Here is a 129,705-nt window from a genome sequence, read left to right on the forward strand (position 1 = left end):
TAGTCTGGAAAACTAATTTTCCAAGATTTCTTATCATTTTTCATCTGTTTTGCCCAGGATAAATTCTTAAAATGTGGAAAAATCCCAAACTGCCTAACTCAATCGAATAAAGCCTGTGCTAAAACACTTTTTGTTTCCTATCACACTTTGATTTAAGTGTCATTATTTAGTGTTGAAGTGCTGAATGTGTAACGGGATCTGCAGAGCTGCTGCCATGTAATTCATGGCCAGCTATTTTGACCTGACACTTATACAGTTGAGTCAACGTCTAAAAAAAGCAATTCGTTTTACAGATCTCAGAAATAAAGTTGCAATCGGGATGCATTATTTGGCAGTTGTGTATTTGATAAATTGCTGAGATTTGCAAACCCCTCTTTTCTTAGGCTAGATGAGTGTTGGATGTATGAAATTATCAACAATGAACACTTGACTGTGGTGGCATCGGCCTTCTTGTGCTGGGGGAGCAACATCTCCACTGCTGACAGGAAGACACTGGACAGACTGATGAGGAGGGCCAGCTCGGTCCTGGGATTACCCCTTGACTCAGTGGAGGTGGTGGGACAGAGGAGGATAAAGGTGAAGCGGTCTCCTCTGATGGTCAACCAGTCCCACCCCCTGCAGGACACCATCACAGCACTGGGCAGCTCCTTCAGTGACAGATTGATTCACCCTAAGTGTCTGAAGGAGACATATCGCAGGTTGTTCCTTCATGCAGCTGTAGGACTGTACAACCAGCTCTGCTCCCAGTAGAACTACACGCATATAATTATTTTGTCTTTTCAATGCAATGGTTAATGTGCAATCCATTCACTGTACATATTCTAACTGCAAGTTTTTACACTATATATACAAGTTTTTAATCCACTCATATTTATTTCCTTACACTTAGGTAAGCATTATTATCCTTACCCTTAAATATTGCATGTTACTTATTACTTACTGATGCCTAGTTTTGACTCTTGCTTCTGTAATATTGCAAATGTCCCCATTGTGGGACTAATAAAGTATTATTTTATTTTATTTTATCTTCAAAATGGCCGAAAAATATCAGCTGGGAAAAATGGGAGGGGGGTGCATTATTTGGCAGATTTTAGACCTGCCGAGATTTGCAACCCCCCGTCTCTATTTTCATCTTCTCTGTCACACTTTGCACGTCATATTCAAATTTAGTAAAAGCAATAACAGCATGTGTGTGTGGTCGCTTTCCGGGCCGCAAGAGGGCGCTGTCGCACATTAGCGCAGCGAATCAGCAGCTTCAACAACCCAAACAAGAGTCGCAACTAGGCGTGCTCAAAGTACGCCAACTAAACCTCAATCAATGACAATGATCTTCTAAAAGTCACACTGAGGCTAATGATGCGAACGGACCTACTGGACAGACAGCAGTTTTAGACTATATTTCGCGGGGTATGTAACTCGACGTTTCTTGTGTCTTTATCCAGTCGCTGGGCGGCGGAGCCTTTCCCAGTGAGCGTTGCGTTAGCTCAGCTAGCATGCTAGGCTAATGCCGACTAACGGTGACAGCTGGGTGACTCGGTGTTCCAAGATGAATGAAACCCCTCGTACGTAGCCGTGTAGATTTGTGCTTCAGCGAGGCATCGTTTAGTTTGTCTACGCAGCCGCAACACCTACAATGACAGAGCGATTCAAACCACATCGATGGAATAATCTGGCTAAAGGATCAGTTCTAAAACAGCCGCATGTGTTAGCCCGCTGAAGCTAGTTGTGGCTTGGTGCTGTGTTACTCGCTATTTATGGGTTATCGGCAGTAATGAGTTAAATTCACGCCCATGAAAACGACTTGTGGAGTATTTCCGTTGTTTTCGGGTGTTGGGTTCTTGCTGCTCGCGAACGTGACATTTAAGGACACGAACAGCGTTGGCAGTGCGTGTTAGCGTGATGAAATAATTGCAGAAGTATGGTCAGGTCTGCAATGGAGTCTGATCATCACAAATCAGAAAATACTTCGATCAGTTTTGATGTGGCGTGAAGGCTTAACGCTTTTATCCTGACTTATTTTAAGATATGCCTTTTTATGTTTTCAATGCGTCTTTGATTTAGTCGTACTCCTTATGACAAGCACATTTTCCTCAATGTGTCCTCTGCAATAATATTTAGTCAGAATTGGTCAATTAATCAATCAGTTAAGCTCAATCAAGTGAACCTGCAGCTATTTAGATAATTAGTTAATCATTTTAGACAATTTATAACAAAGAAATGCCAAATATGTGCAGGCTTCAGCATCTCAAATGTGCTTATTTTACGTTTTTCTTTGTTTATATCCAATGGTTAACTGAAATTTATTCATCTATGGGTCTTTGACGACAAGTTGGACCAAACAAGTAATTTGAATATCTCGATGTGGACTTTAAGGAAATGTTGTGATGTATCTTTTACTCTATTTTCTAACATTTTATAGGGGGAAAAAAACATTTGATTGATTCCTGGAGGAACCAATTGGAATTTTACCTGATGCTGAAAGTGGTCACTTATGGCAGCACTATATTGCATATTGCACTATACTGACAGACCCTTAGATCAATCCAAAGGAAATTTAAAACTATTTTCAAGTGGACTACACAGTAAATGGATTGAATAATAAAGAATGATTAATCAAAAAAAAATAATTATTAGTGACACCCCTCATGACGTTGTACCTAAAACAGACTATATATATATATAATTGAATGAATAGTTATCATGTTTGATTTGAAGCTGTACAAATGGACTTATCATTTAATATTTGCATATGTGTCCTGTGCCTTAAATGTTTCTATCCATTTCTCTGTATTCAGATAATTTGTGATGGCTACTACTGAGATGGAATCGGGTTCTTCAGAGTGCAGGACAGACCATCGGACAATAAATCCTAATTCTAAGTACCCACTTAAAGTTCTTTATTGTGGAGGTACAGTACTGAGTTTTTTATCTTTGTAAGATTTAAACATGGCACTTTTTCAAAATGTGACAGACCTTTTCTCTCTCTCTTTCTGCAGTGTGCTCTCTGCCTACAGAGGTAAGTTTACCTATTTGGATATTGTGTTGTCATTAAAGCACTTTCAATTGCGCTGTCATGTGAGGTCTAATTCAATCTACATGGTTGTGTCTGCAGTTCTGTGAGTACATGCCTGAGCCAGCCAAATGTAGACAGTGGCTTGAGAAGAACTTTCCAGATATATTTGCCAGGATGACCGTTGGTAAGTGTCACTGATGAGTTTTTCTTCAGTTTCCCCAAAGTTTACTTTAAACTACTGTGATAGTGATAATATTAATGATAGAGCTGGGGAATATACATTCATCAAGTATTTATTTTTAGAGTTATAGATATGGTAATGTGAATACAAAAACTTACCTTTTGGTTTTGCCACAATGACATGGCATAAAAACCTGAACGTGCAGATCTTGTACATAGAACAATACAATGTCTCAGCATTCCCATTCATAAAAATAGAACAATTCAAGCTCACACCATAGACCATATCACAATACACTGGGGATTGGGGAAGAAAAAAGGTAGAAAAAATGGTTACAGATGCACACTTGTCACTATTCAGGGTAGCCTGTCTCTCTAAGGATTATCTTGTATATGCACATTTTAGTAAGCATTGAAAAAGATAAGATCTGTTGTTGTGGGATTGGTTTTAATATCTTCCATTTTACTTCTGTCCCACTGGCCCGGCCGCGAACTTACCCAAGCAGGAACCCGGCACTGGAGAAGTTTCCCCTGCAGGCGAGGAGGAGGAGAAAAAGAAACAGAAGAGAGGTAACTCAAAATCAAATGTTACATGGGACATACCTACATTAAAAAAAAACACAATTTGCGTCAAAGCGCAGGAGCCTTTGCTTGCCTTATTTACATCAGTGATTACTGCCCGTAACGGCATGGGCAGTTCAGTATTGCAGCAATCTTTCTTTGAGCAGCTACGACGACCAGAAATAATGTTAGTCCAAAATAATTCCAACCACAGTCCGATTTCATGCTGCACACAGTGTGAGTAGTTTTTAACACAGCCACTGGACACAGTTAAGTTTGTTACCAGGCTGCTGAGTCAGAGGTTTATAGCCTTTTGCCTGCAGCTATATTTCTGCAGCTGGGCTCAGACTACAGGAGTTAAAAAAAAAAAAAAAAACAGATTATCAAACTATGTTGCATCCAGAACACAAGGATACATTTCACAGGATATTATTTAGACTTTTGCTCCAGAGGTAGTGGCGCACCACCTCACCTATCATGTGACCATATGGGAGAGCAGATGTAAACAGAATGGAGAGTGGCATGAAGCAAAAATGTTGATAAACAAAAGCAGAAGGCTAAACAAGTCTAGATTAGATAATGGTCAGAGAGACGAAATGTATTCTTCTGGTGAGATTTTAACTGCCAGTCATATCTGTCAATAGTAGCATGCAAGCTGGCGTTAGCCTCCGAATGTTTATAATTGCTTTGCAGCACCGTGAGCTTCTCCGATGTCATTGGCTGTCATGATTCTATTCGGGATGTACTGATTTAATAATCCCAATTTTAAATCCTAAAATCAAACATTTTTGATAGCTGTACCCTGATGATTTAGCAGGCATTTTGGGATATTTAAGAATTGCTCTGTAACCCCTCACACTACCAGATAATCTGGTCTGAACATCAGTTCCGACCGAGTTTGCAGACCAGATTTCTCCTCTGATTTACAGAGGGGCTGAGTCGGGGTTAAATCAGTCTGAAACTCCTGTTGTCTGAGCCCAGCTTAACTGCTCACTGCCGCTGCTCCTCCTTGTTCCTTTAGTCCCTACAATGTTAACCAGGGACATTGTCAAGAATCGCACAAACATGGCTATGACTTTACATGCTGCATCACAAGAAGGCAATTTGAATCCAGTGTCTTGTTGTGTTTACACAGTAACATTGTGAGTCTTAAATCTGGTTTACCTACTTAAGGTGGAAGAGGCCAGATCAGACAGAAAAAGAAGACCTTGCCTCAGAAAGTTTCGATAGCAAAAATCCCAAGAGCCAAGAAGAAATACGTCACACGGGTGTGTGGCCTGGCAACATTCGGTGAGAGCCTTATATGTTCTATACATTTTGATGTTTCAGTCCCTTTTGTGTTGATGCCTGACTCTGAACATGAATCCTGTGTTGACTCTTGCAGACATCGAACTTAAAGAGGCTCAGCGATTCTTTGCCCAGAAATTCTCTTGTGGTGCCTCAGTTACAGCCGAGGATGAAATTATCATTCAGGGAGATTTTACAGATGACATAATCGACGTCATTCAAGAGAAGTGGCCTGAGGTGAGTTGTCTTACATCTTAACACTGTAGGATTAGTATTAGTGTGTATTAAGTCATTTTTCTGTGAATTTGAGCCTCTCTGTACCTATGCTGTTATGTTCAGATATTTTAGATGGTCTGCATGAGGAGAGCAGGGACTTGGCTGGATTGCTGAGAAGATTATTGTCTCTATCCTCAACTTGTTTCTCTATTTAAATATTTTTTAATTAATAAAAAGATATATTTTGGCAGTGATAAGGTCCAGCCAAACACTGGCTGTCCAGTTAAAAAAATTGAATGAGATAAATGCAGCTACAGAAACATATCAATGCTCAAATACTGATATGTGAAGTGGATTGTTGTATGCCATTACTAACTACTTCAACGGTAAATACCAGTTTACAAATCAAATGTTTTAGGTTTAGGTCACTCTTTATTTTGAGATAACTGAAAACGTGTGCGTATTCCAATGCTTGATATGGATGCCATTAGTTTTGTAGGCATAAACCAAAGTATTGAACAAATATAAAATGTTTTACCTGATGGTGGTGCTAGATGAAACCTCTGAAGATCGCCATGGTTTTTAAGATTAATCCTGTTGGGAACATTGATGTTGATTTCATAGCAAACCATTCAATACACATATTTCTGTGTGGGACCGACTGACCAACACTGCCATACTGAGAGTGTAAAGAGTGTTAGTATGTGTCTTAAAAAAAAATAGAGAGATATATAAATTGATACAATCAAAGTCCACAGCAAACCGTTTTAAGCTTCAGTATGAAAGAGACGAGTTGGAGCAGGCTCCAGGTTTTCTTGGACTTTGTTCAAGTTGTGTGGTTTATTAATAAGTTGAGGCTCTATCTTTCATATTTTTGTTCTCAGGCATATGTGCTTTTTATTGAGGATCGCTTTTTATCCTGTTACGTTTTACAGCATTTAAATCACCAGTGTGTAGGATTTAGTAAGATACTGATGTTTTCATCAGTGTCTATCCCCTTAAACCAATGATGGTTGTATTTTCCTTAGTATTGAATGAGCCCTTTATATTTTTATGGGGATCTGGTTCTCTTACATGGAGTCTGCCATGTTGCACCAATATGTTTCTACAGGAGCCCAGAACAGACAATCCAAACATCAACACAATCCTGTATCTGGATTTTTTTTTTAACGTTACCTGAAGGTCACTGTACGTTCTCCCACACACCTGGAAGGTGAGGGGAGAGGTTGCAATCTGCAACTTCACCACTAGATGCATCTAAATCCTACACACTGGACCTTCTAACGTTTTTTTTTTCCTTTAACATTTGAAAATGCCCTTTTTGAAATCAAATGCAATCTCTCTGTTGTAGGTGGATGATGAAAGCATTGATGATCTGGGTGAAGTCAAGAAGTGAAGACCAAATATGCACTTTGAAAAATGGATGTGACCTGTAACAGCAACGACCTGGCCAAATGTACACATTAAGTCATTTTATACCTCTTTTATTTACTGTACATAAAAAGCTGCGGACTTGGCCACTCACTTGGCATTTTTTTAGTTAATAGCCACTTTCTCTCGTTTGCCAAAGGTGTGGTGTGGCGTGACTTCCTCCCCAAATGTTCTTCACTCAAGCAACTGTAGGCTAATAAATTTCAGTCTCCCTCACCTCTACTTCTCACGTCTTTTTTCCAAATGTGTTCTTTATATCAATGTTTCTGATTTTCAAAAAGTTTTGAAGGACTTTTTTTACAGGGTTGTGATGTTTATCTACTCTGTGGTTATGTTGTTGTAGTCCTTGCTTTTCCTCAGCCACAGGGCACTTGTTTTTCTTGTATCCTACTCAATACCCATGAGTGCACCTATTCTGCTGCAAAATAGTTTTATAATGAAGGTGCACTCCCCAGACAGATAACATTTACAATTGCTGCCGTGCTCCTCTGGGTCAATAGCCCTTCCCAATAGATAACACACGTTGCACAGATAGGAATTAAAACTCAGGAATTAAGATGTTTGCTTGAGAATCATTTGTGTGAACGCAAACATAATTCTCTACCAAGAGGTCACCTGGTACAGCCTATCAGTGTTGACACTATAAAGAGCAGCAGGTGGGTGTTGTGTTTCACTGGCCGTTTCAGCAATGAATGTTACGCTCAAGGACAAGTGCTGCGCCTTCGAGTCTCCCACCCTGGACCGGGTTTTGCCTCCAATTCTGATCCTGGAGTTCATGTTTGGACTGATGGGGAACTTTGTCGCTCTGTGGATGTTCATCTTTCACATGGACACCTGGAAGCCCAACTCTGTGTATCTGACTCACCTGGCTGTCGCTGACTCCATTGTGCTGTTCTGCCTGCCATTCAGAGCAGACTACTACAGGCGTGGAAAAAACTGGCTTTATGGCGATGTCCTGTGTCGTATCCTGCTCTTTCTGCTGGCAGCCAACCGTGCAGCGGGGATCTTCTTCCTCACTGCCGTGGCAGTTGATCGATACTTCAAGATCGTCCACCCATTGAATCAGATCAACCGAATGGGCCTGGGCTATGCTCTCTGGGTCTCTCTCGGCATCTGGTGTCTGATATTTCTTGCGACTGGTTACCTTCTGGCCAATGAGCACTTTTTCTACAACAGCAACCGCACACAGTGTGAGAGTTTCAACATCTGCCTGGGCTTCACCCCCCTCTCCACCTGGCACAATACTTTCTATGTCGTCCAGTTCTTCCTGCCTACTGTAATCGTCGCCTTCTGCACAGTCAGAATCACCTGGCAGCTGAAAAGCAGGACTGTGGACAAAAAGGGGAAAATCAAGCGGGCTGTTCAGTTTGTGTTGGCTGTGGCGTTGATCTTTATTGTATGTTTCTTTCCCAGCACTATATCGCGTATTGCCGTATGGGTCCTTAAGGTATGGTATGATGAGTGCAAATATTTTGAGGAGGCCAACCTGGCATTCTACACGTCGGTGTGTTTCACTTACTTCAATAGCGTCCTCAACCCTGTGGTGTATTATTTCTCGAGCCCAGCCTTTAGTGGCGCCTTCAAAATGATCCTGAACAAACTGCTGAGACGGAGTAACAATATAGATCAGACAGATTCTTCTGAGAATAACATTTCCTCCATTGAAGGGAGAAGGTAGTGAAGCCAGGTGCTGTTATGTTCCCTTCTTACATTGCAGGGAATTTGATCAGGTTTTATTATAGCATAATGCAGATATAAGTTAAATAAAATGTAGGAATGGGTTAAGTTATTATAAACAATTAAAATTATACAACCCCAAAGAATTAGCTGCTTGTTGCAGTGTTTGTAATTTTATAACAATCCCTTATGAGTGTGGTTGCAGTGTGTAAGTAAGTTAATTATGAACCATTCACAATGAATAATCTCTATTTGCAGATTAGCTATTGTTAAATATTTACTGCAAATGATTGTAAATGTTACATCTGTTACGTGAGCGATCTTCTGTTGTGGTTTTTCAACATTAAGGTAGTTAACAAAATCCTTTACTTTGTCAGTCACTTCAACTTTAAACAGCAAAGCCTGGCTATCTGCCAGGAAAATAATATTTACAGTACAAATCAGATGAACAGCCAGAGGCATGTTTAGATTTCTTCAGTGATATCGGTAAACTGTTGAGGAAAACACACTCCACGGGTTGGTTTGTGAATCAACGAGGAAAGAAAGCATATATCATTATACATCGTTTTGAAATGGCAAATGTCAGTCTGTGCACATTTTATTTTCCTGTCTTTGTATCCTGACACATTCTGCCTGGTTTTCAATAAATAAGTTAAACATTAGGAATATGAATAAACTTTACAGTACGTTTTTGCCATATTCCGTTGGTTATGTTGTGATGGCTGTTCGGACTAAAGAAGTTGTGTATATCATTATGCATTTAGTATTGTTATTGATTTTGCAAAGAAACAGACACATGGCGACAGAAAGGTCTTCACATGACTTCTTGGTCACAGACCCTTCAGCAATACATAACAGTGGTGAGAAATTGAGTCATCAATAAAATGAAAAGAAATGTGCGACAGGAGCATTTTGGCCTCTCCTGAAAGCTTAGCCAAAAAGATCCCAGGAAGAGATCCCATCTTCCAAACCCACCTTTTAATCTATTAGGCCTACACCTACAGTGGATGCTGTTTCTATCATTTTATCTATCTAGTCCTTTCAATGGCTCATTAATTAAACCCACTATAATAATGAAACTAAAAATGTACATTTTGATATATTTGGTATGAAGTTCTGTCCCCTAACAAACATAATACACGAATCAGAGGGTTTGCTGAACCACCACCAATAATCCAGGACTGTCGTAACTAAATAAATTAAATCATTTGTGCATGTTGTCATTTTAATTCAAAATGTCCTTTTGTTTATATTCTTCCCGTGTTACTCAACAAAGGAATTGTTTGGACAAAGGAGATGTATACTTGAAATGTTCCAACTTTGTAACATTCTTTTTTGTGACTGAGTCAGTCTGCTGACACATCGTACTATATGAGCTTTGGATCAACTTTGTAATTGAGGGTTTTAATTTAGTGTAAATAAATAAATCCAATAAGATATAGGCGCACCTTACTTTGGACAGACAAAGAAATCATCAACACAAAGGGATGTAAATGTTTATCTATGCTGTTTTATCAATTACAGATCACCTTATTGTAACACTGTAAAAGGTTGCCAAATGGAAATACATGTATTTCCTCTTGGTTATTGTTTTTTTCAATGATCTTTCTAGCTGATGTCCCATCACATCGTTAAACAGTGCTAAGTGTTGGTAGGTTTATCTGCTTCCAGTTTAATTTATGAGATAGCTGTCAATACATCTCAAAAGAAACCAAATTATACTTGTGCTTATTTTACGACTCAATATCAGAAGCCTTAATCTGGTTTGAATGGTCTCCGAAAGACCTCAGAAAGAGATCAGGAGATTTTAGTCAAAAACAATCAGTCACTGATTGTTTGTACAGACAAACCTGAAGAGTTTCTCTTTGGACAGATTCTGCCTGTATACTATTTGTGCAGTAACCATGACTAACACATACAGAACATGCAATGAACTTGTTTTTATGCATTTTCCCCCTGTTCTGCTGTGATCCTTACTCCTAGGTCTTCCTGTCACGTCTGGCTTTGGATAAACATTTTAACAAACTAGGAGACCAAACAAAGACAGTGAATTGTGTCTCCTTTTACTCATGTTGAAAACACATGGGAAGTGATGTTTTAATGACTAACATAGATTTATTACTGAATGGGCCTATGGGGCACAGGACCCGGGGCCTGCAAAACCATTGAGCCTCTGTATGTGTCACATTTTTTGTTAAAAAGACAATCAAATGACTACAAAGAGATACAAAGCAACCAAAAAGTCTCAAAGCAGCTATAAAGGGATGCAACATTACCACACAAGACATACAACTACTATAAAGACTAAAAAACAAGTACAAATACACAAAATGACCTATAAGACTGTGCTACAACAGAGAATGCAACTGCCAATTACACGTTGTAACGGAAAATTATACCATTATACTACACTATATGTTATCTCTGCTTATGCATACTATTTCTGCTTGTGTAACTGCCAAGATGACATCAGAGCCACAAATCTGAGACCGTGCTCGTCTCCCCCAACCAAGACCTTGAAGAGGCCTTCAGCCTGTGTCTGTGTCTTATCTCCTGGGATTTTACTATTCACTCAGTACACACACACACACACACACACACACACACGCACACGCACACACAGTTCAACTCTTCACACAGACACATCTCTTCACTGCATCTGCATAAAAAGCACACGCCTGCAACTTCTTCTTTGTCATTCCTCTGCAGAATGCTCTTCTCATGCTGTATGATTGTCTGACCTTCCTTGCAAGGAATAAAGTATACTTACAAGATTATTTTTCTCAAATCTCTTTATTTCAGAAGTCTCACCAGGTCAATTGGTTTCCATCACAATGTAAAATGACCAGAGAGACTCTAAACTGTTACAAGACCTCACAAAACAAATGCAAAGAGATGCAAAATGACAACAAATGGAGAAAAAACAGCAATTGAGTTATTCGTGGTCATTTTGTGTCTTTGAGTTTGGTCTCTTGAGAAGGACCGGAAGCCTTTTAAAAGTCTTTTCCCAGTGGTCTTCCATGATGGCCACCATGAACACGAAGACGAGGGAAGCCTCATTGCCCATTCTAGGTTAATGAAATCAACAATTCGTATTAAATTAAATGAAACATACTTATGAAAACATCACTCTGATTATTTTATACTCAATTTCTGCCAATAGATCCCTTTCACCTAAATCTTACACACTGGACCTTTAAGATACAGATTTGAACGTTTGTTTGTTCATTTGACGAATCAAATCTCTGATGGTGTTGTAGTTGGGATGAACGAGGAAAGTCTCAGGATTTGATTTTGTTGAAATTTGCTTTAAGATGCAGATTTGAACATTTGTTTGACGAATCCCATCTCTGGTGGTGTTGGGATGTACGCGGGTCCGTGAAGGCAGCGTCAGTGCCCAGGCTGACGTCATGTTGTCGGGCTGTGGAGACGAGCTGCTCGGTGAAGTGGAGCCACGACATCCCGCCCTGAGACCCGGCTCGCCGACATAAAGATCAAGTAAGCCTCCACAAAGACTCGTCTGCTCTCATTCTGCTCCAATGTCGCCTCAACATGGCGTCAGTCGCCTCGGGCGTTAACCCCTCAGTTTGTTCTGCCATGCTAATCTGTAGCTAGCTAGCTGTGGTTCTCCAGCAGCGACACTGGACATGACAGAGAGGAAAGTTCGAGCGGGCTCAAAGCTCCGGGAGCAGCCGCCGCACTTCATGTGGGGCGGCGGTGAGCGGGCAGTCGATGTGCGGGGTGGTGAGAGAAAAGTGTTCCCACCAAAGTTATCCCACTGGCTCCGGGGAGGCAGCGTGGGTGGGGAGAGAAACGAGCCCAGACATCAACACCACGGGCCCGGGCTCTCCGTGTGTCTGCCCCGCTGCTGCAGCCGCGGCGGTGTGTGGTTGTTTTCATGGAGGTTGTTTGTATTTGTGCTCAGCGGCCACGGTGTGTGAGGCTGGGGACGAAGCGGTGACAGCGTGAGAAGCAGGAGGAGGAGGAGGAGGTCTGACAGCTCCGGGTGTGCTTGTTGTTTTGGTGTGGCTGCACCGGTTGGGCGGGGCGGGCTCTCAGGTAACATTACAAACCGAGCAGCATCCTCCCTCCTCCTGCCTGGTCCACTGCATGGGGTCGACTGCAAATTGATTCGAAATTAGCACCACGACTCTTGCTTGTGGCCCTGGTCTTGTGGGGAGAACTCTGTGTGGAAATCTGTCAGTTAAACTTTTAGTGTATATCGTTTTAAAGCTGTAATTCCTCATATTTGTCTTCCTTTTGTTTAGCCAGCAATCAACACACAGAAAAGCAACAAGCAAGGTCTTATTATTCCACCATAGAAGTACCGTAAGGCTGCAATCAACGATTATTGTTATACTCAAAGCATCAGACAACTATTTTCTTTAATAACTGCTTGATGTTCAGTGAATAAAATGTCCACAGTTTTCTATTGATTTATGTTATAAGTAAACATATTCTAATGTCTTTGTTGCCTGTTATACCCCCCCAAAAATGTTGACTCTACATTATCATAAAAAACAGTGGAAGAGATGCCATCTTCCAACCTGGTTTAAGAACCATTAAGCCTACACTCACTGTTGTTCTTTATCTACCTACTCTTTCCAATGCCTCTTTAATCAAACAAAGCATAATAATGAAACTGAAAATCCATCTATGTGGTATTTGACATCTGTCCCTCAATAAATATATAACAAAAGTCAAAGGGTTTGCAGAACCAAACCAATGGCCCACGACTTCAACCGATCAATGAATTGTTTCATATCTAGAGCACTGGTTGGTGTCTTGGAAAGTAGTGAACCTGCCATGTAATGTTGGTAACATAATTTAATTCACACTCGTTAATGATAAAGAAAAATATTTAACCTTCACATATTTGCTTTCACATATTTGCTCCCCCGCACTGACCCCCAGAGCGCGATCACAGTGGGTTCACTGTGATCTCAGCGCAGAGAGGGCTACCTGGTGGATCCTGCCAGTAGCATATGCTTGTCTCAAAGATTAAGCCATGCAAGTCTAAGTACACACGGCCGGTACAGTGAAACTGCGAATGGCTCATTAAATCTGCTTATGCTTGCAAAATGACGAGGGCGGTTCGACCCCATCCAAGTCTTCTCCAGGTTCAAACTTAAAAGGTGGAAAACGGACGGTCTTCCTCTTCAAAGCTCATCCCTGGACCACTGCTTGTCTTTGTCTGTTAAAGGCACATAGATCACCCCCATCAAGGGCTTCATTTTGGTGGGCGGCTGTGGCTGAGGGGTAGAGCGGTCGTCCTCCAACCAGAAGGTCGGCACTTCGATCCCCAATCTTCCCCATCTGCATGCCCAAGTGTCCTTGGGCAAGATGCTGAACCCTGAGTTGCCCCTCATAGAACAACAAAGTGCTGCTACTAGATGCACTGTATGAATGTGTGTGTGAATGGGTGAATGTAAAACTGTACTGTAAAGAGCTTTGAGTGGTCATCAAGACTAGAAAAGCGCTATATAAATACAAAACCATTTACCATTTAAAAATTACCAACAAGCGGAAGCTGTCGTCAAAATAGTAAATTATATATATATTTTTCAATTGACTAATTGTTGTTGCTCTGCACAATCTTTGTTATATCTTTATCTGTCTATCTATATCTATGGGTGTGATTATATTGTCGTTAGTGAATGAAACGTAACGTCCGCGTTGACCTAGTTGCAGTTGGAGTGAATCATCAGCCTCATGAGTAAAATGTCCACCACCTACAGACCTGCAGGGGGGAAAAGATCTTATTTTAGTGTCTGAGGTGAAAAACCAGTCGCTCTTGATTTGACAAGTGCAGTATACAGTTAATGAAAAGGCATTTGTCCTCGTGGCCCTTGAGCAGGGACGTAGAGGAAAACTACATGTGACGTGCGGTCAGTTTTGCTCTGCGTGGGTGATAATTCATAGCTCAGAAATAAACATTGGGACGTGACTTGTAGGAGGTGTTGAGAGCGGTCCAGAGTTCAGTCGCTTAGCAGTGGAGCAGCTCCCACGGAGATACGGTTGTGTTTATTGACTACAGAGCAGATACAAAGTAGTCCCCTCCCTGGGAGGTTTCTCTGGATCATTGTTTTATGAAATTGAATCAAATTAGATTTAATAATATTTTACCTGACAACTGGTCACCAGAAGAAAATGAGTCATTAAGTGACAACATATCTCCACAATGTGATGATTTAAATGTGTTACAAGTATAAGATAGAAAATGCATCACACCCTAAATAGCACTCACCTAAATTGTTAAGGGAGCAGCCATTTGGTTTTAACTGTCATAATTAGTAGACCTGTGGTGATTAAGTATTTTAACCATTGATGAATCATTTCAGTCATTTTCTTATGCAATCATTGAATTTTAATTGAATTCCAGCTTCTCACATCAGTCATAAATATCTCATGTCAATTGAAACTATCGTGCCATTTTAAAATGTTGTTTTGTCCAAACCTCAGATATTCTGTTAACTGTGACACAAATATATGAAAACCCCAAAATTATATAATGTTTTTTCGTAATATATTTTTTAGTTTTTTTTCTGTTGATTGATTAAATTACTAATCATTTTCAGCTCTAGAAGGTTTAAATACTTAAGTCTTTGCTTGTCAGTGTATTACCTCAGCCTCTGGTCATGATTACATCATCGTTAATAAAATATTTCTGCTCAAACAAAATGAATGAGGATAAAGATGGACTGATGAGTTAGATCAGTTTGAAGGCTCTGTAAGTGGTCGACAACAATACATGACTTTAAGTTAACAGAATGCAACATGAACTGGTCCTGGTATGGTTCCAGTGTTCATTTTATTTGATCTAAATTTGTGTCATGTTCCCACACACGTTGCAGCTGTGATATTTGTTTACTAGTTCATTGACATGTCGTTGTTTTATATTTAAAATAACTAAGTAGACAGTTTTGTTTGTTTGCTTGATTGTTTGTTTCAGCTCTATTCCCTCATATTGGGACTGTGCGGGGGGGTGGGGAAGGCCTAGTCCTCCACCTTGATCAGGCCGGACACCCCACACACCTCCCACTATCCCCAGCCATGGACAAACAAGGCCCCATGACGACACCAGGCAAGGTCAGCGGACTCAAGCCCCCCAGTAAAATAGTCCGTCCATCAGGGGTGCCAACAAGGACGTCCCCGTCCTCAGGTAAGAACCAAGCAGTTCTGCAACAATTAACCTTTGAATATATGAGTGGCAATATTAGTGGAGGTTCTCATGAGTGTTTTCGTTTCCACAATAAAAGAATTAAGTTAAACTTGCGGTGCTGCAATGTTTTGTTGGTGTACGTCCTGAACTCGTTACATGTGTGTCTTTTTTTCATTACAAATGCACGTGCTGTCTGGACCAAGGTTTTTACCACTTTTGTCCACAGAGATGCCAAAATCAACAAAAATGAAAATATCCTTGTAGGAGCTTTAAGTAAAAAAGTAAAGTAAAAAAAGAGATAGCGGAGAAGTTGGTCGGGAGTTTTTAACTGACCTGTACACGATTGTATAAATGACAAAAAGGCTGATGAAAACAAAATTGTGGTTGCAGGTACTCCAAAGCCAGTTCCTCCTGAGAAATCCCCTGGTAGTGTTACCTCCCCAACCCCAGATGGATGTGGTGACTTCCAGTTAGGGGAGAGGGTCTGGGTCAATGGCAACAAGCCCGGCTGTGTGCAGTTTATCGGGGGCACACAGTTCGCTCCCGGGCAGTGGGCGGGAATCGTGCTGGAGGAGCCAATTGGGAAGAACGACGGGTCGGTGGCAGGGGTCCGGTACTTCCAGTGTGAGGATGGGAGGGGGATATTCACGCGGCCTTCAAAACTATCCAGGACTGAACTGCCAGAGAAGGAGGAAAACGGGGGCCAGGCCAGCCCAGCACAAGCATCCTCTGCAACAAGCCAGCCTGCACCTGTTGTCTCTACCTCAACCGGTAACATCTCTCACCTGTATACGTGAAAATACACAGAAATCAAATACTTAATTAGTTTTTCAGTAAATTTAAAACAATGCACTCCACTACCTTACTTTTTTGATTTGTGCTTGTTTTATTATGTCAGCATAGTGGAAATATATTTTCTCTGTTCAGCTCAGGGCACTGGCATAAAGACAAGTGGGTTGCTAAGCCGAATGCTCACGTCCAGCGAGTCGGTGTCAAACCTCTCAGACACAGACTCCATGAAGATGAACAGAAGGGAGCTGAAGCTGGGAGACCGTGTGCTGGTAAGTCGTCATAAAATTTAGTTTTTGAGCAGAGTCAATAAATATTCATAATGAGTAGTTATATTGTCTCAGACATGCATTGAACTCTGGAGAATCTCCAGACATTCTCCTGAGGGGCTGTATGTGATAACGCAAATGTCCTTGTGAGAACCTCCGGACTTTCTCCAGATTTTCTCTGCCCATCTCTTAGTAAAAACTTCGGAGAATGTCTGAATGAGCTGATGTGAGAACACAGCAGGAGATCCTCCAGAGGATTCACTGTGAGCGTGTGGGCATGTGGACGACAGACCAAAAAATGAAAAAAATAAAAACAGGATACAAATATCTGATAATGAAAAAGTGGTGCCACACATGTAGAAGACACAGGCGAAAATGTCAAAAGACCTTCACACGATAAGGGCCTGTTGATGTGCTGTAAACACAGAACACGTAATCCAAGCAGCAGAATGAATATGTTACATCCTGCCTCGGCCTGCTGCACCACACCTCACCTGAACACTCTGGAGATTTCTGTGTTGTTATGAACACGTCTGAGCGCAGAATCTGGAGTCTTTTGGGAATCATGCAAAGACGATTCTTATTCTCTAAACCCTAAATCTGTCTTACCCTTCTTCTATAAGAGTGCTCCAGGAAGCAGCGGCTTATTTAACAAACCACAATGCAAAGAAAACTTAGAAGAAATCATGAATTGGAAATCAATCTGGCGGTGACAATGTAAACAATCTAGTATTTTTCTATAACAGATGTGAATTTGGGTTGATCAGGTCAACTTTCGAGTCAACTGGTCAGCGAGCTTCATAAGCTTAAAGTGGAGAAAAAAAAACATGCTATGTCAAACATTATTTTTATCTAATTCTTTTCATGTGTAGGTGGGTGGTAGCAAGGCAGGAGTTGTGCGGTTTCTGGGAGAGACAGACTTTGCCAAGGGATACTGGTGTGGAGTCGAACTAGACGAACCACTTGGCAAGAATGATGGAGCTGTAGCAGGGGCCAGGTAAAGAGCATTGACAAATGTATAATATCTGCTAAAATTCAGTTATAAAAATGTTCCTGAACCAGCAGCTGTTACTGGTTCGGTCTCCGGCATCTGACTCTGTGGTGCAACCTGGTTTCCCCCTCAGGTACTTTCAGTGCATGCCGAGGTTTGGCTTGTTTGCCCCGGTCCACAAGGTGACGCGTATTGGCTTCCCCTGCACAACACCTACCAAGGCGAAGAGCTCACGGAGGAGGTCCGGCCTTCTGAAGAGGAGTCCCAGTGCCTCCTCCATCAGCTCGCTCAGCTCCGCCACCTCCTCAATCAGCGGCAAACCCAGCCGAGCAGGACTGGTAAGACCCACACTATGTTGTTGGCTTCATGCTGACTGGTTCTGCAGCTCATCCCCAAACTTCACTCTGAGTGGCAGGATTATGTTTTTCCCTCTTGTCCCTTTTTCACTCTGTTTTGAATTGCAGTGGATTTTCTGTTTTGACCATCAGTTAATAGCTTCTGAGAAATTTTAGACTAAACAAAACTGGATTCAGACGGCTGGGGTGAGGGGTTACAGAGTGATTCTTACACACCAAACTCCCCACAGAATCAGTAGGGCTGCCCCGATAATTACCAAACATGCTCTATTTTTAGGATTTAAAATTTTATGATTATGCCATTACTTTCCGAAAGGAACCACAACGGCCAATGAGAGAGAAAGAGAGACCAGAGCTGGTTAGGTTTTTAAAAAGTCTGCAGTCTGAGCCAATCCTAACACAAAGTTATTCTACTAATTTGCAAGCGGAAATATGTTTTGAGACATCTGTAATACTACCTGAGTGTCATTTTATATTAAACATTTAACATGTATGACTAACATTTCTATACACTTTCGTTGAAAATATAATTATTAAATATTTTTCCGAATTTCAAATCATTGAAATTTATACATGATTTGAGCATGTATGAACTTTTTAGGCAATCACAGCTCTTCCTCTTGGTTAAATGTAGAAAAAGTGACATAAACTGGAGGATTTATTCAGCTGAAACCAGAGCCAGTGTTTCACTTACCACAACCAAATTGCTGTTCTTGTCTCAACGTGACCACAAGAGGATGGGAAGTCTGGTTTATAGCGACTCCATAAGATTTACATGTGCTGAAAAATATAAAAAATTGTAGTGCCAGTGAACTAAATACAGGAGTATATTTCATTCATAATGTATTAGGCAAAACAAATGAGTAGTAGATAAATGTAGTTTCAGACAAATGATTACACACTGGGGCCTCATTGTGTGTAATGTTTTGCATTGGTGTATGCAAGCAAAATTACAATTTCCAAATAAGGATATTTCTTATCAATCCCACAGCAGGGAAATTAGACTTTATTGTTTGTGTGTTACCTTATAATTTGCTATTTCATATGCCACCTAAGCCTCATAGGCCTAAGCCTCAGGAACCAGAGAGACAGTTTATACCCTAGCAGTATAAAATGCCCTGGACAACAATATTCGATAACATACAGTACATGGTGTTAAATGGGAATGTATGCTGTGATGTTTCAGCTGACGGAGACATCTGCTCGGTATGCTCGGAAGATCTCTGGCACCACAGCCCTGCAGGAGGCGCTGAAGGAGAAGCAGCAGCACATTGAACAGCTGCTGGCGGAGAGAGACCTGGAGAGATTTGAAGTTGCAAAGGCGACCAGCCACGCAGGAGAGGTGCAGCAGGAGCTGACTATGCTGATGAAAGGAAGGGATCAGGTGAAGCAGGAACTAAGGCTAAAAAAAACAGAGAAAAAATAACTTACTTAGTCTTGTTTATTTTACCAAAACCTGCTAGCTAGTAGTTGTTCAATTATATTTTTAGCCACAGCTATAATTCAACTATAATTATCTTTTCCTTTATTAGGAATTCAATTTTTGAACGAAACATACAATAAACAAAAACATTTAAAATAGACACAAAACATGACAGAACACACAAAAGTCAATCAGAAGAATTTCTTAAGTCTGAACAGTGGTTGCAGTCAGGAAACCTGGCTAATGGGATGAGGGTGTTGGTCCGTGTCTCGTGGATGTGTGTCGAAACAGCTGGTATTACCCACAACACCTTTTTAACACTATAATATATCAAGGCTTGTGTTTGTGTGACTTTTCTGCTAAAGAAAATCATGCACCTTTTAAAGAATTACTTTTGCACGTATCTATGATGACACAATGCTGCCTCTAATTGACAGAGGCTTAAATCTTACTTGTGTAACTGTCAAAGGTCAAAATATATCAAGTTTTCTTTTTTTATACACTCATAAGAGCAACATGTACGACTACTACTGGGCCCACAGCTAGAATTTCTACTACAAAAATCGTATATATATATAAATCTTTATATTATAAGTTGGACAATGTGTGGGAGCTCTTTCACAGATATTGTAATAGTATGAATTCCGTCTTAAATAGACTGCATTGTGGTTACGGATGTTTCAGTATGCCATGGAGATGGAGGCAAAGCTGGACCAGCTGCGTTCGTTGGTGGAAGCAGCAGATCGAGACAAGGTGGAGCTGCTCAACCAGCTGGAGGAGGAGAAAAGGTGGGAGGTCTGATTTCACACATGATACTGTTCATGGATAGTAATGTCAGGGGTGAGAGCAGATAACAGCAGACTCAAGTGAGAGATAAAGTAGGAAAATAAAACTACTATAATGATCCCGATGTCTGACTGTAAGAGGTGCAGAAAATGAAAAATACATAACCTGAATAAATATGCACGATTCAGAATGTAGTCGTTGTGATTGACTTCAACATTTGATAGTGTTACCTGTCTCCTGTCTTTTTATTGCATTTATGAGGTTGCACAACTAAACTGGCAATTATTCTGTCTGCAGTGACTTTGCATTCATCTCTTTTTTCTGCACTAGTCAATGTTGTACTGCTCTAAATAATCATTATATGTTCTCTGATATATCCCAACAGCAGAATGTCCTTCCTGTTCCAAATTAATGTTTGATGGTGCCAAAAAATGATTCATTAGCTGATGGTAGTTATTTCTACATAAACACAGAAACAAGTGTCCAAACATAATGGATACGATATTATTAAAAAGATAGAAATTAAAAGTCTATTTAATTTTTTTTTAAGCTTTTGAAAAAGTGCCACTGACTCAGCTGATATCTTCAAGAAGCCACCATGGGATGATATATAATAATATTTCACTATCACACTAAAGGGATCATTCCAAGGCACCACAGCTTTTTACATTTTGGCTCCATGCACCTCATTAACTTCCCATTTAATAATTGAATAAAAATATCTTTTTAAATCTAATATTTATGATGGAATTTTTTATTATTGTTCCTGTTTGACAGAAAAGTGGAGGATCTGCAGTTTCGTGTGGAAGAGGTTTGCATTACCAAAGGAGACCTGGAGGTATCTATCTGTCTGTCTGTCTGTCTGTTATTAATATTTTATAGTAACTAACTACTTTTACTTTTACTTCACTAGTTTACTTCCTGTTTCCGCTCTGTTTGTATTGTATGTTCTCTTCAGGGATCAGTTTTTCTAGTTGTGCTTTACATTGTCAGACTGAAACTTTTAAATGAACACCTTCACAAACTTAACAATAAGTTGATAACTAATTTTGCAATACCTAATCCATTCAGTTCTTTATAAATCAATACTTCTTCTGCACTTCTTTCATGAGTTTTGAGCTTTTTGCTTGTACTTGCTCTGTTTGCTCTGTTCTAATTTGTTAAAGCACAGTCAGTGATTTCAAAATGGTAAAAAAAAGGGGCCACAAAACTTAATTACTGCTCTTGGATCAGTTTTTCCTTTTCCTGCGCTCTTTGAATCATTCATTTCATTTCTTCTTAAGACATGCCTGTCTTCCGGCTCCTTTTATTTATTCATTCATACTTAACTCACTTATCCTTCCACTCAGATTTTTCTACCCATCTGCAGTACTTGTATATTACTATCCTTTCATCATCTTCTCTTCCATACGCCTCTTCTTGAAAGCTGTTTTTGTCTTGCCTCGTCTTCAGTCTTCCTTTGCGCTTCCATCCTCCTCTTCTTTATCTTCTTCTTTGTCACTCTTGGGAAGATTTACTGCCTGGATTAGTCTCCTTCAGGTGCCCATTGTAGAGAAATAAAAGTTATTTGAAGAAGCTGAGAGTCAGAATGAGATAATAAAAATAGTTAATTGCTGATATTCCTCTGAGCAGAATAAGCACAACCAACTGATGTAATTGAAAAGATTGGAACCATCAGTGCTTTCTTACCCACTCACTGCTCTTTTCTCTAAAGTCTTGGCTGGCATGTCAGTGTTGCATTGGTTTGTTCTACTCTTCCTGCTCTCTCTTACTAACAGACGCAGACCAGGCTGGAGCATGCCCACATAAAGGAGCTTGAGCAGAGCCTGCTCTTTGAAAAGACCAAAGCTGAAAAACTCCAGAGGGATTTAGAGGACACTAGGGTAATGCTGGCTGTCCCAGTCCCACCGCAGGACTGAGTGATGTGATTTTGATATGTTAAAGGAACCACAGTGCAAACATTATGTAAACTGTCCTAGTTATCCGAAGGTGCCTCCGATGTAGCTTCATCCAACTAGCTCTGGCATAGTGATGCTTAAAGCTCATTGGCCTGGGCCATATTCCTGAAAATGATGCATGTGTGCATGAAAGTCCTATTAAAGGACCCATTTTGGGAATGCCTGTGCTTTGACATTGTTGGACTTAAAGGATAAGGCTGGCATCCTTTCCTCTGCTGCAAATCCCATGAAAAGACCAACAATGTGTCACGTCTTTCTTTGAACCTTCAAACTTCTCTGCCCTGTCCCTTGCACTCAGCCCCAAACTCATTGGTTCCTACCAAAGATGTAAAACTTGGAAAATACCTCTCAAATACATAGTTTTATTTAAAACAAGTCTCAGCAAACATGCATTTGTTGGGGACTATTTTCAATGGCGGATTAATCCGAATTTGGTACTCTAGGGAAAAGTTGGTGCAGGAGGACAGTATGTGTGTAAGAATAAGCCAGAATAAACTATAGTGTGTGTTTATGAGGATATTTCCTATAGTGCATAAATACATAGATTATTTTATGAAATTCAGAAAGCAGGAGATTTACTTACATTTACACTTCTCCAGTGACTTCCAGTTGTTTGGTAAGTACAAATTTTGGATCATGGTCATGTTATGATGGCTTAACCACAGGGATTGTGTTTGTCTTATTAAATGAATACTGTTTATTTTTGATCATGACTTCTCTAAGAAACCAGTAAATAAAATGTAATGATTCAGTTGCTACCCTCCCTCACATTACAATAGACAGGTCAAAGGAGTTTCTCGTATGGGCTTCACGTTTTAAAACCCAGGTCTCTTCTCCTCTGTCAGCTTCTCCTGTATCCTCTTTCACCCTCATGCCTCCTCTCTGCATTTTCTGCTGCAGGTGGCCACTGTGTCTGAGCGCTCCAGGATCATGGAGCTGGAGAGGGAGGTGGCAGATCTCCAGCTGAGGCTCCGGGCGTCCCAGCAGAAGGAGGATGCTGTGTCTCTGTCCCAGCAACAGATTAGCAGCCTCAAGGCCCAGGCACAGTCTCAAGAGAAAAGGGTTTGTGGAAAACATTAGGAAATAGGCATATATCCTTGTTATGTGTGCTTTGCTACTGTGATAATGCATTATTTATAGATGTACATGTGTATGTGCTATACTGTGTGTCCACAACAGATCAGTGAGCTGAGCGTGGACCTGGAGAGCAAACAGAAAGAGCTTCAGTCTGTGCAGCAGGATAAGAGTTCTCTGGAACAGCAGCTGAGCAGCCTGGTAAGAAAGAAAGAAAGAAAGAAAGAAAGTATTTGCCTCCTTAATAATCCCAAATGAACAGTAGAAAAATACAATTCAATACAGTGACATTCAATGCTTTAGTGACTTTTTCATTTTATTGTTTTATTTCAAACAAATACTAACGAAAAACAAGAAAAGAACAATAATTTTGTCGTGAGTAGCAAATAATTGTCCGTACATGCTCAGATAAACTGTTTCTCCAGTGCCCAAAGCCTCCATGTCACAAGTGTCCATTACAGGTCAGCTCTGATAGACTCTACATTAAGAGCCAGTTCAGACCTGGTACTAACACCAGTCTTGAGTGATCCGATCACAGGTGCTCAGCGCTAAGTACTTGTCTGAATGCACCTAAATGCATCCTGAGATCTGATCACTCGGGCCACTCTCAGAGGTGACACATGTGGCCACATTCTTTTTGCTGTGTGAATGCAAATATGTCCTGGGACACATATGATGGACTGCCTACTCAGACATGCTAACACGCCACAGACACAAGAATGAAAAAAGTTCTACCTCAGAAACTATCTCACGATGAAAAAGCATTGAAGACACTGATGAAGATGGCAAGAGAGCTTTTCAGTTTGCTGTAAACAAAAACTTGTGAAATTAATATGTTACATCCTGCCTCTGCCTTCTGCACCATCTTTCACCTGAACACTCCAGAGATTTCAGTGTTGTTGTGAACGGGTCTGAGCTGAGTATCTCCTGCTGCATTGTTCATGAGTAAAAGTCAAACCCTGGAGAAAGTCCGGACCCAATTGCGAAGGCATGAAAATGGCTATATAACACGACAAGCACGCTTCCAATAAGAAATGCACGTCTGTAACTGGAGATTTTTTCACCGTGAGGTGTTTTGCTCATGGGCATCGAGAAAGTGGCCTCATTAAGAGAGTTATTTCATCCACAAACTTTGCATGTTCTCTGGATTCGCTCATTACTGCCCGCTTAGCTCAAGGAACAAGAATGTTGCCATGTAAGTGATTATCTCATAGTCAAGCTGATGTTTCTCCATTTCAGAGACAAACGCTTGAGATAGCCGAGGAGGAAAACAGGAGGACAGCAAAGACCATGCAAGGTAAACAGACATACAGTATATCTACCATCTTTATGCCGACTAAATAGTAGGTGATCTATTTCTGCTTCAAGATTGTTATTACAGTTGATGACCTTCTGTTTCCTTTAGAATTGGAGCAGAGTGTGGAGCAGTTGAAGAAAGACTCTAAGACCCTGAAAGAGGAGAGCAAGTGCAGAGAGAAGGAGCTGAAGGTCCAGCTGACACAGGTAGGTTTACAAATCACTTGGTACAGTTACTCAAGTGCTGTACTTTAAAGTACTTGGACTTAACTTGAATATTTCCATTATTTGCAACTTTACACCTTTTACTTCACTTATTATTTGGCAGCTGTAACTTTTCATTTTTTGGGGATTTTACATAAAAAAACTACAATAGCTTAAACTGACCTAAAATAGAATTTGATACATTATCTAAAATACAACTAGTGGCTTTTTTGTGATTGTGACCTCTAACAAGAAAGCAGCCTTTCATGTTTTAGATGCCTATGTGTTAGTAACAGTCTCAACAAAGAGACTTTCCTCTCTAGACATAAAATGATCCGATATATCATGGAAAAATCTAAGAATAACGAAAATAAATCAATCTTTGAATAAAATGTGGGCATTAAAACTTCATAACTATATACAAAGTCGTCAAAAGCAGCGCCACCTTAAAAGTTGAAGTTGAACCCCGAGCAGCTAGTTGAATAAAATTCTGCAGAAGCAATTATGCATCTGTATCCAAAATGTAATAATGTCATGATACTCTTTTACTGTGAAATAAGTACTTTTACTTTACTATTTAAATACATTTTGAATGCAGGTCTTCTGCTTGTAAAAGAGTATTTATTTACATATTTGTTTTTTCTACCGCTGCATGTTGTGAGTTTTCAGTTTATGTAGCACAGTAATCCGCTGGTATAACAACTCAGTGCACGATACTGGTACAACAACACTCGTGAAAATATCTTGTCCTCGTGTAACCAGTCTTCTTATTGTTGTACGTGCAGTGCACAGAAAAGAGCCTGAGAGCTAATCTTGCTTCCGTCTCTTCTGTCCCGGCCTCCGACTGCAGCTTGAATAATGCTGTATGTAGACGATGAATCAGTGTGTTGGCATTTGCAGACTCCCACCAAGGTAGCTCAGTCTGAGTAAAGCAAATTAGTGTTGGCATTCTGTAGAAGGAAATGGAAAAGTAATTGCTCGGATTTTGCTAATTTTAAACGTTTTTGGCACTTTTAATAATCCCTACTGAACTAATCCTACCTCTCCAGAATGCTTTCTTACGGAGTTAAAGAAAGTTTCTCGCTCCAAATCCGACTCTCTCCTCAGGCTAATTTTGTGTTGTTAAAACATTACTTACACGCATGCACACATTGCACTCATTCCCATGTGGATAAAATAATACGGCCACTTTTCTTTTTTTGATTAAAGCTTTACGCAAAGTCTATCAGCTGTGGATGCCTATCAACACAACTTAATTGTTACACTTACACAATGAAAGCATTGTATGAATAATCAAGTTTTCAGAATCATCCATTAAATCATGTCAAGTGGAGGTATCTCTAAGATGTTTTATATTGCTTAACAGGGGTTTGTCAGAATAACACAGACGACAGAGGTGAAATATTGACTGTTGGTCAATAATAGTTTTAATGCAAACAATGCAGCTTTTAGGCATTAATGCAGTTTTGCTGATTTTTTATGAGGTGAGAAATTCGGACATGTTCACTATATTGGGCAGACCAAAATCCCTGAAGACCTTTTTTCAGAGGGAAACAAATATTAAATAATAAGAGTTTGAAACTCAGAAAAAGGAATATGGTTTGTGATTGAGATTGTCTGCCAACATGAGCAGACAACCTCACATCTGTCATCAAATTAGGATGCAAATGTTGCTCAAGAGTGACTTATACACAGAAGAACATGACATTGCATACTTGCATTAAAAAAAAACAAAGAAGACAACACGAATATATGAAATCCCTAGTAACCAAAACTGATCGGAATTTGTGCATAATAAACTCTGTTTGTTTGTGTTCTTGTATGAAGTCATCGCTTATATAAAGGAAATACAGGAACACGCTGCTTCAACTCATTTAGTATTTATGCTCGTACATTTCTAGTAGTCAGTGTTTCTGCACATGTCGGACGTCTTAGCAGCAGAAAGATTCTCCATGCCGTCACTTAGGATCAATACAGGCTGAAACCTCAGCTATTGAATTTGAACAGCAGTGCATACATGGCATCCACTCATTATACAGGTCCTCTGCTTTTATACTAATACAAATACTAGAGTCTGCTGTTATAAGACAGTATTTTGTTTCCCTACTGGGTGTGAAAGGGAAACTGAACAATCTTGAGACTCAGTGAAGAGCCTTGTTTCTTTTTTTAGCCAAGATTGATTTGACCTCTGACCTTTGTGGTTATAAATGGAATACTGTTCTTTGAGAGCTAATGTTTTACGTCTTGACTTTGGCTTCAACTTGAGAGTGATTTGGATGATTTATACATTTGTCCACACTTGTAAGTTAATGTCTTAAATTTCCATAATGCTGCTTAGCTGTCTGGCTGCAAAACAGATTCACCAACTGCTGTTCAATCAATATTTAACGATAGCGACAGATCACATGAATTATTTTTGATTATAGAGATGAACTGCATAGCGTATTTTAATGGATTTGAGCTTGTTCCATTTTTAGAGCAGATTTCATGTTTTGATTCACTCTCACTGTTCTCATTACCATCAGTTTTGGCAGCTGTTTTCAGAGACAAAGCTCAAAAAGATGAGGCCATATTTATAGATAGTGGTGAACATAGTGGAGCATAGAGAACCTTTTGGACCCCACTGTATTCTTCTCAGGAATTGGAGTAGACCAAACTAGAGCTAAAAGAGAGTGAATATCAGACTTATATTTGTTAGTTGAACATTGACACGACGACAAATGAATGCTAATTTAGTTTGATGTCTGCCTAATCCGTAAATAAGCATCTGTTTGCTAATAAATTAACTATATCAACTTGATAAGGTGGAAATATGCATCGCATCTACAGCTACTCCTCTGCTGTGTTTCAACTGCCCCCAAGTGGCCAAAAAAACATTGGTTCAAATTAATGTTACATTCTAAAAAAAGGTCTATTGTCCATTTTCAACAGAATTCACCACAACAAACCAAAATAATCCCCATAAACAGACAAATAATAATATGAATAGCCAGACCACAGATGAAATTCATAAATATTTTCTCTTTTTCTATAATTATAGAAAAGAAAATTATTGAAAGTTGTCCTGTTTTCTCTAGATCACAGGATGTTGTGTCTTTAGAAAAAGCCAAACATTTAAAAAACGTTTTCTGTATTATCTTCTCCAGGCCACTGAGAAGTCAGAGGGGACGGCTCTGTCACTTGAGCATCTGACTAATGAGAATAAGATGCTGGAGACAGAGGTGAGTGCCTGGTTTAACATTTACCTTCAAAAGGGACTGTGAATCTTCACTTTTACATTTTTATTCTTTGGTCTTCTTCAACTGATAGCTCATTAAGCATCAACAGTGTTCTTGTATTTCAGTGTAAAACTAGTTATTTTGTATTACAAGTACAATATGGAGAAAAAAACGATATCACAACTTTCTGGAAAGTAACAAAAACCTCACTGGAATTTATAACTACGCTTATTATTTAAACTCCAGCCTTGGATGAGTGTCTTTTTCAACAGTAGCAGTATTAGTAATATCATTGCTGAATGTAATATCATTATTTAATAAAACAATGTCACAACTCGACAAAAGAAGTGCGACCATGAGCGAGCTGTGGTTAGTGGTTAGTTCATACGTCTTTAATAACTGCAAGTCAGACAGGCCTTTTCTGTGTTCACAAAGTAATTATGTAATTTTCTTAAAGACCCATTAAAGAAATGCTGAATAAGTAACATCAGTAGTGATATGAACGTCATGACTCTGGCTCTCAGTGTCTTTCTAACTTAGCCCCATTTCGCTGCTCAGCTTACCGTACACACTCAAACAAGCAAGTCAGAGGTTAAATTGTGCTATTCATTTTTAATGCAACAAGAAAAAAGGCTTTTCGGTTAAGGAGTGGCCGATTTGTCCTGCAGATGTTGTGTTACGTGGCATAACACAACATTCGCAGTGTAAACCTCTAGAACCAGCTTCCACACTGTGGAGATATACTACACAACAGATTTCTTATCTGTGATTGGGGCAGTTTGTTTCATGTAACCTCACAAACTAATGTAGTTAGCTCATCAAATCCCCCTGGGCCTTTTAAAGTAACTAGTTAGTTAGCCAGACATGCTATCGTTTGCAGCTTATTTGAGAAGATAAACATTGTTTAATCCATTCCTTATACTTGTGCTGTGGTATTACACTCAAAACTCTTTTAATACCAAATAATGCTCTCACCATAGCCCTGTGTAAACTGGTTCAGCAGGCAGAGGACGCGTGCATGTGTTACTTTGTGTATCCCCAGCCCTGTGAAGTGATTTGCACATGCACACAGACAAGTTTAGCATCTGTAGCCTGCAGGGTTTGTGTTGCGCATTCGCATCAGGAATCCCACACTGACTGCATGTGACGGTGTCCCAGTCCCAGTCCTCGCATTTAATCACCCAAGCATGGAGTACTGCAGTCAGCCTCCCTCTCTCTGTCTCTTCCCTCTTAGCCTGCACGTCTCACCTGCCCCGACTGCCATCTTTTTATCATTTCATCATAATCCATGCCATTCCTTTAAACTGTTGTTCACCTGCAGCCACTCATTCAGTCTGTGGCTCTCTGGTGCCCTTCCGCTCCTCTGCTGTACGTTGATCTCCTTTGACAGCAGCTGCCCATGCGCTCCAGATGGTCGCCCTCATAACAGCGAGTGAAATGGATAGGAGATTATGGAGAGAACATAAACATGCTTCCTCTTTGGGAGTGTTTATATATTCGTCATTTTGTGGCATAAATCTTCTTCATGCACCATATTTCCGCATGGCAGCTGTACTCTCCTGCTGTTGCTGACTTTGAATATTTTACCGTTTTTATCTTTAAGAGACTGAATGAATGTGAAAACAGCAGAGAAAGTGCTGCACAAATATAACTACAGTGTAAATACCTCCCCAAAGCATTTTGAAAAAAGAAAAAACTTAACTTTAGTTCTGGCAGTAGGTAGAGCGAGTCGTCCCCAAAGCAGAAGGCTGGTGATTTGATGCATGCCCATGTCCATGGACAAGATACTGAACCCCAAAATACAAAGTATTGTGTGATAGAGTGATGTGTGTTAGAGAAAGTGCTGCACATAAATGCACTGTATGAATGTGTGTATGTTTGTGAATTGGTAAATGGCAAAACTGTACTGTAAACAGCTTGAGTGGTCATCAACACCTGAAAAGCTGCTATATAAATGCAAACCATTAACCATTTTACTTTAACTCCTTTTGTTTAGAATGTGTGAACAGTTTAAAAATGTACTGTTTGCCATAGAGTCATTACAGAAACATCGACATTCTAAGTGTTTATTAATGTGGTTAATGAGCATATTTATTTATTATCGAAAGTATGTTGCATGTAGCAGGATTTCTCCATAAATAGTTAATGAATACCACTGAATTCATATTCAAAGATAAATAATCATACACACGATGAAAACCTTACAGTGTGATATAGAGCAATTATTAGCTGTTTATACACATGTACAAATCATTATTAATAATGATTAGCTGGCATTATTATTATCAAAAATGTTTAGCTCCATCTGGATCTTTCACCTCTTATGGTCTTAATCAGAGGGAATTTGTTCAGTTGTAATGGGAAATGAAGAGGGAGTATTTCTAAATAAATACATGAATTCTTTATTAATATATAAAATAATGGTTATGAAAAATTGCCATTATTAAAAAACCAATGCGTCATAGTTATTTATAACTTCATTAATAAAAAATGTCACATTATCCTTATATTGGCATCCAACCTCATTACAGTGTTTTAATAAAATTAATCATTCAGCTTTTAAATGCTCAATAAAGAAGGTTAACATATAGTGTGATGTGATATTTATTAATTTAATATTTGTCAGTTTGGAATTTTAACTGTGAACCTGTAAATCTTAAAAAAGCTTTTAAAAAGGATGGACAGAAAATGTATCCCTTTCTCCAGGAAATAGTTCAATACATTCAGTGAGTAAAAGTTATTAACAGATGCATGTATGGCAAAAAATAACATAAACAGTATTTAATGGCTGGAACAAACAACAAACTGGGAAATGCATTTTAAATCCCCATGCATCTAGAATGCAGTAAGAGTAATGTGACCACATCAAAAAATTTACAAAAATATTTTTGCAGCTTCAACCGAGCACACACACACACACACACACACACACACACACACACACACACACACACACACACACACACACACACACACACGCACATGCATCATTGTAGAGCAATTATTCAGCAGGGCGCTGCTACATCTGCCTCCTCTCTCCACTTACCCATGACGCGGTAGCCTGTGATGTAATCCTGCACATGTCAGTGTGTGTGTTTGTGTTTGTGTTTGTGTGTGTGTGTGTTTACTTGTACAGATGTGAGGACCAGTTTGAGCAAGAACCTACAGAGTGAGGACATTTTGGCTGGTCCTCACTTTCTCACCCACTTTTAATGGGCTGTTTCAGGGTTAAGTCTTGGTTTTCGGGTTAGAATTAGGTTTAGATAAGATTAGGGTTGGGTTAGGCATTTAGTTCCAATGGTTAAGGTCAGGGTAAGGGGCTAGGGAATGCATTATTCCAATGAGTGTCCTCACTAAGAAGATATACAGACGTGTGTGTGTATGTGTGTATACTCATTTTTGTCACTACTTTAGGACCTTTTCCAGCATAAACATTGACCTTAACAGCACCAAAGCCAGGTCTTAATGAGGCTAAACTCAATTTCTGTGGTCCTTCTTAGGATCAGGTGTGAATTGTGGTAAGGTAAGGTTAGGGTTAGTCATGAATTGGTCATGGTTAAGGTTAGACGTTAGGTTTGGTTGGGCTGTCCATCATGAATGGAAGTAAATACACAGTCCTAACAAGGATAGCTTTGCAGACCTGTGTGTGTGTGTGTGTGTGTGTGTGTGTGTGTGTGTGTGTGTGTGTGTGTGTGTGTGTGTGTGTGTGTGTGTGTGTGTGTGTGTGTGTGTGTGTGTGTGTGTGTGTGTGTGTGTGTGTGTGTGTGTGTGTGTGTGTGTGTGTGTGTGTGTGTGTGTGTGTGTGTGTGTGTGTGAGATGATGCCCTAGTGGACAGAACATTGCTTTAGTTAATGGATGGATGACTTGATATCAGCCTCTTGTCTTGTGCGGTTCAGACACTTTTATTAGGAGCTGAATCTATAATTGCATTAATCTATCAGTTGATCAGGGGATTAGTCATCAACAATTTTGACAATCGATTTATTGTTTATGTCTTAATTATTACATTTTCATGATGTCTTCTTAACCCCTACAATGGGGACACTTTTAATTGTGACATTTTTTTTCAAGCAAAGATGCAAAGAAATCTGATTCCAGCTTCTTAGTCGTGGATAGCTGCTGTTTTTTTGATTGATTAAATCAACAGAAATTAATGGCACCCATTAAAGTAATTTTTAAGCAAGTATACAAAACATCCTCTGATTATCTCCTTAGATTAGGTCTGGAGGATATGGCTAAATATAAATATCACATTATTATTTATTTTAAGGTTAAGGGCTGATTTTTACTCCTGAGTAAAGGTTGTGGTTTTAAATTGCTTTATGTGCAGAGAATGACAAACTCTTGATAAACAGCTAAACATTTTATTAATCTTAGGTAGATCAATTACGTGTTATACCTCCTCCCTGTGCTGCACAATGCATACACATTATAACATTACGTATTGGACTTTTATTACGTTGCTATTGAGGAAAATTATATTGCAATAATTATTGATCTTGCTTTATTGCCCAGCTGTACCTCAGATGTTCTTTATTTGTGATACATGTAAATGGAATATATTTGGGTTTTGGAATATTTGTCGGACAAAACAGAAGACATGAAGATGTTACCTTTACATTCAAATTTCAGACCCCATCATTGATTATTTGAGAAAAGAATCAGTGGATTATTAATAATGTTTACTTACTGAGCTCTCTCTGAACTCTGAATGTTATTGTGCTTGTAGGAGGAAGGGTCAACAAAAAGAAACAGTATAAATGTGTCATTGGAAAAACATGAGAGTACAGTATGAATGTCTTGTTGATTTTATCTGACGTTTTAATATGAAAGCAAAGCAGCTGATTCTTCTATTTGAGATTCTGTGATTCACCATGAATGGAAGGTGAAGCGATGAAGGCGTGTGTGTGTGTGTGCATATAATGTCAGAGAGTGAGGAATCAAGACTGTGAGCAGGGTAGTGGTGGGGGTGAGTCAGGGAGGGGCTTATTTAGGCTTACATAATGGAAGTGCTCAGCTTCTTTCACCCGACTGTGAGCGAGAGGGAGAGAGAGAGAGAGAGGGAGAGGGAGGCTGCTCAGGCAACACGCTCTCTATTTGCCTCTCGCAGTTGTGCACGGCGGGGATGAGAGCTGATGTTTTATTGATGCCCAGCTTGTGTTAGTCTGTGCATGTTGTAGTGTAGACTAAAGAGGGAGAGCGGTGTAGTGACAACGCTGCTGTGTTTAGCAGGTGGACATCAAGTTGACATCCAACAGGGGTGAGCTGTGTGCAGGTATGGACATAGCTGCTCTGCATCAGGGTTACTCCAGTAATATCTACTCGCCTCACTATCAGGTAGGATTGCCAGTTTCTAGCATAGGATTCAAACTGAACTGTCAGGCGATATCAGAGCGTTTTAGTGGCATTGTAACCAGAAAGAGGTGGTAAACTTGTCTCCTGTTCCACGTGAGGCAACTAACTATTTTAAATTATTATTTTCTTTGTGTTCAAGTCAGCTTTCATGTTATAGCCTATGATTCTCACTCAGCATTGAAGCTGTGTACATTCTTCATGTTTGTGTTTATTTGCATATGTTTTCGCGGTATATTTCAGCATGCATCAGATAACCTGTGCAAGTGGTTCTGTGTGCTTGTGTGTATTTCAGCCCGCTCTGTAGTCTAGATCTCACATTGGGGATGAATATTAAGGCATCACGAAGACTGAAACTCACGTGCGAGGCTTCCAAAACACAGCTGACGACACACTTAACAATGTGTGAACACAAACAGGCTGCAGACGGCTCACAGTGTGAACCGTTACACATGAGATGCCAGTTGCAGCAAAAGCATTGATTTCAAAGTCATACTTTTTAATTAATTATTGACTGTTGCCATGTTAAAGCCACTGGGATCACAGAGCTGCACGTGTCTGAGAAGCAGTTTGAAGTCAGACGATGATTTATTTGGTGTTTTTGGAGTCCCAGACGTCTTAGTCAGATAAGAAACAGAAACTTGGCTTCAGGTGAGGATGAACTGATGCCTCTGGGGCTTTTATTTTTAGCTTCACGTGGATTTAACCCATACTGTTGTCTGCTGACTCATCAGGAATATTAAGGCATTGTGTACTTTATGTACTACCTGCAATTATGGTTAATGGTCCAGAATTTCAACTTATCTACTTGCAGCTTTTCTATGGAAGCTATTTTTTATAATGATTTTATGAATGTGATGTTGTGATGTGAGCTAAAATTATTGGTTTAGACTTCAACTGGGGACTGGGTTCATGGTCGTTGTTGATTTATTAATCACTGTCAGTCAAACGAGAAAGAGTTAGAGGGGAGGCAAAGATACTGTGTGAGGTGAATTTTAGTCAAAAATCACTTTCCTTCTTTGAGTTATAACTCAATCAAATCTGAACACACAGACATGAAAAATATGTGGATGTCATTCAGTTGCATTTCTCGAGGATACCATTATCTTTATTGCGAATAACGGTTGATTAAATTATGTTAAGATGGAATGTTGATGTTTCAGAACTTGCTTGTCACATTTTTAAGTTTTCTTCAGTGTCACAGAAATCCAGTGATAGTTGTCTATACATGAATGGATAAATTGCTGAAAGGATGTCGTAGTACCTAACTTTGCATGTGTTAATGCTGCCAGTTTGCCAAGATATTAACATATATACAGGCCTCAATAGAGAATAGCAGTACCTGTACCGCTGACGTTACAACAGCACTTTGAATGAGCTTTAACAGGGTCTTGCTCTTCTAATGTCAACATGTTGGCGTTAGCATGTTTTTATCTTTCAGAATAGCAAACATGTTTTATATTGTCCATTTTTACACAAAAGTCAAAATTCCCACTGAGATGATGAAAAAAATAAAGTACCTGTTCCCACAGAGATCCATTATTAAAATACCAAGACATCACTATGGATGGGATTTAACTTTAAGGGGGTGTTTGGGAGTTCACTGAAAAACAGTTGGGTAATCATAGCTTTAATTATTACTAAGGTGGGGTAAAAATAGTGCTCACATGTGTCTCTAGGCAGGATTATAATCACTGACAGGAAAAGGTATTATTGAAATCAACTCAGCTTCATTAGAGAAATGAATCCTGTCTGAAAGATGCTCAGGTCTAACAACATTTTGTTGGGAATATAATATGAGGTTTGAGCTAAAGAGAAGAGTTCTACTTCCTGTGATGTCCTTTGTTGTCTTTACCTGGCGTGTATCTTCCAGACCCTCTTACATTTCATCCATGTGTCTGTTCCTCTGCAGCTGGAGGCTTTGAAACAGCAGAACTCCAACTACCAGGAGGAGCTCAGTCTGTCGAAGGAGCGGAGCAGCTCAGAAAACCAGCGTATCGGAGTCCTCTGCAAGGAAATGTAAGTAGACAGGATAATTGATGCGTCTTTCTCCTGGCTCGTGTATCCAATAAAGGTTGCCCCTGCCGCCAGCCAGTTCATTCCAGCTGTGTCGTAAAATTTGGTGATTAAGAAAATCCAGTCTGCATTTTCTAGCTCCACTGTAATCCTGTACAAAGAAAGGACTGTGTGCACACGTGGCTTGATTTAATTACATATAGTGTAATACAAACATGTAAACAGTGTCTTTAATGGTCTACCACTGAAATGCCAAATGTGGTATTAAGGTGGCTCCATCTGCAACTCTCTGGAGAGACGCTTCCACTTGTAAATATGCTATAAACCGTTGTGTAAATCCCATAATGAGCTACATGCTTCTATTTTGTGATTGTGTACATGATGTTGGAGTGGAGAACAATACTCAGTAAACCTCCCACCTCCTTGGGTGTTATGGCCTCTATATAAACATTTCTAAACTATAAGTCTTGACTGAAAATGCCAAGATCCTTTCAAATGCACGTGGTTTCCATCTCTCTCTGTATGGACTGAAACATCAATTATTAACTTCATGAAACAGCTTGAGTTGTGTAATCCCTCACAGTTTACTTTCACTTGTGGTAACACTGTTAAAATGCAGATTTAAAAGTCCTTTGAGTGATACGTCATAGTAATAATGTTAGACAGGAATGATCCCATCTACATGCAGTGGATTACATTATAAAGAGGATTTTAAAATATTATCGATAAATCAATGGGGGGAAAAAATCACTTTTGAAACACATCGTCATTGTTTATTTTATGTTAATATTCATACACCTTCCCTGTATCACAACTAAACAGAAGCCATACAATTCTTTTTAGATTGAGTGTGTTTTGTGCTTTCATTATCTTTGAATAATGAATAAACAGATTCCATGGGAACTTTATACCTAATAAATAAAATAACCATGAAAAACCCTTCAAAATGCTTTAAGAGCTCATGGATAGATCAGCGTAAGAAATAAATAAAGCTTGACAGGTTATCAAATAATTTTGTTGTTTTCACAGTTTTTGCTTGGAAATAATTTTTTGCAATATTAATTAGTAGCTGATTGTTCAGCTGAAGCATGAGGTTTTTGATGCACGGTAAAAAAAAATCCATCTTTTACCAGCCTGTTTTGACTTTGCATTGTTGTGTTTGTGGTGGATCTGCAGTCTAATGTTGAGGTCTATTTATAGACCTTGTGTGTGTGTATCTGTTGTGTGTGTGTGTGTCTGTGTGTGTGCGTGTATGTGGTGTGTTTCCATGCGTGTGTTTTTGAGTCTCAACGTCATCCTGCCACCCCTCCCCTGAGTCATAAGTGTCCCAAGCTGTGACATCAGAGCTCCAGCTGGATGTAACTGGCTGAATTAGAGTCATCAATTACAGCATCCATGTCGCAGCAGATGGAGTCGAGCATGTCATAAAATGTGTTTAGTTACAGGGAAACAAAACCAGCTTCATCCACCTTTAGGAGCAGCACTTTGCGTGCGTAATCCTGCCTAAATAATAAAAAAAACAAATGTCCGTACACTTAAGAGTCATGTGAATCACCTCTATGGCTCGGTTCTATTTCCCCAACCTCCACCCCCATCCTGTCCTGCACCAACACTGTTCCTCCATCCTTTCCGAGGCACATCCTTCCTCAGTCTGTTGATGTTATGTAATTGCTGTGTCTCCTCCTAGGACCGCCTGGCTCCAACATGGCCACTTCTCTATCAGTGACATCAGTGTGTGTGTGTGGGTGTGTGTTTGTGTGGGTGGGTGGGTGGGTGTTTGTGTGTGTTTTTCTGTATGTGTTTGTTTGTGTGGAATCAATGAGGCTTTTGTGGCATCTGAAAGAACAGCTGTATCCACCGCAGCACAGAATTTGTCTCCCTGCGTTTGTGTTACTCGATTTCAAATCTTGATGGGTTTGTCTATGGAAGCCAATGAAACCCTTTTTTAAAAGTAGGAAACCATTAGCTTTCAATTTGTGGTTTTATTTTGCAAATATTTTATGCTAATGTATCATTTTCCTCAGAACCTCAGATCTCCATTGTTGTCCAAAAACTGTTAAAAGACATCAATGAGAAAATTTAGAAAATGATTTTGCCATTTAAAAATAAATGAAACTTTAAGACTGTGAGATGTTTTTAAAGATACATGACTTCAGCAAAAACCCTTGCACTTGGCACTGAGTGGCACAGACAGGTTAAGTAAGTCAGAAAGTATTGTGCTGAAGTGTTTTGCATTTACCTAAGAAAATAAAAAATCTGCTCAGTTTTTCTGAATAATGAGAACTCATAATCCTTATACTTTCCGTCTGAACAAGTACTGATGTGCCTGCACAAAGCAGACAAATAACAATGGCTTCCATATAACTTAAAGACACAAGCACCAATGTCTCCAACCCAAACCAAAATAAAATGAGATCAACCTACACAGGCGGGATATGTTTGGTTCAAAGATTTCAAAGTAGACTGTTGAGTTGAGGTAGGGTAAACCTTTTCTCAGAATTCTGAGGTAATAATCTAATTAATAAAAATAAAAGGTGAATGCAATACACTTCAGTAATATTGTACTGACTAGTTACCACATTGTTGGTTTTGTTTTTGTCATTATATTATTACTATCACACGTTTTTCATTTTCAATTGATGTTCCAGGCCATGATATGTCAATCTTTTTCTGACTATAAGCTGCCAAAACAAAGGAATAATGCAGCTTCAATATTTTTGTTCAGGTGGTTTCATGTGTATTGGTGCAGAAATTGAAGACAATCTTTCTGTTCTGCTTCTTTGCAAAACATGGAGTTTTTACCTGCAGTAATATACAGTGTTAAATTTTAGATTTTGTATGAAACAGCGTGACATTTAAAAGTGGAAAAGCTGAATCCTACCTGGTTCTTTCTCCGTGTGAATCTGTGGTCCGTCTTTTGCAATAGAGCACTTGTCTTGTTATGTTCTGTGGACCTATGAATTGGTAAAGTCTGGGAGAACAGTGACATTTCATTTCAACACTAAAACATTACATAGGAGGAAAAAAAAACATTTTATAGTTAAGTCCCCCTCTAACATGACCTTCTCCTGCTTGTGTTAGAGTGCAGGATGCTTAAGTGGCATGGTGAATGTAATTATTCATCAGAAAGCTAAATATTTCACCCAGATCGGGCTCAGACTGGGATATTAGTCACGCAGAGCTCCAGAGTTCCTCATTGGACACAAATCCTATCAATGACCCACATGGAGCTAAACTCAATTTCTCCAGCAAATCATCTGGTTCCAGCGTCCAAAAATATACAGACTCATAAATGTGACTCTGATCATATGCACAGATTAGACGATCAGCTTTACAATATCCTGATTGAGTTTTTCACTAGGGGTTGTTTGCATATTGTATCTTAGTGCTGAGGAGTATATAAACCACTGTGGATTTTACAGTCACCAAAGCCTATAAGATGTTTCAAAGGGAGAGTGTAGTAGTTGACATAAGCAGCAGAGATACACCAACAGATGGTCTTTTTGAAAGATTACTCTGTAGATTGTATCATCATGAATCCGAATGTGATCTTTGCGGTAGATTAACTTATACGGGTGAATCAACTCAAGATGCTTGTACTTCTAACTGACTTTGCCTTTGACACACATGCAGCTGGGTTTGGAATACAAATGTATTTTATCTAGAATAAATTGTAAAAAGTTGGACTGGTACATTTTCCTTGGTTTGCTGTAATCAGTATCTTTTAGATAGATACAGTTATCACCTGACACTGCAGCTCATATCAGATCTATGTGGCTTTTTAGCCTCCCTCATCTCTTTGTTTTGGTTTTCTGATCTATTTGTAAACCACTGGAAATATTTAACATATTCATATTTTTTATTTAGTCAAAATTCAATCAAGCCGCGTCAATTGCACACAGTCATATATCTCTTTTAAACCAGAACCAGAGGATGTAAGCAGTTTTTACTTTCCTTTTTTCTTTCCCTACTTCTTTATTTTTTATATACTATAATGTTTTTGGGGGTGCACAGCTAAATTTGTTGTACAATGTACTATGACAATTAGGATTATTCTATTCTGATCTATTCTTATTTGCTTTATTCATGGATGACCGGTAAGACCTCAGTGGGTTAAGTGATTAGTAGAATATTTTCCTGTTGATGTCTGATTGCTTGTTGCAGCTCTCAGTGAAACCATGAAAGGCTTTTTTGGAACCATTAGGAGATGAGATGCATGATCTTCAACACTGACCCCCTCACTCTGTCACACACACACTTCAGACTGATCAGAGAGTCTAACATACAACAGCATTTTACTGTCCATGATCGAATGTGAAATAAGATTTGCACCTTACTACTGACATACATAATGCAGAACTTATTTGGATCATACAACAGTGGCTGTACAGCTCAAGTTATGTCTGTGTGCACGTTCAACAGATGTGAACCCAGCTAACATCTGGCAGACTTAGATTTAAGCATATACTGGAGTGACCGTGACACAGATATTCTAGAAACCTGATGGCTTCAGAGCAGCACTAAAAGGACTTAAAAAGTGAGTCACCTCTCCTTTCTCTGTCTTCCCTCTCAGCAAGGAGCTGAAGCTGGCCTCCCAGAAGTCTCTCGACGAGGTAATGACCCTTCCCAGTCTCACATTATAGAAACTATTTCCTTCATCCTGTTATAGTAGATAAGGGTTTGGTAAACCAGACACGGTGATTTGATTAATAGGTTTTGGCATAGTGAGGATAGACTTCCTGCTGGGGCTGAACTCCTAAAGCGCAGACGGGCTAAGCCTCTAGTTTAATGCTTCTATATTTGTGTGTGTTTGCCTCTCAGTACAACGAGGATCGCAACAATCTACAACCGGACATGAAGAGCAGGTAATGTGATCTTATCTTTTATTTCAGTCCGGTTCTGACTTTTTAACTTGCACTGATGTACTCTAACTTTAGTGGAGTCACTTTTAGTCATTTCCTGGTTATAGTTGTACAAAATAGAAATTGGTGCTATATAGATATATATTTTTAAATGATTGATTGTTGTTGGTAATCGTAAATCCCTCACATTTATAATGTAGCAATGCAAGTGCAATAGAATCAACTTTCTGTGTGAAGGCTTGATTTTAATTAAATTAAATTAAGCTTTAACACACTATAATTTAGCTGTATGTGGATTTAAATCCTGTTTGTGTTTATCTAGTTAAATAGCATAGAAACTATATCGACCTGCAGTGGTTTATTATTTATTATTTCTATTTTATATTTCATGGATTAATCTCAAAGCAGCAAATACTCATCTTGAAACAAGATCATTTAGACGGGAAATTATCAGAATATTTGTCAATTAATTTTGGGTCAATAATTGTTGCATTACTACAATAATAACAAGTAGAGTCTAAGTAAATATTAGAGGAGCTGGTAGTTGGATTTTGTTTCCCTCAGACAGAGCCAGGTTAGCTGTTTCCATCTGTTAACATTCTTTCTGCCAAGCTTCAGTAGCTGCTGGCTGTAACTTCATATCCAATGAACAGATATTAGAGTTGTGACGATCTTCTTATTTGACTCTTATCAGGGAAGCGAGTTTGCATATTTCCTAAAATGTAAAAAAATGCTCTTAATATTTCTGTTTTTCTTTTTATTTAATCAAAACCTAAGAAAGACTAAGACAAAAATGAGTGGTTGCAGAATTGAACCCTGTGGCACTCCACATATTTAAGGGGCGAAGACGGAAAAAAAAACGGCCAAATCACCAACCAAAATAAATTGAAAAACCAATAAATATGACAAACACCACTGTATTTCAGATAAACCAACCCACTGCTGAAGATAGTGTCTAGGCATAGGGTTGGGATCTTGAAAGCATTTTATTGAACTATATATCATTAGGTTTAGCTTACATCATTATCAACTAACTAAAACTTTTCAAAACTATAACTTAAACATCCACTTGGTTTCCACTGTGTTGAACTACAACAACACATGTCAGCAGACGTAGAGATACAGTTTGTGACAGAGTGATGTGTCTTTTCACTTAAAAACAATCCAGTCAGCGTCTTGGAGAGCACAAGAAATAACATATAATCCCCAAATTCGTATCATTTTATCTTGCGTTGGCTGTAAATAAGAAGCTTCTAACATTAGCTCCATGTTTGTGAGAAAAGTCATCGGTGTCAGAGCTTCACGTATCCAGGTATTTTCCCACTGGGAACCAGATCTGAAGTGGATCTGTCCAGCAGCAACCAACCCTTCAGGGACCAATGTAGATTCAATGTTGTTCAATAAACTTGCATCAGATTAACAGTTTTCTTAGTTTGAACGACAGTAAGGTTTATCACATCTGTTAGGACGTTTCGAGGTACAGTTTTAAAATGTGGTTTCAGTTTCTATATTTCTCATTGTGTTGTTGTTGTGCCGTATTTGAGCCCTTTCTAAGTCTGGGAACAAAGGAAGCTGTGAATGTCTCAGTTTAAAACACGTCACCACTTCTACAGAGCAGCGAGCGAAAGTAAAAGAAAGCGAAGTATGGCAGACAGCAGAGGACAGTAATGGAAGGAGGATGTGCATTTGGTGTAAGATGGAAGCAGCAGCGGGATGTGAAGAGAAGCTGACAGCTCTGTGGTTTTGACTACAGGAAAATGAGGAGTTGTTGTGCAATGGAAGCAGAAGGAGTAGATGTGGAGGGAGATGGTGTGTTCTCAGGTGAACATTAAAAAAAGACAGGAGACGTGATGCAGTGAAACGATGTGCTGCACATCCACTTTCCTGTCAGGGAGATGTTGTTGTGCCAGTTGTTATGTTGTGTTGTTGTAATTGATTCTGGAGGCTGTTCTATGAACCCGCTGAACCACAACAAAAAGGAGATTCTGGGATGTGAATTTGTGTTGAATCCTTAGTTTGTTGTGTGATTTGTATCTGGTCATTAGTTTTCATTTCTTTGGAATATGAAAAAAAAAGAAGAAGAAATCTTAGAAAAAACATTGTTTTTATCAGCTTTAGTGTCCCATTTAATTCAGTGCCTAATAAAATCAATCCCATTTCAGTGGGTGTAAACATAGCAATAACCTAAATGTGGAATCTGTTATTGATTATGCCAGAAGCGCTGCATGTAGACTGCGAGAGATGTGTTCTAGTCACAAAGACGACAAACAACAACTAAAACAGTTTGCGGTTGTGAAATTTCATCAAAAACTCCTGAAAATTTAAAAACGACACACACATATATTTATATAGCACATTACAAACAACAGGAGTTGAGCCAAAGTGAGCCCGACATACATTATTTACAATTTCATCGATTAGATAATATCTTTATTTTTAATTTTTAAAGCAACTTATGATATTTCTCCATGTGATCATTATTGTTTTAATGAATTCATCCAACTCTAGTATGACACTTTTTATTGTTCAACATTTAGATCTCATATGTTATCAGTATCATATTATGTAATAGGGACTTGTCTGTCTGTGTGTGTGTCATGTACATGCCAGTTGTCTGTATTGGTGCCACTACAGTGTTTTAGAGCAGATTGAGCAGGTAGAATATTAATAACACACCCACATAAGGATCAACACTCACATTAGCACAAGTATTAGAGAGAAAGTTGGAATTAGAGGGTTGACATAGATAAAAAAGACAGAGACTTTCTCTCTTATGTGGTTGTAGAACAGTTTCATGAAGTCATTACTTCACAGCTCTTTTTCAGCTGTTCTCAGGTCTGAGTTTGCTGCAGTTTGAGAGCAGTTGACATGCAACACACTCTCTGATTCTCCCATTTTTCCACAGAGAAACCATCTCAAATCGGGAACTGGAGGAGGAAGTAAAATTCCAGAAGTCAACTGGAGCCTTAACCTCAGACAAAGATCGGGAACTGGAAACTCTGAGGAATGAGGTGCTCACTCACGACTTTCACTCTGTCTTCTCATTTCTTGGAAAGTCTCCATTGAGCTGCATGAGGGATTTATCAGTTTGCTCTGTCGCTGCAGATCGCAGTTCTTCGAGGTGAAAACGCCATGGCCAAGACCCTTCAGTCGGCCGTTGAGACGTTGGAGAGAGACAAAGCTCAGCTGCAGAGTCGTGTTTGCAATCTAGAGCAAAGGCTCATGGGAAGGCAGCCCTCTGAGGGAGAAGACAGCGAGGCCCCACTATCGGGTGAGGAGCCAACGATTGGAGCATTCATGCGCTGCTCTGTAGAGGAGATACTTCTTGTTTTTCGACCTGTTTTCTGACTCATGGTGTGTTTCTGCAGGCGATGCGGCTCTCGAGCAGCTGAGGGAAGAGAAGGAGTTCGCTGAGGGACAGGTAAGACTGTCACGATGCTTCCCAAAACGTTTTCTATGCTGCTATCAAATCAGCATGTGCAGGTTTCTCAGTTGTCTTCTGTGCCTACATGAAGGTGACCTGTGTCCTTAACTGTCTCCGTCAGATCAACTTCCTGAACAGTGTGATCGTGGACCTGCAGCGGAAGAACGAGGAGCTGAAGATCAAACTGAAGAAGCTCGCTCTGGCTGAGTTCAATGGCAACGAAGAGACTGATGGGTAAGGATTATTCAAATATACAATGATTAGCTGCAATTTTTTAATTCTTGGTCGGACAAAACTACAAGATTTGGAGAATAATCAACATACCACCAAACCACACACAAAAGAAATCTCCATACCCGACCCCCCCAACCCAAATCTGAGTCAACAAACACATGCACTCACTCATGTATACACGGGTATACCAGGGGGAAGGGACACAAGCAGACAAAACAAAAAGTTACACAACCTACACAAATGTTTGTTAAATTAAATCCGTCATGATTTGGGACACAAGAGCCAAAAAAGGAGAGAAAACAAAATCCAGTCCAGTCTATACACAGACCAACGTCATCTCTGTTCACAAAGACCAAATTATGTTGTGAGAGACAGAGAGTGGAGTGAATCAATGAAATAAGGAAAAATTATAAAAGAGGAAGTCAGTGTGTAGTGGTTAGCGTTGGTTGTGTGGTGGTGGCCACAGATAAACCAGTGTGAAAATCAGTCTTAAAATATTTTGGGTTCATTATGAAACTGTAGCAGGTTAGAGGACATCAGCTTCAGTCCTTCATACGTGGCCCAGGACACATTTTAATTCATACAGCTAAAGGAATGCATCTCACACCACCTCCCAATGTGGTCTCTGATGCCTTCACACCTGAACTCTGAGCTGTCCACTTGTGATCGGATCACAGGATGAAGAGAGATGAAGAGAGATAAAGGTTAAAAATGTACAGTTGAGTGTAAGAGACAATAGAATTGAACCTTATTGCAGACACAATGTTCCATATCTACATATAATAAAATAAAATAGACAGGCACAGACATGATAGAAATGTGTTTTTGGGGGCTTAAAAAAGTATGAATCCTGAAAAGCTTTGCACAGAAGTTTAAAACTGTTGTGTTGAGACAATGTGATTTGCTATGATCATGTGAAGACTGAGTCCTGTCCAGACCAAAACACACTCAAAGTAGCACCTCAGGTCAAGACTAAAGTTTAATTTCTTATCTTTTTTATCTCAAATATATTTTCTCTTTGCCACCTAGTTTTGATGAAGCTATATCAAAGCGGGAAAAGAAGGGCACCCCCCGTCTGTTCTGCGACATCTGCGACTGCTTTGACCTCCACGACACAGAGGACTGTCCCACTCAGGCCCAGAGCCCCGACTCTGTTCCTCACACCACCTACCACGGCAACCCGGCCAACGAAAGGCCCTACTGTGACATCTGTGAGGCCTTCGGACACAGCACAGCGTCCTGCAACGATGACCAGACCTTCTAGAGGCTCCAAAAACTCTCCCTGCATTTCAATTCCTTCCCTTTCCTCTTTCGTCCCACTTTTATGCACATCTCACCTCTTACTCTCCTGCTACATTTCCCTCAATCCAGCCCAACATGCCTGCAGATTCTTCCATATTGTATTTTTATACTCTATTTAAGCATATCACTGGTAGCCACAGTTCTGACCCAAATCCTTGACCCCGCAGCTCTTTTCTCAGAGGAGAACCGGTTCTGTAATGTAATGCAGAATGTTCGTCCAAATACGCTGCTTTAGTGCAATATTGATGTTTAGAACAAAAGGAATCCGTCCTCTGCACTTGTAGTTTTTAACGTGTTGTTTTGGAGTCCAGGTTGTTTTCAAAAATGAGCATTAGTCACATTCAATGTGTTTTGGGCTTTATTAGCAAAAATGGGATGCGACAAAAAGTGAAGCACAGTTAAAACTGAAGGGAAAATGAAACTCCTCTCGTACTTTACATTCCTGTCCTCTGTATCACACTCCTCAGTCTGTACGCCTGTAAACCAATCAGAAACTGATACAGAGATACTGCCACGGCAAACATTTTACTGAGGTTTTATGCTTAATAACATTTTACAAAGCCACTTTGTCAGTTTATATCTTACAATAGAGTGTTAGGGCCACTTTTAAAGGAGACGTTATGCTCGTGTTCAGGTTCATTATTTTAAGAATTATTATTGTACAAGCAGTATTACTTGAAACGGTTTACATGCTCTTTTGTGATTGGTTAACCGCTTCCAGCACATGTAGGAAATGTCAGCCTCTGCTCTCCTTTAAACAGAAAAGAGTGAATATCTTGAGACTAAAAGAAAATCATTTTAATATTACAATCAAAAGTTTTATTTTTGAAGGATGTTTATGGCATATTCTTGAAATATAACAACTTTATTTTCTTTTTTTGGTTTACTTTATTTTGAAAATGTTGCAACTTCATTTTTTTTATATTTTGATTTTAGTCTCATAATATTACTACATATTAATATTTGAAAGGTTGTAAAATTATTACAACATTACTGTTGATATATTACATAACACTTTATTCTCATAATAGCACAGCATGTATTTTGACAACATTCGTCTTACATAATTACTTCATACTCTATATATATATTATAACTTTTTTTACTGTTGACTCTAAATATCCCAATGTCACACTTAAATTTTCAGCTTTAATCTTAAAATTTTACAACTTCACTCTCAGATTCTTATGACTTGACTATATCTTCGCTTTATTCTCTAAATATTCGGACTTTTCTAGTGGCCCTAGTACTCCGTCTAAATGTTAACACGTGGTAAAAAGTTCCTTCTTGACCTTGGAAATCCTAGTTTCCATGGTAACTAGTTCTTTACAGAGCTTTCAACTCTCTCTTGAAGTTTATTCCCGGGAAGTTTAACAGTTTACAGCATGTGTGGAGCGTTAACGCCACCTATCGATGAAGACTGAGAAGCAAATGAAGGTTTCAGAAAAAGCTGGCAGGTGGACGTTGAGTTAAAGAGCCACCCAGTTGATCTTAAACATGAAGGACAGGTTGATCTGTTTACTTGCTTACTTCTCGTGGATGGAGTGGCTCTACAACGTTCGGTCCATTTAACTGTCTCCCTGGAGCTTTCAGTCATACCACACATATCTTCATCGGCAGATGAAGTTCGTGTGGTTGTCATGAAATTGCAGAGATCACTTTTAGGACTCTTCTCGTCTCTTGTTTGCTTTAAATTGAGATTTTAGAATTCCATGACAGCTGGGCAACTCGACTGAAAGCTCCAGAACAGCTACTCAATTGACCTTGAGGTGACATTTTTTTGAATTTTAGTCCGCTGTTGTTTCTAAGGTCACGAGTGAACTTTCTATTTTAACATTGTTGTGTATTTACCTTTCAATAGGTCGGCATATATACGTTAATATCCTTCAGTAATGTCACGGAAAGTTACTGAGGATCTGTTGTAGCTATTGATAATGTTGATACGTTTTGTTATTTATTGTCTAATCTTTCACTAACCAGTGATATTCCGACAGGGAAATAAGCTAGCACTTATTTAAAGTGTGTATAGTCTGTAGTAGGACTACTGTAGTGTAGGTGGGCGTCTGCCGCATGTTACAGGAGCTCACCCAGATGAAACTATAGCAGCCTCGACTTGCTTAGATTTGCACTGTCCACTTTAAAGATTCAGCAGAGACATACGTTAATGTTCCGATTCTAACGTTATATCAAAGTTATTTTATCTTAAAAGTCCATTCAGATAATTCAGTAATGTTCTATTTCATGCTGCCCTCTTTAAAGCTACAGTTTGACATTTTGGGGGAATTCTCTTCTTCGCTTTTTCATGTTGCATGAAAAGATTGACACCACTTTCATAGGTGTATGGTACATGCACAACTTCACAGCTATAGCCTGTGAAGTTTTTGTTTTAAATTGGCTGCTACTAACAGAAGACACCTAACCTGAACCAAACTGGCTGTCAAGTTGCATTGTGGGTAATGCGGGCACCAGGTTTTGACCAGAGAGAAGAATGTGTAGAAGGAAGAAAAGACGATATCTCTGGTTCTGCTACATTGATTTTGATCATTTTTGTATTTAACTGACCACCTTGAGTCCAACAATGCTCTGTATCTCACTCAGATGAGCACTCTTTTAACCCACATTCCTCATGTGCCAGGACGCGAATAGGCCTATTTCCCAAAATGTCAAACTATTCCTTTAAATGTATCCAGTATAAAAACATGTATTTTGACGTATCTCGTTCTTAAGCGCAATGTTGGATCATATTGAATCTTCCAGTGTAACAGTGTATAATACATGACTAACCATTGACACTAGTCTTTGTAAATACCAGTCAGACGCTTCTGATAAATGTGTACACAGTGCCATGGAACAAACGATAGCTTTTATGTGTACGGCAATTTATTTTTCTGCCCTGTTGATAAGATTGACGTTGAATAATGGAGGTTTCCACTCCCGAGGAAAAACCAAGCCCCTTTGTATAGACTTTAAAAACATGATGTACTTTGTAAGTGATTTGTCTAATTATTAGTGTCATGTTTTATATGTGTAACAATTTCAGGCACCATCTATAAATGGTTTCCAAATGTTCAGACCATTTGACTGACGTTGGCGTGGTGTAAAATGTCCTGTTTTCTATGTACTGTATACTCCTGAACAGTCCAATAGAAATACTAAGAACAAAACCGCTGCTGTGTTGGTGTTTGTTCCCTCCAGCAGGAACGTGGGGTTTTTGTGTAACACTCTAAAGGCACCGCCATTAAAACCCACTCTCTTACCAGACCGTATAGACTGGCTGCTGCACCGCTTATTGCAATCTCATTCCCACATCCATTTACTCCTGAGAGGCTCGGGCAGCAGAAAGAGCCTGCTCTATTTTTCATGAGCTGCAGAGAGTTGTTACTTTTTACATGAAAGTGGCTGAGGGGAGCCCGGGTTCCTGTCGGTGAGTCCAGCATTACAGACGACATGATGAGACAATCTGCTCATGCAGGATTTAAACCGCCAAGGCGACGCTGCAGTCAGCTTCCCAACAGTTAAGAGGAAAGTTACGATAGAATGTATCCGACAGTGCTGAGGGATTGATTTTTTGCACCTCCAACTGTTGTGAAAGAGTAATACACACACACACACACAGGGATTGTGTCGGAAAACCACTATCAAACTTGTAAACAAGCTTATTGTCACGTCTAGACAAAATCCGACCAGGTCCCGATCTGAAACCATTGTACTTGGACTGTTTAAATATGGACTAGATTTTACCAGAGGAGCATAAGACTCTTGAAAACTGTTTCAGATACATCATCAGTGGATTAGAAAGTTTATGCAGCTCAATTTGGTGTCAATTTCAAACATTCCCTAGAATAAAATAAAGGTTTCATGAATCTGAAACTGTGTCTAAATGAGTGTCTGGCCTCTCTGGGATAATCTAGTCCAGATTTGACGGGTCTAAGTACAGTGGTTTTAAATCGAGACCTGGTCAGAAGTGGTCTGGATCTTGGAAAAAAGCAGAGAAATCTAATTTCGGAGTCAAGATTTTTCTTAGAGTCATGAAAACACTATCAAGTTTTGTGAATTTTATTAAGAAAACAAAACCATTGGACATGATAAAAACCAAGCACTACTGATGGAATAAATAAGTCAAACCAAACCATAAATCTGTACAAGATCTAACGTGAAACAAAATGGTCCCATGAAAAAAAAACATACAAGATTTTATATCTCACAGCTTTTTTTTTCCTTACGCACAGTTTTGAGCAAACTATAATCAATCGGCTCGACCAGGTGAGAGCTACAACATGAGTGAGATTTTTTTTCTTAAACTGAGTGTACATAATGCTGTTTATAACTGTTAATGTCAATACAATAGCATTTTAAGTTCCAGCGCTGCTGGACTGGGAATGAGGTATATGCTAATCCATCCTCTTAACTGAGACTGTTTTCTTTTCTCTCCATCCATGTGAACGCTGATTTGATGAGATCTGATCAAGTCATTCTGTGTCACGTTCCACCTCTATAGCCCCTGTTGTGTCATGAAGTTGGTGGTTTGCGGTGATTCAATTGATTTCAATCCATATTCATGAGAAAATATTGATTAATCCAAGCACATCTTACATGTGTGAGGTTGTACATTAGAGGTCATAGGTCTGAATCCGTACAATAAAGTTCAAGTCTGCACAAAACCAAGGGCGTGTATGGATTCAGCCGACAGACAGCACCTTGAAGGAGGAGGAGAACCAAAGTCGGAGCTAAAAGACCGGAGCCTTGTGTATCGGGAGCTACAGGAACATTTGTGGGACATAGATAAGTAGTGATACACAGAACACGTACAGAAGACAATGTGAGTAAATGCATGTCGAGATGGTGGAGCAGAGGAGAAAACCAGTTTGAGACACTGGTCCGTTTCTACTTTAGAGGGGGGGAAAATACAACAACAACGTGTCACCTGAAGTAAACACAGACCAGTGACAAGGAATTCTGACTCGCCAGGTTTTTCTTCAAATGTTCAAATGTCCAGCAGAAACAAAACGACATTAACTTCTGGTTAGTGTTGAAGTTCCCGTCTCCAACTGTTCTGAAGAAACTGTTCAAACATGTCGTTGAATATGATTAGAATCAGGTGAATATTGAACAGAGTTATCTTAGCATGACGACTGGAAACAGAGGAACAGTTCGCCTCGTCCTGTCCAAAGGCAACAAAATCCACCAACGGTCTGTACAAAAAAACTTTTCCTCAGGAAGTCACCACATATAAAAACCTACTTCTTGTAAGAAAACGTGTCATTCATTTACTTGTGTGTGTGTCAACTTCCCAATTAGAGACGTTGAAGGACTGTTTTCACTGTTTGAGTCGAGCTAGCCGTTCCCAGCTGTTTCCAGTCTTTATGCTACGCTAACTTGAGCTAGGCGAACCACCTCCAGCTGCAGCTTTAGCATCAGTCTTGTTTTCCTCTGGGCAAGAAAACAAATGTCAAACTATTCCTTTAAATGAAATCGAACTGTTGAAGTGGACTAGAAATATTGGATACAGCTGATTAGCGATGATTATAAGGCATAAAAACAAAACATGGCACCAAGATTGTAATTCAAAACCTGTTTGACCTAAAACATATTTCATTGTAGCAACTCAAGGCACACACCTTCAGGACCTACGCTACCTATGCCTGTCACTACTTTTTCAAGAGTTTGTATCTTAACCAGTACCGTCGTCTTCCTCCACTACCAACCACAAGCTAACTTCTTGTATTTTAAAGAAAAAAAAAAAAAGAACACGTGAATGGAGAACCTTTCATGGATAGAGAAAAAAAGACATCCACTACAGCAGCAAATCTATCTGTGATCGATTGTGACATACCATAACAGTGCATTGACCCTCCTGAGAAAAAAACCCCTAAACATTTCCTAAACAAATATAGAACATTAATCTAACAGGAGGCGAATCGAGAGGACTGACATGACGTGGTCACCCCCCAGCCGCTGATCTGAGACCTGGTTAGCCTCTTGAGTTGTCCTGAGCTAAACCATTTAGCGGTGAAACATTTAAAAAGCGGCCTCAGAGCAGCGTCCGGGATCAACCTCGTCCCGATCTCAGATCCCCAGTGTTAACTCTTTTAGTCACAGATGCAGGTCATGGTCTGCGGTCTGGCCTGGCGGTGGCTGGACTGGGCTGACAGCGCTGCCCCTGGTCACGTAGGGGATTGCAGCCTGGGTTCAGAGCTTCTCTTGGCATTAGTGAAAAAGTGTGGAGAACTGGAAGGAAGCACGGAGGGGACCAGTGAATAGAGGTAATATCCATTCTCCCTCTGTGGCAGAGGAGTGTTAGGGCGAAGGGGACAAACTGGAGGGTGGAAGGGGGGGGGGACAGCCTTCAGGGTGGAAGGGAGAGGGGGAGGAAGAGAGATGTCCATTCTCCCTTTGGTGTTGATAGGTTTGGGTAGGGAAGGAGTGGTGGGGTGAGAAAGAGGAGAGGGAGGAGAGCCGACGTGTCCATTAGCCCTAAATTATCAGGAGTTAATGGAGGGAGGTACAGAGAGAGGGAGGGAGGGAGGGAGGGAGGAGGGGGAGAAATGACTCAGCCCCACACGTTTAACTCTCCTCAAAGTCCTGAGATGAGGACTCCACTTTGCTCTTCTTGGTGGGTGGGGTCTCCGCCTCTAGGTCCTACAACAAAAACAGACAACATAAAGTCATTTCCGATAGCACACACATCTTTTTTAAAAACAAGGACACAATGTCAAGTTTTATATTAACGAAAAAAAGATCTCTGAGCAATAATTCCTGATGATATAATTTAATGTTTACTGACTGACGCCAACATTACCGCCCGTAACAGCTAAGGGAAACATTCAGGACTTTTGTAATTATATCTAAATACCTTCCTAGACCGTTCTCAGGTACTTTTCATGACCTACAGACGGGGCTAGGCAATAAAACTATATCAATAATTATCGCAATATAGTTTTCATCAATAGCAAGATTACAAAAGTCCAATGTTATGGATATAATGCGTATGCATTGAGTAAGCGTAGTGATGAGGTATAACAGGTGCATCAGATTTGTAAAATGTTTTGCTGGATGTGATTTGTGTTTTGACTTTATTGTGTTTCATTTGATCTGTAAGAGCAGTTCACTTGTTTTCTGGTATTCATATGTGTTTCGGATCTGCTCTACATGACAAGATAACCTCTGGTTTGATGCCATGTAAATAAGAGTCTTCACTCAGCCTTTCCATGCTTCATTTAGTGAAGTGTAGTTCAAAATCTTTTTATGTGGAACAAACAAAGACCTTATAAAGGTCAGCAAACTGTGAAGGCTGATTGGTAATTCATATAAAGGAATCAAGGATTTAAGCCTGGTGGCTTTTGTACAGATTTATGTTGTATCATTAACATGATTAACACTTGAGTAAAGAAGCTGTGACAAAAGCGCTCCGAAGGCCAAGGTCCTACTGTGTCTGTGACTATAAATATCCACTCAACATTCACTGGCTTGAGGCCGCTTGTTGTAAGTGTAGCAGTGCAGTCAAATTGGAGCAGGATAAAAAAATAGACCTTTATTCTGTTAATTTGACGCTTTAACCGTTCAGACGAGCACTACACAGACTGAACTGATCTGTTGTCTCGTCCAGTTTAGGGAGGTGTTGGTACCTGAGTGGCTTTGCTGTCTGGAGAGTCCTTCTCCCCTGGGGACAGGCTGTCTCTCTTGGCACTTGGTGCTCTCTCTGAGGTCTCTGACGAAGGGACGGTCTTACCTGAAGATTGGAAAACAGCAACACATAAGAACAACATCTTTGTTTCACACAGAGGAGAACTCAACACTCAACGTTGTGGGTGATCTGCTGGAGTTTTGTGATGACACTGTGTGGGTGTGCAGGGCAAAGTCTGATGGAGTGTAATTGGATGAAACCAGCTGAGACATGACTGTATTCAAGCAAAAGACAGAAAGAGACCAATCAATGAGGAGACGGGATACAGTACAGAGTCTTATTCATTCATTTCTGTCTTCATCTACCTTTCCCCAGGACAAAAACCCTGAGCAGTACGTCTGGTAAGCTCGTCCTGCACTGGATTGATTGTACTAGTCACACATTCCTCTGATATTTAGCCTGCTTGAAATCTAGTCAAAGGAGGCGGTGAAACTTTTTTCGTTCACACATTGCAATCTGCCACTGCCGATCGAACGCCGATTTGGCTCAGTCAGCAAGTGGAAAATTGGGCTACAAATCATCATCCATCCATCCACCCATGCAGTTGGCATTAGGGTATCTGAGGATTCTGCTGAAAGTGCTTAACGTGCAAAATAAACTCGTACTTGAACAATTTATATTGGTTCAATGCACAACATGAAAAGACCCAGGAAGCATTTCAACGGTGAAAAAAGAAACCGAAACCACATTTTTAACTAGATGCCATCTGGGGTAGAAATATAACCCCAAAATGAGAATTTGAATGTCGTCATGTAAAACCACAGTCGAGCCTGAAAAGTGACTTTGTGACCGTCAGTCTAGCTGGATTAGGAGGAACCCTCAAGAATAAACAGAATTGTTACAAACAAAAGTATCTATGATTTTCTTTAAATGTAACTATCACATGTTGTAGAAATAAAGCGAGTTTGTTTGCATGTTAGCACCAATGATGGAGAAGGAATAAAAACTACTTAAGTATTATCATAAAAATGTACTTAGAGTCTTAAAATTAAAGGTATTCATAACTACTCAATGAGGTGAAGCTCATTTCAACAATTATTTATTTATTCCCATTATTCCCTCAGCCAAGGAAGTCATGTCTGTTTGTTTGTGGATTTGTTTGTTTGTTTTAAGCAAGATTACACAAACATTACAGGATGGATTACCATGAAACTTGGTGGAAGGCCAGGTATGGGTCTAAGGCCAAGTGAGTGATTTCGGACACCGCCTGTGTGTGTGTGTGTGTGTGTGTGTGTGTGTGTGTGTGTGTGTGTGTGTGTGTGTGTGCATGTTTGTGTGACTGTCTGACCCCTCTTGCTGTCCGGGCTCTGGTCAGTCTTGGTCTCGCTGTTCTCACGGTGAGACAAGGTGGTGGGCTCAGGGGCCGGGCTGGTGCTACAACTGTTCTCCTGTTTCACTGGGGATGAGTCAGCGATCGAGCTCTGGTTGCTGTTGTCGTCTGGCAAAGACAGAAAGATACGAGTCATTTCAGTTTCTCTCACTTTGAGGTGGTCCAACTTTCACCATAGACACAAAACACACTTAGACAAGGTTTTGCATTCCCTCAGTAAAATTTCACCGAGAGTAGAAAATGTTAATAAAGTTGCACGAGTACAAATGACTAAAACACAAATGCTACAGGAATTACAGTCAATACAGATGTGCTGGCAAATCATTATAATTCTAGAATAAGATACAACAAGATAAAAAAGATGTTAAACATATTTTGCAAAACCAATTAGCCCTGTTCTCTGTTGGTGTAAGAGTGGAGAAGGAGAACATTGCACACCAGCACTGAAAACAACAGATATTTTCTGTATTAGCTAAGTATATCATCTGAGCTGTGAATGAACCCCAATGTTGCACTGGGTCACATGTTCATTCATCCCCATCAACACACTCTCACACACACTGTAGTTCATTTAGAATCAGTCCCACACACACCGTCCTACTGGCCCAAATACTCACTAGAGCAACAAATGTGGATTGATCCGCCTCTGAAAATAGTCCCAGACAAATGCACTATTTACTTCTGTTTAGGTAACTTTTATTATAACCTACCCAGCCCAAAGGTTAGGGTTAGCTCAAGCTCAAACCATGTTTTTATATATATATTTGTGACTTGTTTATGAGGAACCAATTGGCTTCAGTCTGAGAGCCACAGGCAAGGAAGAGAAGTTGAAAAGGACACACACAAACACTACGTTGGTTTTGGTCTTTTCATGGGATTTGGTAACATCAAGAAAAATATAAAGTATCACCAGCCTTTTCCTTTGAGACTTTCAGTACCTACCATGCATGTCCATCATGCCTGGAGAGGAGCTGTTCTCTGGGGTCGTCAACTCGGAGCCGTATTTTTCATCTTTACCCTTTTTTTTATTCTTGCTCTTCTACAATGAGAGAACAAGCACAACATTCAAATGCATTAATTCTCCATTCAAAGTTAGTTAACGTACAATAATGTGATGTGATAACAAGCAACGATAAAAATGGTGGAACTTGAAAGTGTTATATAACTACAGAGAATGCATTACGAACTAAATTTGCCTTAAACCTTACAGCTTATTTAACCAATTTTACAAATCATATACATTTAGCCCTTAATTGTAAAATGTTAATTTATGCAGTCTGTAAATATTATGTATTTGACCTGTTTATTGACAGTGTGTGCTGTTTTTAATATACAATTTGTCCACCTTCTGTACACAATAGTCATTATGTCCATCTTTGCTTATGTTTGATTTTAGACAGGAATGATTATTTTCACTTAAATCGGCTCGTATATTAAACTTCGGGGAAATTGTGATAAATTCCCATTAAAATGTCCATTTCTAGAATTACAATTATCAAGACAGCAGTTCGCAAATCAAATATATTCAATTTCCAATTATATCATACAAAGAGAAGCAGCATTTCAACTTGAAAAATATCCTCAACAATTGATCAGATGAAAAAAGTTAAGGTTTCATTTTCCAACAATCAGTTCATTGGGTATTTGTTTCAGCTGTACTGGGTTAAGCTTTGGTTTATTATCATGCAACAGACATCATGTCCTTGAAACTCTATACGTACATTAAAAGCTACTGGAAATGGGAGTCAAATTAGTAGTATGTGTAACATACAATAAAAAAGCCTTTCTGGTAATATGTTAAAAGTGTGTTTTATGGTCACTGGGGAGGTTGAACTCACCTCATCTGATTTGGGCTCCGTCACAGGCACCCACTTGTAGATGCGAAGGGACGTGTCTCCGACAGTCACCCATTTCTTCTCCCTGTAGATGAGATTTAAAAAGAACACAAGATGAATGGAAGCCTCTGGGGGGGAAATACATTATAAGCCTGATACTTTGAAATCAAGATGCTTTTGAAGTAATGTAAATCACACCATGAATGTGTCCTCCTGCCACAAAGGTCTACAGTCATTCTATAAAACATTCCTGATGGGACTCTATAGTGATGAGTTTAAAAGTACTACAAGTACAATGAGGTTATTCTTGGGTTGCATGTAAAGATTGTTTTCATTCTCAGTTGATTTCACCACAACTTCATCTATTAGTTTTTGCCCCCAAAAAAAACTGAAGATATTCAATTTAAAATGAAGGAAAACAAACAAAAGCAGCAAATCTTCACATTTGTAAAGCATGAAAATATATTGATATAACTGCACTCTAAAATCACTACTGATGCCCACAGACTCTATATGTACATCAAGTACTTGAGAGAATAACTGTTGTGGTAATCAATGATGAAAATAAAACTAGTTAGTTAGAGCCCTGAATCAAAAGTCTATTCTAATTTCACAAAGATTAAGTTGACAGTCATATTTCATTTTGACTAATCAACATTTGGAATCCCGTAGAAAACAAAGAACATGAAATACTTGTGTCAGAGAAGAATGAACAGTGAATTATGGCACCTATACAAAGAAAATCATCAATACAACTTTCTAATTGAGCTGATTAATCATTTTTAACAACAGAAAATGATAATATGGTTTCATTAAATCAGTATAAGAGTTATGGTTAAGTCAATATTTACATTATTTATTAATCTGCAAATTATATTCTTGAGTGATCAAAGGATTATTAAGTCTACAAAATGCCAGAAAATAGAAAATGCCTACCATGACACCAATTGTTCCATCTTTGTCTGATTAAGTAAAAATATTCAGTTTACTATGACAGCAAACAGCAAATATGAACATCTGTGAAGACGGTCTCTGTATATTTGCATTAAGAATTACTAAAATTACTAATCAATTAGTAAAATAGCTGATATCGATGAATAATTGACCAAGGTCAATGTAAGGTAACTTTTCAGGTGGAAGCATATATACAGCAACAGAAAAATTGTTGTCTCTAACTTTAAAAAGTCAGAAAAAAAAACTAATCGCTTTAGCAATTACTAATTTTCATGTTTTCTACATTCACCTTATTTAAGTTATATGAATGTGTGCATTTTGTTTTAACATATCTAAATGTTTTACTTTCAGTTTACCATGACTGGAAACAAAGAAATAGGCAAATATGAACAGCCGTGAAGGAGGTTACAGTGAATTCTGGCATTTTCACTTAACACTTCTAGGGTCGACCAATTGATTAAGCGATAATGTTTCAGCAACAGACAACAAGATGTTGTCACAGACGTATAAAAGGTCAAGATAAACAACAACGAAGCCAATCTCCATGTGTTCTTTATCTGCTCTTAAGCATTTTTAAGTTTGATCATTTATTTAAATCAACTCGTACCAATGTGTGAATTTTCAGTAATATATTTAAATGTTCCATTTTGTCAGAACATTTGCTCAAATATTTTGTTAACTGTGACACAAAACAAAGAAAAACAAAGTAAATATTAACGTTTGTGAAGCTGGTATCTGGGATTCTGGTTGATTAGTAAAGAAGCTGCTGAATAATTGACGAATCAATTAGTAATCAATCAATTAGTCGACTATCTCAAAGTCACTGTAAAGTAAAAATGTTGCTGAGGGCAAACAATGCAACAGTAAAAGAAAACACATAGACACCAATTTATAAAAGGCCCCAACAGAAAAACAAATCCCCCCCAACGATGACATATGTAATTTCTACTACATCCACCTGAAGGCATCTCTAAGTTTGATCATTCATTTTATTTTTATAAACTTTTTTTTCACCGAAGACCAACTTCCACTGGTCCGAGGGCGTTAGATTGAAACACCTGATAAAAGAAAAATCACATAAACTCATCCACCGTGCGGGGCTTACACACGTTCATTTAAAAAAAAAAACAAGCCACCCTCCCAATGGCTACATGTGTATTTTTTAATGTTTATTAAAGCTCTTTGTTCTTGTGTTGAACGTGGAGTCACTGTACGTGTTCAGCCATGCACCACAGCCTACTTCCCTCTCCCCACCCCCACCGAGCCCCGCTCCGTGTCGGACCCACAGGGCGACTCCGAGCGCTTCCCTTTCAAACTCCGCACGGACTAAAGTGCTCCGGCTCCACAGCGCCGTCGTCGAATCGTGTCTCGGGCCACGCGTGTCCCGACGTTTCGCCGCTAAAAAAAAAAAAACCCGCGCCGCGCTTCGAGCTCCACAGCAATGGCTTCATGTGACTGCATCGAAATGGCTTCTGGGTTCAACCCTTGCCGTTGGAAAAAAAAAACGCCGGCTTCATGTCGGACCGAGCCGCCAGACGCCGGGGCGACGGGCGGCTGCTGCCCCGGTGCACCTGAGCTACACGAGCCGCGGATCCCGTTCACAAAAGCGTCCTTTAAATTTCCTCCACTTTCATCCCTCGCTCCGTCTCGCTGCTTCCCTCTCCTCCCCCAACGAGCCTTCTCTCGTTAGATAACCGAGCCTGCTTCTTTCCCTTTTGTCCTCTTACCATTTTCGTACTTTCTCAATAGCGGCCATGACCCGCTTGATGTCATCCTTCGCCCTGCTCCGGGTCTCAGCTCGCACCGACCTGCCCGACATTGCCGCGGTGGTTATAATATTTAGTAAAGCTCGCCGGCTGCTCAGACACAATGCAAACAGTGGAGCGCACACAGGAGCCAGTGCGCATGCGCCTACTGATAGAGCACGGCGAGGGGGGAGGAGGAGGAGGGGGGAGCACGGCTGCAGCTGCACTAGGGGCAGAGAGAGAGAGACACAGAGAGAAAGGGACAGACAGAAAGAGAGAGACACAGAGAGAAAGAGACAGACAGAAAGAGAGGAAGAGACAGACAGAAAGAGAGAGAGAGACCGAGAGAAAGAAAAGAGAGAGGAAGAGAGAGAAAGAGACAGACAGAAAGAGAGAGAGAGACAGAGAGAAAAGAGAGAGAGATGTCTCCTGCTGTGAAAGAGAGAGAGAGGAGGAGAACAAAGAACCTGGTGGAGAGTAAAGTACTAGACCGACAAAGTTATTCACTGTATAACTGCACCACATTAATATATATATATATATATATATATGATATATTGTCTCTGTATATAATATATTTTTCCTGTATATAATGTATTGTCTCTGTATATACTCTGTACATTGCTCAAATAAATGAATGGAACACTGAATCATCACAGTAAAACACCATGTCAGTTAAACTTCAGGGATCAATGTGTCCATTCAGGAAGCACAAGTGATGAATCAATGTCTCCTGCTCTGGTGCAGATGAAAGGGACAACAGGTGCAATGGAGGCAAAAGCAAGACAGCTCACAAAAAGTGTCTGTGGCCACAGACAGCTGTTCTCTCCTCATCCTTCCTGACTGAAGAATCAGTCAGGAAGGATGAGGCTGCACAGGTAGTCCAGCTCCTCCAGGATGACACATCCATATGTGCGGTGACAAGAAGGTTTGCTGTGTCTCCCAGCGCAGTCTCAAGAGCATGGAGGAGATACCAGGAGACCGTCCTTTACACAAGGAGAGCTGGACAGGGCCGTAGAAGGGCATCAACCCAGCAGCAGCACCGGTATCTGCTCCTTTGAGCGAGGAGGAACAGGAGGAGCTTTACAAAATGACCTCCAGCAGGCTACTGGTGTGCTTGTTTCTGACCAAACTATCAGAAACAGACTCCATGAGGGCGGCATGAGGGCCCGACGTCCTCCAGTAGGACCTGTGCTCACAGCCCAGCACCGTGCAGCTCGATTGACATTTGACATGAGCACATGTGACAGGCGTGAAAGAGTCTGGAGAAGCTGTGGTGAACGTTATGCTGCGTTTAACATCATCCAGCATGACCAGTTTGGTGGTGGGTCAGTGATGGTCTGGGGAGGCATATCCTTGGAGGGTTGCACAGACTTTCCCTGTCATAGCCATCAGTACCTTGACTGCTGTTAGGTACCAGGATGAAATCCTCACAGTGATTTTCAGACCTCATGCTGGTGCAGTGGGCCCCGGGTTCCTCTTGGTGCAGGATGATGCCAGGCCTCATGTGGCCAGAGTGGGCAGTTCCTGGATAAATCCAATTGAGCAACTATGGGACATTATGTATCGGTGCATCCGAAGCCGCCAAGTACCACCACAGACTGTCCAGGAGCTCACTGAGGCCCCGATCCAGGTCTGGGAGGATATCTCCCAGGACACCATCCGCCAACTCATCAGGAGCTTGCCCAGACGTTGTTGGGAGAGCATACAGACACGCGGAGGCCATACACACTACTGAGTCACATTATGAGTTGCCTTGATGAAATTTCCGCAAGTTGGATTAGCCTGTGATTTCAGTTTTTCATTTTGATTTTCGATATGGTTTTGAATCCAGCCCTCAGTGGGTTAATGATTTTGGTTTCCATTGAACGTTGTAATGTAATTTTGTTCCAAACAAATTATACATCAGTGATGATTTTCAACTTGAACAATTCTTTCATCAAGATCTGATGTGTGATTTAAGTGTGAGCTTAAAGGGATAGTTCACCCAGAAATGAAAATTCACTCATTATTTACTCACCACTATGACGATGGAGGGGTGGGTAAAGTGTTGTAGTCCACAAAACACTTTTGGAGTTTCAGGGGTAAACAGTGTTGCAGCCAAATCCAATACAATTGAAGTAAATTGTGACCCCATCTAAAAATGTAAAAAAACAACAGAAAAAGATGCCTCCATACTGCTCCTGTGTTGCCATCCAAGTGTCCGTAAGCCCCGACATTCATATCCCATTTGAAACGGCATCACTGACACCATGTTTTTGGCCTAAATCTCCTCTGTGATCCACACGCGACCACGCAGAGGACGATATCAGGACTGTGAAATTTGGTGCGGCTTGCCTGAATTTAAGGGGACTGTTGGGTGGAGGTATGTGCTCTACTGAGTGACACTGTAGTTTTAACCTGTATTTATTCTGTACTTGAGCTACTGATATACACAAATTCTCCCCATGGGGATTAATACAGGATTATCATATTTTATGTGTAATCTCAAAGGTACTTTACAGGGGGGAAAAAGGTATAAGAGAGAGAGCCAACAGTTCTCTCATTGAACAAACTGTTGGTGACAGGGAAGAGAAGTAAACTCCCCTCTAACAGGAAGGGGTGGGGGGGGCGTCTGCTTCAACCAGTTGGGTTCAGAAGAGAGAGAGAGAGAGAGAGAGAGAGAGAGAGAGAGAGAGAGAGAGAGAGAGAGAGAGAGAGAGAGAGCAGTTGTGTGACTGTTGTAAAGTATAGCACTATCAAACTGGTTAAAATAATACCAGTACACACAGGTATAATGATCTTATCAGTTAGAACACCATCAATGAATAAGTTATAACAATAGTAACAAGGACAAAGAAGTTGATAACATGCAGTAGTGTGATGTGGAAGTGCCCAGTGCATGATGGGAGTTCCCCCAGCACTCTAGATCTACAGCAGCAGAACTGAGGGATGGCTCAGGACTCACCTGAGCCAACACCAACTATGGGCTTTATTAATAAGGAACGTTTTAAGTCTAACCTTAAATGTAGAGATGGTTTCTGCCTCCTGAACCCAAACTGGATCTGGTTCTACAGGAGAGGAGCCTGGTAGCTGGAAGATTTGCCTCTCATTCTACTCTCAGAGTAGACCCCTCACCCCCCAGAGAGAGAGGTGGTCTGTTGGGCTGAGCTCTTTAAAAAGACACTATATGATTGACAACAAGATGTAGACAAGTACTATAGTCAGATAGATAGCCAGACTCCTCACCAAATCTGCCATTTTAGGTTTTCTTCATTGCAGCAATCATTCTGAATAGTTCCTAATTATTATTTCGGTTCAGTCTTCAATTGATTAAGCTTACGAGGTCCTTGTGAAATCTTTTTTGTCATTTACAACAAAGACATTTTAATAATACAAAGTTATCATATAGAGGAATGAAAATATAATTACAAAAACAGTAATAGTGTAGTGCCAACTTTTAAAAGCTAGGGGAACTTTGAAATAAATAAAACTGATTATGTGAGTCATTTTCAAAGCAAAATCTAAGTATCAAGATTTTCTATTATTCTCTGTTATACATCAATATAAAATTATTAATTATTTTACATCAGACAGTTGGTTAGACACCATTTGAAGAACTATAGAAGGATAAATGCATGGGCTCAGTACCTTGTCCTACTCATGTCCTACGCACTTGTCCTACGCACAATGCACAAGTGGAATACAAAAAAAACAATATTGTTATCAATAACAATGTTATCTGAACTACAACCACACTTTGTTTTCAGTCTACATCTTACCATCATTTCCCCCAAATCCCTCAAATCCCTCAAACGTAAAATCGAGCACAACTTTTCCAGCAGCACGCGAAGGCACCACCACCGTCCTACGTCATCTCCTCGCGACACGCAGCGCCGCCACAGAAGCTAATGGTGCTCAGCTTCTCACAAACTGCCCACAGCTGAAGTGTCATGGCCTAACTCAGCTGGTTTTCACCTGGTAACTGGGACTGAAACTGTTTGTGGTAAAGTCGCGTGTGGACGGGAGGTGATATAAAAACCTGTTGACTGACTGAAACTAGCGAACAAACCTCCAACGCTTGATTCGCCGTGGTTTGTTTCAACCCTGAGAACTGCACCTGTCAGACTGACGATGGATGAAGGAGGTGAGTTAGTTCAGTCTCCTCCTCAGGGAGCAGATAAGAACCAGGTGATAAGTAGTGATGGGGACAGTGGAACTACTTGTCAGCACGAGAGGGGCCCTTCCACAGAGTGAGGTACAGTTTACACGTGTTTGAAACAACACCAGGGCCTCTCAGGGGCCACTGCAGTCATTAGTTCAAAATAAGTCAAATCAGCAGCGAGGAAGAAAACAGTCAGGGTGAGATGAGCTGTTCTCTTGATAGTTACCTGTTATTATAATAGTTGAAAATGTCTGAAGTTATAGAAACAACACAACACAGAGTTTTTCAGCTCGCTGGTGTGAATACATCCTCAGACATGTTGTTATTGAACTCTGATGTCTGTGTTGAAGCTGTTTGAGAGTGATCACAGCTTTATTATCAAGTGTTTTTAGTTAAAACACAAAATCTAATAAATCAGGATTTATTATTTGATTATGGAATACAGTATTCTCTAGTGTAGGACCAAGAGCTGGGGTTTAGATGTGTTGGTGTAGTATACTCAAAGATGATGTAGCTGTTCAATGCGTTGACTAATATGCTGATGTAGTTTTGTATAGAGCCGTACACAGGTGGGACAATGGATGCTCAGATTTCGGTGCTGCCTCACTGACTCTCACTCTCACTGTGCCCCGGGTCAGAGCTGGTGGAGTATTTCAGGACTCAGATGAGGGAGGACCCGGACATGGCCTCAGCTGTGGCCGCTATCCGCACTCTGCTGGAATTCCTTAAGCGGGACAAAGGTACGTTCACTCCCAGCTCCTGTATTCTTACACATGTAACTTCCTGTAAGTGTTAAATGGAACAGCTGCATACTGTTCTCAGCCTCATTCGACAAGCTCTCTCTGCCCGTCTAGGTGAAACTATCCTGGGCCTGAGGGAGAGCCTGACGTGGGCCACAGACTGCCTGACGCGAGTGGACTCCTCTGTGGGCGTGTCCTCAGGAGGGGAGCTCTTCCTGCGCTTCATAAGCCTCACATCCCTGGAGCACCAGGTGAGTTACCTGCCCGGGACACAACCGTGCTCCAGCACTCCATATTTTACACTGGGACCAAGACCGAAGAGGCAATGGCTAAAGGAGAGGTTCATAAAACAGTACCTACATCAGGTCATCATTGTTTTAGATTAGTTGTCTTAAAATGAGTTTTAAGGCATAAAACAACATTTTAAAAACAAGCAACAAATATCTGCTGCTCCTTTTATGTTATAAAAAGAAAAAAAATTGAAAGAGAAGTTGGTGAGTTTCACTGGTTCAGGATCTTAGACTGTACCACTGTCTTCAGGACACATTTTATTATGTGTTAAATTAGAAACGTAAACATTAACATATTTAAAATCAGATTAGATAGAGGAGGAAGTTGTTCTTCTACTGCCACTACTACTTCTATTATTGCTTCCAAATGTGACGTTGTCAACAACTCGCATTCAGATGTGTTGGATGTGTCCATGTCGGAAGCGAAACATTGGAAAAATGTACCCTGGTCAAAAAACTGTGGATTTGTGGGGGTTTTAATGGTCCGAACTTGTACAGTTTGGTTGGTGGCTTGTCCATAATTCTTTAAGTGAGTAAGGTTAGAAAAATGCTATTTCTTAAACTCAAAACTTTTCATTGATAGCTTATGAAGGAGTATGTTTGGGGACCTATGTTTGCGAGATTGCACTGCTGCTTTCCACATATTAGTTCTGCTCCTCCCAGGCCTTATCCTGTTGGATCCTGTCAAAGTCACCAAGCATTAAACCATAACTAAATTAATAAGATAGTTAATTTGCATCTTTACATTATTTAGTTATTTTTGGGGGTCAGTTTTAGTCATTATTTCAAGGCAAAGCTAACTTTCGTCTCTCTGTCTGTCAGGATCTGTCTCGTTGTAAGAAGGTGATGGAAGAGAGGGGAGAACTGTTTCTAGAGAAGATCTCAATGTCCAGGAACAAGGTTGCAAAGCTCTGTCACACCTTCATCAAAGACGGTGCTGTAAGTACAGTATTAATTATTAATATTATAACTGTTGATGAACAAGCTGTTATTGTTGGACAGTTTGCTGTCTAACGAAAAAGTTAAACATTTGTAATGCTGTATTGTATGGATTATATTTTCATTATGTGTTTGGGTCAGAGGAACTTCAGATAAAAAACAAAAAAAATCATAAGACCTGATAAAACAGTGACTAATACAAACAGATAACTAAAAGGGATAGAATCTAGATAAACAATGGGATTATTAGAAGAAAAGAAACTTTCCCGTAAATATACATTTTGAGGAGTGATTTAAAAGAAGAGTTCCTCAGTTTCCTCAGGTTCCACAGCTGCAGGGTTCTGATGGGAAATGTCCAGTTTCTATTGTAGCAGGACTGGGAACACTTAGCAGGGTTCGACCTGAGGAGCACTGACAGTGGCTGGGCTTGTAGGGGGCAAATAAACCTGTAATTCAGATTAGAGCAACACCTTGTAGAGCTTTCAGAGTTATTGATGAAGATTTTTAGTAAATTCTATAGCTCAGGGTTAGCCAGTGTAAAAAGGAGGGAAGTGATATGGATACAAGTTGTGCTCACAGAGTTAATATCTGCTTAGTAAAGACATGACCAGCTGATGCTTTGAAGACACTAAATTGTGTTTATAGCTTTTAAGAGTTTGTTAATTTCTCAAGTATTCTGATTGAAACATAGACCACATTGTAAGTTGGCCAATGATTGTAGGATTTAAGACGACCCAGTTTGGATGTAAGCAGACAGAACACACACACTATTCAGGCAATGTGCTAATATTCCCCCCCCCCCCTTTGTCTTTCAAATGTTTCTCTCCCAGAAAATCCTGACTCACTCCTACTCCAGAGTCGTCCTCAGGGTGCTGGAAAAAGCTGCAGCTGAGAAGAAACGTTTCTCTGTCTATGTGACTGAATCGCAGCCTGACTCAGCTGGGTGAGTGAATACTGTCAGTAAACTGTGTCCCAGTTTTATCCTGACGGGACAAACGCTCATTTTTTTTTTCTATTCAGGCGACAGATGGCCGAAGCCCTGAGAAAACTTAATGTTCCAGTAACGGTGGTCCTGGATGCAGCCGTCGGGTAAATAGATTTAATATCAGTGTCATACATTGTCAAGATGAACTCAGTTGCATTAATTTAGTATGTTTCTGTCATTTTTCACAGGTATGTCCTGGAGAAGGTGGATCTAGTTATTGTTGGTGCAGAGGGAGTTGTTGAGAGCGGCGGAATCATCAACAAGGTGTGTTTCAGGAAATAGTCAGGGGTCTGTATCACAAAGTGAGTCCATCTTAGGGCGCTTTCACACCTGAAAGTCTGAACCAAGGTGCATGTCTTTATTACATTTTAAACATTTGATCCGGTTAGTTTTGGTTTCATAATTAAATCAGGAAATGTATCGATCCTGTCCTCACCACCTAGTGTCTAGCTATACTTGACATTGGTTTGTAGATGGGTGTGTGTCTGACATCAGCATGTTGTTAATTCAGCGGGTCATAGTTTTTCCGTTTGAATGGAGAAAATGATTTCGTTGCCAGGGTAATATCATTTTTTGATTACTACCAGCATCATCAACTTCAGGCCCAGCAGTCAACACTAGCTTGAACGTGCCATTTGACCGTCCTCATCAATCGGACATTATATCGTTGGAGCTGAAGACTGCAGAAATCCTGCGAGTCCGCTTTAGTTTAATTCTGTCTCGTGTTCAATTGTTTGAAAAGTCTGAACTTTCCAAAAAAGTGTTTTCACTGCGAACAAATCCGAACACTTGTGATACCTTGGTGAGCTTCTCCAGATAATGGTGCGCTAACTGTTTAGGAAGACAGCAAACAATGAGTAAAGCGCAAAGATGTCTGGCTCACCTACTGATCTCACTCTGTGATACATGTCACATATGTCAGGTACATGTGGTGACAAACACAGACCTAAACTCCTCACCTTTGTTTCTGCAGATCGGCACTTATCAGACGGCGATGTGCTCCAAAGCTCACAACAAGCCCTTCTACGTTGTGGCAGAAAGTTTCAAGTTTGTCCGGCTCTATCCGCTCAACCAACAGGATGTGCCGGATAAATTTAAGGTATAATTTCATGTATTATGACACAATAGCCGTTTTCATGTCCTGCAGAGGATCTTCTGGACTTTCTCCGCAGTTTGCCTTTCTTTGCTCAGACGTGCTCACAACAGCAACAAATAATTCGCAGGATTCAGGTGAGAGGTGGTGCAGCGAGCAGAGACATGATGTCATTATCATGTATTAATTCCACTGCGGAGATCCTGTGATTTTGTTTGCAGCACTTTCTGTGGACTTTATATTAGGGGGCCAGGTGGAGAAAGTCCCTGGAGGCTCTCACTGGGACATTTGCGTTCACACATACCCCTCCTCTGGAGAAAATGCGGACCATCTCCTGAGTTCAGTGCCCGTCTGAAAGCAGCTATACTTTGTGCTGTTGTGTATGCAGGAAGTTAAGCCACGCCCTAAGTTTTGGCTGAAGTGCCTCTACTCTGAAATTTCAAAAAAAATGTCTTGACAACTGAGTTCTGGGAGCTGGGATTTAGACATGCCTACCCACTCCTTCATGCAGTGTCAGGGACGCAGTGCTGTGACTCTGAGTCCATCTTTGTCTACTGTTCATCATGGGGCTTTGAACTGGGAAAGTAAGTCATCAGGCGAGGAACTGTAAAAGCTTCTCTGCACCTCTCAAAATGTGTCCCTGGAGAGGCACCAAATCACAGGAAAGGAATTCATTTCTTTAGTAATTCATCTCCATTCATTTCTAGATGATTTTGCAGGAACAACTCAATCACTGTACTCAATTAATGCAACCCAGCTCGCTCCACTATTCAATTTGACTCCTCTCCCAGTAGAGAAGAACAATGAAAAATAACCAGCGCTTCCCACAAAAGCCACCTGTTGGACAAATATCTGACTAATCATTGAAGGTAGTTTATTCAGGCTCATTGTGGCCTTTAATTCTAATTGTTATTGTTCATGAAATAAAAGTGAGAGTGCTTCAACATTAAAAAAGAGACTCACTGCTGCAGGGGTTAGATTTTTGTATTTCCACTTTACAGCAAAATGTCCTTTGTCCAAACCTTTACATACAACTGTTGGATCTTAACACATCCTCTCCGTTCCTCCACAGTACAAAGCAGAAACCCTGAAGACAGTGCAGAACCTGTCAGAGGAGCATCCGATCATCGATTACACACCTCCCTCCCTCATCACCCTCCTCTTCACTGACCTGGGCGTCCTCACCCCGTCTGCTGTCAGCGACGAACTCATCAAACTTTATTTATGACCGTGACTCAAAAGTCTCAAATAAAACCCTTTTATCAAAGGGAAAACAAATGTCCGAGGTGTTGCTCTGGATTTATTTAAAACTTTGTTTCTGACATTGGCCATTTTGACCTCAAGAGTTTTGTCAAACAGCCTCCACCACTGAGTCGTCGAGTGGTACTCCCTCGGTTTTGTGTTTGGACTTTGGTAAGGTTGTTATCTGTTTCTCAAAGTCCTCCTCGCTGATTTGCCCTTTCTTCAGTTTCTTGAGGAGGCGAGTGTCGTTTAAAAGCTCTTTCATATCTTCATCGTCAATGTCACAGTCCTGCAGACACAGAAAATACAAAAGGAGGGACATAAATACAGTCCAGTGACGCTTTTATCAATTCATTTAATGGCCACTGAATGGAAATACCTCTTTGCGCTTCCTCTTGGCCGTCCACTTTTTCTTGCGATCCTTCTTGTTCTTTTGTTTGGACCAGGACGTAGTCTTGACGAAAATCTTTCTGGGAATAGGATTCTCAGCTCTGTCTTTCAGCATCTTCTGTCTCTCCTTCTCCCTGTTCTTGTCCTTGTAGCGGATGGTTTCTGTGTCCACTGTCGTGGCTTCGAAATCAGGGAACGTTTTTCCTCTTAGTTCAGGCATCTTCGGCAGGCGAAGGAGGGCAAAGCCACGAGCTAAGGAAGCAAAGTCCAAATCTAGACAAAGAAAGGAAATACAATTTATTTATTTTTTTTTAATATTTGGACTTGATACACACCAACAAATTGAATCCTAAGATGTCAAGCTGCTTATTTCACCTTTGATTCTAAAGATGAGACTACACTCGTGTTTGGCGTAGGCCTGGATGAACGAGACGAAGGCCCTCATGCTTCTGTCAAACATGGCGCGGTCTGCCAGGGACATGGCCCTGACTTTGGGCAGCACATCCACAACATCACGTACAGGGGGCATTATCTCGAGCGGGCACTGAGGAAAATGACAGAAGAGCTTTTATTTGTGAGGCCTGGACTGTGAAGATGCAAGATAACAAGTCTTTTCTCAACTGATTCATATTCAATAGTAGCTCATAAGGAATGATGCCAATATTCCAGTGTCTTATTAAAAGCTGTTTCATTCTGCATATATATGTGTCCAGTAAAAACACACAGCTATGGAGGGAACTGTCGTGGATATTGATTTTCGTTTTTACAGCAGCCAATAGAACTGAGTGTGTCGCACAGCGGCAGCAGAGTTAATCAGTAACTAGCAGCTCAGCACGGAAAGTCCTGATGACATCCTGCTCACTGTTGTTGAGGTCTCTTCACCTGCAGATCTAACCAATGACCGTGTCGGTCTCTGTGTGCTGGTCGCTAATTGGCAGAATTCATAGTCAAAGGGGAGGAGTAAGAAGTTCCGGGAAAAAATGATGATTAAATGCAGAATGAGTGACAGCCCCTGAGTGAAGAAAAAGTCAGTTTTACAGGAAGAGAAAAACATTTAGATATAAAACAAATAGGATACAGTTTTTTTTTATGAAAATAGATAAATGAACAAACTGGGAACAATTATTTTTCATTTCATTGGACTTATAAAGTTCTCATGTATACAGACCCACCTGAGGTTCATATGGTAGAAATATAAATTGATGTGTGTTGGCCGAGGGGGTTCAGCCCTCTTTATCATGTCACTGCTGTCAGTTATAAGTATACTTATTACATACATGTACGTGAAAAGCCATATGATCAAACTGGTTAAAATAGTAGTAATAAAGGTTTCACATAAATGCATCAAGCATAAGAACAGGATGTTTTTCTAAAAAAAAGTTATGTATTACTAAGCTGAATTTAATATTTAAATATTTCCCCCATTACATGTGTAAGAAAGGCTCTATGTAGAAAAGAAAATCCAGAGTAACCCGGCAACAGTCACATCAAAGTATTTCCTACCAGGTTTAAAACAACTTCAGAACAAGCAGAGCAGGTACAAGCAGTGATAAGTTCTATGGCTTTCAGAACTCTGTAAATGTTGTATGAATAAAAAAAAAAGAGAAGAACTCACTTTCTGGTTGATGGACAAGAAGGTAACATACGTTTCCTCCATCGGCAGCAAAAAGACCAGAGCGTTGCCCTGGTTACCAATACGTGCTGTGCGCCCACATCGATGGACAAAGGCCCTGAGACACAGACAGAATAAATGTAGAAGAAAATAAAGCCTGAATGATGAATCTTTTTAAATAAAATAATTGATGTCAAACTACATAATGTAATTTTTGTTAATTATACTGGAAAACCTACTGGAAACTTAAACTGGCATCTGAAGACGATTTTCTATATCCTCACAGTAACTTTCAAAATGTGACACTATGTAATCTCAACATCTGAGGTTATTTTTCTTAATTGTTCTGATATTTATTGGTTTCCAAAGTCAGTTATTTCAAGTAAATTGTGTTTGATTAAAGATCATTAAAATTAACTACCGAACTCAGTCATAGTCCACTAGTTAATCAATGTACTGATCTGCAACTGGCATTAAGCAGCATGTTCACATCCAAGTAACTGGTGAGTTAAATAAGGCTGGTGATGTAATAGCTATGGCAACCTGTTCACTGCAGTTTTTTTAATGTCACTCAAAAAGTAGGACAACTAATGGGGACTATTTTCAGCAGCGGATGAATCCACATTTGATGCTCATGAGTATTTGAGGCGGCAGGGCGATGTGTGTGGAACGGAAAAAAGAAAAAGTGCTGTGTTTCTTCCTGGTGATGAGGGAACATGTGAAACAGTGTGGCTCTGTAGCACAGAGGAACAATATGCATCAGGCTTTAGAGAAACACTAGAGATATTCATCAGGGTTTAGGTCTTTTAGTGAGACGGATTATAAACACTGTATATTGTAAGTTTATTTACAAACCCACAAAACCTTGTAGTCAATATGATGATGCTAATTGGGCTTTTCAGATCCAGCGATGCAGGTTTCAGAGACTTTACTTTGCTCACTCACCTGGCACTGCTGGGAGGATCATACTGCAGCACCCAGCTAACATCGGGGATATCGATGCCTCTGGCCATGACGTCTGTGCACACCAAGATCCCACTGCAGCGTAACACACGGACAAAAGCGATACTTGGAAGTCAAATCACAGACAACCAGCGTCACTGCACCGATCACACGCAGTCATTCTCACCTCTTCAGGGCCCGAAAGTCTCCAAAGATCTTGTTGCGTTTGCTCTTCATCTTGCCGTGGATGCAGCAGATGATGACCTTCTTGATCAGCGTCTCCAGAAGTCGGCCATAGTACTCCACACCCGCACACGTGCTGATGACCAGAGAGACAAGTCGTGTGAGTTGGTGACTAAAGAACCTGAACCACACCTTTTTAAACCTCAGGGCTAAAGTGATGCTGTTGGTCCAGACACTAAAGATGGAGGTTTCAGTTTGAGGGGGAACGAATCACGAATCCTGATTAATTTCCTGAACAGTCGACGATCTGTCCACAGAGGACGGGAGTCAACCGTCGGAAGTTTGAGCTGCTCCATCAGATTTCTGCCCTGGCTGCTGTTGAATGATCCATTAACTCTGGTGAGCTCATTTTGATTTTGCAGGAGTAATATTTTATAGAGCTGTAACAATTAACTGATTCATTGATCAACAGAAAATGAATTGTTTTAACTACTGACTCTACTGTCATTTTTTTTTTCCTTTCTAGAATAATGCCAAACACTTTTTTTAAGGCTTTTTGATTGTGCCAATTCACTTCTCATCTCTGTCTTATTCATATCATAACATGCAAAGACATCACCTTGGGGTTAAAGAAATTGGGACATTTTACAAACAGATTGATTGAGAAAATAATCTGCAGATGAATCAATTAAGAAATAAATTATTGGTTGCAGCCGTGGTATCGTTAGTTATTCTAGTAGAGACTGAGCTGTGGTAATAATCAAATTGAACCTTACTGCAGAACAGACCATATTGTAAGTTACAGATTTATTTTATTTTTAGTCCAAGTCCCTGTTTATAGAAGTGTTGCACAAAGTAACGTTCAATTTCTCTTTCTGTCCACAATTTTGACAGCATTGTTGTTTTGTTTAAAGTAACCTAGTTGAATTGTTACTAGAATAAAAAAGTGGGGATTCTGTGTGAGAACAGAAGTTGAATGTTTTGGATGTGCAGACTGGCTGAATAAAACTTTCACTTAACACAGGATTAAATCAAATGTTGGTCCAGTTCAACGTACTTGAAGAAGACCAGATTCTTCTCGTGCTTGTGTTGTCTCAGAAAAGCCACCAGGTTGTTGAACTTGTCCTCAGCTCGACATAACTGAAATGAAAACCATGATGTGACTTTTTGTGTTGTTACCATTTTTTGAATTTTGGGCTGGTTGTTTGGGAAGCAGGCCCCACACTCACTGTGTAGTAGTTGGAGAGCTTGGAGGGGGTCTTCTGGGCAGGGGCGGCAGCAGCCACGCCTTTCTCTTTGACGGTGATGCGGACAGGGTTCCTGAGGCCGGCCCTCACCAGCTTCTCCAGCTCCTGAGTCTGAGTGGCTGAAAACAGGCCTGTGCGCCTCTGTTTAGGCAGGTAGCCCAAGATGGTGTTCAGACTGGAAGCACAGACAGACTGTTAGTGGCAAGAAGACGTCAAATAGCTGAAGAAAATTAAAAACACAGCACTGTGGGAAGGTTTTAGGGACTTTAGAGATTTGGACGAAGGCGTCTGTCTGGTACCAAATTCATGCTGGAACAAAATGTGCCCAAACACAGAATTTGAATGCCCGATGCCTCTACACAGCATTGTAACGCTGTATTTACTCTAATTATTCAGATAAGCGAAAAGTTTATTAGTCCCACAACAGGGAAAAGTGCTGTGTTGCAGCAGCAAAGAGAACAGTGAAAAAATAGGCATCATTAAAAGTAATAATAATTAAAGATGCAATATCAATACAATGATATAACAATATAAATAGAACAGAAATAATATGTACAATGTAAATACAATATATTCACTGTGAACAGAATACAGTGTACATTACACAAGAGCCATTAAATTGCACAGACAGTAAATGCTTGTTAAGATCCTGCACACAGAACTCATTTGTTCCTACACAATGACAAATATTCCCCTTTATCCCGTACCTGGCCGCAAAGCCCATTTCCAGCAGCCTGTCGGCCTCGTCCAGAACCAGCACATCCAGACACCTGACTGAGCTGCCAAAGTCCAGACCATCTTCTTTCCTCCTGAACATATCCTCCAGACGGCCGGGAGTCGCGATCACAATGTTGGCTCTGAAACACAGGGGTTTATCATGTTGGTTTGTGTAACTCTGTCTACACATTATTGTGAACTTAATCACGCGACACTCTGGATGGAGTACAGGATCTGATTTGATCTTGGAGCCTCACTGCAGACATTTGTGTATTAATGAAAAAGATTATTTGGGAAACGTCTGCCAGAATTCCTCGTGACAAGAACCATGAACATACTCGTTCCTCTGTGAGGAAGATGATGGCGGGACAACTGTAAGTAAGTGAGTCAGTTAAGTTGAATTAATAAAGCACCTTTCACAGAGTAGGTCACAGCGATTCATAAAATACAGTTGTTAAAATTAAACAATAAAAGAATCAGAAAGGTAACTTGCACAGAAGAAAACCCAACATTTCCTATCGTTTTCTTTCTATTATCTCTCTCTCCTTTCCTTAGACAAAGGAAAGCTTGAATAAATGAGTTTTCAGCTTCTTGTTGAGAAGAATTATTGCTTAATGTTGGACCCATCACGTTCATCTCTTGTTTTTATATTGTGTGCGAGGGACATCTAGTAAGCCCTGGTCAGAACAACTTGGTGATCTAACGTGGCAACAGGTCAGGGATGAACAGAGGGGCCTGGCCATGTGGGGCTTTGTATGTTATATCAAGAACCTTAAAATGAATTCTGAATAAAAAACGGGAAAAATATAGAATGGTACATTTGGACACCATCAGCTTATAAACAATAATACAGTTACTGTTAAATGATCTGATGATGTGGCGCCCCATGCATCACATACCCTTGATCCTGGATCTTCTCCACATCATCTATTGGGTTGGATCCACCAATCAATAAAATCTGCCTGGAAAACACAGACATACATGAAACAACTTAAGTAATTAAAAAACACAAAAAAGACCAAGTGTGGTTAAACTGATGAGGAAGCTGTAGTTCTGGTGCTTTTAGGATTGAAGTAATGATACGCGGTCGAGGCAAAGTTAAACACACACGTACACAAAAGGTTCCTGCAGCTATCCTTTGTACTGACTTTAATTTATTGACCAAGACCTCGTACATTAGGGTTTCCCTCATTAGGACCAGGCTTTGGTCCCCATAAGGTACACTGGTCTAGTCAGTGTTTATTTGGAAAAGGCCCTGAAGAAGTAACAAAAACAGTACACACACACTTCAGATGTGTTTTTTGACAAATAAATATATTGCCACATCTCATTCAGTTTAAAGTTTGAAGTTCAACAAACAATAAGTAAGGTGTGGAAGAAGCTGGCTTGTGGATCTTGGTCAATAAGGAGCCTTCATGCTCTCTCAGATTTGATTTTAGGGTCTGTCTCTTTGGAGGAGTGATGGTGAATACTGACATACACCCTCAGTAGTAGAAACATCTTTCGTAACAGTTTGTCTCTCGTCTGATTATTCATTCCACAGCTACAACCAACAATCATTGCTACTATAATTTCAACTGATTATTTTTCTGAGTCATTATTTGGTCTATCAACTTTCTGGATATTGTGAAAGTGACATTTTTGCTTGAAGAAAAAAAAAAAAAGGTCAAATAACTGATGATAGTTGCAGATTGATGCACTAATCGATTCGTTCTTTCAGCCCCAGTTCATATCTTCATCCAGTGATCCACCTTCTGCAGTGACTTTCAACTCACGTGAACTGTGGAAACTTCTCAATAAACTGCTGCATCACTTCGCTGATCTGAAGGGCCAGTTCTCGTGTGGGAGTGATCACTAAGGCGCCAACCTGCGGAAAAACACAAATCAAAACTCAGCATCTCCCTGAACGGTCCAGAGCAACACATGCAGCATCCAGGAGAAGTGACAACTCAACTGGCAATGTAAAAGTACCAGGGTGAAAATACACGTCTCCCTTATCGTTACCTGCATCTTCTTCAGCTTCTCCTCTCTCTTCAGGAGCAGCTCGATGATCGGGATGACGAAAGCAAGCGTCTTCCCACTCCCAGTCACCTGCGACGACACAAGCAAACATCTTTGACTGTGGCCGAGCTGGAATGTTTTGATACGAGTCTTACAACACATTGTACAATTCATAATGTCCAGATCTGACGTAACATGGTTATATGGGACAGACCCCAGCATAAACAAACAATAACATGATTATCATTTTTATACATCAGTGAAATTGGGATTCAAAAGAATGAGTATATTTGTAATGACGTGAAAACACATAAAGCGTGATAGTTCGTTTGTTGCTTATATTCTGCATTATCGATCTGAATCTGCTAAATATTGAAAGTTTTCTCAAACATGTGGAGGAGTAAGAAGATAGAGTATCTGATATGTTGCAGTAGAAGTAGAAGGTGGCAAGAGATGGACACAGTGAAGTGAAGTAAAAGTAACTCAGATAAGTACTCGAGTACTTGTTGAAGGTGGAGAACGTGTACTTACCGCCTCCGCAGCCACATCTTTGTTGCCCATGAACAGCGGGATACACGCGGACTAGAAACACACAATAATGATGATGATGAGTAAAGATGCTGTGGAGAGGAGCTGGTGGGAGTCACGTGTGAGGGTGGGGGGGCTGGTGTTACCTGTACAGGTGTCATGTGAGTGAACTTCAGCTCCTGCAGAGTTTGTAGAATCCCCTCGTTCAGCTGAACAGGTAACGTGTCCCATGTTCCGTCTGTGGTGTTGTCCATTGTGAAACAAACCAGCGGCGATCACTGGTTTTCACTGTGGAAAGGAAACGTGAGTGTCGCTGCTGCTGGGTCCGAGCTCCACGCTGCTCCGTGTTCCGGGCGCGCCGATGTTTATAGGCCGGGTGGGAACTGAGGCATAGAGGCGAGTATAGTTCCGCGTGTAGTTCAGTTCCGCATACACATGTAACTTTCTTTATGTACCTTTTATGTTGTATTTAGGTAGAAGTAGCAGTACCCCGACTACACGTGAAAGTCCTGCATACGTATATTTATTATATAAAGTACTCGTACTTTACTTGATTGCCTGCTGATTTATTCTTCTGTATTGGAACACATTGTACTTTTTACTCTACATTTATTTACTTATTATTCGTTTATTGTTTTTTTTATATATGTGATGATTCTATTTAAAGTTTTATATTCAGATCAATAATAAAACTACAATACATATATAATTTAGCTTTATTTACCACAAGCCGATAAGTGATTAAAATTAGCTCAACCTTTACCAACTTCAACATTTAAATCAATGCATCACTGATTAAGACTCATTTATATAATAAAGGCTGAAATGTGCCTGGTGAGTACTTGTACCTTTGGTACTTTAAGTATCTTTCCATGTTAATACTTTGGTGCATTGACTTCAGTAAAATTTTGAATTCAGGGCATAAAACTACTTCCACAATGCGTTTTTGATACTTCTTCCACCCCTGGCTTTTAAAATATCAAAACCTGATATGTGCTAGCTTTTGTATGTCTATGTGAATTCTGTTTCAGACTTTTAATGTTACTATGTGACCGTTTTGAATTAGGCTTGGATCAATAGAAGCTGTACATGTAGGTTGTGTCTATAGTCTTAAAGGGTGCAGGGATACCTAAAAATGTATCACTTTTTTTTTTTTACCTTTGACCAATCAGCTCCAAAAGTTAATCAACTGGAGATACTCTCCCAAGTAATATTTTCGACAAGTTTCGTGAAAATCTGTCCATGTGTTGTTGAGTTATTGACACACACACACACACAGGGGTAATACAATAATCTGCTTGCAGCCAGAGCAGTGTGCCAAGTAAAAATCACAACTTTTCTCCACCTCCTCCCATTCTCATAAAGAACGAATACGTTTTCACCAAGTTGCTTTCCTTATGGAAAATGTTCCAGCACATACAGTTGGAAATTTATTTTCAACTATACAGGTAGAAACTTCTGTATGTTGCTGTACTGTCATTCACACATTGTTACAGTGATCTCGTCTCTAAATGAGTTAACATGTTGGGACTCTTTTCACAGCAGACATTGACTTTTCATAGTAGGTGAAGCTAATAACATAAACAATGGTTCTGTTCCAGTGATTAAAGCACAGAAATTTAGCATAATGTTATCATCCAATTCAGCTTTACTGCTGAATTGGATGATTCGTGGTCAAACTTTTTACCATAGCAGTTTCCACCTGTTTACAAAGACATTTGAGTAATTGTACAGAATATTGGCTTTATTATGAAACCTGGGGAATTTTCCACAATCATTCTACATTTGCACAGATCCATTAATCAGATTTTGTCGAAATCACAAAAAGGAGAGACTGTGTACAGAGCAGTTTACCTGCCTGAGCTCAAGGATGCTTTTTTTAATACAAAACTGGAGCATATTCAGTAACATGCCTCAGATGTGAAGTGCCTTGGACAGAAGCCTTTTACTTTGTATGAGGAAGGAAAAATCATTTTAAAGGCATCATCAAAACAGTCGCATGTCACTGGATATGCTCCAGAAAAAGAAAAACTAAAACAAAATATCCAAAATTGTATACAATCTCATAATTTAAAATCCCAGACACCAACAAACTAACTAGAGTAGAAGCAACTAAAGCACACAGCAGTCAATTAGGTGACCCCCGCCCCGCCGCCCCACCCAGCCAGCCTCAATCAACACGTAACATGTATTTCTGTATTCCTCTCCACATTGTTTTGGAGTTTCAGCCCAAGTAGTTAAGATGAAATCCAACTTGGTCTCAGCTTTTCCTGCTAAATCGCAGTTTAAAAGTTTTACTCTTTGAATATTACATTGACTTGTGACCTTTCAGGCCTGTTGCCTTTTTCTGAACTATGTAGGGAGTCAAGCCATTCCCCTACAGAAGACGTCCACTGAAGCCCCCTGTGGCACGGATCAAAATGAATCAACAGACAGAGCGAGAAGCTGCACAGTTTCCCTTAAAGACCAGCTGAAATATAAATCCTTCAGGTTATTTAGACATATTCTTTAGGAGTGCAATTTGTTGTTTGAGAGCAGTAACACAATGTACAGTACATTGTCTGACTTGGCTTAGATATTGGAAACAAAGCCCCCAGCCGGTGAACTAATGGAATCGGTTTTCATGTTTGATATATTTAGGGTTTGAAAAGTATCCCAGTTAAATCTAAATAAGGGCACATTCTCCTGTGGCGACTCCACACATGCATGTCCACTTTTGTGCATTTTTCATCAGACTGCCTTCATTTAAATGTATGAGCCTTACACTACTTCATACAGGCCAAACGGTTCTGGCTTGTGATTGGTATTTATGTATAATTAGCAAACAATACTGGAGAAAAAATAGTCAGTTAAACAAACAAAACAAAAAAAACCCTAATGAACCTTTTGGCCATTCACTCCAAACAATATTACATTTTTACAGAAGGAAGCAAATAGGTAACAGGACAACAAAAACATCTGAGATCCAATCATTTGTGGGCTTTACTCAAACTGCCAGTCTCATTTCCAGAGTGTAAATAACTGTCTTTGTGTTGGAGAAAACAGTGGAGGACACAGAGAGATCACTTCATCGCACTACACCACCCGCCGCACTTCGAAAAATCTCTTCAGATAGTAAATCTGTCCGAGCGTCATCGCCACCAGAACCAGAGCCTCGAAGAACGACCACAGCACCACTCTGCTGTTTGTGTTGTCGTTGACTAGAGGGAGACGAAAGGAATGTTTAGGATTTTACACACTTAAATCAACACATTACACTTTCTGTACATGTTCCCTGGACACTTACTTGCTCTGTGTATCCTCTCGCGGACCTCCATGTACTCCTGCTCATGCTTTACAGCTGTCATAGCAACCGCCAGCTCGTTGATCATCTCCTCCAGTTTGTTTTGGTGGGCTGAACCAGGAAAAAGTTAATGCATCAGTAATAGGCCACGCAAACATTTGTGTGCACAAAAAACATGCACAGAGTATGCAATACATGCGTCATAGCTTGGGGACATGTGAAAGGTGATGCTGTCCCATCAGACACTTACAGATCATATAATTTCCTCATTGTGCAAATAGTCAAACCATTCACAAGCATCACAGCAGCTTGATTACATGTCGTAGTACTGCACAATATTAGTTTAGGCTATGGAAACAACACTGGTTAGAGAAAACTCTGCAGTGCATCGCAAACTCAAGTCATAGCCTGGCCCTGTGCCCTACCATCCCAGCTGTCACCACCTATAAAGTGGGGGGAAAGGTGCCCAAAATAAAGTCACAAGGGAGAAAATCTGTTGTTGAACAAGATAAACACAAGCAGAACACACAGAGAAACATTTTGCTGGAGCCATGTAGTGAAAGGCCGTGGGACACGCGCTCTGCAATTTCGTAAGCTCTTCTGCACAGACATATTCAGTGACGACCACGTAGATCCTCCACGTACCTTCTGTCTCCATGTCTTGGCCTTTCGGTGCCTCTCCGATATCAATGGTGAACATGACAATCTTGGGTGTCATGGTTGACATCTTGTTGCTGAAGCAGAACTTGTAGGTCCCGTCCATGTGTGCTGCCACAGAGTACTTGCCACTGGACTCTCTGTCGCCTTTGTAAATCTGCTTCCCATCAGGTCCTGTTATCTGGAGGGGGGGGCATGTGTGAAAACTCAGTGCTGCATTAGGGCAGATCATTAACTTCATGACAGGACTGTTGACAACATATGGCAGCGAAATGTGCAGCGTTCAAGTACACTGCAGAGCGCAGGGAGGTTTCCAGAGACAACAGATGGAAAGAGGAGGAATATCTCACCTCATAGTGTATTATTAGGTCAAGCACCTTTGATGGCTATGTGATTTTGCTAGCAGGAATTAGCCGGTGACATGCTAACACTGCACTTCCTGTATCGCTGTGAATAATATAGTGGTCAGTGCCACACGCTCCATAACAGAAAGCTAATACCAAAATATCTATTAAGTTATTTATCCACAGATTAAAACGCTACCCGTGAGTTAAAAGCCATAAACATGGGCAAGCACAGGGGCTACTTCCACTAGACGTAACGCAGGCAAGCTAACAGCTAACATTAGCACAGGCCTTGGGATTCACCGAATGAGTTGTGTTTACACATTAAGATGCATTTCACCAGGTTAGGGCGCTTGGTTCATGATCCCAGCGACATGTCTCACCTCCACATCAATGTCCAGGAAGCCTCCTTCGGCGACCTCAAACATGAGGCCCATCTTGGTGCCGGAGTTGACCCGCTCGTAGAAGCACTCGTCGGCATGGGCGTCTATGCTAACGAAGTAGCCGGACGCGGTGGCGGACAGGACGGCCAGCAAAACAACGAGCTCCGACAGGGTAAACATGTTCCAAGCGCTTAGGGGGTGAGTCCGGCGGTATCGAACCTATCCTCGCCACAGTATCTCCTGCAGGGAGTGCAGGAAGTCGGGTTGTACGAGTGAGTACGAGCCGCTTCGGCTGCGCTGCACCGCTCTGTGAGTGCCACGTACGGGTTTAAACGGCGGCCGGCGAGGGACAAACTTCAGAGTCGCAGAGCCTGTCAATCAACCTCAATCCACACATCATGATGCTGCTGCTGCTGCACTGAATGGATGAGCAGACTTTGATTTAGTCCATCAAGGTGCTTAGATATGAAACACTGTAGATATTGCCTATATGCAAATATCATCATCATCATCATTTATTTATTTATTTAAAGGTGGAACCTCAATCTGTGAGTTTTTAAAAAAATATATACAGTCTATGTATATCCTTTTGATCCTTTATAGTCCTTTTATATACAGTCTATGTATATCCTTTTGATCCTTTTATATACAGTCTATGTAAATCCTTTTTATCCTTTATAGTCCTTTTTATATACAGTCTTTATAGTATACAAAAAGGATATATACTAAAAGGATATACATAGACTGTATATAAAAAGGACTATAAAGGATAAAAGGATATACATAGACTGTATATAAAAAGGACTATAAAGGATAAAAAGGATATACATAGACTGTATATAAAAAGGACTATAAAGGATAAAAGGATATACATAGACTGTATATATAGTCCTTTTTATATACAGTCTATGTACACTACCGTTCAAAAGTTTGGGGTCACCCAGACAATTTCGTGTTTTCCATGAAAACTCACACTTTTATTTATCAAATGAGTTGCAAAATGAATAGAAAATATAGTCAAGACATTGACAAGGTTAGAAATAATGATTTTTATTTGAAATATTAATTTTGTTCTTCAAACTTTGCTTTCGTCAAAGAATGCTCCATTTGCAGCAATTACAGCATTGCAGACCTTTGGCATTCTAGCTGTTAATTTGTTGAGGTAATCTGTAGAAATTTCACCCCACGCTTCCTGAAGCACCTCCCACAAGTTGGATTGGCTTGATGGGCACTTCTTGCGTACCATACAGTCAAGCTGCTCCCACAACAGCTCAATGGGGTTGAGATCTGGTGACTGCGCTGGCCACTCCATTACAGACAGCATACCAGCTGCCTGCTTCTTCCCTAAATAGTTCTTGCATAATTTGGAGGTGTGCTTTGGGTCATTGTCCTGTTGTAGGAGGAAATTGGCTCCAATCAAGCGCTGTCCACAGGGTATGGCATGGCGTTGCAAAATGGAGTGATAGCCTTCCTTATTTAAAATCCCTTTACCTTGTACAAATCTCCCACTTTACCAGCACCAAAGCAGCCCCAGACCATCACATTACCTCCACCATGCTTGACAGATGGCATCAGGCACTCTTCCAGCATCTTTTCACCTGTTCTTCTCTTACAAATGTTCTTCTGTGTGATCCAAACACCTCAAACTTTGATTCGTCTGTCCATAACACTTTTTCCAATCTTCCTCTGTCCAATGTCTGTGTTCTTTTGCCCATATCAATCTTTTCTTTTTTTGGCCAGTCTCAGATATGGCTTTTTCTTGCCACTCTGCCTAGAAGGCCAGCATCCCGGAGTCGCCTCTTCACTGTAGACGTTGACACTGGCGTTTTGCGGGTACCATTTAAAGAAGCTGCCAGTTGAGGACCTGTGAGGCGTCTATTTCTCAAACTAGAGACTCTAATATACTTGTCTTCTTGCTGAGTTGTGCACCGGGGCCTCCCACTTCTCTTTCTACTCTGGTTAGAGCCCGTTTGTGCTGTTCTCTGAAGGGAGTAGTACACACCGTTGTAGGAAATTTTCAGTTTCTTCGCAATTTCTCGCATGGAATAGCCTTCATTTCTAAGAACAAGAATAGACTGGCGAGTTTCACATGAAAGTTCTCTTTTTCTGGCCATTTTGAGAGTATAATCGAACCCACAAATGTGATGCTCCAGATACTCAACTAGCTCAAAGGAAGGCCAGTTTTATAGCTTCTCTCACCAGCAAAACAGTTTTCAGCTGTGCTAACATAATTGCACAAGGGTTTTCAAGGGTTTTCTAATCATCCATTAGTCTTCTAAGGCGATTAGCAAACACAATGTACCATTAGAACACTGGAGTGATAGTTGCTGGAAATGGGCCTCTATACACCTATGTAGATATTTCATTAAAAACCAGACGTTTCCACCTAGAATAGTCATTTACCACATTAACAATGTATAGAGTGTATTTGTGATTAATTTAATGTTATCTTCATTGAAAAAAACAGTGCTTTTCTTTGAAAAATAAGGAAATTTCTAAGTGACCCCAAACTTTTGAACGGTAGTGTATATCCTTTTATCCTTTATAGTCCTTTATAGTCCTTTATGTATATCCTTTTATCCTTTATAGTCCGTATATAAAAAGGACTATAAAGGATAAAAAGGATATACATAGACTGTATATAAAAAGGACTATCCTTTTTATCCTTTATAGTCCTTTTATATACAGTCTATACTGTATATAAAAAGGACTATAAAGGATAAAAAGGATATACATAGACTGCATATAAAAAGGACTATAAAGGATAAAAAGGATATACATAGACTGTATATAAAAAGGACTATAAAGGATAAAAAGATATACATAGACTGTATAATGTACAGTTTATATACATAGACTATATAAAAAGGACTATAAAGGATAAAAAGGATAGTCCTTTTTATATACAGTCTATACTGTATATAAAAAGGACTATAAAGGATCAAAAGGATATACATAGACTGTATATAAAAAGGACTATAAAGGATAAAAGGATATACATAGACTGTATATATAGTCTTTATATATATATGTATCTTTATCTTTATAGTCCTTTATATCTCTATGTATATCTTTTCTTTATAGTCCATATATAAAAAGGACTATAAAGGATAAAAATGATATACATAAAGGACTATAAAGGATAAAAAGGATAGTCCTTTTTATATACAGTCTATACTGTATATAAAAAGGACTATAAAGGATAAAAAGGATATACATAGACTGTATATAAAAAGGACTATAAAAGGATCAAAAGGATATACATAGACTGTATATAAAAGGACTATAAAGGATAAAAGGATATACATAGACTATATAAAAGGACTATAAAGGATAAAAAGGATTTACATAGACTGTATATAAAAAGGACTATAAAGGATCAAAAGGATATACATAGACTGTATATAAAAAGGACTATGAAGGATAAAAGGATATACATAGACTGTATATATAGTCCTTTTGATATACAGTATATGTATATCCTTTTATCCTTTATAGTCCTTTATAGTCCTCTATGTATATCCTTTTATCCTTTATAGTCCATATATAAAAAGGACTATAAAGGATAAAAATGATATACATAGACTGTATATAAAAGGACTATAAAGGATAAAAAGGATATACATAGACTGTATATAAAAAGGACTATAAAGGATAAAAGGATATACATAGACTGTATATAAAAAGGACTATAAAGGATAAAAAGGACTATAAAGGATAAAAAGGATATACATAGACTGTATATAAAAGGACTATAAAGGATCAAAAGGATATACATAGACTGTATATAAAAAGGACTATAAAGGATAAAAGGATATACATAGACTGTATATATAGCCTTTATATAGTCATGTTCTTTATTATAGTCTTATATCTATTATATCCTTTATCCTATAGACTGTATATAAAAAGGACTATAAAGGATAAAAAGGATATACATAGACTGTATATAAAAAGGACTATAAAGGATAAAAGGATATACATAGACTGTATATAAAAAGGACTATAAAGGATAAAAAGGATATACATAGACTGTATATAAAAAGGACTATAAAGGATAAAAGGATATAAAGGATATATCATAGACTGTATATAAAAAGGACTATAAAGGATAAAAGGATATACATAGACTGTATATAAAAGGACTATAAAGGATCAAAAGGATATACATAGACTGATATAAAAGGACTATAAAGGATAAAAAGGATTTACATAGACTGTATATAAAAGGACTATAAAGGATAAAAAGGATATACATAGACTGTATATAAAAAGGACTATAAAGGATAAAAAGGATATACATAGACTGTATATAAAAAGGACTATAAAGGATAAAAAGGATATACATAGACTGTATATAAAAAGGACTATAAAGGATAAAAGGATATACATAGACTGTATATAAAAAGGACTATAAAGGATAAAAAGGATATACATAGACTGTATATAAAAAGGACTATAAAGGATAAAAAGGATAGTCCTTTTTATATACAGTCTATACTGTATATAAAAAGGACTATAAAGGATAAAAAGGATATACATAGACTGTATATAAAAAGGACTATAAAGGATAAAAGGATATACATAGACTGTATATAAGTACTTTTATAGGATCTATGTATACATAGACTGTATATAAAAAGGACTATAAAGGATAAAAGGATATACATAGACTGTATATAAAAAGGACTATAAAGGATAAAAGGATATACATAGACTGTATATAAAAAGGACTATAAAGGATAAAAGGATATACATAGACTGTATATAAAAAGGACTATAAAGGATAAAAGGATATACATAGACTGTATATAAAAAGGACTATAAAGGATAAAAAGGATATACATAGACTGTATATAAAAAGGACTATAAAGGATAAAAGGATATACATAGACTGTATATAAAAAGGACTATAAAGGATAAAAAGGATATACATAGACTGTATATAAAAAGGACTATAAAGGATAAAAAGGATATACATAGACTGTATATAAAAAGGACTATAAAGGATAAAAAGGATATACATAGACTGTATATAAAAAGGACTATAAAGGATAAAAGGATATACATAGACTGTATATAAAAAGGACTATAAAGGATAAAAGGATATACATAGACTGTATATAAAAAGGACTATAAAGGATAAAAGGATATACATAGACTGTATATAAAAAGGACTATAAAGGATAAAAGGATATACATAGACTGTATATAAAAAGGACTATAAAGGATAAAAGGATATACATAGACTGTATATAAAAAGGACTATAAAGGATAAAAAGGATAGTCCTTTTTATATACAGTCTATATAAAAAGGACTATAAAGGATAAAAGGATATACATAGACTGTATATAAAAAGGACTATAAAGGATAAAAGGATATACATAGACTGTATATAAAAGGACTATAAAGGATAAAAGGATATACATAGACTGTATATAAAAAGGACTATAAAGGATAAAAGGATATACATAGACTATATAAAAAGGACTATAAAGGATCAAAAGGATATACATAGACTGTATATAAAAGGACTATAAAGGATAAAAGGATATACATAGACTGTATATAAAAAGGACTATAAAGGATAAAAGGATATACATAGACTGTATATAAAAAGGACTATAAAGGATAAAAGGATATACATAGACTGTATATAAAAAGGACTATAAAGGATAAAAGGATATACATAGACTGTATATAAAAGGACTATAAAGGATAAAAGGATATACATAGACTGTATAAAAGGACTATAAAGGATAAAAGGATATCCTTTGATATATCTATATAAAAGGACTATAAAGGATAAAAAGGATATACATAGACTGTATATAAAAAGGACTATAAAGGATAAAAGGATATACATAGACTGTATATAAAAAGGACTATAAAGGATAAAAAGGATATACATAGACTGTATATAAAAAGGACTATAAAGGATAAAAAGGATAGTCCTTTTTATATACAGTATAGACTGTATATAAAAAGGACTATAAAGGATAAAAAGGATATACATAGACTGTATATAAAAAGGACTATAAAAGGATAAAAAGGATTTACATAGACTGTATATAAAAAGGACTATAAAGGATAAAAAGGATATACATAGACTGTATATAAAAACGACTATAAAGGATAAAAGGATATACATAGACTTTATATAAAAAGGACTATAAAGGATAAAAGGATATACATAGACTGTATATATAGTCCTTTTTATATACAGTCTGTGTATATCCTTTTGATCCTTTTATAGTCCTTTTTATATACAATCTATGTATATCCTTTTAATCCTTTATAGTCCTTTTTATATACAGTCTATGGGTGGAACCCTAAGTTCCAATGGTGCCGGGATGCAGCAATACAGCAATACAGGGATCTAACACTTTTAAATTTAAACAGCAATAAAATAATACATGGTTATTATAACAATGAAAATACTTTAAAAGAAGTATTTTTTCAAAGATAAATTTACAAAAAAATATACATATTAATAAAGAAATAAAAGAAAAACAAAACCAGTTGTAAAATTAAAAGCAGTGACAGTTACAATCAATAGTATTGTCAATGAATTGCCTCAGCGGTATTAATGAAGTCAGCTTGAAGTTCTGGTGAAGTCTATTCCAAGTGTGTGGAATACAGTAAAAGCTGATTTTCCTAGCTGTGTATGGATGTTTTGGCACCTGCAGGTTAAACCATGTTTGTGATCAGGTAAAGTGACTACCATCATTCCAGGACAACAGCAAGTCCGAGAGATTGGAGTGGGGGGGCTTTTGTAAAATAGCTTTGTACATAAAAAATAAATAAATGCTGATCCCTCCTCACTGAAAGAGCGAGGAGACCAGTTTCTTTTTGTACAATTGGCAATGGCATGTCCCATAACTATCTCCAGAAATAAATCCTAGTGCGGAGTAATAAACCGCATCTAGAGGTTTGAGGGTGAAGCTTGCTGCTTGACCGTAAATAACGTCACCATAGTCCAGAACAGAGAGGAAAACGGCCTCAACAATTCTTCTTCTTGTGAAAGAAGGAAAACAAGATTTGTTCCCAAAAGGAAATACCAGTTTCATTCTCAGCTTTGACAACAACATATCAAAATATGAACTAATGCAGATGCCAAGATATTTATACTAGTGTACTCTGTCAATTTTAGTGTTACTGACAGACCGAAACTATGATATTTTTAAGATGGAATGCAGATTATTTATAGTTAGAAACAAACAGCTCAGATACACTGCATTGAAGATACAGGTCCACCAAATGCAAACTCAATACAACAAAAGAGATTACATCTGTGTTTTACAACTAAGGCTACTTGCATGATAATGGCTATAAAATGAACCTTAAACACAACAGCATTCTTAGTTTTGTCTGCCTGGGCTGTGTCAACTATTACCCTAATGGCTCCATAAAGATAGAGAGGAGGGGGAAACACTGGTAGACTAGTTAACATAACCTGAAATGCAGTTGGGAGGTACAGAATGAGCCGCAGGCCTTTTTCACAGCAGACATTTTTGACATGTCATCGTAGGAACAGCACAGGTGTTACAGATAACAGCAACTGGCTCAGTGAGTCAGTGTGAAGAAATCCCATGACCCTGAAACTAACACAACATACATTTCATTTTTTATTTACACGTGTGCCTTTCCTTCTGTGTACAATTAAAAAGGCCCATTCTACAAACAATTAAAGGAGCAATGGCTAAAGTAAAAAATGACAACACACACAGTTTACTTAATCTGCAACCTTGCATTAACAACAGACAGGCGAGGGCTACTGTCTTTTCACATGGACTGTCTGTGAAAACATCACATGTCAGACAATGTGCAGGACGCTGCGTGAAGTCGACCTCTGTTGAAGAAGATAACCACTGCTCACAAAATGGCACAACTGCAAGATTAAACTTTGCCAGAGAACATTTGTATTCCACTGCACGAGAGCATGTCATTTTCAGCATCAGGCAAACATGTCACAAGTGTCACCAGCTCTTGTCTTTTTCACTGCTGAGTCCTGCTGCAGTGAGTCCCCACACTGTGGCAGCTGTCTGCAGCAGGCGGTGGCACATTGGTAAATCACTGACAGTACCACAGCTACACGTCACAAATACTTAGTGCAACCTGCCTTTTCACACAACATCCTCAGACACTGTTGCTGCTAAACTGGCATCTGCACTGGCAACCTGAACTGTGGCGGCTGTCATTTGAGGGAGTCAGGCATTGAGGAGAATAACTAGGCTGAACTACTTTGTTATGGTTTTTGCAAGTGTAGGAAAAAAAGACCATTTGCCCCCAATTTTCTTTATTTTTTAAAATATTTTTATTTTTTTTGATGAATTTGGAGATTGTTCAAGATATTGTCCGCTTTCAAAGATGAGGATGTACATCCTCTTCAGTCTTTAGCCTCTACTATAGGCCTTGATTTTCTTTATGCCCAAAAAGAATAGGTGAGGCAGACAGCTACATTTCACCCCAGGTCGTGCCTTAATCCCTCTTTATTTAATTTTGGGTGCATTATTGTTACGGTTAAAAATGTGGCTTTTTGTTAAAGATGAGTGAAGAATTATAAATGCTCACAGTCTTTCCCAATTATTTAAAATTGTCTTTCAGTCATCAGAAATTCCTCTGAGGGTCACATTCTGAAAGTATTTGACTTGGAGCTGGGGGTTGTCATGTCATTGTTTTTTGTTTTGTGGTGATTAATGCTTCATGACTTTTCCTGATTTTATGAGACCACACACTGTACATATTAAAAAAAAGTTAAATAGTGAGCAGAGTTTTGTAACACTTCATGACACCTCATGAACAAACCATCTGTTGTCACCTCCATCAAATAAGCCCAGTTTATGGCAAAGTTAAAGGTTCAGTGTGTAGAATGTAGTGACATCTAGTGGTGAAGTTGCATGTTGCAGCTGAATACCCATCACCTCACCTTCCCCTCCCAAACATGAAAGAGAACCTGTGGAAACCTTCAGTTGTCATAAAAACTCAAAAGGTGTTTAGTTTGTAGAAAGGACCTGCTCTTCCTGTATAAAGTATTTAAATATAAAGGGTCCATTCTAGACTAGAGAAAACCACAATTCGTAAAATTTAGATGAAACACACTAGTGACCACATCACTTAGATTATTTTATATTTAGTTTCTGACAATAGATCCTTTTCGCCTAAATCTTACACACTGGCCCTTTAAGGGAATATTTTCTTCATATTGGGTTAAAAAACAAAAAAAGTGACCCCAGCGTGATCAAAAGTGAAAAGTAAGAACATTATTTAGTATTTCTACACGTGAAACATTGTATAAACATTACATCACATTACACGTCATTTGGCAGACGCTTTTATCCAAAGCGTTCATCATCATATATGAACCAATAGAAAAAAACACAAGGTTTAAAATATCAGAACGGTCCTAGAAGAAATAACAACATGACTGATAACGTGCTTTTAGGGCAGTGTTACAGCTGAGTCGACTATCTGTTATAGGTGATCGATATTGTGTGATCGGGTGTAATCTGTGCGCTTGCGTGTCCTTTTTTAAAATATCGCTATATTAATAAATAGTTGTAATGCGCATGCGCGGAGTGGAAGCGACGGGTCTCTTTGATTTACTCCACGCTACACGCCGGAGGTGGCCGAGCTCTGCGGCTTCGCACGACGCGGGCGACTCGGCGGCGGCGAACGGCCGCACGGGGTGAGCAAATCCGCGCACCCGTTGATTCTGTCGCATGTTTGGTGACGTCCAATAATCGACTCGCTGTGAAGTGTCCGAGGCCTGAAGACTTTTCTTATGTTTCTAAACGGCCGCTCGCTTGAATCAGCGTGTGGATGCTCGGACTCCGGTGCCCGGTGTGAGCGGGTGTGAACCGCCGTAGCGCTGGACGCCCTGAACCGAGCAGAGACGGTCGGACACGTTAGCCACCGAGTCGAAGCTACCGCTAACTGCCAGCGAGGAAGTGAGGGAGGAACAAAAATGACATCTCGGAGGTGAGTGTGGAAAACGGCGTTCTGGAGGAAGATGTTAGCGGAGCTAGCTTCAGCTCCTCTCCGCGGTTGGGTTGTGGACATGTCGGTGAACGGGCTCCGGCCGGGCGGAGGTGTCTGGAGAGAAAAGGGATGGCAGGGGAGAAGCTAGCAAAGGAGCGCTTCGTGTAGCACACACCGGCAACTTGGAGCCAAGTCTGGAGATGTTTCGAAACCCCCGTTAACGCTGCTATCAAACCTACTGTTCTGCTCTAGTTACCTTCCCCCAGATGTTAGTTAGTAGTGGGTCAAGTTTAAACTAGCTACCTTCAGGATCTAGCCTCTGAAAACCGACCACAACTGTTGTTATCTTAAGCAACTCAGGTCTGTTGTGATGTGAGCTGCTGTTGAAACCCCCACAAGTGAAATCAGTTGTTTTTTGCACAGCACACCAACACAGATTGGCCTAAAGACAACAGGTATACACAGCATATGTTCATAGAGAGCTGGATATGGAAAGAAAGTCAGTTAACTTTTAATGTAAGAAGGGTCAGTGTGAGGAGGAGCAACATCATCCAGGCCTGTCAGACATGTACAAGTTAGTGATATAGGAGGAGCAGACAGAAATGGCAGCAGTAAGATATGAAGAAACAGGAAGACACTGCATGCACAAACATGCAACAGTTTGGTAAAATGTTAGATATCCCCCTCCAGACGTGTTTCAGGACATAACATAATCATCTACTGTGAATAATCCATTATAAAGATTCAGTTGTTCGGTAAGAAATTCTTGATTTTAACATCAACTTCTTTTTGCTCACTGAAAAATGGGTTAATGAATCAGCACATAATTTGTGTCTAACTGCTGGACACATGACGTCCTGGCCTGGTCATGATCACACTGATCATGTTTGTAGATACATGATTTGAACACAGATTCATGGTGAGCACAGAGATTCAGACACATTCAGCAGATTAAAGTGAAAACACCTTTCTTGTGTTAAACCGTGTCCACCAGTTCTCATCATGTACAGTGAAGGTCAAACATCCAATAGACCAAACAATGACCAAAACACAAAAGTTTCATGCAGAAGTGTTTGAAGGGCGTTAGCATTGGTTTTGCCTATTTTATCTTGTGTTTTTAGTGTTCTGCCAGGTTGTAGGTTCAGATCTGTGTGTTCTCTGTGCTTAATCTGTCTGTAAGACATTCTTTCCTCTGGAAATAACAAAGTGAAATAAAGTTGAAAGGTATTAAGGTTAAGGTGAAAGTGCGGTTTTGGCATCTAAATAATGAGATTCATTGCAAGATTGTTAGACAACAGTATCGTACGTGCCCTGAACAATTGCACTATGGACAATTTCAAAACATGGACTCTTAATTCAAATTTTGGGAAGTAAATATAGTGCACGATATAGTGATTTTGGACCCTGCACTGCACATTGGGGCTGATCATTGTTTTCTTCCTGTCAGGTGGTTTCACCCCAACATCACAGGTGTGGAGGCTGAAAACCTCCTGCTGACTCGAGGAGTAGATGGGAGCTTTTTAGCCAGACCCAGCAAGAGTAATCCCGGAGACTTCACCCTCTCAGTACGGTAAGTGATGGCATTAACACTCAAGCAATGAATCCACATGAAATATTGAAGCACTTGAAGTTTCCAAATAAACCTTCTTGTGCTCGCTACTACCTTGTATGAGGATTGACATTGATATGAAATACCCATCACCAAGCCTCAGACAAGACTATTCAGCTTAATGTTTTTACATTAGCCTTCTCTCATTTTTAAAGTACTGTCCCTTTCTCTAGTTTAGTAGCTGTACATGCAAGAAGGCCTTTGGATAGTTGCTGGTATTTTATGGTTTTTATAGTTATTTGTGTCAGTTTTGAGTTCATTTAACAGTCTATTTAAACCTAAGCTGAGAAACCTGAGATATGTCCGCTATAAAAGATCACAAAATATATAGTTTATTAAAGGTATGATTAATGTTGCTGATGCAAACACGAGTCTAATCCTGCAAACAAAAGTCACATCATATGATTTGACCCTGCTTCCAAACTGGTCAACAGGATGATGATAAACCTTTGCCAAAAGTTTGTGGTTTTATCTCGGGGCCTGTCGAGTCATACATTTTTCAGATGAAGTATCATTAAGTCCGTTAAGCTGATGTAGCCAACGTTATTTTTGTAACAGTCTCATATTTTTGCTGCACGGCCTCTCATCTCCTGCCATATTTACTTCCTATGGAAACAAAACAAGTCTCCTCTTGTGGAAACAGAGACATTTCCACAGATAGACTTGTTTCAGCTTCAGATTAGTGATGATATGTTCAGTTTAGGGCGGCCGGTAATGACTCATCTACAGGTTATTTTTTCAGTTAATCATGTGATTGATCTGATCACTTGTTTTGTCTCAGCAATTGTCAAAATATGTTAAGTTTATAGTGATAAAAAAAATTCCACACTGTGGAATAAGGGACCAGAGAATGGTTGGCATTTTGCTTAAAACAACTTCAATGTTGATTTGATAACTTTCTGTTTATAAGCAAATTGTTGTGGTTCTAAATCAGGAAATCCTCACAACTGATGAGGTGAAGCGAGTCAATGTTTGAATGAAAATTGAATTGGTTCCAAATAAGTGTTCAATTAATCAACTATTCAAATAATAAATTCAAAATGAAACCCTCAGTAGTACCCAAGTAAGTTGGTAATTTTCTGTAAAAATATGATTGTGTAGCTTTGATATATTTGGAGTTAAACACAGAAGCATGAAATACAACAGGCTAAGCTAGATGTGACTGTGTATGTGCAATGATACTTTATACAGCAGGTCGATCTTCACTTATTAATGGGATTTGTTTAGAGGAACATTAGTTTCATGTCAGAGTTTGTCTGTGTCATGATGATGATGATGATGACGATGATGACGACGATGGTCCTGCCATGGATGCCCACATTTCTCTAAATGACTGATCTCTTGCAGGCGAAATGGAGCTGTCACCCACATTAAGATCCAAAACACAGGAGACTACTATGACCTTTATGGCGGGGAGAAGTTTGCCACTCTTGCAGAGCTGGTGCAGTATTACATGGAACATCATGGTCAATTGAAGGAGAAGAATGGAGATGTTATTGAGCTCAAGTATCCGCTCAACTGTGCTGATCCCACCTCAGAGAGGTGAGTGGTAATGTTGAATGTTTCAGGTTTGTGCTTGAATGTGGGCTTGTTAACTGTCGAGACATCACCACATCCATTTTGAATTATTTTGGATTTGTATTTGTCAAGTTGCCTTGCCAGCCAGGACATCAGGGTTAAAGCTTCCAGAATACAGGTTTTATACATTTATACGTTAAAAAATCATTCATTAATCGTGAACGAGGAAAAGGTAATCGTGATATATCGCCCAGCCCAACATCACAAGTGTGTGTGGCAGTTGTTTGTATGCGTTTAATTCAGAAACACTGAGACATTGCATTATGTCAATTAAAATAACAGCTGGAAAGACTGTGGTGCTAGAAAGCTGTTTATTTAGGTTCCTCATCTAATGTACTAAAAAGCATTACAGAGAATTACTGTGGAAATGGATTTTCCCATGCTAAGAAAGAGGAACTGGCCGTGTAGTGGTTATACACCGTGGCACACTGTTTCCATTACATTCATCCACTTTGTCTTTTCCCTTCATAAAATATGTGCAGTCTTAAATCCAGTTGTTTGGTTAATTAAGAAAAACATGTGCCCATAAAAAAACATGACCACATTTTACATTCCCTCGAGATGAAATCAGTGTTTCCATCAATATGTCATGGTGGGGTTGCCATCGGCGCCTAATAACAGACTAGGGGAGATGAAGCGTTCCCCAAAATGATTATTGAAATGTTTGAATGACTTATCTTACTGATTGTTATTAGGAACAAACACTAATATGGCTCAGGTTTTGTTAATGGCCACACCCACCTGACCCACAATAATATTCTTTAAACAACCACCCAAAGCCTAACAGACCTACTCAACTCCTCTACATGTTAGTCAACCTGTAGAGCTTCTTTCTTCCTTTTTCAATTGAGCTTTATTCTCAAAAATCCTCCCACCTTACATTGTACAATTAAGATTGAAAAAGCATTTAACCACTGGATCAGATAATCAAATTATCCTTCTCTTTTTTCAGTTAACGAGTGCAGTGATAACTCTAAACAGGCCCGTTTGGCTTTGAAAAGATACTGAACAATCGTCAGAATTGTTGCTTGTTAGGTTTATGTTGAATGATGAATTGTTTCATGTTCAGCTGCTTAGTGGTTGTTGGCTGCTGCTTTGTTAAACTGTCGTGCCAATAGATTTTTGTGTTGTTAGTTACGCTTTTGTTACCGCAGATCTGAGGATGAAGGTGAAAGGAAAAACAAAGCAAAATGTTTGATATAACACTTCTCTGCGCACTTTCACAGGAAATGGATCCTTAAAGAGTTACTGTAATGTGTTTGGCCCTTGATTAACATTGCTTGCAAACAATAAACACTTCTTTTATTCATGTTAATAAAGAGAGTGATGACATTATGGTACAAGTTTATCCCAATCATCAGTGGAAGCAGATGTTTTCTTTTTTTTTTTTATGTGAATTGTTCTTCAGTGAGTTGAATCCAATTGAAACATGTGTTTTTGCCAGATGGTTCCACGGGCACTTGTCGGGCAGGGAGGCTGAGAAGCTGCTGACGGAGAAAGGGAAGAACGGCAGCTTCCTGGTGAGAGAGAGCCAGAGCCATCCGGGGGATTTTGTCCTGTCGGTTCGTACAGGAGATGATAAGACGGACAGCAGTGACAGCAAACCCAAAGTCACCCATGTCATGATCCGCTGCCAGGTGAACACACTCCTCATCTCCTCTGTCTGTCCCTGCCTGCCTGCAATATTTCAATGTTACTGTGATGCATGCAGTTGTTCAGTAATGTCCGGCTAAATCAAGACATTAACACTTTTTGTGAAGGTCTGATTCTGACAGATACAGATGTTAAGATTTTCTCCTTTATCCCTGCAGTGATCCAGATGTTTTTCAGGGGTTCAGTATGCATGCTGTTCAAATTCAGTGTGTTCTCATTAGAGGTGGGGAAATTATTATAATTTTTTTGATGCATCGCGATCCGGACGTGGACGACTCTGCATCGATGCAGGGACATAATCGATTCATGTTTACCGCTATGTTCATTTTTTTAGCGATGTCCCGCCGCTGCATAACAATATCCACCGCTTCTTCAGGATCAGGAAAAACGTGCATTAAAGGTCCGGTTGCTGTTACCGTGTCAGTGTCCTGTCTGAGTGTCCTCCCCCCACTCTCCCGCTGACCTGTGCTCACTAAACACAGACACTAATCAGAAGTTGTTAGGACCAGAACAGTACTGACACCTACTCGGTGTTTGTTGATTCGCTTGAGAGATTATGGGCACGTATTTAAACACTTGCGCACCTTGCAGACGTAGTAGATCTGCTACAACCAACACGAGACGCACACAGTCAGGACATCAGGGTTACACTGACCGGAACGACCAGGACATCAGGTTTAGTTTTAGTGGTTATCAGACACACACATGCACACACATCAAAGACTTTACAATAAAGTGACAAATAATAAAGAGCAATTCATATTTTTTATTGGTCAATAGAATGATTTTGCTGTGCCAGGATTTTCATTAGTCACTGGATTTAAAATAGCTGCTAATGTAATGGAGGGAGAATTTGTGACCCCAACATATTCCTGATATACGCCCCTCATGTTAGAAGTTGACGTGATGTTTAGAGGGTGAAGCAGTGATCAAGAAGGAAGTAATGCTTGCGTTAGCAGCTAAATGCTACTTCCACTTGACCCCAACTCCTCGTGGTTCAAGGCAAAACTGTCACTGAAGCCATGTGCTGATTCATTTACACAGACCTGGAGCCCTACATTATTATTAGAAATACCAGATTCAGAACAATGCCACTGACCTGTGAACTGTGTTTAACAATTTCCTGCCAGTTGCATTTAAATCCTTCCTCTTTTTCGTTTATCGTGTCACAGCCATGTTTACCAACGTTTGTGGGGCAGAAAACTAAAAAATATCAGATCATAGCTGAATTTAATCAGATCAGCTATGAACTGCAGAATACTGCATCACTACAAATTTCTCATTATGTTTTTACTTTGTCACAAGCGGAGAGATTCACTCCTTGAATGTACAGTAAATGTATTGTTTGAGTTTTCTCGAGTAACCTGTTTTTGTTTCGGTGTAAGTTTCTAATTACAACTGTGACTATGATGGTGCTTACTTGTATTTGTTGCTGATGTGTCTGTGGCTTTTTATTCAGCATGACCTCAAGTATGACGTGGGTGGAGGTGAGAAGTTTGACTCCCTCACCGACTTGGTAGAGCACTACAAAAAGAACCCCATGGTAGAAACTCTGGGCACCGTGCTTCAGCTAAAACAGGTACGTCCCCATCTAATTTTTTATGTGTCCTAAATATTATAATATAAAGCTGACTCACAGTCTGTCGTTTCCTGATTGTAATTTCTGTCCTGACTCATGTTCTCCTCTGCAGCCCCTGAACACGACTCGTATTAACGCAGCGGAGATTGAAAGTCGAGTAAGGGAGTTGAGCAAACTAGCTGAGGCCACAGACAAGGTCAAACAGGGCTTCTGGGAAGAATTTGAGGTGAGCGGTTTTGTCTTTGATCATTCACATTACAAGTCCAAAATATACTATGCTATATAATCTTTTTCTTTTGTCTATGTGAATTTCCCACGAAACTGAAACTAACATACAGACTAAAGGCTCCTTCCAGACATGCACCTCGTTACATAAGTGTGATAGAAATTTGTAACCCCTGAATAAGCTCCAGTCATTCTTATGTAAAAGTCAACAAGAACAAATCTTTTTCGGTAACGCTTTGAGAACGGCACAACTTAGAACTGAATGCATAAAACTGAAATGTCCTTGGTGAAGTGTGAGCAACATTCAGGTAAGAGCCAGTCTAGTGGAAACAGAAACACAGAATTGTTTACTACTACTTGATGATAGTCGCAGTCTCTGAATTCCCGGGATTCTATGACGTGTCTTTAATGAATTACCAGGACAATTGAAAATTAAAACATTTCCAACGTTGGCGTTGGCGGATATGTCAGAAAACATTTGTCGATTTGGAGCGTAGTTTGTAAATAAGATGCTCAACACAACACCCCCCCCAGATTTAAACATTCATGACCAGATACTGCCAGCTACTTTGCATCTTTACATGTGAATGCGTCGTTAGGCTTCAACTGCAAAATGAGCTCTGAAATCCTTCATTGATGCAGAGAAAACTTGATGATATTACTTTTCCAGCTCGCTGCTGTTCTCCAGCTCCAACTCAATCCCTCTTGCTCACCAGATGCCACATATCAAGCACTGACTCTGGATGCCATCACTTTACCAGACACTGTAGATGAGGCCAACTGGGAATTACATGTTGAAAAGCCTTAGATATATATCAAGCGGTGTGATTTAAAGATGTTCTTTAGACTTGGCTGGAAATGACACGTTGAAATGTGACCCTTTCGCCACTTTTCTCGATCCAGACCTTGCAGCAACAAGAGTGCAAGCTGCTCTACAGTCGCAAAGAGGGCCAGAGAGCAGAGAACAAAAACAAGAACAGATACAAGAACATTCTGCCATGTGAGAAACGCTCTCTGCTCTTTCACTAGAACAACCTCTCAGTTTAACAGAGATGGGTTCACCTGAGGGGGTTTTGTTGACTGTTGTTCCTTCTGTTTCCAGTTGACCACACACGTGTGGTGCTGAATGATGGGGACCTAAATGAGCAAGGCTCAGACTACATCAACGCCAATATCATCATGGTAGTATCCGCTGTCATGGTAAACTCACTTCATCCTCAGGGGATTCAAATACACACACACAAGTTTCTTCTGTACATGATAATATGTAAATGACTTGATGTAGAATTATATTAGTCATTATCATCCTTTAGTTGGCCTGCATGTGTGGTCAGTCACGTTATGTCCTTGTTTTAACCCTGGAATGTATTTTTCTCTTGTACACTGAATACTCAGCTGACTGTGTGTGTGTGTGTGTGTGTGTCTGTGTGTCTGTGTGTGTGTGTGTGTGTGTGTGTGTGTGTGTGTGTGTGTGTGTGTGTGTGTGTGTGTGTGTGTGTGTGTGTGTGTGTGTGTGTGTGTGTGTGTGTGTGTGTGTGTGTGTGTCTCTGCATATTTGTGCATGTGCAGCCGGAGCTGGACCCAAAGTGTAACAGTACCAAGCTGAAGAAGAGCTACATCGCCACTCAGGGCTGTCTGCAGAGCACAATCAGTGACTTCTGGAGAATGGTGTTTCAGGAGAACTCTCGAGTCATCGTCATGACCACCAAAGAGGTGGAGAGAGGAAAGGTGAGCAACATCAGTGAGGGCTGCATTTAGGGCTGGCCGGTAAAACGATAAGGATAATTATCGCTATATAACTTTTCCTCAATAGAAATTTAAGACATGGTCGATATAATGTCGATCCATGTTTTCACATACAACACAATCAACCAACGATAATGAGCATAGCGCCGCACCGAACCAATCATGTGGCTGGAAAGGAGTTACAGCCGTGTCAGGGTAGGTTGACGCACAGAGCGGAGCAGCAGCAGCACACATGCTAATGTTTGGGCTCCTGCAGAATGGCGGACGACTCTGCATTGATGCAGTGATGGAACATAATGATTCATGTTTTCTGCTACGTTCATTGTTTTATCGTTTTCCACCGCTGCTTCAGGATCAGCATAGACGCTCATTAAAGGTCCGGTCGTCCTGTGTCAGAGTCTCTGTTGGAGTCTGCTCCCTCCTCACCCCCCCTCTGACCTGCGCTCACTTTACACTTTAACAATATGTACACCATCACTGATCACAAGTTATTAGGACACGTACAGACATTTACTTTGGGTTTGTTTAATTCTCTAGAGTTTATGAGACACACGTTTAAACCTGCTACACAACACAAGACGTGACGTGACGTGCACATTCAGGAAATCAGGGTTAAACTGACGGAACGATCATCGGAGTCATTATCTGACATCATCGATTAATAACTATTTTAGAATATGGGACTAGATGGTGAATATCCCATGTGAGTGTCAGTTTGTGTGTGAAGGGGGACAGAGACACACACACACACACACACACACACACACGCACACACGCCTGCAGACAGAAGTTCTTCCCGCAGATTATGAAGCAACGTGGTGTCTTAACTTCATTATTGCAGAAGAAGCGATAACCTGTTTATCCAGGAACATAAATATGAATCATCATGTTTTTATGAAGAACAGTTCTACGTGTGGGTGATTAGAAAACAGCAGAGGAGCAGAATCAGTTGTTGACCAGCATAGTAATGTGTCTCAGTGCAGTGGCGCTGATTTGAGTTATATTGTGATATATATCGATATCGACTGATATGAATTTTTTTTTCGTAATAAGATTTTTTCCCTTATCGTCCAGCCCTAGCTGCACTGTAATTTAATGTGGATACACTTAAAAGGTTGTGTATATTACCGTATAGATTTGTTACATGAATATATTAGCCGACAACAATTTTCTCTGTAAAGACGTGGTAGACTAACCACTGTGTTGTGACCCACACATCTCTCGTTGCTCAAGCTCTCGTTTTGGTTTCTGGTAAAGACGGCTGTGCATGTTATGTTAGAAACCATTGTCCCTCCCCTCGTTTGTAAAGAGAAGTGACTCCAACTCTAATCAGCAGTAATGTAAACATGACACCTAGGTGGACACGTATATTTTCCTTTTTCCACACTGTGACATCTTTCAGAGACACAGTGTTGTCACCTGCTAACCGCCCTGCAGGCCCACTGAGTGTTCTCTGCTCAGAGCTGCAAGAAGGACTACACCTCTGTAAATACATTTACCAAGTGAAGGAGGCAAATTAATCAATATTCAGAATCGTGACAAATTGATTCTCTGTTGATTCTACTTATCGTTCCAGCTGTACTCATTAGACCGTAGCATCAAAGGAAACGTGACAAAGTGAATGTTATTGTGTGTCAACAGAGCAAGTGTGTGAAGTACTGGCCAGACGTGTCGGCTCTGAAGGAGTACGGCGCCATGCGCGTTCGCAACGTCAGAGAGACGACTGCACACGACTACACCTTAAGAGAGCTCAAACTGTCCAAAGTCGGACAGGTAAGTTTGTGTGGGTGTATATGTATAAGCAAGTATAGTTATCACTGTAATTATAATGATAAACTTTATTTGTCTAGCACCTTTCATACAAGAAATTGTGGTTAAAGTGGTGATATGATACTGATGTGAATTTTTGAGTGTAGAAAACATATTTTCTGATGGGCGTTGTGAGGCATAATGATGAGGTCATAACTTCTAAGAAACAAACTCAGATTCCATGAAGGCAGAGTTGTTGCAGTTTTGTTTGACGACACTGGTGGATGCTTTAAAGTTTATATTTTAATTACACCCAAGGTTTTTGTTTTGTTGTGTTTTTTTCAACTAGCATTTGACATATTTGTGTGAACTGCCCTTCATGGTCTAGGTCATAAATTATTGCTGCATGTGTTTTTCAATAGCTTTTTAGAAAATATGTTATAGATTCGTATTTAGGTATAAGGCTGGTGATAGTCTATATTTTTGTTCACATGAAAAGACCAAAACCAACAGTGTGTTACTCCGTCTCTCATTGCGTTGACCTTTTCAGCTTGTCTCGGTCACTCAGGCCATTGCCTCCTATTGAAGTGATAAATCGTAATAAAACACATCATAGATGTTAAGGCTCAATAACATTTTCAATACAACTGTCACTGTAGTTTCTACCACGCATAACTCTAAACAGGAGATATTAGTGTATATTTCTACTGTTTTCAGTGGTGGATTTCGTGTTTGTGGGATTGAGTCAAATTAAACTACAGTGTGTGTTGATGATGATGATGATGAAGTAACATGAGCAACAGTGTGACTCACTGATGTTTTTATTAATTTGTTTGACAGTGGCGCCCTATGGCTCAGAGGGATCAGATTTCTTTCTGGTCTTTTTATGTTAATGTGTAATTGTTGGTTTTGTCTTTTAATGTGATTTGTTAAGAATAAGAAAAATACATAATATCAGAAGACAAAATACCCAATGATGATGCTAATTCAAAGTCTGTTCAGTGACAATGACAGACTCGATTATAACTGGACTGTGTCAAAACACTTCAAATTGAAAGCTGTTTTCTTCCTGTGTGTATTTAGGGAAACACAGAACGTACAGTTTGGCAGTACCACTTCAAGGCCTGGCCGGACCACGGCGTCCCCACTGACCCGGGTGGCGTGCTGGACTTCTTAGAGGAAGTCAACCTGAAGCAGGAGAGCATACTGGACGCTGGGCCTATAGCGGTACACTGCAGGTACACAAGCATGTCAAATACTTCAACAAGCCTTAAATCTCACAAATGTATAGAATAGAGGAGACAAAGACTTTGTCTTATGTTCTGCAGTGCAGGGATCGGGCGGACAGGAACGTTTATAGTGATTGACATCCTGATAGATGTGATCAGAGAAAAAGGTGAGTGTGCATGGTGCTTTTCATGTGTCAATACAGCGATTCAACACAGTTCTGTTTACACTTAGGCACATACACGCACTGTAGTACAGTGTTATTTAACACAACTGTCGTTTTTTTGGGACACTGTTATAAAGGTATTTATTCAATAATGTTTTAGCATTGAGGTCACAATAAGTGAAGTTCTGGTACTGGAATGTATTATACAGTAGTATCTTTTAACTTTGTGAAATTTCAGCAATATTTGAATATTACAAACTGTATAAAGGTTGATCTTATGGCATAGCTGTTGCATTGAATTGCTTTAGATTGTACAGGTGTATAAGTAAAGCAGCCACAGAGCGTAAAACATGAACAGAACAAAATAATACAATAGAACAAACAGGAATCACTGGATTATGACGGAGGAATACTTAAGATATTTGGCGGTTAAGAACACTCTTAGGTATTTATTAACAAAAACAGGGAAATCAAATTAAAGCAGGTTCTGCTTAATGCCTGGTAATATTAGGAATAGATTAGAGCAACATATTTCTTGTTTCTTTTATATCATTATTTGATATTTGCAGATGTGACTGAAATCATGTTGCTTACAGAGTTATCATTAATTGTGAGACTTGGTGCAAACAGGATCACACACAACATGAACGTGGATATCTTCTGTCCGACCAGTTTACCTCAGTCATGTTGTGCTAAGGATGTGTCAGAGTACGATGTTTTTCTGCTGCAGGGGTGGACTGTGACATCGACGTGCCAAAGACCATCCAGATGGTTCGGTCTCAGCGCTCTGGGATGGTGCAGACCGAGGCGCAGTACAGATTCATCTACATGGCTGTACAGCATTACATAGAAACATTGCAGAGACGCATAGAGGAAGAACAGGTGAGCAGTGGACAACTCTTCACGCTTTTTCGTCAGGATTTGTTTCTGCTCCGGTCTCTAACCTTACACCTGTTCTCCCCTCTGCAGAAAAGTAAGATTAAAGGGCGTGAGTACACTAACATTAAGTACTCAATGTCTGACCTGACTGGGGGAGAGCAGAGTCCTTTGCCTCCTTGCACTCCTATTCCTACTCCCACCTGCACAGAGTAAGTAATGCTGCTGCTAAATGGCTGCTGTTAGGAGGCTGTTAGAGCTTTTTTGTTTCCTGTGAAATTCTTGAAAGCGTTTAGGGTCCTCGTTAAGAAAGTCTTGTTGGTACGTTCTTACCCGAGTGTGTGCATGTGTTGCCAGGATGAGGGAGGACAGCTCCAGAGTGTATGAGAACGTGGGCCTGATGCAGCAGCAGAAGAGCTACAGATGAGATTCACCTTTGACCCCAGTGCTCTTTCAGTTCCAGGTAAATACAACATGTTGCTTATTGTATAAAACTATAATTTACAGTTTACAGTGGCCAATTCAACTATGAAGTTTTTGTTGTACCTGGGAAGTGTGTGCACAATGATGGTGGGCAGAGTGAAAATCAATAGTTTATGAAAACCTATCTAACTTAATATCAGCAAGTAAAATCGACCTCTCTGACATCGCTTCCTTTGTGTCTCCGTTCCCTCTCTCTCCCCTTGGGTGGGTTTCACACGTGTCTCCCATCTCCCGTGTCCTTCTTTACAAATTAAAAGCCTTCTGTACAGTAATGTCATTATTGACAACTGAAAACACAGAAAATATTTTTTGCCATAACAGGTTTAAATGTTCGAAATTAGTCAGCAGTGTATGTCAGCTTATTGGTCTAAAAAAAGACGTATTACTGCTTTAACAAAAGTCAATCACTTTTATTTTTGTTATTCTTTGTTGAAGAAAAATATGTTTTATGAAAGTGGGGAAAATATGCATCTGCTCTCTAATATGAGCCAATGTGAAGTAAGGGCACAGGTCTCTCTGCAGGTCAGGTAAATAAAGTATTAGTCAAGTATTAGAGAATTTCCAGTTATTAAAGTCATGTTCAATTTGTTTCTGTCCCCTTCAGGATCTTGATACCTGACAGTTTATTCGCCAGCCACACCTTGACGCCTGAGACTTGACCGTAATGACATGGAACAATGGAAACACACACACACACACACACACACACACGCACACGCACGCACTATGAGAGAGACCAGACTCCAGGGTCCTCCTGTTCTCGCTCATCTTCCATGAACATTTGCCCTCTAGTTGAATTCTAAACCACTGTGATCATCAGAGGAGCCTTTGAGAAGCCTAAAACACTAAATCCCCACTAAACCACAGTCTGAGTTTAGCCTTTGTAAAGTCTCCCCTCAACAAGGGCTGCACACAGTGAGCACTCTCCTCCGAGGGAATAACCTAGCTAATCTTTGCTCAGCTCTCTTTTTTCTATGTTGTTTTTTTTTTATTAACCAAAGGAAAGATTAGATTGTGTTGTGTCAATGGAAGTGAGGAGTTTCCTCAATAAGACCTGTATCGAAACCACAAATGATTTTATTTACATTTCTCAGCCAATGCAGAGTCTCTATTTGGCCTGATGCGCCTTTAAAGCAGTGGGAGACAAAACTGGGGCAAAACTTCCAGTGACTATTTTCCAGTTTTCACTGTGTTTATATAGAGCGATGTTTCTGAATGAAGAAGTATTGGCAACATTGTAGTGTAATATCATATTTACAGTTGATCTGTTGATTCATAATTCACTGACTTCTAAACATGAATTCTTTTTTTGTGTGTGCCAGAACCGCCTTGAAGAGAAATTCAGGCTGTTCAGAGAATGAATTAACTTTTTTTTGTTTATTTTCTATTTCACATGGGTCTGATATGCTTTTGTTGGGATCCACAGTGTCTGTTAGTTAACCATTCCTGAGCTCAAGCCTAATGTCCTTAATGCTGCACATTTATTTAGCAGCTTAACAGTTACAGTCAAGCCTTGATTCACCGGTTGGATTTATAAATGATCTAATCTGCGGTTACTACAGGAGTTTCGCAAGGGGTGGGGGCGTCCATATTTGATTTTTGCCCTCCCCCTTTCATGCCTGCACTTCTATGTCAAAGTCAGTGAGTGACATGTAAAGATTTCAGGGGAGTCTGTTGTGTATCTCTGTTGCAGGCATCACTACAGACGCACGACTGCCAAAAAGAAAACCTTAAGTTTTGTTTTTAAGTGCATATTACTTTTTTCATTCTTTCTTGTTCTTTTTAAAGAAAAATGCCTTTTGTGTACCATTGCCTATTTTGAGCACTACATGTACTTAAGTTTAAGAGTAACTATTTTAAAAGCAATCACATCTCTCAGCCTTGGCAGCATAGACGGCCATTGTTGTGGTTATAGAATGTTGGGCCTGTTCTAGTCAGCTGGATTCAGTAGTTACACAGACACACATGTATGTGCGCACACACACACACACACACACACACACACACACACACACACACACACACACACACACACACAGTTTTCAAGAGGAGAGTATTTTCTTGTGTTCTGTTAACCATTTAAATGAATTGTCTAATATTTTTTGGAATTTCACTCATCCCACTTTCTTCAGTCAGATGAGAAGATGGACACCGCTCTCATGTTTGTACGCTAAATATGAAGCCAGCCAGCAGTTTAGTGTGTTAGCATAAAGACTGATGACCAGTTTTACGGAGACAGACAGACTCTCGGAACTCTTTGTAAAAAAAAAAAAACAACCGTTCTGTTTTGGTACAGGAATAAACAAGCAAAACATCATGTGTTAATCGGTGAGCTTTAGAGCGGGGTGTGCGTGCTAACCACTAAGCCACGCCCAGCGGCTGATTAGCTTAGCATAAAGAAGCACAAAGATTGGAACAAAATCCACCCATCAGCACCTTCTAGGCTCAATAATTGTGGTTCAGGCGTCGCCATAGAGATGATGCTTGGCTAGCTGTCTCCTAGCTAAGCTCAGCCGATTGCCTGTCAGTACTGGCCTCATATGTACAAATATGAGAGTGGAATCAAGCTTCCTGTCTTAACTTTATACAAGAAAGCATATTTCCCAAGATGTTAAGTGTTCTTTTAACTTCTCAATCAGTCGCAGTATTTGGGGGATGTTGAATATTTTTATTCTCGTGAAACACACACTCACACTTACTCATTTCAAACACGTGGCCTAAGTATTTTCATTTGTCAAGCCTTCCCAGCTTCTGCACATTGGCTCACCATCACTCGCCTTGAGAAACTGCAGTCTTGTGATTGAACTTACTGTAACAGTGCTGACTCAGAATCTCTCAGTTAAAGAAAAGGGAAGCGGCGGCTCTTCTCTTTGCCTTTGAGGGACAATTCTCAACCACCACTGATCCAGGATTGAACAGCCTCTTTGTGTAACATAAAAACTCATGAAATCAGTGTTTATTTTTTTTCCCGGGCTGCTTCCCCCCCACCGGAGGACTCTGCTTATAACATTCGTCTGCTGCTTCACAGCAAGTGTTCTTTGAAACTTCCCCCGGGCGAACGCCATCCACTGACTGACTGAGTTAATGAGATCTGCAGTGTGGTGGGGTTTTCTGTATGCAGTTTTATCGTCGAATGGATGAGTTTGTCTAATGTTTAGTGGAGTGCATGTTGTGGTGTTTTGTGTCCTGTGGTGTGTGTGTGTGTGTGTGAGTGTGTGCAGGGATGTGTGAATGTGCTGTGAGAATGTGGCTTCCTTATCAGCCATAAGTTCTACTTTCTTTTCCCGCAGATGATAAAACTGCTTTCCATTTATCATGTAAGCAATTAAGATGCATAGATGTGCCTTCTATGCATATGCCTATGTGTATGTGATAGGTATTACAAAAAAACAGTGCTCTTTAGTTTCCACCGCCATTCAAGAACCTGTAACACTTAAATGTGAATTCTTTCATCCTGAACATCCTGAACAAAAAAGGAAAAATGGTGATTGCGATGCAAACAAACTATATTTTTTAACATGTATATTGTACATGAGTACCAGGTAGAGGAGAATGTACTTACTAAAACATATCTACTTGCCAATAAGATATACTGTATGTATATTCCTACAGCTTTCTCTCTGTGACACAGAGAGGGACCTCTCACAAAGCTTAAGAGGTTTATTGTATGACTTTCAATGCAGTTAACCGTGTTAACTTCCTCAATAACAATAAATGGCTAGCTCATGCCTCATTAACTTGGTGGTTTTTGTCTGTTTTTGTGTGAGTTACTCATTTGTAAAGTTAGATTGACCATTGTACTCAATGTTGGCACAAGATGGAAATGTTAAATGTTTTCGCCATCATTTTTTTTTACAAGCCTGAGACAAAACTCACATTTCAGGTTAATGATCAGTTTGTAATTTACATGTCTCAACGAGATGTTGGATTTGGAGATTGATAAGACTCTTGTTACTGTGAAGGTGAATGTGACCTAAATCAAATTGTTTCAGTAATTTAAGGTGAAGTACTCAGATGTGTCAGTTTGCTATAACTTACTAAAGTGTTTTCTCATTGTGGGAAGTGTTGTGGTTCTCTTGAACGGTCTAAAGTGCCTTGAGATAATGTATGCTGTGATTTGGCACTATACGTAAAATTGAATTGAAAATCATTTGCAGAGAGAAATTTACATTATATGGGTTATTCAAGAGTGGGGTCTTTCAGTTTGAGAGCAGGACTTATTGATCTCAGGCACAGATTTTGTAATGCTCTCACTCAAAACCCTGCGCTTTCACTGAACTATACCCTACAAGGATGCAAACGTGGAATTCTATCGTTTGGGGAGTTTCGACAGACTCTCAAAAAAATCAGTGAGCAGAGGAGAAATCTGAGTGAACATATTTTTCATTTGCACAAAAGTATTGTGGGAAGCAGATGAAGCGCAGGAGATCTGTCAAAGAAACATGTCTGAGTGCAAGTGCACAATTTGAGCACAAGCAGGAGCTATTTGAGTACGATGGCAGGGCTTTGCATTAGAAAGCATTACAAAAGCTGAACTTGAAATTAATAAGTCCGGCTTTCAAACTGACAGACCACACTCTTGAATGATGATAGAAAAAGAAACACAATACTAGCACTCCTGAAAATTCATAGATGAAACGACTGAAGTCGTTGAAATACTGAGGGAAGTTGAAGTGGTCAAGATAAAACTGAAATCAATAAAGAAGTGCAGAAACAAGTTGGAAGTATCGACCAGAAACGCTGAATGAATGAAGTTGAAAGTTAAGTTCAAGTACAGAATATCTGAATTTAAGTTCAGTGTTAAAGTGCAAGCGCTGACAAGACAAAGATGTGAAATGTCAGTACAAAACAGATTTAAGCAGTAGAAATATTAGGAGAAACGTGAAAGCAGTTGAAATGACAAGAGAAATCATTGGATACAATTCAAGTGGACTGAAAGCAGCTGAAATACAGGTTTGCAATCTCTGTGTCAGCTCAAGTGCAAGGTGTGAAAGTAACTATCAGTGAAATATCACTAAAGGCAGAGGTCTTCAACAGGGGGTCCGCGGAGGTACTGCAGGGGGGTCACGAAATTTTTGATTAGACAATTTTTTAGATTTTAAAAATGTTTTTCTCCAACCAATTTTTTTTCCACTAATTTAAATGTCTTTAAATACACATTAACATGAATCTGACATATTGTAGCGAACGGATAAATGGAGGCAGAAAACGTCTTTCAGTCAGCAATGCACACACTGCAGCTCCTATACTTTGCACATGTTTAAAATAAAAACATGAATATATGAACCTGTGTATTATTTGAATAGCTTAGTATTGAATGCACAATAACAGGGTAGCTATGTTTATACATGGCACTAGGCCCAGTTTAATATAAAACACAATTTTATACAATATATATAGTAGGGGGTCCCTGCTCCATCTCTCCATCAGTTTGGGGGTCCTTGGACTGAAAAACGTTGAAGACCCCTGACTAAAGGTGTAAATTCATGAGCGTTAAATGGCTCATTTAATTCGAAAACCCATGAGTCATGTTGCCAAAAAAATTGCAAATCATAATGGTTCAGAATCAGAAGGTACACAGAAAATGAAACTCCACCTACATGCAACTTAAAGTGAACTCTGACCTCTCCTTTCTTCTCTTTTTGGTAAAGTATTTAGAATATATCGCTTTTGGTTGTAAGTGCATTACACCTCACCTGGAGACCTGTGAGCACTGGACAGGGACATTAGTTTAGACTAATCCTGTTTGCCTCACAGGACCAAGCACAATCAGACAAGAGCTTAATGTAATTAATGACATCTGGCCAGAAGACAAGAACGACCTGAGAAACAATGCACTAAATGAACTGACAACAATAAACAACAATTTCCTTTACTTATTTACTGTGTAACACACTTCTGTCCTGCATTAGATTCTTTGTTTTTTTTGCTCAGGCCCACATACTGTATTGACCACCATGTGCTCTTCCATTATTTGACAGGTCAAATAAATGCAATATAGTTTATTTTCATGTCTACAATGTAAGTATCTTTTATATATTAAGATTTCTGGTTTTGTAGATGGGATGGGAAATGTCCAGTGTTTGTTTCTGGGCAGGAGGTGGTGAAGGAGATCAGTAAAATACCACAAGGCATGATGGCCGAGGCTGGATTACCAAGCAGGCAAAGCAAGCAACTGCCCAGGGGCCTCAGACCTCCAGGGGGCCCAGACCTCCAGGGGGCCTCAGACCTCCAGGGGGCCTCAGACCTCCAGGGGGCCCAGACCTCCAGGGGGCCTCAGACCTCCAGGGGGCCCAGACCTCCAGGGGGCCCAGACTTCCAGGGGCTCAGAAAACACCAGATTCCCACCACATCTTTTGGATTGTGCTACATAATTTGATTAATTATAAACTACATTAAGCACCTGATCTTTTTCAATTTATATAAAGTAAAATTTTGCTTGAACAAATAACCATCACATACTATGAAGCTGCAGCCAGTGATTCATTTCATGATCAATATTAATATTTTATTTATATTTTATTTTCCCTGACACCAAAGTTAACATTGTCAAATTTCTTTCTTTTTTTTCTCTGTCAAAAATAAAAAACTACAATATTTTTTTGTCACTTTCCTTAAAGGTTTAGTTTGTAGAATTTAGTGACATCTAGTGCCCCCCCTTCCAAACATGAGAGAGAACCTGTGGTAGCCTTCAGTTGTCATAAAAACTCAAAAGGTGTTTAGTTTGTCCAGTCTGGGCTACTGGACCTTTAATTAAAAAGAAATGTGAATCATTTATCAGAGTTGTTGACAGTTCATTTTCTACTAATCATCCATTCTTCCACCCATGCAAGATCTATACAGCGTATCCTGTACGGGTCATGGCCCCCGCTGGAGCCGACCCCAGGTGGCCTTGGGTGAGAGGTGGGGTAAAGCCTGAACAGGGTCGTCAGCCTATCACACGGCCAGCATACAGAGACAAACAACCATCCACACTCACAGTCAATTCAGTGTCCAGTCAACCTCACCCCAATCTGCACGTCTGTGAACTGTGGGAGGAAACTGGAGAACCGGGAGAAAACCCCCACAGACACGAGGAGAACATACAAACTCAGTGAATCCCCCTCAGCTCTATTAGCTCTGGTTGGTTTTCTGGTGCCTGGAGAAATGATAGATGTTGGTGTGTAGCATGAATAAAGGCTGAACTGTCTTTAAATGTCAAGTCGTATCTATAATACTGAGCCATAACAACATGGATGTGTGTTGGAGAGCTGGCTCTATAAAACCGACCATCATTCTCACTGGTCACTCATGGTTTACACTATGATGTAGTTGTAAGCAGTGTTTATTCACGTGTGTATTATAGATTATGTACTATTGTATATTTTTTATTTAATGCATACGTCACATAAATACTTAATATGGGGACTCCCAGTAAAATGTTTCCCTATAATTTTTTTAAACGCAAATACTAAGAACCATTAAGTTGAAACCTTGACACTTTGACTTCCTGTGGCAAATAACGGACTAACTGTACTTTGCACAATCGAGTCTCAAGTGCTTACTTGCAACACATTGCACAATCCCACCCCTGATGCGTATGGTATTTTTTATATTCAATTTTTGTTTCCTATTTTTATATTTTTGATATTTATACTTGCACAAATACACCACAGCGAATTCCTTGTATGTGTAAACCTGATTGGGAATAAAACCAGATTCTGATTCTGAAGGAGGGTTGGGAGTGGGGGGGTCCGCGCCTTTCAGACTTCACAGTCTTTTGACCCTTTTTAAAAACATTGATTAGTGCAGCTTTAGAACAACAGAAACGAGAAGACACACACTGACACACTGACACACACACACACACACACACACACAGTTTTCTGCCACCTCAGCAGCACTCGTCACTATTGATGAATATCTTAGATACTAAATGACTCGCATACAGAGACAGACGCGCAGCACAGGTCGAACCACTGCTGATGCATTTCATTTGTCACATCAGTCTCCCTGCATTTATGTGGTGGCAATAACACTTATGGCCTAATTACATGCACAAGCACACACTTGTACACACACACACACACACACACACACACACACACACACACACACACACATTTGCAATGCAAAACATCTCATTTAGTCTTCTACGTGCTTTTATGGACGTCACATGGACGAAAGATTCTTACCCTAACTACGCAAACCTGGCACTAATCATCTCTCCACTATTTCTGATGTTATATTCAGACTTGATCTTTGACCTAAATCCAACCCCAACCATTCCTCCTCCTGAGTTACAGCGATTCTGATGAAATGTGTTGTAAGATTTTTAAGACTGATATCTGTGCAACATCATTTTACTGTTCAAAAACCATAGATGAATACTGCATGAATGAATATAACTAGTAAAATGAGACCACCTCATTACCTGTTCATGTAAGATGCTGTTGCCTTGTTCTTATAATTGAAGATTATATATTTTTCTCAGTGTAAGCGACTCTACAAATAACTACCGGACAGATTACCACGAAACTTGGTGGAGGATATGGTATGGGGTCAGGAAAGAACCCATTCAATTTTGGTGTGGATCCGCATCAATATGGATCCAGGATTTTTTAAATTCAGTTTCTTTAACATGTTGAGCATTTTTTCACTGATTTCTCCGAGAATAATTCATGGATTGAGAATTACAAAATTTGACATGATTAGAGGACTAATATATGGGTGTTCAATTTAATAAAACAAACCCCCCCACCCCACCCCTAAAAAATCTATAAGTGCAGCTTTAATTCTTCTCTTTGTGTCTCTCTTTCTATGTGAAATCACCTCATCTCTGACCTCCCACTTCTCTCTTACTCTACTCCGTCTCTTTCAGGACGACGTCAGAGGGACACATGAGGGAGACAGTTCTCAGGGAGAGATCGAGGTTCGCCACTGGACGACCATTCACTCATGGGACTCAGTCAAAAACCGCTGCACTTTGGCCTGTTTCATACCACCACCGGGGACACAAGTTGACAAGTACACACACACACACACACACACACAGTCGTGACTTTATGAAAATGATGTCTTCTCCATCGAGATGTATGATTAATGCTGTGACGTAACGTTGTGGGGGCATGCTTTTCATCGCTATAAGTAAGACAAGGCCCTGTAATGTGAAACAGATTTAGGTCCCGACAACAAACACACACACACACACACACACTTCCGGGCATTAGAGCGAACAAGCAGCATCTGGACAAGTCCTGTGAAATCCCTCAGACCCAGGGTTATTAATGACATTACTGAACAGAGACATGTGTGTGTGTATGCATTCAGGGCAGACAGGCAGTTTGTCACAAGCCACACACACACACACACACACACACACACACACACTCTCTCTACACGTCATTGACCTTAAGCGCTCAGCATGCGTGGTCATGAATTTGGCATTTACCCGTCACTTGTCATTAACAGAGCTTCACCATCTCTTTCCTTCTGTTTTATTTTCACACTGGATTTATTTTGGCCTGTGTTCTCCCCCCCTGTCCTCTTAAAGATGTCTGAAGGATCCTGTATGATTCAGAAAGTCTTAAATGAATGAACCAACGAAAATCTCCATAAGAATATATTTTCTTCCACAACACTGGAAACTAAGCTTTTTTCTTTGCTCATGACAAGTTATCATACAGACGCAAGCAGCAATGTTCTGAGGTTATTAGTAACGGTACAGGTGCAGGTCGGTCCAGCACTTTGGTCCTGAGACTGAAATATACAGCAGAAGAATCTGATGAGTGTCAGGAACATCCGACTGCCACCAGGACATCATAGTTTTCATTTATTATTAATGAAATATCTCAACATCTACAAGGGCTACACACATACTACATACTACATACACAATACACAATACTGTCCACATTTAAAGCCACACACATCAATATGTTTATGCTCTACAGATATTTTGGGACATTTTTAGATCATTGTTTTGGTTTTATGAGCTTTTTTTGTTTTGGTTCAGTCTCAGTGTTCTCATTGACCTCATTTCCAGCAGCTGTTGTAGGATAGTTTTTTGCAGAATATAGGATATAATATTCATTATTATTATGATTATTATTATTCCAATTATTCTGATTATTCTGATGAGGATGATGATGAAGATGATGATGATTGTTATTACTATTATTTTTAGTATTTATTATAATTCATTATAATGATGTTTCATTTGAGTATAATAACCTGAAATGAAGAATCATTCTGTTTTCATCCTTTTTTCTATCATATTATATGTTATACATATGGAGAGGCTCCTCTTCCACAGACTCCATGTTTCTACCATAAAGCCCAGAACGGACAAACCACACCCTGGCTCTAGAGAGGGACATTCATGTGTTCATGTTTCCTGTTCTGCTGCACACTTGGAAGGGGAGGATGAAGTGAGGGATATTCAGTTGGTTGCAAATCTGAAAAGTCACCACTCGATATCACTAAAGCCAAAACACTGAAGCTTTAAGCTCAAGGTTAAAACCTAACTTACCCCCATCCACATGCCAGCTCTGTTAATCTCTACACTTACACCCTCTTGTCACTGTGGTCCGTTGAGCAGGGTTAGGGATCAGTTACTCGAGGGCAGCCCTGTGGTCATCCTCTTCTTTAACCACTATGCAAACACAGCTCCATCAGTTTTATCCCTCAGGCACTTCTGCACCATTTGCAAATCTGACTCTACCGCGTCACGCGTCCATCAGAGCACAGCCTCTTCTTAGAGTGCAGGATATCAACTTTACGTTAATACAGAGAGGCAGTGCTGAGCTACTCTGATCTGCAAGTCACTTCTTTGGCTTATGTAAGTTTGTGTTTGCATGACCAGTGCCTCATTATGTAAATATGTGAGGAAAGAGTCAGACCTGAAAAACCCACATTAACAAACTGGCTCATTTTATGGACGAAACATCAAACAAACAGTGTGTGATGCAAGTGAACCCCGGCACTGAGTTGGCAGGTACACCCATCCCCCATCCCCCCCCCACACACACAGGTTGTTATGTTAAATGATGTCAGAAATGCAGGAATAATACCAAAGAAATGCAGGAATAACGTTTATTTGATAAATTTAGTTAATCTGTAGATTCTAACAAGTAAAACAAAAATATAAATCAACGAATAAATTATAGTATCTAAAGTAGTAATAATCAGTCTAACCTTTATCAGCTACAATACTAAAGCAATTCTTACATTTAATATTTCAATAAATGTATTACAGTAATGCATCGCATGTTTTTACTTTTTATATATTGTAGCCTAGATTCTGATACTTTTCTTTAAAGCTTTTTCTAAACAAAATTATTTTTGTTTTAAAAAGAAACCTCACAGAGCCACATGTTATAAAAGAGTGTATTTACTTTGCCTGCATTAAGAACATTGTAACCTGCGTTTTGATAATAATGATGATAATCATATGTTCTTTACATTAAGTATCTTCTCTGTACATGAAAAAGCTACATTTTATTTTACTGCACTTTATTTTGTCATCTTGCATCACCCGATTTGTTGGGCCTGAGGTTCAACGCTCTGTGCGAGTAGTTGTCTTACTTTTCATTCTTTAAGTAAAGAAAACCAAAAGCCAAGTGTCAATCCTGTTGCATGAACCGACGCCTGCCTCACATCTTGTGGCTTAACCAACAGCTTGTTTTGGCACTTTTTCAAGGTTGAATTAACATTCGGCTTCGTGCAAATCTTCTCGCCGGCGAAATGTTTGGCCAATTAAGTGTGCAACACAGCGTGATGACACAGCAGGCTCAGACGGGGAGCCAGTGGATTAGCCTTTACAATGAAGGAGCCACAAGAGGGCAACAGCAGGCCGACCACCGCTGCACATTTCAGATGACCGGCAGCAGTTTAATTTCAGTTGAACCTTCAGGGGACAGGAAGTGTCCTCTGGGACACACTAACCACAATCCAATAAATCAAAGTGGCTCCAGAGATACTGAGGCTTATTTCAGCGCCGTGACATGAAGATGCTTTTCACATGTCAGTGTAATGTTTCACATGTGTAACGGTGACGGTGTTTGGCTTTTGTTGCTCCGCTGTCTGTTCTTGAAAATGGCTTCAGGTTAACTCTTGGCTACGTTCACTGAATAATAGAATTACATAATCAGTACGGTCTCTAATTGCACAGTGCAGCCGGCCTATTGGATTTGTATTGTATTGTACATAATAAGTGCAGCTGTTTCGCTTGAGGGTAAATAAAGGACCAAAAATAGATCTATTAGAAAGGATTCCCATATGCTGAATGGACGAAGGCCATTTTACAGCACGTGTATGCAGTCAGAGAGGCAGAGAGTTAAATGGATGGGACTAGGTTTCATTATAAAACGGTAGCAAACAAATCAAACAATATCACACAATATCTTTAACTCACAATTTGACTTGCAATTGTCTACTGAAGCTGCTAAAATGTTGTATTTAGCTTCATATATTTTTATAAATTCATTGCCCTCCACACTCTAGTGTTTGTCTGTTTTCAAATATACTCGGCCCTATATGTCACTCTGCACTTTTAGCACTTTTTTCCACTTCTGCTTAAATTGGTAAAGGAAATCTGTGATCGTAAAAGCTAGAGAGAACAGAATTCAGGTCCTTGACTTTCGTTGTTCTGTAGTAAAATAAAAAAGAATCTCCTGGTACATTTACAGGTAAATAGAAGTACAGTTTAGCGTTATCAGCTAAATTGACTTGAAGTACTAACAATAAAAGTACTCAGTTGGATATGTTATCTGACATGATCAGATTGTAGATAGTGATGCATCAATGCTTCATGAGCACGATGCTGTTGTAGCTGCTGGAGGTGAAGCTGGTTTTAATTTCTTCATGTTCAGTTTGGTAGTTTAATCCTGTGGTTCACAACCTAAGGGCTCATCCGATAAATCCAGGGGGCGGTGATAGCTGTGATAGACACCTTTCCGTTCACGTTTTGGATCTTTCTTGAAAATATGTTTTTGACTACATATCTGCAACTGTAAATGTGTTTTGGGGTAATTGTGGTAAAGAAATTTATAGTTTCAAGACGACGTGGCTGTTCCAGGTTGACATATTGCTTTTGTCAGAGGCACTAGCCAACAATAGTAACCATCACACAGTTTCAATTATTATATTATATTATATTACATTATATTATATTATATCTGCAACTATTTATTGTATTTTATGTCTTTACTTTCCCCCTTTTTACATAATATCTAAATCAGGAAATTATTGCTGTCAGATAAATATGGTGGATCGGAAATGTGCAGTTTTGTAAAATGGAAATTCTCCTGTATCCAAACCACAAGTAGAGTACATTAGTAAATACTTTGCACATCTGGATGATTTGAAAGATTAGCAGCAGCAGAATACAGCACAGTCAATGGTGCTTTAATTAAACGGTGGCATCACCATCTTGTCTTTGGCTGAAGAGATGAGAGAGGACGGATTTAGTGAAAGAGGAAGAGAGAGAGGGAGGGAGGGAGGGAGGATGACAGGGAGGGAGGCGGAGCGAGGGTTTTACTACAGTGTGTGTGTTGAGGAGGATGACAGTGAGGAGGAGAGTAGCGGAGAGGATGCTGGATGCTGAGACGGAGCTGCTGGCCAAACACTTTCTGTCACACTGAAGCAGCTCTCATCCTGACAGAAAAAACAAAAGAACACCACGTCTGTTCCAACGCCTCAGGTGAGACGACACCGCCTGTTTTTATTCATTAGAACTGATTTAAATCTTTAAGCTTACGCTGTTTAATGATGAAAAATGACCTTTGGTGGCTGTGTTTTTAATCAAGGTGGATTGACAGTAGTAGAAGTTAATAAAAATGTCCTCAAATCATTTATTTAAAAAAAATCTTAAAATAATACTAATAAATAACTCATATATATATATATATCTATATTGTGATTAAACTAATTCATTACAGTTAGTGATTTATGTTGTATTGTTCAAATACCATAGACATTTAACTTCTTGTTTATTTTTCATAAATACTGTGACATTATTTGAGCTTCTTTCTATGTCGTGCGCTGTCAATTTACCTGTTTTATCTTAAAGATGTAAAAAACATAGGTGTGATGCTGAGTGCACCTTATTATCAAATACAGCCTGACTGACTGACAGTGGATTCTGATGCACTTAATATATTTAATCTTTCAAAAAGAATCTGACAAAGCATATTTAATAGTTTTTTTCCCATAGTTTTTTTTTTTATGCAGAAACTAAAAGACAAAAGTACAGTAAAACAAAGCCTATTAACATATTAACATTTAAGTCATATATTATACGTTATTTGTTCATTACTGTGTGCTCACTGTGATTCTGGTTTGATTTGGTGGAAGAACATGTCTTATTTCATCCATACAAATTCATTCATAATATATGAAGTACACACACACACACACACACACACACACACACACACACACACACACACACACACACACACACACACACACACACACAAATACACACTACATATTTGATAGTCCCTTGTCAGCGCTCTCTCATGGAAAAACTGTGTAACAGAGAAATCATCTAATTTCTCTGTTACTTTCATCGTCCAAACTCTGTTAATAACGACACTATTCCAGCTGAGCTCTGTGTAAAAGACTGATGGTTAACTGCTTTATCCTCCACTACATCCCTCGGCTTGTTAACTGTAAGGTGTGCTCATGAATGACAGTCCATCACCAGCTCCGTGTTAACATCGAACAAGAGGGAGTGCTAACCCAGTACTTTGTAAAGTGTTTATATTTTAGTGAGCAGCGACGTTGGCAGCTTCCGTCAGCGTTTACACCGGATGTGAACAGGCACAGCGTTGAGTGCAGGTCAGAGATTAATGCACAGTCGCTGTAGGTTTGTGCATAAAATGGTGGAAAAATAAACCTGAGGTGTGAAAATTCATGTGTGTGTGTAGCTGGAGAAAAAACGTGAGCTGTTACACGGCCTTTGATGCAGGACATGAACTACTGATAAACATGGTGTAGACACGAGAGCAACATAAAAGAGATTTTCTCTATAGCACCCGGCTCCAACTGTTTCCATCTTTCAGGTGTAGCTTCATGTTTACATGGTGGAAGTGGCATCAATCTTCTAACTCGCGGCAAGAAAAACAAATGAGTTTTATTTCCCGAAATGTGCAACTACCATGTACATTCAATCTGAAATTTGGAACGGTGGCCCCTCCCAAAGTGGACTGCATGAAGAGCGCGTGCAGCAGAGATGTCGTCTCCTTTCTCTCCCTGTTAGAGTCGGTGGTCGGGTCCAGAGAAACCATCAGAGAGTGAGGGAGTGTGAGGCCTAACGTGTAGTGGCAGCAGTGAAGTCAGAGGAAGGGATGAGGAAAGATGAGGAAGAAAGAAGGCATGCACTCGCTCAGTGTGTGTGTATGTGTGTGTGTGCGTGTGAAATTGATTTTCAATACCATAACACTCACTTTTCTATTTTGTCTGTCATCCGCAGCCATGGTCACGTTTATTGAGCCTGCTCTTCTTTCCCATGCTCCCTGTAATCTCTGCTGAATGCTCCTTTTGACCCCCAATCAGCTGTATTGACTGTGGTTTGTGCGAGGTGGGTGGCGGTGGATTATACGGACTGCTGAGCTCTCAGGTGGAGCCTGATGTGGCTAATGTGCTTGGGTATAAACGCTTCACACCCTCAACAGCCCCTGACTGCTGAGATCAGGGGAAATCCATCTTACTGTAGGTTTTTTTTTTTTCTCGAGTCTTTGCTTTTCAGATGTTGGCATGCACGACTTAATTGTCTCGAATGAAAGCTGCTTTTGGAAGCAAGGAAAGGTAACTGTGAGGGAAATTAACCATCATCTGTTAGATCCTGCAACAACAGTCTTTTGGGCACTGGGGGCCATTAGAATCTGCAAACACTGACTGAACTTATTAGCGGAGCAACATGATCATTCCTTTGGAAGGATGTTTCAAATGTTCAACTGATGATTCTAAATGTCATTATCCAACATTTCCTGTCTTTCAGCTCTGGTTTGGTTTCCACCAAGTCCTGAGGAAAAATACCTGTGTCTTTAGCTGTTAAGTGGTTCAGTAAGTTCATCGATGGCCTCTAACTGTATCTGTCTGCTGTTTGCTGCTGAGCAGAGGCTTTTAACAGATGTTTCTCTGAAAACAGCTGCATGCTCCGGCCAAAACAACGCTGTGAGAACAATAAAGTGAGTAAAGAGTAAAGTAAAGCCCATTTTCCACTGGTAAAAGCATCCGCTAACACCCACTTACATCAGGCTTTTGTCTACAATTGGAATGGATACAATCTGCATTCACTCCCGGCACAAATGACTCTGTAGTAGACAGTTTTTTTTTGGCTCTGGCTCCGATTGTCAGTGATGGAAAGGTAACGGCCCGGTGAACGTATTAATTTTGGACAGTGAGGTGAGAGAGCGCCTCAGTTGTCGTGACGTTGATCATGACGCACTGGGGGGGAAAAAACACAAAGGCAAACCCTTCTTATGGCAATGCGAAAGTAGTTAATCGCCTTTTTAGGGGGTTTACCCGCATTTTAAAAAAGCCTGCATATACATAATTGCTTTTGGTGTAATAGAGGTATAACAGTAAAGGTCTAGACACACACACAGTGAGCTCAAACTCACTATAAAGCTCAGTAAAGCTGAGGGGAGCCGCTGATTCAACTGGTAAATCTCTTTTGGGTCGTCACTACAAAAGACCCCATTCAACAGGGATGATTTACCTGTGTCCCAATTCAGGAGCTGCATCTTTCGGAGGGTCATACTGAAATGAGACATTCTGGTCTACGAAGAATTTCCTATTTGCATCGCTAGCTTATCCCACCCTTTACTGTTGCATCATTAGCTACTTAAAGCCACTCGGTCGCTCACATGGCTTGGCCGTTAGTTTTATTACCGACAAGCAATGAGTCCCGGAATAGGTTGGCCAAAGAAAGATCCCCACTGGGTTCTTTGTTGCTTGGAAGGATGAGTCTGCCATGTTTGAAGGAACCTCCGAAATGGGAAAGCCTAGTTGCACCGCAGACCTGAAGGATGTGGCTCCTGAATTGAGACACAGCTCTTCCCTTTGAAATATGAAATATGGCCACTTTAAAGAATAAGTTCACCAGAAATTATAAACAATAATATACTCCTTAAAGTGCTAAATCGAAGTCTATACTATGTCTATAAAATGTACCATTGCTGATTTTCATTGCAATGCAGGAAGCAGTGGGACTTATTCACATGCATTAGCTAACAAGAGTGTAATGTGGAGGTGGAGCGATTGACAAGTGGGATGTGATTTCAAACCAGAATCGCCAGTACCTGCACTTTTTATCATTATAGGTGACTAATGAAGTGTCATATCGGGGGAGAGACATGTGTCATGCTTTATGAGGTGGACATTAATCAACCACTGGATACATTTTATCACCAGCGTCCAATTTGCCTGTATGAACAAAACAGCAGCAGAGGCGTGAAGATGAGTGCTCATGTACCGAGGATGTGGTCCAACATTCTGTTGTTGTCCATACACAAATTGAGATTTACTAACTGTGGCATTGATGCTTAGTTTATTTGCTCTACCACGCTGTTATATGCAGGTATTTTTGTCATTGAACATATTCTAGGGTTTTCAAAAATGATCTAGAACACAAAGTACTCCAACATGAATTGTAATGGTTTGTCGAACCGATATTATAATTATTCATGTTTTATTTATTTAACATTACGGTTAATGTTGTGTTTGGTTGAAACACTAAAATAACGTGGTTTAGGGTAAAATATGTTCTTAATTAAAGTCTTTGAGATGCTGTATCCATCTCCGAGAGTAGATACCACCGGAGGTCAATGAAACATTATGATTCTGGCTGTTTTGAGGAAACTGAGCATTAAATAGAGGTGATACATTCAGATTAAATGAGTATGTCGACCTTTAGGTGAAATCAAGTCAAGGACTTTTTGTTTATTATATTATATTATATGTTTTAATTTCGAATTGTCTGTTTTCACCACTCAGGCCCTTAGCTCACACTTTACTGTTCACCGATTGCACCATTTAAGGAACTAAAAAACAGCAGCTGTATATTGTTGATGGATTTTATATGGGCACCTGTCCAGTTTCAGTGAGTGAAATTGCCTCTTTGATCATAAAACGTTATCAGGGCTGGGGTCAAGTCCATTGTGACCTCATCCATTCCAGCAATCAATTGAAATTCATGAATTTCCCATTTCCCATTACTTCACGTGAGGACTGTTCCACATGAGCTCATTCATTGCAGCGTTTCAGCAGTCTGGATGGTTGAGCTGTACAGTAATTGACTTCCCTTCTCCTCAGATCTGCAGCTGAGGCATTATTGTTTTCAGGGGCTGTGGACTTCTCTCGGGCACAGCAGGCGCAGCAGATGTGCTGCACAAATTCCACTGTGACCAGGAATGTCTGATTAGCCGTATATTGTGGTCACACAACCCAGCTGTAAACACAAAACTACTACAACACCTTTGTATGCTGCTGTGTGAAGATCCCTCCCCCTGCATGACCCAAATATTCTGTCAGGGGCCTCAGGGCAAAAAGGTCCGACACACAACACCACCAGCAATCTGTCATTTGGGTCATTTTTCATCTTCCAGAAAAAGGTGCTGACATGGCCCCACAGATGCCCCTTTGAACCCATTTAAAGAAACATCGACAGCGCTGACACTGTGATGTGCGTCCAGAAAATGTGTGTGTGTTCTCTGGTTCTGATTGATTGAGTGCAAAGCTGCTTCAGTGGTTCAAGTGACGAACCGAAAGTTCAGATTGGCTTTAAGCTCAAAGGCTCAGTGCAGCAACAACACAAAACCGAGTTAACTTAACTAGAGAGAGGCCAGATTGAATATAAAAGCCTACAACGACAGATATGATCGTTATGAACATATTACATCTCATCTCTTTATAACAGCCAAACATATCAAACCAATCATGTTGTTGTACTGATGCAAGCGTAACCTTGCACGTGCAGAGCAGAAGTATGCATTTTTTTCAAATCTAATTCCACATTTGCAGTTTTTATTTCCTTTCCTTTCCAGTTATGGCTCTCTCTCCGTAGGCTGGAGTCTGGTCTTGCGATGCTTTGCCTGAATTGCTGCCAAGCGGCGAGACGAGCCTAAAAGGACTTTACCCATCACCTAAGCAGGACCAATGTGGTGTCTGAGTCTGACCCAGTATAGTTTGGGGTTACCAGATCAAACCAACACCTTGTTCTGGGTGGATTTTAGCTCATGGACACTGGATGCAGTTAAACCTTTGTTGGCCTTCTTGACAGCAGACATTTAGATATGACATCGTAGGACATCCGTAGGTGTTACTTGTTTATTCAAGAGTCCCAGTAATTCATTTCATTATTCATGCCCGTGGGAATTGTAGATGTTGAAATTATCATTCTTTTTCTGAGCACTTAAAGATTATCTCATCAATCCTGACTTAAAGGTTTTGCTACAGAACTGCTCCCGTACTGCATGTATGTATTATTTCACAATTATTTTTCATGAACCCAACTGGAAGATTTCAGGGCCACACAAACTTTGAGAACCTGTGATAAGGAGCATTGAATCTGTTCTGTTCTCTCCCAGCAACCTCTCACTAACACACTGTATGCTGTTTATTTGGAGCAGCAGACTTCCAGTCTCTAACAATGAGAATAATGATGTTTGCGGACTTGGTTTGGATGCGAGAGCAAAGGTTTGCTGATGAGTGCATCACATCTAATGACTCCTCTCACAGGATGTGGTGTATTTGTCCTTATTTCCTCATCATTATATCTCCAACCGTCCTCATCATGAAGTCAGACTATGTAGAACCCTCCCCGCTCTTTGCACACAAACAGAGAGACAGATACAGTAGACAAAGAGACAGAGTTAGACAGAGATGGCCCGAGGTTTGCTTTTTGTTCTGCTCAGTTTAGTGGCTTCAGCGCTGCCCCTGGTGTACACACAAACGCACAGATACAGAGGTTTCCGCTCACCGCTCACCATATGGGTGTTTGCTCTCGTATTTAACTTGTCATGCGGAGCAATCACACACTGAACGCACGACAAGCTGCTAATTATAATTATTGTGACGGCTAGTCTGCTTTTGGTTTTTTAAAAGTCCTGCAGATAATGAGTGGGATCTTTAAACATTTCTGCAAAAGTTTGGGGCATTTTATGCCTTGATCATAACTGACAGTGGAGAGATGACAGGAAATGAGAGCAGGGGAGAGACAGAGAGACAGAGAGACAGAGAGAGAGAGAGAGGGAGGGAGGAGATATGTTATACGCAGCAAAGCTCCAAAGTTTGATTTCAGTTCAGGCCACCAGGGTGCCCTCATGTGCCCTCACCCTGCAGTGCATTCAGCTAAATGCTAATGACAGCAATGAGCAATGATACTGTGGACCATGTTCATCATTTTATTTTAGAATGCAAACATTTGCTAATTAGCACCAAGTACAAAGTGTGGCGATGGAGGTGTCATTCGTTTTTTCCGGTAATTTAGTCATAAAACAAAGTATTGGACACATTAATTAAACAGTTTATTGATCCAAAATCCAACATCATAGTGCTGCTAAGTCAGGGGACACCACTGTCATTTAGACACAGTGGCTCTGAACCCTTTTTATATACGGTCTACCCTTCAAACCAATAAAATCGGACACTAAAAACCATAATTGTCATCCTCTGGGGATCATGAATATCACTTACAAAAATGTTATCTCTCCACCATTTGTTTAGTTTGGACCAGAGACGTGGGATTCCAGGCAGCATGGTGATGACCAGTGATAAACCTTAATGAGCATCAAGTTTGATTCAAATGTGGGCAGAATCACCTGAGAACGTATGTTGTACCTTACCTTCAGGGGAGGAGTGAAGGAGGATGTGGAGGCCTTTCTTTTTTACCTGAATATGTAATATATGAATATGAGGAGACAACAAAGTAGCCTACTGCTTGGCACAGTTTCACATTGTTGGAATGTATTGCTTTCTTTAATCAATGAATCAATCAAATTTGCATCCTCTGGTGGATGGAGAATGGAGACTTTTGGAAACAATGAAACAGACCCACATGAGTCTTATCAATCATGACGTTCTCTTCCCTGATTCGTCACGCTGCTATCATGTGACCCTAACAAACGGCATTAGCCTCAGTGACCAGCGATGAATACAAAAAACAAATTACACGCGTTTCGACCCTTTCAGAAACACCTCCACCTCCAAACAAAGAAATCCCTTATCCTACTTTTCACCATGCTGTTATATAGTCATGTTAGGTCTATTAGTATGGATGGAGATTATTTCTGACACAGAATCATAACACCGGAGATCACTTTCATTTTTAAAAGTGTGGACGTAGCCCGAAACCCATCAGGTCTTTCACACTCATGTGTTTTACTGTCTCTCCACCTCCTCCAGTGCACAGAGGAGGTGCGTTCATGTCTAGGAAACTTTGTGACGTCTAAGCTCTCAGACGCCTATGTTGGGATTTGAAGACCAGATTAGTCTTCTATCCAGGCGTGACTTTTCCCAAGAGTCATCGGAAAGAGGGCTGTTTGTGTCTGTGTGTGTGCATGAGTGTGCGAGTGTGCGTGTTTGTATGTGTGTGTGCGTGTTCGCACACGTTAACAATCAAACTAGAGAGTCATCAGACAGGGGATAAAGTAGGTGGTGATGCTTCTTTGCAGAACTAAGCTCCATAAGCTGCTTCCTCACTCGTCGGACAAGCCTCTGTGGAGAGATGTATGGGGGAGGCGAGGTGGCAGGGTGCATGAATGCAAGGCTGGATGGTTGGATGGTGACGATTGGGTGAAAGGATGAACAGATGAAACTTGTGTGGAGACTGATGGTACTCTAGTTGGTCGGATTGACGGGATCTCGTGTGTTTGAGAAGTGACAGCTGTGGGGACAGTGTTAGGGAAGGAATGGATGGTGGGGGGGTGGGCCGGCTGCGTAGCGGGATGGATGAGCATGTTGAACAGACGAGAGTGTGCGTGTGTGCAGGACTGCTGAAATGTTCCAGTCTAATTCCGAGGGGAGCGTTAGGGCTCCTTGGGGAATGTTCTGTGTACCGTAAATAACTGTGATTTTAGCGTGGATGAGGTTGCCTGACTTGGGATTCCTGAGATGGCTAACCTCATTTAAGGTCGAGCCACTGATCCAGAACACTCAAGCTTTGTGATTCTACAGTTCAAAACAATGGGATCAACCTTAAAGTGCACTGTCCCACATATTCTTTATCTGCTCTTATAAGATAACTGGAGTTCGAATTGGGACTCATTTTACACTGGAGGGCTTTTGTTTCCCAAAAGTAACTTAAAGGGATGATTCACCCAGAAATGAAAATTCAGTCATATGTGCTCACCACTATGCCGATGGAGGGGTGGTGTTGTTGCAGCCAAATCCAAAACAATTGAAGTAAATGGTGACCGATTCTTCAAATGTACGTAAACCCCAGACCCAAACCCAGCCTCCATACTGCTCCTGTGGTGTCACCCAAGTGTCCGCAAGGCCTGACATTCAGATTCGAATCAAAACAACGTCATTTACACCAAGTTTTTAGCCTTAAAACATCTCAACTGATGACACTTATAGAAATGATCGAAATGATCACAGTTTTTTCATTGTATTTCTTCATTTCATACTTTTATCGCTAACACCGATGTTTTTTGGACATTCGATGTAAAGTAAGTGAAGATGTTTTCTTTAGAAAATGGAGGAAATAAAACTGAACCATGTTACAAAAATGGATTAAATATTTTATAAGCACTATTAATCTGACATTTTCTGTCATGATCAACCCCCCGTTCTTCTTCATATATATTAATGTCTTATAAAAAGAATACTTTCCTGATATTTTGTCTTTACTGTTATTCTATTGCGTTGTTTAAGAAAATATGAGTGAGGTATTGATTGACGTGTTTTATTACCTTTGCCAACGAAGTTATCTTTTCATCTGCATCTGTTTGTTTGTCTTATTTAACAGAATTACGCAAAAACTACCAGACAGAACACCACAAAACCTGGTGTTAATAATAGACCTTATTTCAGACATCTTACCAAAAATCCATTCAAAAAACCCTTTGACTTTGTGACCAGTGGACTTATTCCTACAGCATTCAATGGATTAATGGTGTGTAAACTAAGTACATATGGTTATTAACAGTAAGCACATTTCTTGTGCACATGAATATGAAATATGCAAAAAAAGCCAGACCAGTCTGAAGTGGGGAAGCCTCTTGGCGTCACAGGAAACAGGAGGATGACGCAATCTGTCAGTTTTCCCCCCTGCAGCGCTCATACTCTCTCTCTCGCACAGTGTGCGTTCGCTTGTGTGTGCTGACATGAATAACTTTTTGTTTGTGTGTGTGCATGTGTGTGTGGCCCTGCAGCTCTTCGTCAGCCCACATAGTCTCATGGAGATGAAATGCCTCGGTTTCCTCTTACTTCACGTCAATTTGCAATGCTTTTCTCTGTGCCGCTGACCGTGTGTGACAGGTCCTCAGAGTCTGCGCGTGTGTGTGTGCACATGTGTGTGTGTCTGAAAGTCAGCAGCAGGGATGTGTGTGTGTGTATCTGTGTGTGTCAATTTATATTAATGTTAATACAACAGGCATGTGAAGGTCTAACAGAGGATTACAAAAGACCTGCTTTACAGAACTGGCCAGCGGCTTGGAGACAGACAGCATGAATGAGAGGGAGAGACGGGGGGACAAACAAAGGGACAGGCAGAGGAGTGATAAGCTGAACGACGACAGAACATCAAACATTACAGAACAACACCTTGCTCTTTGAATTCTCCTAATCTGACCTCAGAGAGAAAGAAACATCTTTGTGCTGAGTGGAACAAGGCTATGAGAATGAAGCGAACAAGAAAAAGGTCATAATATTAGGAGAATAAAATCATAACTGGGAAAAAACGTGTAATATTACGAGAATAAAGGTGTTTTAATCATTTAATCTGAAAAATGTCATACAATTGAAAATAAGGAAAAAACATTTTTTAGGACTAACTTGCAAGGAGTAACTCATGCTTGCTGGAGTGCCACTCTTCTGGATCCAGAATCTTGAACCAATCTAATTGTTTCTTCAGAAACTACACCATGTTTCAATGCCCGTGCAGTGGACCACTACCAAACATTTCCTCATCCACAAAAGAGGCCACTTCCTTCAAGTCTGTGTGGTTCTTTCTTCAGAATACAAAAGACATACAGCCTGAAATTATGACCTGAAAGTCACTATAAACTCACTTTATCCTCTGGGAATCTTGAGCCTCATAACATTTCAAAGACAATCCCTCCACTAGTTGTGGAAAGCCGTGCTTGTAGTGAGGCCTGAATCTTTGGATTAACACATTCCAGTGCTCTAAAGATGAAGATCACATTATTTATCTCAAATGTAATTCCTACTCAGAATTGATTTTTGATGGGAGCAGCGGGGCAGTAATGCTTTTAACACGTCTTTAACCTATATAGAAAACTGTAAGTGGGTATGTGAAAATGGCTCCGTTACTATTCCTCTTCATCATCGTAGAGCAGTTAACACTGGGCTCACCTGACAATCTATAATCTCAAACACACACACATGCCCACACACTTTGTACACACATGTAAGTACCTGTGCTCCCTGGAGGTCGATCTGCTCCTCAGTCGAATCCCACTATAAAGCAGGTGTAAATCAAGCCAGGCTTCATGTGGTGACATGTGTCCTTGGTGTAGGTCAGAGAGGAGGAGGAGGAGTTCAGACACTTGACCATTTTTCATGCTGTGCTTGTCAAAGACCATATCATCTCTCACATCATGCAAATATTTAGGACAGGATATACTGCCTGTGGATTTAATAGCCCTATCAAAGTATTTGGCTGTCATGTAGGACTAAGATCAACACAGTGAGAAAAAAAACTATAATTCACTGTTTGATAAGAGTTAAAATAATGAACATACAGTACAGCACAGTGAGAGCAAAGTCTATAGAAATATATTTACAGTTATCAATAACGTAATGTACTCTAAATGTACACAGTTGTAATTACTCTATGACTAAACTAGACTAAACATAATATATTAATTATGTTTTTATACTTTTTCGACAATTTTATACATCAAACAGATTGAATTCAGTTCAGCTCATCATCAATGTTAAACAATCAATCAATCAAATTTTATTTGTACAGCCCATATTCACAAATCACAATTTGTCTCATAGGGCTTTAACATGGTGGGACATCCTCTGTTCTTAACCCTCAACAAGAGTAAGGAAAAACAACCAAGATAAAGCAAGGGAAGAAGAACGTAGAAACTTCAGAGAGAGCCACACGTGAGGGATCCCTCTCCCAGGACGGACAGAAGTGCAATAGATGCTAGTTGATTCTAATATTGGTTATGGATGTAACTCTAGTTCTATGAGTATGGTTGAAGGTGTGTTATGGGGCTGTAGCTCTCTGTTCCAACATCTTGTTTCCCTTCTTTCATTCAGACTAGCATTGTCTTTATGTTAGCCTGTGTCTTATTGGGAGGCGCTCTGAGCGAAAATTTGTATCTACGGACCAAGTGGGAGAAGTTTACCCAATAAGACAGTGAGTTTGTGTCCCACTTCCTGCTTATCCTCTATTTCACCAACCTCTGTTTCACATTCGCTGTGTGTCAAGCTTAAAAGGGATGAAGACGAACCAATGAACAGAGTTAACGTCCGAGTTTTTTTTTGTCTGGAGTTGGTGAAAGTATAAACCTTTCTAAACAGAACAGAGCTTAACCACGGATGTGCACAAAGATGGATGACATTACAGCGCCCCAATCAAATGAAGCCAAATGATCTTGAACACCTCCTGGTGGCTGACTATATACTGTTTGCATAGGTCGTAAACAACGCCTCCTCCCTGTTAGCAGATGGGATATGGATGAGACTTAAAAGTTCATATAATGTTCAAATAATGAATATGAAAATAAATTTAAAAAAAAAAAATGTAATTAGTTATTTGATGCCCTTAAAATTTGATTGATAGCTGAGACTGACTCATGATTGGTCAAGCACATGTATCAGCCGGATCTTGGCATGAACTCTACTGCACAGACTCTAAATGATGTAAAAGCTTCAAGATGGCAGCACCCATATCCACGATATTTCAGGAAGTGGCTATACGTCGTCCATCCAAGTCATCGTACATCGACGACCTTCAGGAGAAGGGCAGAGCTGCTAATGTTAGCTTTAACCCCAACTCTCTCATTCTCTGGATGTGCTACACCAGAATGCGGCATTTTACAACATTACTATTACTACTATTTTTACGACAATATACCTACTGAGCTGTAGGATGTAAACTAGTTATGCTAATGTTTACAGCTTAGGTCAGAGCAGATCACTATATCTATCACACTTTTCTGCTTTATTCTGGCTTCTCACTACAATCAATTTCACTTCAATTTTATGTGTGTAGCACCGAATCATAATATACATTATCTCAAGGCACTTCACATAGAAGGTCGAGATCTTACTCACATGTACTTGACTG

At 39.9% G+C, this 129,705-nt stretch overlaps 8 protein-coding genes across 11 annotated transcripts; 5 read left to right on the plus strand and 3 right to left on the minus strand.

Annotated features, from left to right (window-relative positions):
• Positions 1-1,227: 1,227 nt before the first annotated feature.
• On the plus strand, positions 1,228-6,904 carry denr (density-regulated protein). The gene is made up of 8 exons (XM_035141383.2): positions 1,228-1,407; positions 2,796-2,908; positions 2,997-3,016; positions 3,113-3,197; positions 3,674-3,763; positions 4,928-5,044; positions 5,139-5,278; positions 6,609-6,904. The coding sequence occupies exons 2-8, from the start codon at positions 2,806-2,808 to the stop codon at positions 6,651-6,653; spliced, it is 600 nt and encodes a 199-aa protein (XP_034997274.1). The 5' UTR covers positions 1,228-1,407; positions 2,796-2,805; the 3' UTR covers positions 6,654-6,904.
• A 138-nt stretch (positions 6,905-7,042) lies between these two features.
• On the plus strand, positions 7,043-9,804 carry LOC118098013 (hydroxycarboxylic acid receptor 2). The gene has a single exon (XM_035141382.2). It carries the CDS (start codon positions 7,377-7,379, stop codon positions 8,364-8,366), a length of 990 nt encoding a protein of 329 aa, XP_034997273.2. The 5' UTR covers positions 7,043-7,376; the 3' UTR covers positions 8,367-9,804.
• A 1,858-nt stretch (positions 9,805-11,662) lies between these two features.
• Positions 11,663-48,348, plus strand: clip1b (CAP-GLY domain containing linker protein 1b). Of its 3 annotated transcripts, none has more exons than XM_035184168.2 (23): positions 11,663-11,863; positions 15,318-15,527; positions 15,918-16,298; positions 16,455-16,588; positions 17,458-17,582; positions 17,710-17,914; positions 19,119-19,316; positions 20,040-20,143; positions 20,919-20,979; positions 21,920-22,024; positions 23,000-23,161; positions 23,279-23,374; positions 24,413-24,470; positions 24,579-24,676; positions 27,820-27,894; positions 35,157-35,263; positions 39,834-39,873; positions 40,082-40,125; positions 43,028-43,133; positions 43,210-43,393; positions 43,491-43,543; positions 43,668-43,780; positions 44,810-48,348. In XM_035184168.2, exons 2-23 carry the CDS (start codon positions 15,419-15,421, stop codon positions 45,042-45,044), a joined length of 2,793 nt encoding a protein of 930 aa, XP_035040059.1. In that variant the 5' UTR covers positions 11,663-11,863; positions 15,318-15,418; the 3' UTR covers positions 45,045-48,348. The 3 variants fall into 3 exon arrangements, with proteins under 3 accessions (XP_035040059.1, XP_035040061.1, XP_035040060.1); XM_035184169.2 differs by having other exon boundaries at positions 11,665-11,863; positions 43,228-43,393; XM_035184170.2 differs by lacking the exon at positions 21,920-22,024 and having other exon boundaries at positions 11,664-11,863.
• Positions 48,349-49,124: 776 nt separating this feature from the next.
• bcl7a (BAF chromatin remodeling complex subunit BCL7A) lies at positions 49,125-58,780 on the minus strand. Its single transcript, XM_035184171.2, has 6 exons — positions 58,613-58,780; positions 55,935-56,016; positions 55,039-55,135; positions 54,055-54,204; positions 52,708-52,811; positions 49,125-51,721 (listed from the first exon to the last, which is right to left on the minus strand). The coding sequence occupies exons 1-6, from the start codon at positions 58,702-58,704 to the stop codon at positions 51,647-51,649; spliced, it is 600 nt and encodes a 199-aa protein (XP_035040062.1). The 5' UTR covers positions 58,705-58,780; the 3' UTR covers positions 49,125-51,646.
• Positions 58,781-62,463: 3,683 nt separating this feature from the next.
• Positions 62,464-68,103, plus strand: eif2b1 (eukaryotic translation initiation factor 2B, subunit 1 alpha). Its single transcript, XM_035184744.2, has 9 exons — positions 62,464-62,756; positions 63,413-63,514; positions 63,629-63,765; positions 64,627-64,743; positions 65,574-65,686; positions 65,764-65,832; positions 65,917-65,992; positions 66,702-66,827; positions 67,894-68,103. The coding sequence occupies exons 1-9, from the start codon at positions 62,744-62,746 to the stop codon at positions 68,047-68,049; spliced, it is 909 nt and encodes a 302-aa protein (XP_035040635.1). The 5' UTR covers positions 62,464-62,743; the 3' UTR covers positions 68,050-68,103.
• On the minus strand, positions 67,788-76,061 carry ddx55 (DEAD (Asp-Glu-Ala-Asp) box polypeptide 55). Its single transcript, XM_035184743.1, has 14 exons — positions 75,830-76,061; positions 75,687-75,737; positions 75,159-75,245; positions 74,930-75,021; positions 74,054-74,116; positions 73,145-73,294; positions 72,420-72,612; positions 72,248-72,330; positions 71,195-71,326; positions 71,011-71,103; positions 70,069-70,183; positions 68,829-68,997; positions 68,443-68,726; positions 67,788-68,352 (listed from the first exon to the last, which is right to left on the minus strand). The coding sequence occupies exons 1-14, from the start codon at positions 75,935-75,937 to the stop codon at positions 68,173-68,175; spliced, it is 1,800 nt and encodes a 599-aa protein (XP_035040634.1). The 5' UTR covers positions 75,938-76,061; the 3' UTR covers positions 67,788-68,172.
• Positions 76,062-77,406: 1,345 nt separating this feature from the next.
• tmed2 (transmembrane p24 trafficking protein 2) lies at positions 77,407-80,701 on the minus strand. Of its 2 annotated transcripts, XM_035184906.2 has the most exons (5): positions 80,351-80,701; positions 79,612-79,804; positions 79,392-79,409; positions 78,970-79,077; positions 77,407-78,883 (listed from the first exon to the last, which is right to left on the minus strand). In XM_035184906.2, the coding sequence occupies exons 1-5, from the start codon at positions 80,528-80,530 to the stop codon at positions 78,759-78,761; spliced, it is 624 nt and encodes a 207-aa protein (XP_035040797.1). In that variant the 5' UTR covers positions 80,531-80,701; the 3' UTR covers positions 77,407-78,758. The 2 variants fall into 2 exon arrangements, with proteins under 2 accessions (XP_035040797.1, XP_035040798.1); XM_035184907.2 differs by lacking the exon at positions 79,392-79,409 and having other exon boundaries at positions 80,351-80,700.
• Positions 80,702-90,039: 9,338 nt separating this feature from the next.
• Positions 90,040-106,960, plus strand: ptpn11a (protein tyrosine phosphatase non-receptor type 11a). The gene is made up of 16 exons (XM_035184446.2): positions 90,040-90,332; positions 91,780-91,902; positions 93,289-93,483; positions 94,964-95,156; positions 96,632-96,751; positions 96,864-96,977; positions 97,880-97,976; positions 98,079-98,176; positions 98,546-98,704; positions 100,364-100,495; positions 101,555-101,709; positions 101,800-101,867; positions 102,595-102,746; positions 102,834-102,952; positions 103,098-103,203; positions 103,828-106,960. The coding sequence occupies exons 1-15, from the start codon at positions 90,319-90,321 to the stop codon at positions 103,165-103,167; spliced, it is 1,809 nt and encodes a 602-aa protein (XP_035040337.1). The 5' UTR covers positions 90,040-90,318; the 3' UTR covers positions 103,168-103,203; positions 103,828-106,960.
• The last annotated feature ends 22,745 nt before the right edge of the window (positions 106,961-129,705 follow it).

The sequence above is a fragment of the Hippoglossus stenolepis genome, chromosome 18 (genome assembly GCF_022539355.2).
Source record: "Hippoglossus stenolepis isolate QCI-W04-F060 chromosome 18, HSTE1.2, whole genome shotgun sequence".
Taxonomy (NCBI): Eukaryota; Metazoa; Chordata; class Actinopteri; order Pleuronectiformes; family Pleuronectidae; genus Hippoglossus; species Hippoglossus stenolepis.

Bases quoted from the DNA above. Each gene is read 5' to 3' on its own strand.
- clip1b (XM_035184168.2), top strand. From the start codon at position 15,419: ATGGACAAACAAGGCCCCATGACGACACCAGGCAAGGTCAGCGGACTC. The intron at 19,317-20,039 runs GTGAAGCAGGAA...CGGATGTTTCAG, and splicing joins TGATGAAAGGAAGGGATCAG to TATGCCATGGAGATGGAGGC. The intron at 20,144-20,918 runs GTGGGAGGTCTG...CCTGTTTGACAG, and splicing joins CAGCTGGAGGAGGAGAAAAG to AAAAGTGGAGGATCTGCAGT.
- ddx55 (XM_035184743.1), bottom strand. From the start codon at position 75,937: ATGGACAACACCACAGACGGAACATGGGACACGTTACCTGTTCAGCTG. The intron at 73,295-74,053 runs GTATGTGATGCA...CCTGTGTTTCAG, and splicing joins GAGAAGATCCAGGATCAAGG to AGCCAACATTGTGATCGCGA. The intron at 72,613-73,144 runs GTACGGGATAAA...CTGTGCTTCCAG, and splicing joins GAAATGGGCTTTGCGGCCAG to TCTGAACACCATCTTGGGCT.
- ptpn11a (XM_035184446.2), top strand. The intron at 98,705-100,363 runs GTGAGCAACATC...GTGTGTCAACAG, and splicing joins AAGAGGTGGAGAGAGGAAAG to AGCAAGTGTGTGAAGTACTG. The intron at 102,953-103,097 runs GTAAGTAATGCT...ATGTGTTGCCAG, and splicing joins CCTACTCCCACCTGCACAGA to GATGAGGGAGGACAGCTCCA.
- bcl7a (XM_035184171.2), bottom strand. From the start codon at position 58,704: ATGTCGGGCAGGTCGGTGCGAGCTGAGACCCGGAGCAGGGCGAAGGAT. The intron at 56,017-58,612 runs GTAAGAGGACAA...TCTCATCTACAG, and splicing joins ATTGAGAAAGTACGAAAATG to GGAGAAGAAATGGGTGACTG. The intron at 55,136-55,934 runs GTGAGTTCAACC...CTCTCATTGTAG, and splicing joins CGGAGCCCAAATCAGATGAG to AAGAGCAAGAATAAAAAAAA.
- tmed2 (XM_035184906.2), bottom strand. From the start codon at position 80,530: ATGTTTACCCTGTCGGAGCTCGTTGTTTTGCTGGCCGTCCTGTCCGCC. The intron at 79,805-80,350 runs GTGAGACATGTC...CCCCCCCTCCAG, and splicing joins TCCTGGACATTGATGTGGAG to ATAACAGGACCTGATGGGAA. The intron at 78,884-78,969 runs GTAAGTGTCCAG...GTCTCCCTCTAG, and splicing joins CGAGAGGATACACAGAGCAA to TCAACGACAACACAAACAGC.
- LOC118098013 (XM_035141382.2), top strand. From the start codon at position 7,377: ATGAATGTTACGCTCAAGGACAAGTGCTGCGCCTTCGAGTCTCCCACC.
- denr (XM_035141383.2), top strand. From the start codon at position 2,806: ATGGCTACTACTGAGATGGAATCGGGTTCTTCAGAGTGCAGGACAGAC. The intron at 3,017-3,112 runs GTAAGTTTACCT...TTGTGTCTGCAG, and splicing joins TGTGCTCTCTGCCTACAGAG to TTCTGTGAGTACATGCCTGA. The intron at 5,045-5,138 runs GTGAGAGCCTTA...TGACTCTTGCAG, and splicing joins GTGTGGCCTGGCAACATTCG to ACATCGAACTTAAAGAGGCT.
- eif2b1 (XM_035184744.2), top strand. The intron at 63,515-63,628 runs GTACGTTCACTC...CTGCCCGTCTAG, and splicing joins ATTCCTTAAGCGGGACAAAG to GTGAAACTATCCTGGGCCTG. The intron at 65,687-65,763 runs GTGAGTGAATAC...TTTTCTATTCAG, and splicing joins TCGCAGCCTGACTCAGCTGG to GCGACAGATGGCCGAAGCCC.